Source organism: Alosa alosa, chromosome 22 (genome assembly GCF_017589495.1).
Source record: "Alosa alosa isolate M-15738 ecotype Scorff River chromosome 22, AALO_Geno_1.1, whole genome shotgun sequence".
NCBI classification, from domain to species: domain Eukaryota; kingdom Metazoa; phylum Chordata; class Actinopteri; order Clupeiformes; family Clupeidae; genus Alosa; species Alosa alosa.
Window position 1 is genome coordinate 6,532,585 of NC_063210.1, and position 138,734 is coordinate 6,671,318.

Sequence of the window (138,734 nt, forward strand, 5' to 3'; positions counted from 1 at the left end):
GGCAAAAGAAACTCAGGGAGGGGTTCTTAGCTGTGTGGTTGGTACATGTCTACCGGTTCACTCTGGCTTGTTCTGAGGGAATGTTTTCCCCTCAAAAGGGGCATGGCGCAAACAACCTGCTCTGTGTGACGCGGGTCCGGTTGTAAGTATCCTGATGTAGTAGGTCCATGTTCTCATATTTTTACAGCTGACATGAAGGCTGCAGCATTACATTTTTTATTTATAATGGAGCACCCTCTCTGGTGAAAGACTAGCAAGCCTGTGGTAGAGGCATACGATTACAGACATATTGAGAGAGCCTATCAATGAGTTGTCACAGTTTTCAATTTAGACGTATTATTTTGAAATGGGATACGTCTATGGGAGGATTTACACATTAATGGGAATACCTGATCAAATCATACCAATGCAAAATGCTTCTCCAGCAGTGCAATCGCAGGTAACAACGATACCTTAACTCAGCATTTTCAGATACCGCTGTTATGAGCATACTAAGCAAATTGTCCATTTGTAACTTTGAATCCTACCTCACGTTAAGCTATGGTCCAATAATGTGTTCACTAAAACACAAGTAAAGTTATTTGTCGGGCTGATTCATAAATGGGCATACCGAGGTTGTCGACCTAGCAGGCTAGGTGGCGTTTATTGCCATTCGCAAAACTAAGCAAGAGTTAACGTTAATGAAACTTAACATCGCCTTCTCCAGTGACAAAGTGTATTCAAATGAAGTTGCAACGATGATGGCGGCAATCACTGGTTACGTTAAACCATTTGAAACAAGTAGGACTGTAAATTATGGGGACTATGGCTAACGTCACTTCGGATCAATATAGCTGCTTTGACACAACAGACTGGGAAATGTTTAAGCAGGCAGCCACTTACAACAACCGGACAGACATCGAGGAGTATACAGACACTGTAACCTCTTACATCACCAAGTGCATCGATGATGTGACCCACACAAAAGACATCATCACTGGGCTAACTGGAAGCCATGGCTGACAGGGATGTCCTCAGGCTGCTGAGGGCCAGAGACAAAGCCTACAGAGCTGGGGATGAAGCTGGCATGAAAACAGCGAGAGCCAACCTGTCCCGTGGCATCAAGGAAGCAAAAAAGGAATACACTCACAAGATAACCACCCACTTCAAAGACAGCAGGAACGCACAAAGCCTATGGCAGGGCATTCAGGCCCTCACGGACTACAAGCCCCCACAGAGCTGTGAGAGCAACATCCCTCTGCTCAACAACCTGAACCGCTTCTTTGCTCGCTTTGAAGCACAAAACAGCACCTGCCCACAGAAGACCCATCCCCCCCCTCTACATGAGCAGCCCCTGTGCCTCTCTGCCGACAGCGTGAAGAGGACACTTGCTGCCATCAACACCCGTAAAGGCAACAGGTCCAGACAACATCCCAGGTCGCGGCGCTGAAGGACTGTGCAGGGAGCTTAAGGATGTCTTCACAGACATCTTTAACACTTCCCTGAAGCAAGCCATCGTCCCATCATGTTTCAAAGCTGCCACCATCATACCTGTGCCAAGAAAACTGCTCCATCCTGCTTCAATGACTACCGCCTGTGGCACTGACACCCATCATCATGAAGTGCTTTGAGCGGCTTGTCATGTCACATATCAAAGCCATTCTCCCCCCCCACCCTGGACCCCTTCCAGTTTGCATACCGAGCTAAGCGGTCTACAGAGGATGCAATCTGCTCTGCCCTAAACCCAGCCCTCACCCACCTGGAAAAAAGAGACTCATATGTGAGATTGCTGTTTATAGACTTCAGTTCTGCATTCAACACCATAATACCACAACAACTCATCTGCAAACTTGACAAACTGGGACTCAGTACCTACCTCTGCAACTGGCTACTGGACTTCCTCTGTCAGAGGCCCCAAGTAGTACGTGTTGGCAACAATACCTCAAGCAGCATCACACTGAGCACAGGGGCCCCCCAAGGCTGCGTGCTCAGTCCGCTGCTCTTCACCCTGCTGACGCATGACTGCACTGCAACCTACAGCAACAATCACATAGTGAAATTTGCTGACGACACAACTCTGGTGGGTCTCATCACCAAGGGCGACGAGACTCAATACAGGTTGGAGGCTCGACCATCTGACCACGTGGTGCAGGGACAACAACCTCCTGCTGAACGTCAGCAAGACCAAAGAGATTGTTGTTGACTTCCGGAGAGGTCACACCCAACACCTGCCACTGACCATCGACGGTGCTGTGGTGGAGAGAGCGAGCAGCACCAAATTCCTGGGGGTGCACATCAGTGAAGACCTCTCCTGGACCACCAACACTGCATCACTGGCTTAAGAGAGCTCAGCCCGCCTGTACTTCCTCGCGGAAACTCAGGCGCAGCAAGTGCTCCACCAGCCATCATGACCACATTCTACCGAGGCACCATCGAGAGCATCCTCTCCAGCTGTATCGCTGTGTGGGGCGGAGGCTGCACTGAATACAACAGGAAAGCCCTGCAGCGCCATAGTGAACACAGCTGGAAGGATTATTGGTGCTTCACTCCCCCCCTGAAGGACATGTACACCACCCACCTCACCCGCATAAGGCGACCAAAATTGTGAGTGATGCAAGTCACCCCCAGCTCACAATCTGTTTGATCTACTGCCCTCTGGGAAGAGGTACAGAAGCCTGCGCGCTCCCGCACTACCAGACTCACCAACAGCTTCATACACCAAGCCGTAAGGGATGCTGAACTCTCTCCCTCCTCTCCCCCCTCCACCCTCAGCTACATAACATCCTGGACATTGGACCCAAAATGGCCGCCTGCACTACTCCACTTGCACACTTTACAACTGGTGTTGTTGTCCTGAAACACAACACTTCTGCTGCTCTTACATAACTTGCACCACTATGCCACTTTCTTCTTACTTAGGTCAAACAGAACTACCCAAGCCTTTTATTGGCCTGAATTTGCACTAGTATTTTTATTGACTGTCTATGCACAATTTCAACCACATTTTGCTGCTCTTATTTTTTCATTATTATATGTGCCCTCTTATTTACTTATTTACTTACTTTTGTTTACTTAAATGTTATGTTTGTCTGTGGACCTAAATTGGTAAAATATGTCTTGTCTTCACCGTGGGATAGTGAGAAACGTAATTTCGATCTCTTTGTATGTCTGGAACATGTGAAGAAATTGACAATAAAGCTGACTTTGACTTTGACTTTGATATAGCAGCCCTTTTACTTTACCTATCAACTGGCTAATGCTAGCATGATGTAGCATGCTATGAGCTAATATACTTAGCATCTACGAAAGAACAGCACATATCTTTTTTCACAAAGAATCTGTAACAACTAACAACGATGTATGACTCTTACAAACAACTACACAAAATGTATGACTATCAATATGTATTTAGTCAGACTGTGATAAGATATAGTCCTTCTAATGATAATGACAGCAACACTTATTTAGGTTAGATTATGTGTTGAAATCAGGTGTCGTTAAAATAAGTGAGCGATGGCGTGGCAGTGTCTGCAGCCTAGTATAGTATAATAGTTTGAGGTGAGAAAAGTGACACGGAAAGTTGGCTACTTGGCCATTGAAATACATGGGGATGGGCGGAGTTACACATTGTACTGCAGCCAGCCACCAGGGGCTCTGAACTAACGCCTCCACTCTTAACAGACGGCACACTGTCCAGTTCTATATGTACAGTCTATGGTTCTAGCGGTCATTATTTCTTGGGAAAGGACCTCTGAAAACAAGAATGACCGCTGTCAATGGCAACGGAGTTTGTGCTTGGAACTTCATTCAAAACCTGTGAAAGTGACGGTTGAAGCAGTGTTCCTTCTGATCAGCTGTGTTCTAAAGAATGTTTGATTCAAGTTCAGCGTGTGTTACGAACTATTTGTTTCTCAGCAAAAGCCACGACGAAAAAACGGGTAAAGAAATAAGTTTATTTTTTTTATAAAGAGACATATCATGGAGTTTATTTTTTCGTTTTGGCAGTCAGTAGTTCAGGGTAAAAATAATCTAATGGAGTAGAACGCCGCTATGTCATCATGGGAGGTAGGCTAAGCGCCCTTCAGGGTAGGAAATTACAAGACCCCAATTTTGAAGCTATTTGTAACTATGTTCCGCCCCTGTCGGGACTTATTTTCCCATAATGACCGACGTTCTATACATTATCCCTTACTTAACATTATTAGTAACAAAGGCTCTAAGACACATGCATTCAAACGTTAAAATCTATCTTCAGAAACGTTCTGAAGGTCACTCCAACAGCATGCTCATAATGGGCCTGACGGGTGATGGGTCTTGTTTTCTGAACATAGTTCATACTATATACCGTCAAGGTCTTTCTAGTCAGTTCCTCAATCGTCTTCAGGTATAGGCCTATACAACAACCTTCTATTACAACACTGGGAAAGTAGCTCTTTTTTCTTAAACAAAGTCACAGTACATGCAACATTTTAAATGGTCAAAATGACCAGCGCTGTAGTTCTAGTGTTCATTTCCCCAATGCTCATGGCAATGAAGTTGAATCTAATCTAAACTGATCTACTGTACAATGGGGGCTACTCCACTGGTCATCATCCCACACTACTCCATCCTCTCCTTGGTGTTTTCTGCCGCCGCTGTCTGATGCTGTCTCTCCTCAGCTGCCGCGGCCTCAGCGTGGGGACGGACTGATGCTCTGGAGGAGTCTCACTGGTCCCCCGCCCTGCCACTGCAGACAAACACAGAGGCACCCATAGATCAGAACACTCCTGGTCAATAGAACACTGCTGGTCAATGGAACACTCCTGGTCAATAAAAAAAGAGATGAAGAATCAGACTATGCCCAATGTTAGTCACAGAGTGAGGCCAAATTTATAACCACCATTATTCTTGAATGAATTCTGTGAACCTGAATTTTTAGGCTGATTGAGCTATGGGTTGGAATATGAAATAGAAAATTAAAAAAAACAGATAACAGTGTTACAGAAAGAAAAAAATTGTACTGAAATTATAGTGAACATTTGACTTACTACTCGGTTTGATGTAAACAGATGCACTATGAACTCTCCTGAGAGGGACTTTTTCATCTGAAAGAAATTCAAACATTGAAACACTGATATAGGTACGAAGTTGACTGCAGATTTTTCTGATGTCATCCTACAGTTGCTGAGTGACATTTGAATGAGATGACCGTTATGTTCAAAATTAAGAGACCACTGGAAACTCCAGAGCTATCCTTGATTATCTTTTCCAAATGTCTCTCCAAGTACAGGTGCATCTCAAAAAATTACAATATGGAACTTCCATAATTTATTTCAAAAACGTCAAACTTTCATATAGAGTAATATAGATTCATTACACATAAAGTGAAATATTTCAAGCCTTTTTTTGTTTTAATCTTGTTTATTCGAATTTTGATGATTGTGTTTGCAGCTCATGGAAATCCAAAATCCAAAATATTAGAATGAAGAAAGAAATGTCAACCTGAGATGTGCTCTAATCAGCTAATTAAATCAAAACACCAGCAATGGTGATATTGTTACTGGCTTTGATCAATCCTGGATAAAGCCAGTAGACTTCAAGGTAATTGATGAGAAGATGGAATGAAATAGGAAATGGAATAGGAAAAGGGTAAAAGCGAACAAACCGGTTCGTAAGCAGGTAAAAGTGTGGCCTGAGGGAGCCTCCGATGCTCTTCAAGACTGCTTTGACACAACAGACTGGGAAATGTTTAAGCAGGCAGCCACTTACAACAACCGACAGACATAGAGGAGTATACAGACACTGTAACCTCTTACATCACCAAGTGCATCGATGATGTGACCCACACAAAAAGACATCATCACTGGGCTAACTGGAAGCCATGGCTGACAGGGATGTCCTCAGGCTGCTGAGGGCCAGAGACAAAGCCTACAGAGCTGGGGATGAAGCTGGCATGAAAACAGCGAGAGCCAACCTGTCCCGTGGCATCAAGGAAGCAAAAAAGGAATACACTCACAAGATAACCACCCACTTCAAAGACAGCAGGAACTCACAAAGCCTATGGCAGGGCATTCAGGCCCTCACGGACTACAAGCCCGCCACACAGAGCTGTGAGAGAGCAACATCCCTCTGCTCAACAACCTGAACCGCTTCTTTGCTCGCTTTGAAGCACAAAACAGCACCTGCCCACAGAAGACCCATCCCCTCTACATGAGCAGCCCCCTGTGCCTCTCTGCCGACAGCGTGAAGAGAGGACACTTGCTGCTATCAACACCCGTAAGGCAACAGGTCCAGACAACATCCCAGGTCGCGGCGCTGAAGGACTGCGAGGGGAGCTTTAAGGATGTCTTCACAGACATCTTTAACACTTCCCTGAAGCAAGCCATCGCCCCATCATGTTTCAAAGCTGCCACCATCATACCTGTGCCAAGAAAAACTGCTCCATCCTGCTTCAATGACTACCGCCCTGTGGCACTGACACCCATCATCATGAAGTGCTTTGAGCGGCTTGTCATGTCACATATCAAAGCCATTCTCCCCCACCCTGGACCCCTTCCAGTTTGCATACCGAGCCAAGCTGCCTACAGAGGATGCAATCTGCTCTGCCCTCCACCCAGCCCCTCACCCACCTGGAAAAAAAGAGACTCATATGTGAGATTGCTGTTTATAGACTTCAGTTCTGCATTCAACACCATAATACCACAACAACTCATCTGCAAACTCGACAAACTGGGACTCAGTACCTACCTCTGCAACTGGCTACTGGACTTCCCTCTGTCAGAGGCCCCAAGTAGTAATGTGCTGTTGGCAACAATACCTCAAGCAGCATCACACTGAGCACAGGGGGCCCCCAAGGCCGCGTGCTCAGTCCGCTGCTCTTCACCCTGCTGACGATGACTGCACTGCAACCTACAGCAACAATCACATAGTGAAATTTGCTGACGACACAATCCTGGTGGGTCTCATCACCAAGGGCTTAATTTAGACTCAATACAGGTTGGAGGTCGACCATCTGACCACGTGGTGCAGGGACAACAACCTCCTGCTGAACGCCAGCAAGACCAAAAGAGATTGTTGTTGACTTCCGGAGAGGTCACACCCAACACCCGCCACTGACCATCGACGGGTGCTGTGGTGGAGAGAGCTGCAGCACCAAATTCCTGGGGTGCACATCAGCGAAGACCTCTCCTGGACCACCAACACTGCATCACTGGCGAAGAGCTCAGCGCCGCCTGTACTTCCTGCGAAACTCAGGCGAGCAAGTGCTCCACCAGCCATCATGACCACATTCTACCGAGGCACCATTGAGAGCATCCCTCTCCAGCTGTATCGCTGTGTGGGGAAGCTGCACTGAATACAACAGGAAAGCCCCTGCAGCGCATAGTGAACACAGCTGGAAGGATCATTGGTGCTTCACTCTCCCCTGAAGGACATTTACACCACCCACCTCCTGCAGGCGACCAAAAAATTGTGAGTGATGCAAGTCACCCCGCTCACAATCTGTTTGATCTACTGCCCTCTGGGAAGAGGTACAGAAGCCTGCGCCCCGCACTACCAGACTCACCAACAGCTTCATACACCAAGCTGTAAGGATGCTGAACTCTCCCCTCCTCTCCCTCCACACTCAGCTACATAACATCCTGACATTGGACCCACAATGGTCGCCTGCACTACTCCACTTGCACACTTGAACACTTGCACACTTGTACACTTTTACAACTTGGTGTTGTTGTCCTGAAAACACAACACTTCTGCTGCTCTTACATAACTTGCACCACTATGCCACTTTCTTCATTACTCAGGTCAAACAGAACTACCCAAGCCTCTTATTGGCCTGACTTTGCACTAGTTTTTATTGACTGTCTATGCACAATTTCAACAAAATTTTGCTGCTCTTATTTTTTCATTATTATATGTGCCCTCTTATTTACTTATTTACTTACTTTTTTGTTTACTTGAATGTTATGTTTGTCTGTGGACTTAAAATTGGTAAAATATGTCTTGTCTTCACCGTGGGATAGTGAGAAACGTAATTTCGATCTCTTTGTATGTCTGGAACATGTGAAGAAATTGACAATAAAGCTGACTTTGACTTTGACTTTGACTTTGACATCATGTGGTCACCATGTGTCATAGTGCAAGGGGGAAGTGCCAAAGGCTCAGATCAACACCCATCATGCACCATCTTACAGTCCAATAACAACATCCACTCTCAAATAACAATGTTCAGATCTCTTTCCATAAAAAAAGCCACAAAAACTTAAAAGTCACATCTAGACAAGCAGTGTTTCATCAAAAAGTCTCCACATTGATGTGGACAAAACACACACACTATGCAGAAATGCACACATAGACATACATTGGTCTTAGTTCACAAGAAAGTTAACAAAAATAAACTATTCTGCTCACCTTGGATTGTTTTGACGTATAGCCACAGTGTCTCCTCCAGTTTAAAGTCTCCATGAATGACCTGGCACCTGTAAATCCCACTCTCTGAGTGTGTGACGTGTCTCAGTCTCAGAGAGACGTTTCCTCTCTGCAGGTCCTCAGTAAGGATGCTCACTCTGCCCTCGTAGCCTCTCCCCTCTGTCCCCTGTCCATTCTTATACAGGTAAATACAGTCTGTCCTCTTCAGCCACTTCACTTCCATGGCAACCACACTGGTCTCCATAGAGAGGTGACATGACAGAGTAACATCATCACCAGGGTCAGTGTGGATGTCAGCAGGAGAGGGGATCACCAGTTTGAACACATCTGTGGGGATGTGCATGTGACAGAGGCATATGGATAGACAGACTGTAACATGTGCTATTCAACCAGAGCCATCAACCACATATCAGAGGATGAGTTACAATTTCATAAGAAAAGTTACAATGTCATATGAATTTCACCGTGATGTCCACAGATTAACACTTAAATCATTACTTATAGTATATAAAATAACAGTTATGATGTAACAATATAATAATTGCAATAAGCTCACTGTTATGCCTGGAAGCTTTCATGTCTTTCATCAACTGTTGAGCAGAACATCATACATTTCTTTTATATTTAGTGTACAGGTGGCATAATGTGAATAGACATTGGAAGAAACATTTTCTGTTGAAAAATGCTAAATCTTCGCTACAAACTTTGTAGGAAGCAAAACTTTCACAAAAGAGTTGGCTAAGGTCTGTAAATTCATAAAGGTTGTACATTTTCTTGCAAGTTTTACTATAGTCGTTGTTCATCATGAAAAACGCTGTTCACTGTACACATTGTTGAAGGCTTACATACTGCATGACCATTATAATTTCACTAAAATACTGAAATATGCTCACATGTGTGAAGTTCACCTCATTCAGCTGAAGGTCATGCAACCCTGAGGAAACATGCATGGCCCAATTATAGGCAATATCTTCTTTTCCCACCCTGAAAAGGCTGCACAAAGAAAACACTAATGCCAATCAAACTTTAACAACTACAAAACTATAACTGTATTACCAATCAGCATTTAGAATACAGCATATTGAAGACTCCTATTCCTATGCACACATACATAAACAGATATGCAATATTTGCAATAAATGCAATATTTGCCTGTTCAAAAAGCCTACGTATAAACACCTACGTCTGAGTTATGATAAACTATTTGTCAAGTAAATGGTTTCCATTGCTTCTCCTTTGTGCAGAGTAATAACCCATGTCCTGTTCTTTTCGAGTGCAGCTGAACTCTGAGCTTTTCCATCAGCTGCACTCACTCTTTTGAATTCTTCCTGGTTACTGGTAAAGGAATGCAGTATAACCTGTTGCATGATGGAACACACAGTTTACATTCGGGTCACAGTCACACGCAAAGACCTTCAGCACCTTTTTCACACCGTTTTTTAGACAACTATAACAACTATTAGTATTATTATAACAACAAGATGTACCACAGAGCGGTACAAAATATGACCGCCACCCCAGTCCTGCACATTCTCTCCGCAAAAATAAATCACTCTTGTCAATTTGTTGCACACGCATAAATACACACATACACACACACACACACACACATATAAACACACAGTAGACGTGCAGGCATATGTACACACGCAAATAAAGAAAAAGTACCCACACACTGTTGCTGCTGCTCCCGAAGTGATTTATTTGTCTTCGACAAAGACCAACATTGGTCGAAACGTTGTGTAATAAATCACTTCGGGTGCAGCAGCAACAGTGTGCGGGTACTTTTTCTTTATTTCACGGATCTACTTTACCCTGCAGCTGTACTAAGTTGGATGTGCGTGCACCTTCTGCTACTTTATATGTACACACGCACTCACACGCACAGACTCACATGCACACACACACACAGCCACGCACCCACAGACTCACACACACACACACACACACGTAGGCCCGCACACGCACGCCATGCACACACACACAAACATGTACTGTAGGCCTACACTCACATAAAAACACACACACATGCAGGCAAGCAGGTACACGCACACACACACACCAATAACCCCACACACCCACAGGCACATAAATCACACACACATATGCAGACAAGCAGACACACGCACACACACACACACACACACACACCATCACCCCCACACACACATTCACAAGCAAAAACACACACACAGAGAAGCACACATATACACTGTAAATGAAAAGTTAGGGCTTTCCAATCTATCAAACCCTATTACGTTACACAGTTTCACAGACTCACACGCACACACATTTATCAAACCATATTACAACGTTTCACTGACTCACACGCACACACACACACGCAGGTCCGCACACGCACACCATGCATACACACACACACACAAACACGTACACGCACGCATGCACAAACACCATCACCCCCCCACACACACACTCACAAGCGAAACTTACGTGGTACGTGTGTGTGTGTGTATTTTTGTATTATAGCCTCAGATTCATTGAATAGAACTGAACTTGCATACGCCAGAAGGAAGCTCTACTTTGGGTTCCACAAATGCTCTGGAAAATGTAGCTTCTGTAGAAGCTATGCACTACATGGTAAGACAGCTAAGCTATATCTGCTTCAGAAAAAATACTTATGCTAAAACCAAGCTACTGAGAATTGTAGTTACAGTAAGCTAGTAGCTTCGCTACAAGTAGCCTAGTTATTGTAAGCTACTGCCCATCACTTGTTGCATGCGTGTCTGTCAGTGCCCTCGTGCCAAGTTTGTTTTTTCAATAAAATATCTTAAGTTTCAGATGTGGTATAATGTACCAGTATTGATTCACTGATTCATGTGTGCATGGCGTGTCACTTCACAATGTCGCAGGCAAAAGCGTCAGTTGTTTGACTGAAAAGGGTTAGTGAGCGTAATCCTGGTAGAAGTTTGCACAGGTGTTAAAACTGCAAGGTGTAGGCCAATGCACCATATGTCAGGTGACATTGTGGATTTCATAGATGCCAGTTGAATTTTGAACCTGAGCATTAATTGACTTAAAGATGGAAAAAATATATATCTGCATATAACTGGATAAACCATCCCATGTCATATGACACATAGACATAAATAATATTAATAATTTAAATGCCCTTCTGCCACTGGACCGCTGGATAACTTTTGTGGTTGTTTGATCAATGGCTCATCAAAAAGAGAAATTTAAACAGTCATGTGATCATACACAAGCATGAATATTTTTTAAATTATAATCCATATTTACTCATTTGCTCACTCCAAACAAGAGACTGTTTTTTTTTTTTACAATATTAAACTGTTTGGAAAGGAACCAGAACAGAGCTTTCTTATTCTTCTCTTTGGCTGTTCTGCAGTTTTGCAGCTCTATTATGCTGCGAGTAGCATATACCTGCAGTCCAATAGGCAAACATTGCACAGAGCTTAGTCAAGCCATCCTTGAGTGCTATCAGATTAGCATGGTTGATAAGGTCTTTGGCCAGGGTCCTGAAAACCCCTTGTGCAGGAATGACAGCTCAGGAGTCAAGCAGGATTCTGTTCTGCATACGTGCATCCCCATGTTTCCCCAACTCTGCCTACTAGGCAATCCAGTTTGACACTGCTTGCTTATGAAGCTAAATGTGCAGAAGCATCCACAGGAAAAAAAAATTCCAGAAATGATTTGGAAACCTCCATCCTGCAGGTCAGTCAGGATTAAATCACTACTACCAACCTATTGCAACTGAACTTTGTGCATTAAAGGTAGGCCACAAGTCACTCTACAATGAAACATGTGCAACGGCAGTATGTCAGGCAAGACATGTGGATTCAGAGAGTTCTGCATGTCACTAACAAACACAAAAGCTTCCAAGATGGATGAGATTGACACAAGAGCCTAGAAACTAAGTTTGTGTCGTGAGGTTTTGGTCCTGATGGACCGCAGCCTCCTGCCGGAGTGGAGTGGAGTGGTTCAAAAAAGGGGGTCCAGGGTGGGAGGGGTCAGCCACAATCCTACCTGCCCGCCCCAGGGCCCTGGAGGCATGCAGGTCGTGGAGGGATGGCAGACAGTAGCCAATCACCCTCTCAGCAGAGGGGTAACCATGTTTTTTCTCAGAAGGTATAAACCATGGTTTTTCCTAACCCAACTTCATCGACTGTTAAAAAACAGTAGTTACACGGTTACCATGCCTGGGCCTCTGCTGAGGTAGGGGAGGAGGGACTGGAGGTCTGGGGCTGATGGATTGGGGCACAGGGGATGGTAACAGGCCTGTCCCATTGTCTTTCAAGGCGGCAGTAGAACTCGTTCAGGTCATTAGTCAGTCGTAAGTTGTTTGTAGAGTGGGGGGCTTTTGATTTGTAGTTTGTGATCTGTCTGAGACCCTTCCAGACCGAGGCGGAGTTGTTATCTGAGAACTGCTGTTGTAGTTTCCCAGAGTACAGTCGTTTAGCATCTCTCACCGCCTTGCTAAACCTGGGTTTGGCCTCTTTAAACCGGTCCTTGTCCCCACTCCTAAACACTTCAATTGAATGTGTTTAAAACAGGGCTTTGAACCAGATTTTTTGCCAATTGGTTCGTTTTGAACAGAAACAGAATTTTAACGTTTCCGGTTTTGGTTCCCACCCTAACATTGACGTTCCGGAACCGGTTAGAACAAAAAAACTAATGTTCCTGAACTGGTTAATAACATTTCATGTCAGCTGTCGGACAAAAATATATGTATGCTTTCAAACTGGCTATTAATAGTCACAATATTGTCTTTTTCTCTATCCTACAGCAAACATAATAAAACACTAGGCCTCTGCTTTATACAAGCTGCACCAGTGTCTTCCTATAGCCTTTAGCCTGAATAATTTTCTGGTCAAACAAAAAATGCTGTCATATATACAGTATATTTTTGGTGGGTACTGTAATATTGGATTCTTGGATGCCTTCCCATTGTCTAAATGCCAAAATGAGGACTATTACGTTTTTCCAAATAAATTAAAGCTGTAGCCTTAATGTTAATGCCCAACAATGTTTGTCACAGCCTAGTAAAAAGAGAAAACAGGTGAAATGAAATCATTGAGATTTGTTTTTGATTGCCTGCTAGGGTCAAGCTCTGTCTGTCTGCACTCTCCATGCATTCACTGAATGACAGGAGGTGACCCTCACCATTTCATTGAAGACACAATCCTTCCCAGGAACAAAAAAAAGAACCGGCATTAACTGGTTACCACTATTTAAAAAAATCGTTTCTGTTCCGGAACATAAAAAATCATAAAAAGTTTCTGGTTTCGTTTTGTTCCTAGCAAAATGGCAAAAGTTTCTGGTTTTCAATTTCGTTCCATGAACCAGTTCAAAGCCTTGGTTTAAAATGGTCATGCATGCACACATCCTTCGCATGCATCCACAGACAAAATAATCATATTAGTTGAAAGGCTCGCTGATGGATGTCTCTATGCTCCTAACCTTTCTAAACTTGTGCAGTTAAACAAGGGGGCATGTTATCAAAATGTGAGAAGGACCCTCACTGACTCCTACTCTCATATGATGCCAACATCTCCAGTCCTCCTTTCTAGATTTTACACTGAGGAGAAGAAATCAGAATCCAAAAGAACTACATAATTAAATTATCCAGATAATACTGCCACTGGGTGAATGAAGAAGGATAGTGACATTAATAGTATTATTCAGAAGATTTTTTGGATGGTGTGATGATATCTACCTGGTGGTTAATGTTGAGAAGACAGAGGAGATGGTGTTTGACCCTAGAGGAGTGGATCATCACATATTTCTTTGGAATTGAGTAAAGAACTGCATTTACATCATTGTTTACAATTTTCTACACCTTTGTGTGGCTATAACCAGAATAAAGTCATCTGGCATGTCTCTTTATACAAATATTTGCCATTTTTATTGTTTCTGGCAAAGATTTCATGTGTATTTTGAGCTGTTGATCATAAAATAAACAGCTGCAAAACACGCACAGTGACTATTAAGTGACTGCACTTACAAACTAACTTACTAGGGAGAAGGAGAGACGCCGGTGCAGCTCAGATGTCTTCTTAATTTTCAATTTATTTAGTAAAAGGTGCAGAACATACGACTAACGGTTCGATGTAGTCACATCTTCATCAGAGTCCTGGTAAACTAACTTACTACTTTGGATGTCAAATTTGGCACAAAATTCTCAATCAAAGACAAACGCTGAGTGCCTCACATATACAGTCAGCCAGAGAGAATGCGAACAAATCTGCTGCAAAACACTGCAATTGCAGTTGACGCAGTTGAACTAACACAATTTGTTGGCATTACGGGTTTAAACACATTCAATTCACGTAAAGCTATTCCAGTGTTTCTCCATGGTACAGCAAATCTAAAATTAGTTCAGTGCTCAGCTTGACATTGTCCATCATAATCAAGTTTTTGGGGGGTTTCTTCAGGAAAATCTAAACTTTTTTGTTGTTGCCCAGACTAGAACCAGACCAGACTAGACTAGAGTAATCCTGTGTCATGCAATATTTGAGAGCCAAATCAGATGTGGGTGTAAAAGCACAGTGTGAATAGAGGGTGTTGTTCCTTCATAAATAATCAGTGTAGATGCCCTGGGTAGATGAGATTGGCATGAGGTTCCACAGACAATAATGCAGTTCCACAACTCTCCATGGAAAAACTACACTATGAAAAACTATTGTGTGTGTTTGTGTTTTTTTTTTTTGGGGGGGGGGGGGTTGAAGGATCAAAACAAAAAACAATGGTTCTGTGTCATCCTTGTCGGGCTATATGCCCAACAAGTTTCATGCACCCCGGTCTTTCAGTGTCCCGGGAATCCACAGCCCTTCCTCAGACGTGACTCATCTGAGGGAGGGCTTACCCCAAAATGGCAGGGAGGGCTACCCCGAAACGTCACATTATCATCTCCAACTCCTCTTTCAGGCGCTCTCTTCCTCTCTCTTTTTTTAAACACATTCCTGTGAGAGAAGCTGTTTGTGATCATCACCAAAAAGTTCGTCTGATATGAAAGGCATGAGCATGACTGGGCATGGAAGTGGAACTTTCTTTGCAATTGCATCCGCTTGCATCAAAGTTTTGATCATTTGCATCACTTGTCTTACCCTTTCATGCTCTGTTGGTGTTGGAAGACGTTACTACAGGCAAGATGTTTGTGAAGAAGAGCAGCATCCTTTGGGTTGCTACATGAAGACTATACCATCTGTAGAGGCTAAGCCTAAACGTAAAGCCCCGAGGGGTTACTAGACAGGGCACCTAACTGACGCGCTTTATAACTACTTGCGTTACTTGATTCTATGAAATGCAGTCCATATGTGATATGCCGTTTAAAGATGTTTATTGCTACCCACAGGTTTGTATTCCAATAATCCAGTGTTCAAGTGTAACCAATGTGCAACTCGTTTTGCTGGGGAGCTATGCTGTGGCTGTTCAACAAACAAGGCTGGCGACCGAATTATGCAAATCCAATATATTTATTTAATACAATATTTTAAAAAAAGACACAGTCCATAAGTAGAGAAGGCACCAGTTCACAGGTAGGGGGCTATTCTGCTGGTGGTGGGCAGGCGCATCCGATCCGAGGAGAGGCGAGGGAGGGGGGCAGTGTTCAGCTACACGCTGCGCTGATCCAAGGGGAGGGGCGGCCGATAGTCGAGCGGGCGTCCAGGCAGTCCAAACAATCCAGGCAACCCTTTACGTTACACGCGCACTGCTGGAAGAAAGAGAAAACTGATACTAATAGGCCAAACTGCTATAGCCAGTAAGTGTGGACTACAATTCTTAAGCAGTCAATAGTATTCCTAGGGCAATTTACTGAAGAAAAGTCACTGCAACGTCAAAACATAGCACAGCAACATATCAAACTTAAGACGAGGCACACAGTCTTTAAATACACACGGCACGGCACACGAGACACGCGTTGCCACCAGGAGTCTATCAATACGTAAAAACTGTTGTCCACAATCCCACGGCAGTCATGGCAGGAAGGCTAATGGGCATCTGTATGCGGCAACACTGCAGCTCAGGTTGAGGAATGCGATCACTTAACTTGATGGAGGGCGACCGATGTCGCGCCTCCAGATGATACAGCAAGCAGTGAGTTCGTCCGAGGCAACTTCTCGACACCGATCAGGAGCAGACACACAGGAAACTTCACGTCCAATGGATTCTTCTCCACACGCTGCCACAGCCCGCGGCTATAAACACTGTGCACCAAAACTCTACCCCGCTCTCCCGTGTTCTCCCCTTCCTCCAAATGAGCTTGTCTTTTGTCTGTCACAATGCCGCTTCCCTAATCATCCCCAAATCACCACACCTGTGCCTAGAGAGCCCCGTACCCCTCTGTGGCTATCTACAGGTCGCATTACATGCACGTCACACACACACACACCCCCAGATTCCTCAGTCGCACCAGACATTGACAGCCCTCACCCGATCACACCGTTACATCTCATATGCCACATAAATTCACCCGTGACATTCTCCCCCAGAGTGAATGGGTTCTTGTCCCAAGAACCTCCCTTTAGCGTCTATACCTCTCAGGTGGTTTACCCCTGTTGGCCCTCTCCGAGTGGCGAACCACCGACGGCTGTGGGGCCATTGGGTGAGGCAGACCCAGTTGTGAGGCGGCCGGTCGAAGGGTCTCTGCCTGCTGGGCGGCCAGCTGGGGGACCTCGGGCTGCTGGGCGGCCGGCTGGGGGACCTCGGGCTGCTGGGCGGCCGGCTGGGGGACTGGAGTAGCTGACGTACCAATTATTCCTGGGAAGAATTCCCAGTCGGAAGATGGGATAGTAGCTGTGGTGCTTCGCTCCTCAGTGTCAATAGTGGAGTACAGCAAACAAGGCCACAGTTGGTTCCGATGGAGGACGCGCATTGGACCGTCACGGCCTTCTGGTCTCACTTTATAAACAGGGTGACCAGTCTGGGTTTGTCCCACTATCACATATGGCTGACTCTCCCATCGATCCTGCAGTTTTCCCTGCCCTTGTCTTTTTCTATTTAGAATTAACACCCGTTCCCCTGGCAAAAAAGGCGCATCCTTGGCAGTCAGGTCATACAATCTCTTATTCTTATCAGCCGCTTTTTTGATATTATCTAAAGCTTTAGCATAGGCATAGGCTAACTGCTGTTGGTGTCGCATTACCCACTCTGCTGTGTCCCCTCCAACAGTGGTGGCCACTGCCCCGAGCGCCATTTCAACAGGTAACCTTACGTGTCGCCCAAACATAAGATATGTCGGTGCGTACCCCGTGGAAGTGTGAATGCTATTGTTGTATGCTTGGGTCAACGACGGCAAATATTCTGTCCACTTAGTCTGTTGGTCTTGCTCTAAAGTGCCCAAAAGATTCAAAAGAGTCTGGTTAAATCTTTCACACCCCCCATTCCCTTGCGGGTGATAGGGGGTAGTGCGGGTTTTTTTGCAACCATACAGGCGACAGAGTTCAGTAAACAATTCCGACTGAAAGTTAGCCCCTTGGTCAGAATGAATTGTCTCTGGACAACCAAACGGTTGGAGGACATGCGTCCAAAGAGCCCGCGCCGTTACAAGGGCTGTTTGGTTGGCTGTAGGAACTGCCCAGGCAAACTTGGTAAACAAGTCTGTCATTACTAGTATATTCTGGTAACGGTCAGTTGGTCTACTGAGTGTCAGATAGTCTATTGCCAGAATCTGTAAAGGTGCATGGGGGATAATAGGTACAAGAGGAGCCTTACCTTCTGGCCTTGCCTTTCGCAACACACACCGCGGGCACGTTTGTATCCAGCCCCGCACCATCTCTTCCATATTGGACCAATAGAAATTCCTCCGAAGGAGGTATAAGGTCCTCTCTAGCCCCTGATGACCCGTATGATAATGAAAAGCCTCCCATAGAGAGTATGCGTGTGCAGAGGGGACGACGATTTGTGTGCAAAATTCGAGGGAATGGGGATCTTGGACCCCCCTACAGATAACACCCTCACGCACCTCCAGCCTACTCCATTGGCTAAAGAGACGTTGCACCTCGGGGCCCAGTTTTTTCCTTCCTTCCCCCTTTGGTAATCTGCCCTCTCCCAGGCTAGGGGCGATGATTTGCAAGACTCTGTCTTTCCCTTGCAGCTCTCTCCATCGGCCAGGATCCCACCCCCAACCCTGTGGATGACACAACTCCCCCGCATGCACCCCTACCGCACTAACCAAGAGTTCATCATCTGATATAACAGGGGCCGTACTAGTGGAGGGGACAGGCTGGCTATCCGGCAACCGTGACAGCACATCAGCATTAACATGCTCTTTCCCAGGTCGGTGTGTGATGGTGTAGTCAAAACTGGCCAACTGCGCTACCCACCTTTGCTCCACTGAGCCCAACTTAGCTGAGGGTAAATGCACTAAAGGGCCATTATCAGTCACTACCACAATACGAGCCCCCCAAACAAAATCTTTAAACTTCTCCACGAGGGCCCATTTTAGTGCGAGTAGCTCGAGTTTAAATGAACTGTAGTTTGCATCGTTGCGCTCCGTGGGGTGGAGGCTTCTACTTGCGTACGCTATTACGCGTTCCAGGCCATCTTGCTGTTGGGCCAATACCGCTCCCAAGCCATGGTTGCTAGCGTCCGTATACAAGATAAAAGGCAGTTCGAAATTAGCATAGGCCAGTACAGGTACTTCAAGTAAATGTTGTTTCAGCTGTTGAAACGCTAACTCACAAACAGGTGTCCAGTGTATAGGAGGTGAAGACCGCCCGCGGCTATGGCTGGTACCCACTAGCAGTGCGTTAAGGGGCTTTGCTATTTTAGCAAAGTCTTTAATAAACCTCCTATAATAGCCAGCAAAACCTAAGAAGGCCCTGACTTGTCGAACGGTTGTAGGGGCTTTCCAGTCTTGCACAACTGCTATCTTTTCAGGGTCTGGTGCTACACCTTTTTGGCTAACAACATGTCCAAGAAATTTTACTTGTCGACGAAAGAGCTGGCATTTATCAAGACGCAATTTGAGCCCATAGTGCCCAATGGCCTGAAAGATTTTCTCCAGATCTTTCAAATGAGTAGCAAAATCCTTCGAGTAACAAATCACATCGTCCAGATACACTAATGCGGATTCAGTTAATTGGTTACCTAGGCAACGTTGCATCAGTCTTTGAAATGTTGCTGGTGCGTTGGTTAACCCAGATGGCATCCTCTCGAACTCAAAGAGTCCGAAAGGCGTGGTAAAGGCGGTTTTCTCACGATCACACTCCTCTACCTCCACCTGCCAGTATCCACTGGCAAGGTCGAGGGTGGAATAGAACTCGGCTGCATTCAAATTAGTCAATGACTCTTCTACCCGGGGCAAGGGGAAAGCATCGCGATGTGTCACATTGTTCAATTTTCTGAAGTCCACACAGAAGCGCCATGCCCCACATTTCTTTCGGACGAGAACAATAGGGGCTGCCCATGGGCTACAGCTTTCCCTAACAACCCCACTCTGTAGCATTCCTTGAAGTAACAAGCGGAGTTCTTTATACAGGGTTGGGGGCACTGGCCTATACCTCTCACGCATCGGAACAGCGCTTCCTGTTGGGATGTGATGTTTCACAACTGTAGTCCTACCGTAGTCCTCAGCATGTTGAGAAAAAAGGTGTTGCCACTTAGTCACAAACTGTTGAAGCTGCTGCTGTTGTGTAGGGTTCAAGCCCTCCCCCTGTAACCCAGTGACCTTGACTTCTGTGACCCCATCTTGTTGTTCCTGTGCTAACTGCACCACCTGGACCTCAACAACATCCTGACTCACCATTTGTAAGGAAATATCCTCCCCATTTCTGATATCCTCAGGATCGATAGCTGAGATGACAGCCAAACGCTGTAGGCGCCTTAGTGTCACAGGGTGGCGATGCACGTTACGCACCCTCACGGGAACCCTCTCCCGCCGGATAGTACCCACAGTCCTTGCCACCTCTAAGCCCCCAATCTCCCCTGTTGGCTCAATCACGACGGGACAATTCTGTAGGGGGGCGACGTTGTTGACCTTTGCCCACACTAAGGCCTCAGCCTGGGCGGGAATAGTGACATTATAATTATACGCCAGTCTGGCTGTATGAGGTTTGGCCCGTTGAACAGTAGTAGCACGGATCCTATTACAATCTGCAAAGGCTATAGCCCATTCCTTGCCCAGGGAATGAAGCTGTGGGGTGTAAGCAGAGGTGTTCGGGCGGCTGAACAACCCCTGCCAGCAGGCGGATATCACATTCATCCCTAGGATGGCCTTCCTAACCCCAAGACAATCATCCTTAACAACCACCACCCCCCTAGAGGGCACATTCGTTTCCCCAATCTGAAAGTCCATCATCATATATCCAACATATGGAATGTGCAACCCATTAAGCTGCCTGCAGAGTGAGCCATGACAGGTTATCAGTACAGGGTTTTTTCATGCTCCCAAAAAGTTCTTTACAAAGGGTCTCACTAAACAGGGTGACTTGGGATCCTGTGTCTAGCAGGCATTGGACATCCTTCCCATCAGCTTTTACAGTCACTAAAGGGCAAGAACCCGCTACCCAGGCCCTGCTATGAAGTGCACAGGGGTCATGTTGGAAATGCCCAGCCACTTGACCCGCAGTGACTGGTGAGCCTAAAAACCCTGCTGGCTGTCTTTGGGGGGGCAGTGCCTACTAATATGTCCAGATTCCCCACACTGATTACAGATGGGCTTGCCTTGGGCATCCCATTGGTACCTGGCATGTGGTGGAGGAGTTTGGGAGCGAGGGGGCAACGGTGCCGGCCTTCGCCATGTGCCATCTGAGTATGCCCGCTCTCTGTGTGGTGCCCTAAATGATGGTGCCTGGTCGTTCCTAAGTTCATCTATCAAAGTCTTAGTCATAACACTCATCTGTTCCCGGACCTCCTTTAAAATTTCGGCCTTAAACGTCTGTTTCCAATCACTAGATGCATCAGAGGGCGTACTCACCGGCAGGAAGTCGTAGGCCACCCGTCGTTCTGCTCCTCTTCCAGGGCCAGCGCCTCCTTCCACACATCCGCAAATGAAAGGCCTTGGTTCCTCCTCACCTGTTGTCTTAACTCTCGTCTCACATGGTCGTCCTTTAAGCCCATGATGAACTGGTCGCGCAAAACAGGATCCTCATTGGCTAGACCGTCCCGCCGCTCTTTCAACCTTGAAAACAGTTCACGCAAGTGGAGCGAGAAAGATTTAAGGGATTGGCCAGACTCCTGCCTACAGTTGAAAAACTGGGTTCGCAGAGCTGCAATAGAAGTACTCTCCCCGTATAGCCTAGCTAGTGCAGCAAAAATTTTAGTTGGAGTGTCTCTATCTGTTGCATCCAACGTCAACATTTCCCGTCTAGCTTCCCCCTCCAGATTACTGAGCACGAAGCCAGCTTTCTGCTGTTCATTAAGCGCCTGCAGGCTTAACATATTCTCTAACTGTTGTTTCCAGTCTCTGAATTTGAGCTCAGAACCAACACCACTAAACTTTTGTGACCATGGGGCACCCATGAAAACTGGCATCATGACCTGTGAGGTCCCTGCCCTAGCCTCGTCCCCCTGCATGTTGAACAAACAAAGCGCTCCAACCCAGAGAAAACACCCTGCTCGCACAGCGCCAAATGTAACCAAGGTGCAACTCGTTTTGCTGGGGCAACCGAATTATGCAAATCCAATATATTTATTTAATACAATATTTTAAAAAAAGACACAGTCCATAAGTAGAGAAGGCACCAGTTCACAGGTAGGGGGCTATGCTGCTGGTGGTGGGCGGGCGCATCCGATCCGAGGAGCGAGGGAGGGGGGCAGTGTTCAGCTACACGCACACGCTGATCCCAGGGGGAGGGGGGCAGTGTTCAGCTACACGCACACGCTGATCCCAGGGAGGGGGGCAGTGTTCAGCTACACGCACACGCTGATCCCAGGGGGGGGGGCAGTGTTCAGCTACACGCACACGCTGATCCCAGGGGGAGGGGGGCAGTGTTCAGCTACACGCACACGCTGATCCCAGGGGAGGGGGGCAGTGTTCAGCTACACGCACACGCTGATCCAAGGGGAGGGGGGCAGTGTTCAGCTACACGCACACGCTGATCCAAGGGGGAGGGGCGGCCGATAGTCGAGCGGGCGTCCAGGCAGTCCAAACAATCCAGGCAACCCTTTACGTCACACGCGCACTGCTGGAAGAAAGAGAAAACTGATACTAATAGGCCAAACTGCTATAGCCAGTAAGTGTGGACTACAATTCTTAAGCAGTCAATAGTATTCCTAGGGCAATTTACTGAAGAAAAGTCACTGCAATGTCCAAACATAGCACAGCAACATATCAAACTTAAGACGAGGCACACAGTCTTTAAAATACACACGGCACGGCACACGAGACACGCGTTGCCACCAGGAGTCTATCAATACGTAAAAACTGTTGTCCACAATCCCACGGCAGTCATGGCAGGAAGGCTAATGGGCATCTGTATGCGGCAACACTGCAGCTCAGGTTGAGGAATGCGATCACTTAACTTGATGGAGGCGACCCGATGTCGCGCCTCCAGATGATACAGCAAGCAGTGAGTTCGTCCGAGGCAACTTCGACACCGATCAGGAGCAGACACACAGGAAACTTCACGTCCAATGGAGTCTTCTCCACACGCTGCCACAGCCCGCGGCTATAAACAGTGTGCACCAAAACTCTACCCCGCTCTCCCGTGTTCTCCCCTTCCTCCAAATGAGCTTGTCTTTTGTCTGTCACAATGCCGCTTCCCTAATCATCCCCAAATCACCACACCTGTGCCTAGAGAGCCCCGTACCCCTCTGTGGCTATCTACAGGTCGCATTACATGCACGTCACACACACACACACCCCCAGATTCCTCAGTCGCACCAGACATTGACAGCCCTCACCCGATCACACCGTTACATCTCATATGCCACATAAATTCACCCGTGACACAAGCATCCACAGATTGTCGTTTTAACAAATTACACAAAGTATCGTCAGCCAGTATGGACTGCCACAGCGAAGCGGTCAAAAAACTCAGGTCAAAAATCCCCTCCGTCAAGCAACACCTGTCACCTGCATGACGGTTCCCCCTTTATATGGTGTGCACACATAGCATAACACAGTGACACCTAGTGGACCAATTAATGTTCACATAATGAGACCACAAATGGCTCCTACACACCATCAGAAACATAAAAAGTCCTCTTGAATTTACCCATCAGGGCAATACAGAGCAAAGTGGCTCCCATATGAGTATTCGGCAGTGCAGTTTTACGACAGGAATGGAAATCATATATTTAAGTAAGTATAAGTATATATACTCTTTTGATCCCGTGAGGGAAATTTGGTCTCTGCATTTATCCCAATCTGTGAATTAGTGAAACACACTCGGCACACAGTGAACACACAGTGAGGTGAAGCACACACTAATCCCGGCACAGTGAGCTGCCTGCTACAACGGCGGCGCTCGGGGAGAAGTGAGGGGTTAGGTGCCTTGCTCAAGGCCCGTGCCTACTGGTCGGGGTTCAAACCGGCAACCCTCCGGTAACAAGTCCAAAGCGCTAACCAGTAGGCCACGGCTGCCCCCTTTCATGAACATATGAAGCTGTTGTAAAATAATTGAATCCTCTTGATGTTCCTTGCATAGAGTACAAGGAGTCTTTGAGTACAATTTCATGGTTCTTTTATCTGTGCTCACTACTACCAAAATGGAATTTAAAATGGAAAATGTCCTTTCCTGGGGAACAGTAAACCAGTTGGTAGCAAACTATGATCACATGTTGTTAACAGCAGATAGTCTATAGGAGCAGCAGGAGTCTGAGAGACAGGAATAAGAATTATAGCAGGCATGTTTTAAAATAGATTACTTTTTATTTTAATAACTTCTTATAGAATATTCAGCTGAGGGCGGTGCCCTTGCCACTCAAGAGAGTGAAGTGTTACCTAATCAACAAACCATTAGACTAATGTCATTAATGCTATACATAGGGGTCTTTAAATATTACACTTATAACTTAAAACACAGGTTAAGCTGCAATGCACCATGAGTGCAACTATTGGTATTAAAGCTGCAGTTGGCAAAATGTTTTTGATCACTGAAACTATGCTCCGACACTATGCTCCGACAGAACAACATAAATCAGCCGGTTTTAGAAAAAAACCTGCACCTACCCCCTAGAGCCTGTTATTTGTTTTGCAAAAATCCACAGCTCCCGGCTCTTCTGGTCCAAACAAAGCAGGGCTGTGTGAGATCTGACTGTCAATCACAGTCTGGTGCAGTCTGGTGCGCACTGACGAGCACAAACTCGATGAGAAGGTGCTCGGTGGTAGTGGGGGAGGGGCATGAGAGTTGTAAACATTCAAAATGTTGGCCAAGTCCCCTTAATCTGTCAGACTTGCCAACTGCAGCTTTAATGACATTTCTGGCTGACACCTTTTAGAAGAAAGTAAATACAGTTCTTTAAAAATACAAGTGATCAATGCAAAAGTAAAGTATTCCATAAAACCATATTATTAGCCTCATTGACACCAGACCCTCTTCAACTGAGAGTGGGTCTGGAAAAGGTTCATTGACTTACAATTCCCAGCTTGGGTGTAACTAGCAGTGAAATTACACTTACATTAAACTCTTACCAAATCGTTTCAGAGGTGTAGCAATCTTGTAAATGAAGGTTTTAAATGCAGTTCTTTACTCAATTCCAAAGAAATACATTTTCTATGTCTAATATACAGTCTATGCCAGATTAGCGATTGTATTTGCATGCCCCTTGTTTTAGGGACATTGGAAATGGGCAGAGCAAATCCCAAATTTGCCAAAAGTTCATATCGGTATTCCCAGGCTAATTTTAAAGTCTATCAAATAGAAATTCCAATGCTAGAATATGGTGAAACAGTAAGAATTAAAATGTTCTAATAATGAAAAGGTCAGACATGCGACTGTGGGCAAGCACACACACACACACACACACACAGCAAAATGCATGCTGCATGGCTGGAGTTTCATATGTGATTAACCAACAGTCAAATAAGTAATAAGTAATTCTGCAGCTGTAAGATAGAAAGAGCAGCTAGCAAGAGCCATTAAGGCAGGACAAGCACTTTATTACTGCTTCTATTCCTCTGTCTTGACATGTATCTCTGCTGAATTGCGAACCTTCATGAGAGCCTGACTTAGATTGGTTATATCCATACACATTTTTTCAATCTGTTTTTGGAGCCTTTCTCTCTCTCCTTCTATGACATCTTTCTTCATGGGTAATTGCTGCCTGTCAGAAATCAAGTGTTTTTCCATTATGGGTTTTCTCAAGCTAGTCCACTTGCGAAATCCATGAAGGGCTATCTTCATTAGCTGTTTGTCTTTTTCAACCTTGACCTCCCTTTTGTGTGTCTCTCTGAGCTCCTCGATCTCCATTTTGTATTTTGCTTCCATTTCCTTTCTTTCTTTTTCACTGTTCTCTTTCAGCTCACTCATTTTTTTCTCCAGTTGTTCCCTCTGATCAGCCTCCCTCTTCAGTTCTCCTTCTAGCTCTCTAATCTTCCTCTCATCCTGTTCTTCTTCTATCTTTCTCTCCAGAGCTGACATACTTTCACGGAGAGCTCGAATTTCACCTTCATGTCCTCTGATTTCTTCCTCTACCTTCCTTAAAGAGTCCTGCAAAGTTTTATCGAGCTGTTGTGCCTTCTCTTTTTCTACTATTTTTCTCCTCTCTTCCCTCTCCTCTTTCTTCTGTTGTAGCTCTCTAAACAGTTCCTCAGCCTCAAGGTACATTTGACTGCTATAAAACCCATCAGGGTTCCGAGTCACCACTGCTTCGATCTTCCTCAGTAGAGATTCAATTGCCCCACATGCTTTGGAGTCAAGGAGGTGATACTTGTTCTCAGATCTCTCAACCAGGAGCTCCAGGTTCCCTCTCTGGATCAGCTCCTCCACGCTTGTTTCTCTCATTCTGTCTGTACTTGTAAAGAGGATCACTGTATGTTCCCAGCAAGTCTCGCCAAAAATGTCCTCCATTTTATCTGGGATATTTCTCTCCTCTCCTTCAAGCGTGTCCACACGAATGACGAGGAGGAAAACATGGGGCCCAGGGTTGGACAGCTTCATGCACAGTCGCACATCCTGTCTCAGCTTCTCAGAAAATGCAGGGCTGAACCAGTCAGGAGTGTCCACCACCGTCACCTTCCTCCCCACAACCTCTCCCTGTCTGCTCACACTGCACTGGGCTTGCGTGGGGGTGCTGACCGGCATGACAACCATGTCTCTGCCCAGTATGGCCTCCGCTACGGCCCGTTTGGCCTCTGCTCTCTTCCCCAGCAGCACCAGCCTCAGCTCAGGCACAACAGGAGATGCCGAACTGGCCTCACTGGGGCTTTCTCCCCCCACTGTATGAAAACAGAACAAACACAATAGTATCACACACACAAAAAAGCTAGGCTACTAATTAAACACATTTTTCTGATGTCATCCTACGTTGCTGAGTGACATTCCAATGAGTTGATGGTCATATTGAAAATTTGCAGTGGTATCTTAATTTTAGCATTCCTTCATTAAGTATGACTTACTCCAAGGTGGTATCCCCATACTGCGTGTTTTTCTGGCAGGATGGTTAGAAATAGAATCCGGGTCTACACAGACAAAGAATGTTCAATTGAAGTTATTTTGCCAATAGGCTACTTAATGATTTACCTCATTTTACTAAAAAGTGCGCTCATTTTATTAAATTGTGCTCTTAATTTTGTAAAATGTGCACACAATTTACAAAAATGAGTGCACATTGTCTCGATATCTTGCAATAACACCTCCCGGTCTCCGTAGCATTCCTTTATTAATGACTTAGACCTACTCAAAGATAGGATCCCCATACTGCGTGTTTCTCTGATAGGAAGGTTAGAATCCGGGTCTATACAAAGAATGCTCAATTTAAGTTATTTTTGTCAATAGGCTACTTACGACACTCAGACTAGTGTGCACAAAGTAATATTTTCTTGACGAGGTTGTTTTGACAGTTGTTGTGATGTTTATACTCACCAGCAGAGGACTGTCTCGGGTCTTCCTTCTTGCTGTTACTGATAAGCATTTCGAGCTCCTGCACCTCACGCGTTTTTGCCAGGAGTGCCTTCTTAGTTTCGGAAAGTTCATGTGCTATGACTTGCAACGCCACGTCTTTGTCGTGTATAACTTTATCCTTTTCTTTTAACTCTCTTTTCAAATTATCCAGCTCCATAGCTTTATCAGCTTCTATCACACAACGCAAAGCAACAATAAATCAGATTGGTTTCCTGTTTGTAGGCTATGTAAGCGAACAGGTGCACTCACGAAGGCTATATAGGCCTACGATTTGTCAAAATGGATAAACTAACAAACACTTACTTGAAGTCACTAGGCCTAATGTGTGTAAATGATCATCAAATACAAAAATTATCAAACGATGCTATGAGATCTACACTTTCAACTTCGTTGTTCTTAAAGCGAAATAGGCTTCGTCCCTTCAGGGCGTCTGGTAAACATAACTATTCTTATGTTGTGTTGAATCCGCAGGTATAGGCAGGACCTGCGCAGTAGCCTACCTGGCGATGCATGTGCATTTCATTCGGAGATCAATAAGGTATTGGCATGATATGTGACCGCCGCTGGGTAATGCCACCTGTTTCGTGAAGAACATAAACCATGTTTCCCCAGGGCTGTAGTGGTAAAATAAGAGGTGGGTAAACTATGAATTCTGTAAGGTGGACTGCGCCATTCGGTATCGGATTTTTTAAAAGACATTAAGAACGTGTTTGATGATGGGGGAGGATAATTGTCCAATGTTTATAACAATATCAGTGGTATTAAATTGTTCCTGTGAGTGTACATATTGTGGATCATACAGTGCGATTTTGAATGTTAAAAGTTGCAATTGGTGAATAAACAGTTGTAAGAAGTGGTGAGGTGACTATATTTCTGAAATTTCAGGTGGATAAACTGCATTTACTTGCATTTAACCTCTACTACATCTCTTCCCAATTTTCAAGTAGGCCTATTCTTCATCCCCTACTCCTTGCAAACTTTGGGTCCTCTGTGCCTTCTCCTGTTAACCTGGCAATAGCCAGATGAATTTCGCTCCGCCTAGCTCACTCACTACTCAGGATGTGAGTGAAGCTAGGCGGAGCTAAGCGGAACGACATTCATCTGGCTAGGGTCAGGTTATTCTCCTGCATATATGTATGATTCTCCTGTAGCTCTGTACCCTTGTTTAGCCTAGCCTATACTTACAGTGCACACTGACATGGACTTCATATGTAAAAGTTTGATAAGATTTGTTATGTTGTTATATCCAAAATGTCATAAATAGAGCATACATAATGAGTCATTAAGTACTTCAAATTAAATATCTTGATGGATTTGCAACAGTCTATCATGTTTTGTTGTTTATTTTGTTTTCCCCACATAAAATCCATACAAGAGCACATTCATAATTAGGAACATTTAATGGTATAGGGTAAGGGGCATCACAACCCAGGGGAAAAGACCGGTCACCATCCTATGGGATAAAAATGCCTAAAAATGGTTCTCCACAGGAGAGGAATTCTTTTTTTTCAATGGAAGAAAACCACATCACAACTAGGCAACATCATCTTTCAGTGTGAATACCTGCCAATAACTTTATATTCTTTGCATATGAAAATCCTGTCAGAATGGTTATAATTATATAAATTAAAGTGCCAATTCAGTTGTGAAAGTAGGTAGACGAAATGATCTAATACAGCTATTTTGATGGTGGATCAAATCAGGAATGTGAAGTAACTGGAATGTAAAAAATGTCTTTAAAAAGGCTTATTCATCACAGCATTAACTCAGAACTCAGGCTGACACTGAGGCAAAGTAGTCAAGCAAACTGCAATGTCTAGCCAAGGCTTTAAACTTCAAGCTGCCTGTGTCAGCTGCCCAGTTCTGTTTCTGTGCTGTTACCATGTGGTGACCCCTGCTCCGGTGGTGCTGCCAGCCAATGAGGGTCTGCTCTGACTAGCCTGGCCTGAGCAGCGCAGCCCTAAGGGAGGGTGGGGTTGTCTATGGCATGGTCAGGGTCGCAGGTGAAGGACACGGTGATGGCGTAGCGGGTGCCCCAGGTCACCTTCTCCACGCGGTGCAGGTTCTCCGAGCCAGACGAGAAGAAGGACACCCGTCCTGGTGAGGTGGGGAGGTTGGCCCAGATGGGAGACAAGAGTTGGATGGTTGAGTAAAGTAGAAGGCAGTATCTGATAGTATCTGCTAGGTTAATACTTATTGTTGATGGTAATGCTTCCTCATTGTTGTGGACGTCATCAAACATGCACTAAGAAGCACTACGCTGTATCAACCTGTTATCCAAAGCTAATTTGATTGGGTGACGGATGACGGATGACTAAAGACTCCTCTCACCTGCTCTTGGTTCCACTGTTCGGTTCCCACTGGCGTCCATGAAGATGAAACGACCACCACCAAAGTCTGACCCATAGTCAGATAAGTACAGTAATGATGTGTAGTCAAATGAGCCATACGTCACCTGTCAGAGGCATCGAAAGACACTTAAAGCATACAGCACAAATATAAAGGATATGTAAAGTTTTGATTCACTTGTACATTTCATTTTAACTTTTACATTGGATTTATTTTTTAGATACTTTCTATAATATAAAATATATAAAACCAGTAAAAGATAGTATGTGGGTCATGCCGTGTAAAGGGGGGCATGCTTTGTGTTTTACCAGGTGGTAAGTGTACCTTATCAATGTGAGGGTGCCAATACTCATCGTGAGCGGTCTTGGCTTCAGTGCTGTTGATGCGGGAGAAGAAGGTGGGCTTGGTGAGGTACATGTGAGAGGAGTCCACACCAAACGTCTCAGCAATCCTCCTTTGGATGCGGCTGCGCACGTCTCTGCACATCAATAAAAAGGGGAACATTTCCACTGGTATTGTATAGCGTTTAGTTACAAAGATGCCAACATGCTTTTTGTTTGCTTTTTCACATGCATGACCCTTCTTTTTGCTCTTGAAAAAGGTAAATAGTAATGTAAGCTTGTCTCCACAGCACTACAGCATTAGTGTGGGTTCTCATTACTGGACATGATCTGATTGTGTTTATAGTGGTAATGTGTGGGTGAGGAACACACCTTTACCTGAAACTAATTGAACGTGGTGGGAAATTTATGGCAAGCATGTTAGCACCTTAGCTATAAAGATTAAAGGTCACTGGAACAATCACATTGGCAATCAATATGTAAGCTGTTTTATCTGGAGAAGCTACATCTGAATACGCCCATTTTAGTTGGGAAAATAATGAAACTGTGACCTCATTATTTTTGTGCGTACAGCTGGGTGGTCAAATGTAAAATGGTGGAAACATGATCCGATCCGATATTACTCAAGCACTTACCTGTAGAGCTCAAAATCCTCTTTTGAAAAAACATCTTTGATTTTATCTCCAGAATACCTAAAATCAGAGTGGACAGGAGACAATCCATGAACAAATTCATTTTATGTACATCATAAAAAAATACATTTATCATGAATACCAAAACTAAGTGCTTCAGTTATAGTACACCTGTCCCTTGCTGTTGATTGGCTATAAGAGTATTTCTCATTCTGCACTCACTCTGCTTCCCATTTAGAGTCAGGATTGAAGTGAATGGAAATACACAAGAGTGCATCTATTCTAACTTGTTATGTTCTCTGCTTACTTGTAGATGTTAACAAATTGCTTCCCCATGGAGAGAGCCCCTGAGTGCAGGTCAAGGATAGAGGCCTGTAGAAAAGTGAGAAAATAAATAAATGAATTAAATAAATATACATTTGAACTACAGTTGGAATTGCAATAGTGTTTTGTGTATATGGTTGTGTGGCATTAGGCTATGACCTCTTACCCCTCCATCAGATCCACCCAAAGAGAGTCCTCTTTCAGCAAGCCTATGAGATGATAGAGGAATTTTAGAATCAAGACAACCACAGCCCTTTCACTGCATTATTACTCAAGTCCTACTATTAACAAAGGGAAGGAGAAGAGAGTCCTTACTGCCTGAGGGTCAGCGCTTCTTCTTTGGTGACCACAGTGTCGGTGATCGCTCTTCCACATGACTGAGGTGTGCAGCCTGAGCATATGGGAGAACACTACTGTCACTGTTACAGATCACACAAGGAGTAAAAAGCACAACTATCCATTCACGCAAACAAGAACAGTATGGAATGAATGAAGCTCAGCAGTAGCAAGCGAAACGTTCAATAGAGGACAAATGAGAGGAGAGTTAAACAAATTATTAGAAGGTAAGATGAGGTACAGTGTATTTATAAAGCGCATTTTCCAGCACAGCACTACTCAAGTCAAACATGGAGGAGAGAAACATTTAAAAGTAAAGAGGATAAATGAAGATGGAAGGGTGGAGATATTGGGAATGGGATGGAGAGAAACAGGTTATGGGACAAGAGGGACGTCAAAGCTGTTTTCCACTCATGGGAGCATCACCTGGGAAACGCTTGTAATTCTCATAATCCTCCGAGCACTGCACAAGGAAGACCTTTGGCTGCTGAAGTAGCTCTCTGCGTGAGACCAGTGTCTCGGTGACGTCTTCGTCCAGAGTAAAGTACCACCAACCCAGTGCGACGACGCACACAGCTAGAGCTGCACACCACAACAACGAGCCAGCTGTCCATTTCCACCCAGAGGCCTGTCTCTGTGCATTTCCCCTAGTCACCACAGCACAGGTCATACAGGGTCAGCAAACTTGAAGCAGACGCGCCCAAAATGTAAACACACATTATTATAGATCTTTTTTCACTCTTTGCCCAAAATGTATGTAAAATGAAGTCCTTACAGACTGGACATACATATATGGACAAAACCCACAACCTTGATTGTAAGAAAACTACATGCAAAGAATGCACACAAATGTGGGCACCTTCGTCTCTGCTTTGCTTAATACATGTAAGTAGGAGAATGTTCATTGTAACAGAAACCACAGTCTAGGCTAGGACTACTACAAGTGAAAATAAGGCTACATTAGCCTACATTACAAAGTGGCGTATGTTGTAGAACTTCTGTTAAATGAAACAATGAAACAGATTAGCTAAATTAGTTACCTTTTAATTTTTTTCTCTATAGCGGATGCGCCATTAACTTTTGGGTTCCCTCTCCGCTGCGTGACCATTTCAAAACAAATTCAGTACGCACCACATGTACGTCTCATATCTGCAAACTGTTCAGCGGTCTCGCTCACTCTCTCATTTCAAAATTCTGCCACAACCAAAGACACGTCTACTTCCCGTGTTACAGTAAAATGTGTCCGCGGGAAAAACTTGTACTGCTATCGTCTACCACTAGAGGGAACAGTTTCAACAATTTTCAAAAAGTACAGCCTAAGCCCAAATGTTTTAATGATTTAATTATGTAATTAAATAATAATAAAAACGAAAGACCCTTTCAACACTGTGTGTTCACTGTGTGCTATTTGTGTTTCCCTAATTCACCGATTGGGTTAAATGCAGAGACCAAATTTCCCTCACAGGATCAAACAAGTATATATATATATATATATATATATAGGGTCAATGCTGTCAAAATATCCCAGAGGCTGAACATACACTGAAGACAGACAGGTATATATATATATATATATATATATATATATATATATATATATATATATATATATATATATATATATATATTCCTGTGTATGTTCAGCCTCTGGGATATTTTCACAAATTTGTTGACAGCATGGGACCCTATGGCCTCCATAAGCACCTTTACAGCAGTTTTTTGTATAACATTTTCCACCAAAAGTATAATATTTTGTATTATCTGAACTCTTTTTAATTCTGATATAAATTGGTGCAATTGTTAATTTGTCACGGATGTCAAGAATGTTGCCTATATAGACAACTAGTCTATAATATCACACCCCAAATACTTTTTTTTTTTATAAAAAACCCCATAATTCTAAGGTTCTCTCTATGCTTTGTTTCCTCCCTTTCCCTAGATTGGTTATGATCATTGACACACATGTTTGCCTGGATGTAAAACACACTAGGCCTACAGAGAAGCCCATATTATGCCCCTTTCTCAATATGCCTACAGAGAAGCCCATCTCATGCCACAGTTTTAATATGCCTAGTGTGTTCTAGGCCTACAGAGTGTTTTACATCCTGACTTGCTTGTGTGCATGATCACATTTTGAGCATATCTGTTCATGTAAGTTTGGCTGTGCAACCAGTCCATCCCCATGGTCAACATGCATGAGCTGGCTTGTTTCCCCAAGATAAACAGCACTGCAATTCACATTAGGCCTAACTGCAGAAGCCTACCTCACTGCATTTGTGGTGTGTGTGTGTGTGTGTGTGAGAGAGAGAGAGAGAGAGAGAGAGAGAGTGTGTGTGTGTGTGTGTTTCATTCATTCATTTCCTCATTTAGGTGTGTTTTCTCTGTGAACTGCTACATTGCAGTTTCTCCTTGGAGATCAGTAGGCCTAGACTACAGTAGGTCTATCAACAAATGCAGGTCTTATCCAGCAGGGAGCATAATGCCCATGAAGAGCTGGGAGTCTTACAATTAATTGGGTTAACCAGTAGCCTAATAATGAGCCTAACTGAATTTAACAAATTAAGTTGGACAGGTCTACGCTGTATTTATAGGCCGGCTTCGATATAACATTATCTTCTTCTCATCAAGTTGAGGTAGTCTTAAGTCTCTCACTACAGTCCTACACTGAATTGTATCCAAATTACCTAGCCTATTAGATAGGTTAAAGGCTACAGAAAGCGGCGCCAGTGACCATCACTTTTCGACACACATCCTTTGCCTTACGTCACGTTATCAAAGGTACGAGGAACTTGCCACGTTATAGGCTAGCACGTATCTATGGACGTTGGAGAGGGGAGGGTACCGCGAGCTTGCTCTCTGTCTGCAGTCTTGCACCACAGCGGTGCTCATCTACAGCATGCTCTTCGAGACTCACACAGCGGAAACCGGTTTTTGAGCAGGGCCTGAGGATAAAGCTAAACCCAAGCGGATAACCGAGAGAACCATTCTAAATGTGCTTGCTGCTTCTAGGGGCAAGTGCAGGAATAGGCTCCGGAGTTTAGGAACAAAGCTTTTGTGTTGAAGAAGATGCTGACAGACATGATTGTGGAGGAGGAATTCGAAATTAAAGAGGAGGAACCTTGGTTCGACCACCAAGATCTCGAGCATGGTAAATGGTTTTGAATGATTAATACGAGTAAACCCGTTGCGCTCTCAGCCGTTGGGATATAGTGTTACGAATTTGTAGCCTAATCTGTACAACGCTTTCTAGGTTTTACGCGCATGACAAAGATTTGTGGGAGCGCAGCAGCGCAGTCACTTCTAAAAAAAAAAAAAAAGGGTATAGGAATAGCATTTGTCATTGATAAATGAGTGATTTATCAAAGATAGACGATTTCAGTCCATTGAAATGTAGGCTTATTATGCTGCACCTGCTCGAATACAATGCTGCTCACAGTGAAGCCCACATCACCGTTGGAAATTTGTTAATGGAAAACGTTGGTTTTGTCACCTATTCTGTGATTCTGCTGATCTTGCTGAAAGAGGCAAACAGGAACGACCCGAGTTTAACCTCTATGCGCGGCGTGCATAGGCTAAGATTTGTTTTAAAGAAACCTTTTAAACAGTCTGCTCCTGCGACCGTTTAAAAACAAAGTCCTGTATGTCCTCATTTACTGTTGGCATTAATGTTAGCAAAAGTTAGGTAAAGAGAAAGAGAACATTGACCCTGAAAACCTTATGTTTGGTAGGCTGGATGTTGCTTGACAGTCACCCTCTGTTTCCGTGGACTGGAAGATGGCATTCAGATCAATGTTACACTGCATAACAAACAATTTCCATGTAGACGTTGATGATCTCCAGACATGGAAAGCATCACGCGGTGACATTCCAGTTACACACACTCCATGGGCCTATCTGTCGGTCAGTTGTTCTGTCTCGTGCTCACATGCTCTGGAGTGTCATTACAGGCAAATGTTTGGAGCTGGTTGGGGGAATTAAACTCAAGTCCGATTTCTCTCTCAATGAATCATTTTAATATGGCAGCAATTTCTGTTTCGCAGAGCATGACAGTAAGCCTCTGTATTTCAAAGCAGGTGTATTTATAAATATGAAGGCTCTTAGGATATTTAGGACAAGCTTGAAAGGCATGTGTTTGGTCATTCGGAAGTCATTGCATATACAGATCTCCTTTTGCCTTAGTCCTTTTGCTGGTGTTTTATATAGATCTTCATTTGGCGGCTGAGTTGGGGAAAACTCTCCTGGATCGCAATCGGGAGCTGGAGGAGGGCCTCAAGCAGATGTATGGCACCAACCAGGAGCAGCTGCAAGAGATTGAGGTGCGCCATTTTTTCATGTTTGAAAACAAGTGTTGCAGAATCTTTGTCACAGAATCTTTTGCTCAAAAGCCTTTTTAAAAGGATGCCACTTCCATCACACACACTGGCTACTACTCTTCTAACTGCCTATTTGAGCAATTTTATTGAAAAACTGTTGGCCACAGAGCTTTCAAAGATTTGAGACCAGACATTTATGTGGAAACTATGCAGGCTAGGTGATGCTCAATGCGATATTAGTCTAGACAATCACGTTGAAAGCTAATCTGTTAATAAAACAGACTTACAGTCACTGAGGATGCTCATTTAAATTGGTAATGTGAACTCAATATCCCTAATAAGGTCAAATAGAGAAATCCACTGGGAATGTCCTCAAAAGCACAGTAACTGACAGTGCGTATCTCTCTTGCCATGTTTCATTGCTGAAAGAACTACAAACAGTAAAAGCTGCCACTCAACTCATACTCATTTGGGTTTGGTCTTGGTTGCAATGAATTGCAATTCCAAACTGGAGTATCAACTTGCTTGCATTAAGTGAAAGAAATGTGGTATGATGAGGAAATTATGTTCTAGGCCCTAATGGTTTTATTTGCACATACACATGTACATTTAGAGAGGCAGTTTCCAGCCAGCTCCAAAGGCCCATCAGATGAAAATAGTTTTGTTCAAAACCGGAAAGAGAGTTTTCTAGTAAATTTGTGCCGAATAGTTTTTCTGATGTAGGCATGTATCTATATTTGACATATATATTTGGCTGAAGCAGACAATAATATTTAGAGCAGAGATTGTTTATCTCTTATCTATGTTGTTTTCTTGGATTGATAACAAGTGCCCTGTCCCCTGATGAGCTGACTAAGGCTTTCAAAATTGTACAGAACGATCTGTGTTGATTACTTTCACAAAAAAGAGCTGCTTTCTCTTGCCATGTGCGCCTCGCTTAGCACCTCCAACAGACTTCTGAACTAATGAGAATGTCTTGACCTTTGAGTCTATGCTGAAGGAGTTCCACATTCCTCGGAGGGCGTAATTGAGTGGGAGATGTCAAGTTAGTGCAGCGCTCTGTTGTGGTCGATGGTGTTGGGATGCCTGTTTTACCAGTTTCCAGCACGTGTTTCATTCAGTTTCTCAGAACTAATCAGTTGTCTGGAAGATTATTTTTCAAAATTCAGTTAGTTGAATTGAGGTTTCTCATACACACAATAACCAAGAATCAAAATCAGTTATTGACTTTTCCCTTCATGATTACCTTAGTGCAGGATGCCAAGAGTGACACAGGACCTAGACCGACACAGAGTTGATCCGAGTTTTAAGGAGCAGACAGTTAATAAATAGTATGTGCCATTTCATGTGCTCAAATTTTCCTTCTCTACATCCCTCTTTCCCCCCTGCTTTTGCATCTCCAGTACCTCTCCAAGCAGGTGGACCTCCTTCGGTCTGTGAATGACCAGCATGCCAAGGTGTATGAGCAGCTGGACAACATGGCGCGAGACCTGGAGCAGAGCAACCACAGGCTGGTGATGGACAATCGAGCCTCCCAGCACAAGATCCAAGGGTGAGACAGAGCCGAGTGAGAATGAGAATTTGGAGAGGCTTAGTCTATTACAAGCTTAAAAGTCAGAGGTTTGTGTGAAAACTGACAGTCTAACTATTAAAAAGGAATGCAAAAACCTTACTCAACACCAACACCTAAAACAGTTTGCAGGCACTGATAATAGACTTGTTAGCATGCTAATTGCTAAACCTTCTTTTGGAGATCTAGTTTGCGATGTCATGCTATAAAATGAACACAGCTGGGTGTAATGTGATTCCTATATTTTTGTTTTACCTCAAATGTCTGTTACTTTCAACGAGACCTATTTTGCTGTGAGGCTCATGTGGATGGTTGGAAAACATGGCCATGCTAACAGGTCCCCAACTCCCGTCCAGTCTCACAGATACCATCGAGGGGCTGCAGACGCAGGTGGACGAGCTCCAGAAGCAGGTGGTGGGCCTGAGCGTGTCCACTGCAGAGATGGCCGAGCTGCAGCGACCAGGCAGCTCCAGGAGTCTGGGATCAGGGAAAGGACGCGGAAGTGGCAGGTGAGAGCAAGACTGAACTGGAAAAGTGTTTCTTCATGAACACACCCTTGTATTTAAACAGATTGGCATCTAAACACTGAAGTAATGTATTGTTTTAACCATATAGCTTTTTAATGATTGGGATGACTTCGATCAGGATAAGATGGCAAAGCAAATCAGTTGTCAAGACGTCCAGCCTGCCTTGTTCCCATGCCTTGTGCCTTGTTCCCATGCCTTGTTTTGGTGTTTATGTTCCAGCAGCCTTTCATCCGCTGCCCTCTGGATAGGAAATCCATGGCGACTAGCCATCTCTTTAATCCTATATGCTAAATTCAGCAATGTCCAGCGAAGATGTTAAAATAGCTCTGGCCTCAGAGTCAAATGGGTTCAACTCTCTCAGGCTAATGGAAGTGTTAAGTGCCCCTTTTAAACAGTTAAAATGACGCAAACCACACTTTATAGGTTCATAAACCACATACCGTAATCGAGGCTATGGACGAGTCAAAACAGTGAGGGGCTAATGGCTATCTGTAGGGATAAACCGGCACTAGGTTAAATGGATTACCTGTGAGAAATTAAACTTTGCAAGGTGGGGTTGACTTCAGTCAGAATTAACCAAGGCCCCATTCAGGTCCGCAGCATTCACTGATCTGTCCATTCACTTGACTGATCTGACCTGCTTGACCAGTCGATCTGTTTTGACGTGTTAGTTTGTACCACAGGCTTTGACCTCACAGCTTGAGGTCTATTGTGGTCCAGGCACATCCTGTTCTATCTCTGTGCCTGTGTCCGTGTCTCCGTGTCTCACGCCTTAAGACACATAGTGGGACATACTGTAGGTGATTGTGATGCCTTAATGGTGTTTTTGTAGAAGTCGGTACCATTCTAAATTTAAAAGTACAGAATTTACATTTAACTTGCATCACATTTCACATTAAACATAAACCTGTTTCTCAAATGCCAATGTCTAACTTTATCTGGCCTGTTGTTTGCAGCCAGCATTCCCACAGTTTCTCTGACGATGATGATGAAGATCTCTGCCGGGCTGAAGACGACCCCGAAGACGAGGCGGAGTACGAGGCGCTAGTGAGCTCCGTGCAGGCGCTGCAGGCCCAGCTGGCATCGGAGCGCCTGCGGCGCGAGGTGGCCGAGCGCGAGGTGGACGCCCTGGCCCGGGAGTGCGGCGAGCTGGACGCGAGGCTGTCGCAGCTGGAGGGCTGCCGGGCGCGCCTGGCCGAGGCCGAGACCGAGGTGGCCGAGCTCCGAGAGCTGTGGCGCGCCGACGGGGCCCGCAACGCGGCCGCCAGCCGCTTCCTGCCCGACGCCTTCCTCCTGCTGCCATCGGCGTCGGCATCGTCTGAGAGGGGCGGCGGGTGCTGGCGCGGAGGCCGGGGCAGCCTGAAGCGCTGCAGCAGCGAGAGGCAGCTGAGGGTGTCCGAGGAGGACGACCACGGCGGGGATGACGACGACGGCGGCGAGCGGGAGGGGCTGGACGGGGTCGGGGTCAGCGTCGGCTGCTGCAGGCATGAGCGGGCCTGCCTGGGCCGCTCGGAGGTGGTGAAGCAGCGCGGCATCTCGCTGCTCAACGAGGTGGACGCCCAGTACAGCGCCCTGCAGGTGAAGTACGACGCGCTGCTGCGGAGGTGCGAGGGGGGCCCGCAGGTCCAGAGCAACAAGGCCGTCCAGACTCCGGCCAGCACCGCTGCCTCCTCCACCACCACAACCATGGCCGCCACGACCATGGACCTGGACACCTCTGCCGTGGCTAGCACCCACTCTGTCGCCGTGGGGGTCGAGGAGGACGCCCAGTTGCCCGAATACAAGGTGCTCTTCCACGAGATCTTCAAGTGCATCCAGAGGTCCAAGGCAGACATAATGCAGAACAGGGACAAACCTCGGCACGTCGAGTGAGGCGGCGGGCGCGAAGAACGTTTACTGTGTCTTATCAGACTGAGTACTTGGCTGAAGTCCTAAGGGAATTGAGTTGAACAGATACAGTGGGAGCGGCAATGACTGCCATTGTCAGCCACAAAGAAAAAAGAAAAGAAAGAAGAATGCTCCTCTGCACTTTTAACACCAGTGCCTATTTATGGACCTAATCAACTCAGTAATCCTGCCTTCTCCAAAGTGTTTGGAACAAACAAACCTCCGCTGTGCTCTCTTTGTAAAATTGCACTTTTTAAAACTAGATAGAGCTCAGTAGAATACAGGGTCTCTGATCCGTGGAGTCATGTACGAGCTAGCACGTTTAAACTTGAATTTGGTCTTTCACTGTCGGGGATGCCGTCTGGCACTGAACGGGCTTGTTCTTGGACTCATGTTCTGCAACATGTGAGTGGTTTGGCTCAGTCAGTTAGGGATGATTTCTATATAACTTAAGGATTTGAATCTGTACAGCATGGTTCTTTTGGTTCGGAATTGTTTTTTGGCTTTAGGGATGATCGTGGAAGTCCAGCTGCGTGGGAACGTTTAGCTTGTGTTTATTGGGACCTTTGAAATGCTTGTATTTCGCAACTTGAATATTATGGTGCTCAGCAAGTTATAATCAACGTAAGCTGGATCTGATATCTATCTCCAGATGCGTTTGATCAAAGTCTAGTTTTGGGTTGTGCCAGACACACCCTTATTCTTACGCTGCAGATCACTTTGGGATCACTGAGGTGAAGAATTTAGCCGTAGCCATCAACTCCGCAAAAATGAGCTGGATCTTGACACTGGATCTTGACACATTCAGGAGATTTATACATTATTTATGTCAAAACACCGTCATATACCACAAGTTTGTCAATGTTCTATGTCAGTTCTACTTGTAATTAATGTGATGTAGCTTTACACTGGTTTTCACTGCACTTTAGGCTACTGCAGGTTTTATTTTTGTTTTGTTTGTATGGATTTTCTTTGTATAAATGTTCCCATGTTGTTTAATTTCTCCTTTAAAATGTGAATGTTAAATATTATAATGCTTAATGCACATGATAATCTGCTCTTTCTATATGACTTGAAATAGGCAACTATTCACATTATGACATTGTATGACACACTGTTGTCTGTCTAAATGTGTCTGTTGAATATTAGGGGAAAAAATACTTGTTTCACTGGCGTTTTGGTTTGTTTTTCTTGCAAAACAGTCATCCACCACAACCTTTTGAACCCTTGAAAATAAAACAGCAGCTGATAAGCAAGACACTCCCACTACCTTCACTCCAATAGGGCACTGGTCCACAACAAGGTGTTCTCCAGTTATTCCGTGCTCTGGTATCACACCCAGACCCAATAGAGGCGGCAGACGAGACCAAAGCAGGTGCAAGGCTCAGGTTTGTTGGGGTGCCTTGGTCGGCTGGTTTGCATAATTCATTGTCTAAAGGCTTGTCTCTCTGAAGTCCTTCGCGTGTGCAAATGGGTTCCCCCTTGTTCAAATTCAACAGGCGTAGACATTAATGAATCCACCAGGTCCTGCTTGTGCATTCTGTGCCCTCTTGTGTTGAGGTAAACGCTGAGCAGCGATGACGTGCTCTTAATGTCGTTTATAACGTGTGATTGTGGTAAATGCTGAGCAGCGATGACATGCTCTTAATGTAGTTCATAATGTGTGATTGTCAGTAGACTGTTGATGCTTTGACTAGAAAGTGTTCACTAAATTCCACAAAACCACAAGAGACCATAAATGATTTTACTTTTGTACAGTGTTTATTGAGCCAGGTGACAAATGAGTGGCAGAAGACAATCATTTCTATGAAGTCTTTTTTTATGACAATTTTCAGAGGTAATGTGAGGGAAAGCAGAATTATCTTACCATCCTGAAGAGAGAGGTGTTATGGAATGATTCTTAAAATGGCTACTTCGGTCTTTGGTGCCTACATTAATGGTCCTCTCCACCGCAAAACAAGATGGTGGGGAGTGTTTTTGGTGGTGGTGGCCTCTTCATTCTGACAACACTATCCACTGGTTTGATGAGGGTGATATTTCTCCATAATACAAAGGAGGCACTTTCTCTTGACTGAGTTGAGGCTAAGCGGCTGCATTCAACACCTCACAGTCCAACAGAAGAGCAGCTCTAAATTCAGTGAGTCAGCCAAACACTTCCCTTAAACTCACTCTGGTCATTTTAATTGTTTATACAGGACACTGAAATAAACATGTTAACCACAGGCCAAGTAAGACAGGAAAAAGAAAAATCCCCAAATGCTGTGGCACAGACCATAAAAGAAAATTAAGGTCAGTCAACCGGTTATGGAAACATCTCAATGAAGACCTGAGGTTCTGTTATGGCACTTTCCCGAGACACTAGAGACAGGAGAAAAATGAGAGGTTGTGTTTCTGTTGGCAGAGCGGACAGCAGACTGCTCTTAAATAACTCCTTTAAGCTGAAGAAAGAGGATCAATTCTGGGGTGGGGTGGGGTGGGGTGGGGGGTGGGTCGACAGACAACCAATTTATAAGAAAAAGGGGCTCTAATGAAAAGCAGCATCTAGAAGTTTACCGGCAACATACTCTCGATCCTATTGAGATAACAATCGTTTCCAAACAATGTGCCGATCATTTCAGTAAAGATTCAACTTTCATCAAGTGTCTTATATTTTGATTTTAAGTAAACTAAACATCCTTCCCAAAGTACATTCAATAATGGCACAACCACTCCAATCCCCTTCCTTCAGATTCCTGATTAGTAGGATCATGAACTTAAGAGTTCCCCTACAACCTGCAGTGTAATGCTGGAGACCCATCTGTTTTGCCTACAGCATATCCAAGAGCCTTAGAGGAGGACAGCCCCTATCCTTGTCTGAGGGACTTTGGTTTGACAATTTCCAAGAGTACTAGGGGTCTATGTAAACACCGGTCTGAGATATGTGCTTGGGAAACCAGATTGTTGTTTCCAGTTTCTATCAAGTGCTTTCAATTCGTTCACATCTTGTATTTTTATTATTTATTAGCACAAGCTCATGGGCAAAGTTCAGCTTATTCTTCCATGCTTTTCCCACTCTGCATGGTATTACTCTTTGCATAAGTCATCATGAAGAGTTCAACAAAATGAATACAACTGTGAGGTAACCAGCTCCTCAAACTCATGCACACTGCAATCCAAGGGTCAAAAAAACCAATTTAAGGGACAAAAAAAAAAAAAAAAAGTTCCTACATAAGGCCCATACAAAAGCAAACGTGATTTATGAAATGTGACTTTTCACTTGCAGAAGGCCACAAATTCAGATTAACCTTGAATAACTGCACTGTGTTTTTTTATTAATAGAACACTATTCTATATTTAACTTAAAATGAAAACAAATGTTGAAACTGAAGTAAAGAAAAGTACAGGATCACTTAGTCATTCAGACCAACTGCTCAAACTGCCACCAGTCCATTCTCATCATGTACGTGTGTGGGACTCCAGCGCTCCAGCCCTTTTATTTGACGTGAAGAAAGCGAGGTGTCGGGGGTTGTAGCTCGGACTCACAGCATCTTGTGTCTGACCCCGGCTACGTGTTCGGCTGCGTTAACAAAAGCACATGTCCGGGAGCAAGAAAAAGTGATGGACCACTTCGATCACCCAATCACAGGCTTGTCCAGAGACTGCAGGAGGGCAGTGATTGGTTCGTGCACGGTCTGCTTTTGCCTCCCTGGGCAGAGGCTGCTCTCACCAGGCTCTGGGGGAGGGGGGGGGGACCCGCCTGTGCACCACCTCCTCCTATCGTCACGACAACATGGTTCCCTTTAGATACCACATGCCTCCCTGGCTGACGCAGCAGTCCTGCAGAGAGAGGTGCATTTTAACACAGTTAAACAATTTAACACAGATCACACAGCACACAGCAAAAAAACATAATAAAATAATACTCAACAAGTCCCAACATCCCATCAAATGCACACTGAACTGGGCATCTAGGCTCTCAGCTTACTTACATATGCACATAGTCTTTTTCTATGCCCTTCACAGATTGTGTGTGTGTGTGTGTGTGTGTGTTGAGGGGTATTGGGGGGTGGGGGGATTGTTGGCCATGCATATAAGGTCTGCGTCACAGTGTGCATTGTGGAGGGTCACCTTGAGTAGCCGGTCCACGTCAGATTTGGTGACGTTGTCGCCCAGTTCCTGAGTGAGACGACTCTGCACCAGGTTTCTCCTGACCCGATAATTCTTCATGAACAGTTCAAAGAGGATCTGCCGGTACTGAAGAAGAAAAGATATACATCTTCAAATAACACTTAAAACAGCAGTACAAGTAGTACTACTTTAAAATAAGATTAAATGACCTCCTTTGATAACCCTGATATTTCAGTCAAGATTTAATAAGCAACCCAACCCAAAACTCAGCTGAACTGCCAATTAAATAGAAGGGAGAAAACAGGCAAATATCGGCCAAAAATAAATCGGCAGGATGTATCGGCCATCAGCTGACCCAGATTTCTAAATATCGGCATTGGCATCGGCCATAGAAAAACCCATATCAGTCAACCTCTAGTAGGCATATCCAGAAATGAAGTGGCCTGAAGATATGAAGCTATAAAGATATCACAAATGCTACTCCGGCATTGATTCTACATTGTGCTGACAAAAATGTGCCAATACTACTGTATTCTTCTCATAAAATGTGATGTTTTTAGAGAGGTTTTTTTTTTATTAACTGTGGGTTTTACCCTGTCAAAGGTTTCTCCGGACTCCCACAAGGCAAACACCTTCTGCTCATCTGAAGCAGCTCTGATCTGAGGGGGGAACTGCCGAAGAAAGACAAAAAAAAAACAATCAATCAATCACACACACACACAGAGAATCATAAGCAAACTTGGCACAGAGTTAAATTCTCGATCTACAAGACAGAGAAAGTGTCTTAAATAATTAAAAACCCTCATTTACCAAAAATCAGAGAGCGAAAAGATAAAATTAGATGATAGGTTCCTCCCATGGGGTCAGAGGAAATTTCAGGATTGTGACAAAATAGAGAACAGTCTCTGGACACTATTTTAAATTGTGCTATTGAGTAAGGCCAATAAGACACAACACCAACAGGGCAACAGGGCTAATGTGTTCCACCTTCACAAGATAATTGATTAGTTTAGAATCTTTCAAAAGAACAAAACACAATTCCATTAAGGGCTTAATACCAGGAACATTTCAGAGCCTGGCATGATCAGATATGTTCACAGTGCCTGAGAACTTTAAACCCAGTCAATTGTTGTCTGAGGATGGAAAGGAATAATCTTGGCATTGTTTGCCTTGGCCTGGATAACATGTTCTAGAAAGGGTTGCAAATTTACAGAAATGTTCTTCGACTTTAGGAAGGCCTAACTCTCCACTTCTGCACGCAAATTTTGTGCTGTTCTAAAAATGTGCGAGACCTTAGTGATTATTCATTTAGTTTCGAATTCAGTCATAATGGCAACACACAAAACAATAATTACAATTTCCTAACAACAACCTTGAGGTTCTAATTATAGCTCCCATCCCAGGAGTAGGGAGCCAGTCAACCAGCCAAAGAGCTGAGGTGTGAAACTACCGATGAGTGCTACGGCAAAAACACCACCCCTCCTCTGTAGGAGACTGCTCTCCTTACAGGCTAATGCGCTTTGTCTCTGCTCTACCATTAATAGCGATTACATAAGCCTGGGCTAACTGGCCATCTCACACCCCCTCCACCAATCCCACGGACAAAAAAGGATTAGTCCAGGTCTTACACCACAAGAAAACTGGATTAAGAGCCACCGTGCCATTCAATGGGTCATCAGTGTCTTACTGGTTCTCAGCTAAGGAAATGGACAGTGGAGCTGCCCAGCAGCATTCCTGCTGAAAACGTTTCCTTCGTGGGCCGAATGCCCTTTCTAGAAGCTTCCTTCCTTCCTGACTCACTCACGCAGCAACAACCTGCCACCAGCGCGAGTCCAAGCCCTTGAAATACGATGCACGGCCGAGAATTCTGGAATTCAAACATACAATAAGAGAAGGAGGGGCCTTCCGTGTCAACGGTTAACGGCTCGTATGAACGCGCGGGATGTAACCGAGAAGTCCTGACGACCTCAAGGCACAACAATCACGCAGCACTGGCCAGATTAGGACAAACACGCACTGTACCCAGACCACCACTTTTCAAATAATGCAGAGTGTAAGATGTCACGGCTTTGTGTCCCAACCCTTGGCTGTTTCTGTAAAGAGAGGGAGAGCATGCACTGTGAAGGCTCATAATGCAGACACACGTCTCTCTTCTCTTCAGTACATTACGTGTACTGCACTGTGACTGAGGAGATGGGAATTTCAACAACGTCAGCCTCTTAAAATGAGACTCCATTGTAAAGCAAATTCAAATACGTACACATACGTACGTTCAAATACGTTTCCATAGAAACCCTTTACCAGCCGTCAAACAGCAAATTCATATTTGTCCAATAACCTATTCTGAATGAGTCTAGTGTGCCAAAATAACTGAGTAAGGATAACTGATATATTCCTTGATATATGTATGTGGTTTCGTTTCACAGCGTGGAACATGACTCCTCCTAGGCCTGCCTGCTGGCTTCGCCTTCCCGAGAGAGATGATGTGCGAGATCAACGTACATGCCTCTGCGGCTGAATCTGAACAGGAATGTGCCCTCATGGCTGAAATAAACAGGAGAAAACGCTTCACTGTGTGAGCTTGTCTCTGCTTGCTGCTCATGTTATGGCAGGCACCGATGAACAAGAGGGACATCTAAGTTTCTCAATATCCACGGTGCATGTGAGGGAGTCAGAATTGATGAGGTCATTCATTCATCTCTCTCACACATAAACTCTTTCACACACATTATAGTGAAATATGACCTCATAGCTGGACTGTGACCTTTGTTCTGGCCTGGTGATCCCTATTGTCAAAGACTTCCTGTGATACCATCTGTTACTTAAAATAAACTCAATGACGGGTATTCCACACTGGAGTTTTGCCGGACACCCTTCAAATATTTATATCTTTACATCTACACAAGTGATTAGTGGGACCTGAGAAGAAGGGCTGCCAAACTATTTGGAACATAAAATTCAGAGAATGAAACACCATCATAATTAATACCCTTGCAATTCCAACTGTGAGCCATGGACTGCGGTCTCCAGTCTTCAAAAGCCTTTGAGAAAATAGCTTTGATGACCGTTTTCAACAGGCCACTGGTCAGTGGTATTTGTGATCACAAGATATTAGTTCTCACTTTGTGTGGTGGTACCACTCCTCCACAGTTACCCTTTATCAGATTTGCCTCTTTTTAATCCCAAGTCTGACAGGCCTCAACTACCTGCCAACACAACTCTTCAGTTTTTGTAATCGTTGAACAGGTTAAGCTTCAAACCAACATCCAGTGGAAAACATGGGACAGTTAATCAGTTTCTTTGAGGGTCACAGTGTGTGCAGCTTTTTGAACAAACTGAGCTTATTCAACAGTGAGGAGACTGACAGCACTGTTCTCCACAGTGGGTTGAAGCACTAAAGCCTCCAGGATCTCACAGCTTGAAACTCAGCTTACACCTCTAATTTTCATCCTTAACATAATTCCCTTCTTAAGCACCTCATCCATGTACACATGAAGTCATTACATTAACCAGTTATACCCTTCGGAAGCCAGTAGTGTCCACATCACACCCCCCCCCCCAGCAGTGGCGCGTACTCACAGGCACCAGGATCTGTTTGCACTGGTTGAGCAGGATGGCGTCCTGCAACGCGCGGTCCGAGACGGTTCCCAATGAGCAGCGTCCGGGCGGCAGGGCGGCCAGGTGCAGGTTGAGAAGCCGCTTGACCTCGCTGAGCGTCAGCACGTACTGCCGGCGGAAGGTGGTGCGCACAAAGTCCTGCAGCTCCGGCCCGGGCGCCGCGTGACCATTCTGGGGGTCGGGGGAGCCGGGGTAACCGTTCACGGAGCCGTTGGGGATGGCGGAGGTGTCCGATGTGTCCATGGGCTCCTCGGAGTCACTGAGGGGCTCCTGCTTGACACGGACGGACGGCGCGGAGCTGGAGGCACCGGCTTTGCTGCCCGGGGCGGAGCCTTTACGACGAGTGTCCAGGTCCTTCTGCAGCGAGGCCTGGTGGTCCCGGGCACCCTCTCGCGCAGACTTCAGACGCTGCTCGCCACTCACATGAACTGCTTCTGAAAGAGGTCAACTAGGTTATCCCCATGACAAAGGACTTCATGAATGCTGGATAGGATTTAACATTCTTTTGAGCCTGGTTACTACCATTTAAGATTTACAAACAAATGACAGAGAAACTGCCTATACATTACTCGTTACTGTGTACGTCTATTTCATCCACAAAATGTACTCATTGTGTGAATTTATTTCTAAAATGAATAATTCCGGTCCTTAAATATGGTTGGCTGAATCGTGTTCGATGCCGTTGTATAATCCAGCACATCCCCACACATTAACCACATTTCATTCTACATTACTGCCCTACTTGATACAAAAGTTAAGAGTTGCTGCATCTCAACATCTTGCTTGGCAACCATTCTGATAGAGGAAATATATTTCTTGGCAGAATAATGATTATCTATGAATAAAATCATTACATTTCTCATTGCTGTGCCTTTATTTTATAAAATCTTGTCTGTAAGTTACAGTGAGTATAGAACATCTAAGGGGGGTTTTAGGCACCACCTCTTGGGGCTTAGTTCTTAAGTCGCATCCAATAAATGTATACAGACTGCAGATCTATTCAAGAATCCCCTATTGTGACATCAGACAAATCACCGAGATCATCAAAGTGGTATCAAAGTCCAGTTGTATCAGGACAACCAGCAGGGCAAAAGTGCACCACTGATAATTACATCGTCGTCAAAAAGATCTTCTGTTCTCCATCAACAAAGACTTCCGCTCAGATGTTAATGGCAGACTTATCATGATAAGCATGGAGGAGGCAATACAGACAGAGAGCAACTTGCCCTATCCTGGGCTAAACACAGACCTGCTTGAGAATCTTTCTTCGGTGCAAAGTCCTCCTTGGAGAAATTGAACACCTTCTCCAACCTGTGGCAAACACAAACAGTTCAGCGACTGACCCGAAAAACTCACCCACTCTGGCTAGGTGAGGATGAGTGGGTCTCTATTCTAACGGTCTGTTGTCTTACTTGGACTGGATGCCCAACCACAGCATATTCTGCCTCTGTGCCACGTCTGGGTGCTTCTTGACGAACTCGCGGTCGCTGGGCAACACAAACTCCCAGCCACGGTTGACCCGGGGGGCAGACATCTGCTCCAGGAAGTCCTTGACGTCCTCTGGGGGCAGCTGGAAGAGGGTGGCATTTCATTTCATAAACACAGAGCCACACAAATTGCCACCCTGCCATATGCCCTTAGCACCAGTACAGATGAAACAATGCTGCATGGTCTGGGCTGCCTATATCCACTGGTCCATATCATTACTGTGGTCATGAGCTCATGAGAGTCCATGTACAATTTGTCTACACGTCATTCTTTGTTCATTAAACAGCAAAATCATAACATACACAGTGAATGAATTTCTGCCCTTTAAAATCATATTCGTCCATCGTTCTGACTATGTTTCTTGTAGCCTCAAGCTGAAACAATTCCTTGCTTCACAGTGCCCTCTGGTGTTACAGCGGCAGAACAGTGCCCAGTACAGCAGTGCGTTCATCAGTACCTTAATGACGGCAGCCACCTCCTTCCTCATGATGGAGCGCTCCTGAGTGAACCTCCACATCTAAAAGGGGAGGTGGGGGGGGTGAATAAGTGACAGTGGCACAGATGAGCAACATGCTTCACCACAGGGTTATTATGAGAGAACTTCCCCAGCGTCGGGGAGATGACGACTCAACTTACCACAAAGTCCCTGCCACGGCAGAGCACCTCGGCAGGCACGCCACTGTGGGGACTGCAGCTGCTCTTTGGGTAGAGCACGTCACTGCACAGAAAAGCCCATATACACACCACTATAAGGTTCTGATAGAGTCAACATTCCAATAATATTGTAGTTTGCTGACCATCTGAGAACTTCATTCCAATATTTTTTGTTGTCGAGAGAGTCATAGATCCCTTTGGTGTGTACAACTATAATGATGAGATGCTATGGGAAACATGTCATCAACCACTGACCATTTCAATAAAATATGCTAAGAGCCGCATTCATAGTCTTTGGAAACTAATTGTACAAGTAACTGAGTGCAATGGTGCTGTAAGAGAGTGGTTCTCACCTCTTGACAACCCAGTTGCCCTGTACCAGCATCGCCACCTGCTGGATACAGCGCAGTACTGCTGTGGAGTCTGTGCCGGGAGCGAGCAGGCCCATAAGGTTGGCAAATGGCATCACCTTCACTGTGGCACCACAGAGGAAAGACAGAAATTAGATAATTACTGAGCTGGCATTTTGAAAGTGGTGTGTGTGTGTGTGTGTGTGTGGGGTGAGACCATCAGTACTATCAGTATTTAGAATCACAAGGGTCAAGGAAAATGGCAGAACACAAGTATTTACTCTGCAGTACAGAACTAAAAAAAACTCCTTAAAAGAGGACAAAGATCATTTTATATATTAAGTGTTGGGCAGGGCTGAACACCTTCACACTGATAGGTCTCATATAGTGTTCCTGAAAAAGTTGTTCCTAGTAGTAATATTTCTTGACTAGCAGAATTGTGGGTTTGTACCAAACCTTTATCTGTCAAAGAGCATCAAAAGCATCATTTTGACTAGATGTCACAACAGTACCTCATAACAAACACAGTGGCATTCCATCAAAATGATACTACTTTGTCTCCTTGCCAAACACCTGATATTGTTTCAAAAATCCATAATTTCATCACTTTCAAAACTGTGCTGACAAAAAAAAAACCTCTGAAAAAAAAAAAATTCGAGCAATCTGATATGCTACTACTGCTGACAAACAAGTCATTTCCTTGTACAATTGCCGTATTAAAACCAGCAAGAACACTTCAGGGGCTTGCATCTGAGGATACAGTGGCTTGCTCACCATTCTTCATGAGGGTCTTGACCTGGTCACCGAGGGGCAGCGTGCGCAACTGAGCCATGGAGAGCACGTTGCTCGGACCACTGGGCCTCACACTGCAACGTCACAACACAGACAGGACAAAGGCTCACGTTACATCAACAGTAGTCCGAACAGCATTTACCCAGCCTCTGAAACGTGAAGCACACCGCATATAGCCACCGACACTTTGTCACTTGCCCATGCACACTAGCGCCTACATTTTTAACCGACGAACATTTGATAAACAGTGGATTCTACTGAGTGGCTCTGACAAAAACAGAACTGAACTGTAATCTAATCTAATACAACAAATCTACACGGCGGAGACAACCGAGTTGGATGCTGGTGTGCAGAATTGCATCAAAAACAACGGAGCCTAACGTAATCAAACGTCAAAAGTGGAGTGGGTCGTACTCATGCCGGCGCCTATATGCGGAGGCCTTTAGTGATGCTCAACTGGCTCCAGCTCGCACAGGCACAAAAAAAAAAAACGACGGCTCAGATTGAGCAGTGTCATCACTATTCCTCTATATCTTCCTTTGTTAACAAACATGACAGATCGCTGTAATGTTAAAATGGAAAAAATATGAAGGACAAAGAGGTCAAGGAGTTGGAAACTCATACTCACATCTTCTCCTCTGTTACTGGAGGCATGAGCATGGCCAGGTACTCGCTGCAAGGTAATGGACAGTCGTTTAAAACAAACAAGGCCGTTGAATTTAGAAATTATTTTAACATTTAATACAGCAGTGGATGTGTTAAATATTTCACCCACATAAGCTTTGTTTTAACATACCTACTCATGAGCGTTGGTTGGTGTTAGCATGGATGATGTGCTAATAAATATGTACACAAAGTAGTTAGTCCACTAACTGAACTCACCTGGGTGTCTTGACCAGCTCAGTGCTCTCCGTAGCGCCCATGTTCTGGCAGAACAGGTACTGCCGCTCATGCTCAGAGCGTCCATCCTACACAACAGGGCAAGAGGTAGTAGAGATCTTTACACTACAAGCAAACAAACAAACACACTCAAAAATACAAAGCTGCATCCACCTCTGAGAAGTGAGACTATGTGCCAGAAATAATGTCATATATGGTCTCTAGAAAATGTATGCCTGACAGCACAAAACCTGAAGCCCAAATCGCAAAAACACCAGTGTCCCTCACTGACCAAGTCACTGGCAATGGACACACCTTTACTGATTGAATGCTCTCAGTGTTGAACAGATCATCAACTCAATAGCATAAACACCCTTTGCCAAAACACTTCATTGTTAAAACTAGCTTTGAGGATAATCGGTCAACAAAAACAAACAAAAAATCTGATAAGCATCTTGAGACCATCAAACAGATCACTGACAGCTATGTGAAGATGTGCTGTTAGCTCTAGTCACACCAACCAGCTTAGTTTAGAACACCAAACTGCCATTTCCAGAGAACTACCTGGGGGACAATCACTATATGCAGCAAGACCTGGCATAACCGATCTAAGGCTAGTTCTGGGCGATGTACCTTTATGCCATGGTAGTGTAGATGCGCCCAGGGTTCCTCTGCTTGCTTCTTCTGTAAGAACTCGTAGGACTGGACACGCCGCTGACGGGCTTGCTCGGACTCCGGCCGAGAAAACCTCACCTGCAGGGAGGACAGGGAAGTCACAGGTTAATCTCTGCATGACATTTGCATGACAAATTAAACTGAATTAAATTAAATGACTTCGAGTGCAACTTACAGTGACTTGCTTGGTATCCTCCTCAGCCTCATCCTGAGAGGAGTCACCACCGGCTATGTGGAAACAGCAACAGATTTAGCGCACACATCAACCACCACACACGCGCACACAACAACCACCACACACGCGCACACAACCACCACCACCACACACGCGCGCACACAACCACCACCACCACACACAAGCCACAAGACAATAACCACCACCACACACGCCAATAATAATAAACCACCACCACCACCACACACGCGCACACACAACCACCACCACACACGCGCACACAACCACCACACCAGCGCACACAACAACCACCACACACGCGCACACAACAACCACCACACACATTTAAATCTTCACTGACTAGAGAGTCTAAGCCATGACATTGTGTAAATTTGAGTTCACATAAAGACATGGGGCCTGTTTACATTTGTTTTTAGAAATGCGCCATGAGGGCTCCGATCACAAGTGGTCAGCCGAGACATATTGCGGTTTACACATGTATTCAAGGAGTACAGCTAGAAACGTTGCAGACCACTTGTGTTCAGATTCCGTTACCACCAACATCACGGTCATTAGAACTCCCATTGTCAAGATGCATCAGAACGCATTAGTGTTTACGCAACAAAAGATATGTGGTCAAATGTGTCTCCTCAACTCAGCAACCACGTCAGCAAGTGGTTTGAGTGATCTGATCACGATTATGTTCTAATTGTAAACAATCACCAAGACGCATTGTGATCTGATCACCCAAGTAGACGCATCCAAATTTAGATTCAGATTCTGAGCATAATGAATGAAGCTGGTCCTACCTTCGTTGGCCGCCTCCCTTTCGCGATGTTTCGTGTCGGCTTTGTCCAGGTAGGAGAAGCTGGGCCTCATCTGGAGAATGCCCTGCAGAGGCGTGAGGTGGAACTCACCTGGCAACACGAAACAAAAACAAACAAACAGTCAGGAAGTGTTTGCTTTACCACTTACGTATGAGTGTTTGACGCAAAAATAATACACAAAGTGGCCACTGTCTCAACACACAATGGTATAGAAATAAGTGATGTCAAATTGTCATAATTTTGTAGAACAGGTTTGTAAGGGGAGATATTCAGGTATTAAAGTGCTCAAAATGTTAACAGATCATATCTGACCAGACATTATAAAGAATATAAATATGGGTATAAATTTACAGCAGTTATGAAAACATAATTTACCTTTGCGGAAAATGGCAGCTGCATAGCGAGATGTGTCAGTGGTTGCTTGAATAGAAGTTAAGGTCTGTTTATCCATCATTTTTCTGTTTGAAAAACAAGAAATGAGTCACTCTGGATAATACCAAATAAAAACAAATCACATCTGAAGCGTGTGTGTAAAAGACCAATATGTATCTGTGCTGTACATAGATAACACAAAGGCAGCAGCACTGCAATGCAGCTACGGTACCATCCAACACTCACACAGAATACAGGCTAGACTCTTCACAAGTAGTGCCATCAACATTGAGAGCGATCTGCTCCCCTTTACTGCGGCAGTAGTTTGGGCTCATAGTGTCCATGGCGACCTCAAGCTCTACCTGTGCATGCAAATGTGAGAAAGTCACAACTAGGCTTTGGTGGCCTTACTACTTACAGCTGAATGCATATTGTATTTTAGGCCTGGCACACATGACATCTTTTTATGGTCATCTCACCTTCTGTTGTTTAGGCTTAATTTTGGCAGATAAATGAGTTGCATCATCATATGTCATAGATGACCAGCTTATTGGGATACTAAACGATAAGGGGGATCATATGCACAAGCTCAATATTAAATAGATCCAAATGACAATTGGGTACAATTGGTGTTATTTGTGCAGCATTTAGTGTTTACCTGAAACAGATACAGCTTATCCGCAAGACTTTTGGCCAAGTACACATCAAACTGGAACACAAAAACAAGAGATCATTTGACCTTTCCAAAGTGACCCTAGTTGCATAAACACCCATTTATGATACATCAACATAGATAGACAGATACTTTATTGATCCCTAAGGGGAAATTCAAGGTCTCAGTAGCATACAGACATCACACACAACATGCACTTAAAGTAGAAAAAGTAATATAAGTATATAAATATAAAAAAACTCCACTGTAGAATAGAAACAGTAGAAGATAAAAAAAAAAAAGTAAAATACTAAATACACTAATAAATATACTAAATAAACTAAATTAAATATGCACATAGTGTGCTTAAGGATGATCAAGCATGAGGCGCTTGTAGTGACAGGACAGGGACTGAGCCTGTAATTCTGTATGCATGGTAAGGTGCTCTATGAGAGTGAGTGTCATGATGATGGTGCAAATAGGTAAGTCCAACAGTGCAACTGTTACAGTGCAAGAATAAAGTCTGGAGACCAGCATAAAATAAATATGGACATATAAGAGAATAATGTAAACAAAGTAATATAAAAAAAACTATATCAGTGCAAGAATAGGTTGAAGTAATAGGGTTACAGCCATTGGTCAAGTATTAAGTATAAAGTATTAAGTACGGCCACAATCCAGGCTGTGGGAGGGATGGAGGGGTTATGCATATGTGCTAATATAGCATGTAAACAGTGTAGCAGTAAAACAGTAGGCTAGTGGACAGTCAGTACACAAACAAGGAGAAGGTGGAGAGGCAGACAGACTCTCCCTTTAGTGATACCTCTTAGTGAAGAACATACCTCTGTTGGCAGCTTTTAAACAGCACACATTTACAGACACAGCAGGCTGTAGTACTGATAGATAAGTGTGTATCTTTTCTGTTGTAAAGTTGGGAGGAAACCTGCATACCTCTTGTATGATGGGGTCATCGTCATCCCCGCTGGCCATGATGAGAGGACAGGGAGGAACCTCGGCAACAGACCTCTGAAGTCCAAACCTAGGATTAGCGAAATGCTGAGGCACTCACTTTGTGATTGATACTAATGTATACAACATTTTGCCGAAAAACAAAGGAACAACGGTGGCTTCATATCTCGATTTCCCCTTCTTTTTATATTATTGTAACGTTAAAAATATCATTGAGCTTGGGAATTCATGGGTATAAATGACTACAGCATTCTACAGTACTGCACCAAAACAACTGACATTTGTTCCGACAGATTATATTTTAAAGTCAGACCTCTCATTATAAGCATGGTATAAAACTACCTTGCTGACATTGTTCACTGTTTCTTGATGAAATATCCAGTTCAATAAGCAACGACAGTAACAGAGCAATCCATGAAAGTGATGCCTGCTAACGTTAAGCTAAGTTATAACGGTACAAAACATCGCTTAAAACAATTGTTCTATATTCGTGGCTAATGTCAGCTGTTCACATACAAAGTCCGTTCAAATACTTACAAACCTCACAAACAGCAGGAGATAACGCTAAATGATGAGACTTCAGACATACCAAGCTAGCTGTGCTGGCTATTGCTAACTTAACATATGCGAGCTATCCAGCGTTAGCATTTAGTATTGATCTCCGGTGAAATGATGCAAGAACGTGTCATTTTCTTACGATAGTCAACACATTATTTAAACAAGTTAGTTCCTTTACACCATCGCATTATTTTAATGTGTGACCACATATAAAAAACAAAAACTGGTTGATTTCACCAGCACAACATGTTTTACTTGCCCGATGATTGACAAGCTAATGTAACAGAGTTGGTTGAAAATGCCATGCACCAATAATGTAACGTTAACATGGTTACGTTACGGCTCCCTTTAGCTAATCTCATGTCGTCTTATTGACCCAACACAAATATAGCCATCCATCAAAATCAGTGATAATTGTCATTCTTCCACAAAGATGACCTAACACTAGGTAACTTTTCAAATGCTAAGTTATCTAGTTAGCTCGCTAGCTGCCAAATAAGTCTCAAGTCTCAAGCCCATAACTGTTACACATAAAATACATTTATTCCGTCTCACCTGTAACACAAAGATCACGCCTGCCTCTTTGTACCCTACTCTGGTTGTTCTTAACGGCTTCAGCAACGCACAAGCCTGTCTGTGTTGAATATGTCAATGTAAGAAATCTGGGTATAATGCTGCCATGTTGCTGATTCCAGTCTACACAGACACGTGGGGAGGAGCTGCTGCTTTTCCTTTCCCATAATCCAGTGGTAAAACAGACACAAGTGTGTTTTTTTTACTCAGGGAGGCGCCAAAGAGCTGCGAAGATAATCTCTCCAGCGATAGAGTAGCCAAAACAGACGTGTATTTGGGTTTTTTTTTCTGCACTTCAAAAAATAAGAATACGCTAGTCAGGTAAGTGTAAGTGTTCTTGTCTATGATGAATTATTAATGTGTTTTCCTTTCGTCTTGATATTGCTCCACAAAACTACTTGTGTATCTATATCTTCCTTGCAACCCCATTATAGTGTCTTCTGTAGCCTACTAGTGATGTTATGTCCTCACGTGTTTGTGTATGTTGAATTTTCATCAATAAAAATCGTGTGCATATCTGGTGCTGGAACAATCGAAGCAATGTTGCCAGATTTACTGCCAATCTTAAAGTCTAGTGAGGTCTGGTGCAGGTGTCGTTAAGGTTGGTAACCTGAAAGTCATGGCCTGCCAGGCCTGCCTCCAATGTCAAAACTCTGGCAGCAGTGGGATTCGAATCCTCGCCCCCGAAAAGACTAGCGCCTTACGTACACCAGAAGACTGACCAGATTTGGGAAAGACTCTTGAAGCTTGAATGGGGGGCATTAGTTCAAGACTCCAATCTTTCAAGAATCTTTCCCAAATCTTGTCAAAGTCTAATGTATGGGTAGCATTAGACTGCTCAAGTGCACGCTGGCACTTCGAAAATGCAAAAAAAAAAAAAAAAATGGAATACTTACTGCAACAAACCAACGTTATAGCAATCATCAACAGTGTAAAAGCAATGTCTTTCAACAGGAAATCGAGTCCATAAACGTTCAGCATTATAATTCCCTATCACTGTTTATGCAACGAATGTTTAAGAACGATGCTACAATGAGGCTACAATGAACGAGGCTACAATGTTGATATTTTTTTTTATATTTCATCCTGGATTGGTCAATACAGTACATAAAACCTTGCTGACAGCGGTGGGATTCGAACCCACGCCCCCGAAGAGACTGGAGCCTTAATCCAGCGCCTTAGACCGCTCGGCCACGCTATCACACAAAGCCTTATTTCGAGATGTGTTTCAGAGAAAAATACGATAATTGCGCCTTGTGACTAGTGATGTGATCTTATTAATAACACGTGGCACTTCGAACATGCAAATATGTTTTGGGATATTTACTGCAAGGAACCAACGTTTCAGCAATCATCAACGATGAAAAAGGAATGTCTTCCGACAGGAAATCGAGCCCTTACAGTCTATGTTACCAACATAATTTCCAATAACTGGTTATGCAACATATGTTTCAGAACGAAGTAGTGTTCTTTGGTCTTCGACGATCATACATACTACAAAGCTGGTATTTTGATTATTTCATCCTGGATGGGACAACACATCTTATAAAACTTTCTGACAGCGGTGGGATTCGAACCCACGCCCCCGAAGAGACTGGAGCCTTAATCCAGCGCCTTAGACCGCTCGGCCACGCTATCGTATAGAAGAAAAATAAGTATATTTTGCAGAGAACAACACGCCAATCGCGCTTTATGTCTAGTGATGTAATCTCCTTAATTACACGTGGCACTTCGAACATGCAAATGTTTTTCGTACACTCACTGCAACAAAGTAGCCTAACGTTTTTAGCAATCATCAACAGTGTAAACGTAACTCATTTTGTAGTTGAAACGAAGAATCAGTAGAGTGACAGTTTACAATATTTCTGTTTACAAGGCCATCGTGACACCAAATATCGATACATAGGTAACGCGAGGTAGTTCGTATTCATGTAGCTTTATTTGGTTCTGGTTTTCCAGACAATCAAATATCCTCCTTATAGTCCAAGGTTGACCATGCACTTGTATTGTAATGCAGAATATATGTATTTTGATTCCACCATTTACCCTATTAAGATTTAGTCAGGATTTCTTTTTTGAAATGTCAAAATGGGCATTAACAAGTTAGATGATGGAAATGGATTGTGATGTTGATATACACAATAATAATCATGATAATCTAGGGTTAAAAATATTTTTTTTATTTCCATATTCGTTGAGACAACAAATACCAAGTATTCATACAGACCAAGTCTTCATCAGAAGCATTTAATGCAGCCATGGCAAAATCTTACATATTCTTACATGCACAATGTCTTCAATACATACAAACTATTGAGGAGAAGAAAAGAAAACACTGCATGCTCCAAGGTGCATCCAATGTATTGATGAAGTGACGTTTTGTCAGTTCATTTGTCAGTTTCTTCAGTGATGGGCTTTTCTTTTCTCAAGTTGCTTTTGTGAAAGAGCTGCACCTGGAGTATAACCTATCAAGGTGTGCAGGCTCCTCTCTAGCTTCCATACATACAAACTATACAAAATTAGGAAAAGTTGAAGTAAACAAAGTTGAAGTAAACATTTGATCCTGAAAAGCTCTCAGGTAAACCACTATTGCCCAACAAAAAAAAAATGCCAAGGTGGGCATGGAGGGAGAAGGAGAGGGAGACACTAGCCCAAGACAAGAACACCACCCAGACATCTGTTTATTTTCTGTGAAACACTAGACAATTGTCACAGGAAAGCACTGTAACACATTTGAACAAACTGCTTGTAAACATTTCTCTTTTGGTAATGGGGACACTCTGGCCAATGGAGTGATGGGGCTTTCTCATTCCTCCATCAATGCCCATGCCTCTTCTGCCTTCATGTAGTACTGATTGGCCAGACGTCCCTTCATCGCCTCCATGGCTGCATCTGCTGCTTCTGTGAAGCGGTCACCTATAAAACATGGCAGGAGTTATTCAAAATATCATTCATTAAAGCAACAGCATGCAGACAAAGGGGGGTGGGGTTGGGGGGGGGAGGGTAAAGCACACTTTCTTCAACTGGACCAAACTGGACTATGGTATCACATTCACCTGCTCTTTGGGGATCTGCGTCCAAGCCGAAGCCCCCTTCCTGGTACATCTCTGCCTCTCTGGCCAGCAGGAGGTAGCGTGGTTCATCCTGCATGCCGTCGAACTCACCGCCCTCGTCATAATCGGTCATGTTGAGGGCACAGTCATACCACTGAATAGCCTCTTCCCAGTCCTGTTTCCTGCACAGGCGCATATTAGGGTCAACCAAGTTATGTCAGTCATACAGTACAAGCAAAGATTGAAGCCAAATTATCTTACATGCAACAATATGGGTAGTACTCGCTTTAAAACAAATTGATGAATGAGTTAATTAAGGTAATCATCAAAAGATTATACAAGCAACAGTCTTTGACAATGATAAAGCATTTTAATGCATCTTCCCACCTGCTGGGTGGAAGGTTGAGACCGTTGTCTAAAGCCCTGGCGACTAGAATCATACTGGGCCTGTCGCCAGCCTCAGCAGCCTGCAGGAGGTAGCGGAATCCTTTCTTCCTATTCTCCTCACTGTCCTGTGAGGACCAGGGGACACATACACATCAGAGAGGATACACACACACACACACACACACACGCACGCACAGGCACACACAGGTCAAAATCGCCCAAAATCGCAAACCTGCATCACCTTCAGATAAGTAAAGCATTCCCAAAAATTCAACAACAACAACATAACTCCAGTGGTGCAAAAGGCCTTTGAAACAGAGGAGTAAGAACATGCCTCCAGTTCAATCTCAGGGAGGATATGGTGGGGCAGCTGGAGGTAGCACTGGCCCAAGGCCACGATGGCCTCTAGCTCCTCACACATGGCTGCCCGCTCCAGGTGGTAGATAGCAGAGTGCTCGTCCCACGGCTGGTCCTTCTCACAGAATCGACCTGCCTCGTGGTATCGCACCATCGCAAGATGGACCTATCCCAATGGGGGTCGACAGGGGGAAAAAAAGAGTAAGAGTGAGTTCAAATGAAAGAGTACAGACAACAACCGATGCTTGTTCAGCTGTAACTCCTGCCCTTTCACTGAACTACATAAGAAACCATGGCTATCATAATCAAGCTAGCTTCGAACACACCACAGGGAGTTTTAGTTCTACGTGTACCACATACCAACAATTTGCCGGTTTTTACCTTGCCCAAAATGGATTTTCCAATCATCCTCTCCTGCACGAGAGAGTTGAGTCTCTCCACCTCCACGGCGACACAGGAGGGTCTGTGGATGTGCGACCGAGATGAGTGGTAGAAACTCCACTTCTCGTCTGTAAGCTGCGGAACACAGACGTACAAACTCACAAAGCGAAAACCAAACATAACAGGGCTGTATTACCCCAAGTCTTCTTAGCACTGTGTTATTCGTAAGGCATACTTTCATTTTTTGAGGTGTTTCCCAGTGCCAACTTAGCTAAGTTGTACCATATCAAAGAGATACATATTCTGTTGGCTAACACAGCTTGGCGTATGCCATTGAAGTATTCTGCTTTATCTTCAAAACTAATTACTTGGATTGACCTTATTTGTCTTTTAATACATGTTTTTTACAAATCATACCTACTAAATCAATGATTAGTTTGTTAGTCAGTTTTCATCTGAAACTACATATTTTTAATGCCTGGGAAAAGCTGTATTGGTGTCTAAAAATAAGCTGTGACAAGACCAATGTGTGCTTAGCCTCCTCTGACTGTCCAGACTGACTCACAAAACTGTTTATTTAAAAATACCAACTTGCATACAATTTCTTGTGCTCATATATTACTTATATTAAACACCTGTGTACTGTAGGTTTCTGTAACAACTAATTCTACAAACAGGAATCAAGCCGTTTAAGTAGCTGATGAAGCTACTTAAGAGTAGGAAACCCTCATAGAAACAGAAATTTCTTTGCCCAGGTGCCCCTTTCGAACTTACACTGTACACAGACATGGGGAAACACAGCCCAAGTGTTTTAAAAACAAAATATATACATGTTTTGGATCCAAGTCAGAGCAAACCACATAAAATCTGTTTCTTGTTAGAGGACCAAAGGGTCTCCATACAATTATCATCATGCTGATACATTTTTAGGCATGCAAGGAGAGAGGACAGACATGACAGAGCAAACAGATGGGATGCAATAGAAAAGCTTTGTGGAAAAGTGAACAAACAAGCCACTCCATACTGCAAGGCAACCACTGCCGTCCAGCAACTTGATCAGGCAGTGGGAAATGAAACATGTCAAAACAATGAATCGAAGCAAAATTTCAACGTTTATCAAAAATCCTAACTACATGCTCACAATTTTGGGGCCTTATCAAAAATGCAAAAACCAATGAAGTACTAAAACATTAAAAAACAAAACAGGCTACGCTCCTATATTATTTAATTCTATGGAAATGTTAGGGCCAACAGAGTGCTTAAAAACATTACTCATCAGCCACAGGTAAGATAAAAAAATTGGCACAAATTGAAGTCCAAGTTACATATCAGGGGTCACTGATGCGAATGCAGAGTGAATTTGAAGAGAAACAGATTGAACCTGAGGACTGTCTGCAGCTTGGGAGAACTTGCTGGCATTAACCACCATTTTCTGGTAAGAGAAGGGATGAGGATGATCAGGTAGAGTGTAGTAGGTTGGATTAGGGAAGGAGACACACAGTGTGAGAGAGAGGGAGAACCACAGACTTGACCCCCACCACTCAAATTGGGGATGTGTAGTACATGAGTCCAGGAGGGGTGGGGAGTAGGGAGGGGTGTAAATGTAGGATGAAAAGGACAACTGCATAACTGGGTTACTGATTACTGGTGAGTAATGAGGATTCAGGGCTAAGAAGTATTTACCCGACGAGCACTGTCCTCATCCGACTCCGAGTAATGTCTGAAGTAGTTGGGGCGAACCTACATTGTGATGTACATTAAAGCCACCATTTAATACACATACAGTGTTTGTGAAAGCACAACTGTTGCAGTTATGGCAAATGCAAAAAAAAAAGCATAAAGCAAAAGCTCACTCGCTTATTACTGGTGCCTCTGATCACATTGCATATATTGCCATCATATTTATTTGTGTTATCATTTATAACAGTACAACTGTAGCATTGTCTGCTAATTTAATTTTGTGTTTTCATTATGTGACTTAATTACAGTGGGACATTTACAAATACGACAGCTGGAGCTCAAGAGATGCTTTATGGAGTTTCTGGGGTAAGGAACCGGAAAATTTCTTTACCCTTTCAGCATGGTCCGCTGGGTCCCCATCGCTCCGTTTCTCGCTAGGATAGCCACTGTCTCCTCCATTTTCGGAGTCCTATAAAAACAACACAGAAGTGTTGTAGACCGCAGACTGTAGACTGGTGTTTATGCACTGCAGTATACTGTCACTTCTGTCACACTGTAAACAGTGATCGTTTAATGCGTGATGGTCCTGCTTACTTGGTGATCAGTGTCGTTGGACTCGTTCGAAATTGACCAGCCTAAAGTGGGATATAAGAGATGTTTTCAATGTCCATAAATAATAGCAATAAGCATTTTTAAAAAACATTTATTCACTTCAGATTATAGATTTGTTAGAGCACTGCAGCATCATCACTAAAAAAAATGGATATCTCTTCTACTAGGGGGCAAAACATAACTACCACAAGTAAAATCTGAAAGGAACACACCAACTTTTGGGGAAATTAGCTTATTTTCCGTCTAACCCAGAGTAAGATAAGAGGATAAACCCTTCTCTTCTCTGTGTGTGCAACAACTCAGTCTGACACCATTAGCCTAGCTTAGCATAATTCACTGGAAGTGGGTTACACCAGTTAGCCTATATCTCTGTTTCCCTATATGTATATAGTATTGTTGTTTTGATGATTACAGTACTCAGGTAATGCATAGTACACCGTTAATATCATTCACCACATGATGGCAGTGAGCAAACTTAGGAACATGGATCCCTTGCTCTCTTACCCAGAGGTGATCTGGTGTCCATGGAGCCCATTCCGTCAGGGGAGTAGGGGGTGGACTCTGCGTCACTCATGTTGTCATCTGCTGAAGAGGTCTCGGAGAGCCGGGAGAGCAGAAGGGGCGCCCGGTTGAAGGAGCTGGTTCTGACACGGGGGGAGCCACAGATCTCCTCACAACCGCGCAACACCGTTTGTGCTGATTGCTGCTCATGTGGATGTGAATGTGTGTGTGTGTGTGTGTGTGTGTGTGTGTGTGTGGGGGCATTCATAAATGGGTTACCATTATACATATGGTACATTATACATTATACATATATGACATGGAGAGCACTCAACAAACACTTCATTATAAATACTGCCTAGGCTACAAATGAATTTATGATGGTATGATGGTTGCCCTGAACAATTAAATCTCACAAACTCAGTATCCATAGAGACAGAACTGTATGCCCTTCTACTCTGTCATAACTGTGATTTACAGTGTTATTTATCAGGCACTAGTGGTTGAGCCCATTTTGAGCCCAGTGATTAAGGACTCACCAGCAGTTTGTTGGTGCAGTCCAGCTGGCTCTTCTCTTGGGGGGCCAGGTCAAAGGCTGAGAGACCCATACTTTTACAGATTGAATTGCATAAATGAGAGTGGAAGAATAAGGCCATACCACGGACACCTGTAACGTAACGTAACGTAACGTAACGTAACGTAACGTAACGTAACGTAACATAACATAACATAACATAACATAACATAACATAACATAACATAACATAACATAACATAACATAACATAACATAACATAACATAACATAAACAAGATTTAGCAACAAGTGTTGTGTCTATAATCATGGCTAACAGCATGTTATTACAGTTCAAAAAACAAAAATGATGTGCCAAATTGTTACATTACACTGATGAAGTGGAGGAAGTTGCTCATTACCCAAGTTCCCATCCCCAAAGTCAGTGCCTAGTGACGTGTGAATCTGGGGGTCTGTGTAGAGGTCACCCACTCCTTGGATGTCCACCACAATCAGCTGGTGAGCGGAGCGCTCAAACGAAAAATGACTGAATGCCTTTAAGCAGAAACCCCAAAGAGGAACCAAGAGGTTAAAAAAAGATCTGAGTGACCCAGTACAGGGAACAAAAGTTCTCTCTCTCTCTCTCTCTCTCTCTCTCTCTCTCATATATCACTCTGATTGAGATTTTTTTGTTAATAAGCAAAGTGCTCTTGACCTGGAGTAATACGATGTCATGCATTTGATTCAATTGAATTAAACTGCATGCTTTTAATCAATTTTATTAAATTGAACTAAGGTCTACTTGTTTGACTAGTCAGTCAGAGTCTGCTTGGAGCACACACCTGTGGAGTAAGGCGAATATTGTCGTCTCGCACGAAGCCCGAGTTGGAGTTGTACTTGATGTACTTGCCCTCGATGTAATGTTCCAGATGGAACAGTGGCTTGCCAGGTCGCTGTATCATCTCAATCGCACACATCTGCATGATGTCCACCTGTGTGATGCACGTACAGAAAGACATACACATAACCATGCAATTGAGCCCAGTTATCAATTCCACTGGAAATTAAATTAAGATGCATTCACATTGAAAGCTAAAGGTAATGAGGATATAGCCAATGCTTATCCAAAGAGTCAAGAGATTGATCATTGATCAGGGAATCGAGGCAACTGCTTACCAAGCAACAAAGCTACAGCTGACCTGACTAAAGACTACTACATGTAGCATTACAAGGCTCAATCAATTAAAGATTCAGACAATAAACTGCATATTAAGCAAAGTGAAACCAGTTCCTCAAATGACCAACTCTTGTACGGTGTCTTGACACTGATAAGGCATACTGTACTTCTTCAGTCCTCTAGAGGAGCTGTACCTGTTTGGGCGGCCTGTGGCGGTTGTACTCCTCCCCCCACAACTTGGCTTCCATCTGTAACCGAACGTCCTCAAAATAAACGTCACGATCCACTGGCTCCATGTAACGCTTTGCCACATAGTTGGATGCCGATTTCCAGTTGTTGCTGTGGGAGAAGTTTGAGAGTTTCTTCCTGCCAAAAGAAGAGATAGAAACCACAGTCTTTTCAGAGGTGATGAGCCAGATGGGTTAAGCTGGAGAAGGAGGGGAACATTTTTGGGAGTATTCCATTTTCATGACAGAGCCGAATACCACTGCATGACAGATAACCTTTAGGAAAAAACATTGTGAAGCTCTGGTATGGAAAATAAGCTCGGTCTCAAAAATATTTAGGAAAAGGAGTTTGTTTTCAGAAGACAGTAAGGATTTTCGACTGGTACTTGTTGCATTTACTTCAATAAACCATGGGAAAACCTTTATAAAGCTCCATGTCTGTCACACAGTGGACTAAATAAAAGGGTACACTGAAGTCTTAGGGATGTATACATCCTATTCTTAGATTCCTTGGCTTGGAAATCAGCCATAGGACCCTGAGAGAGGGCTGTTTTGATGGTGGAGGCATGTGGGATATGTCAACAGAGGTCTAGCCCGTACAAGTCCACATCAGTTTTTCACACACTGCTTAGTGTGCAAGATGATAAGTTCAGACTCACATACTCAAATCTACACTCGTGCAGTCCTTCACTATGCGTATCACACGTTACTTACGTTCTGTAACATTCTCTCATGGCTCCTCTGCCGAAGGGCTGCACCAACAAACAAAACACAACTTTACCACGTATAGACCACTTAAGCTGTAAACTTAATAATATAGCAGGTTCACTTGAATTTCATAAGTCGCTAAATTACCTGGCCAGACATCTTGATGTACACTGTGTCCTGTGCCCATTCACTGGTGATAGCATTGTATCTAGAGAGGGGAGATGAACATGTGATAGGTCTCCATGAGTCAACATTTGATAAAACTGGCTGTCATAATAACATTGTAAACATCCACTGAAAGAGTCAGGAGTTGATTAAAAGTAACTGAGCGGAGGTCAAAGTAGAAATGCAGAGGGAAGTGGGGAGTGACACTTCATGAACCAACAATAGAGTAAAAGTAATACTACATAAAAATGGCGGAGGGCAAATCTAGAGAGGCATTCACGTTGCTTTAGCAACTTTTTGTAACCCATGTCTCAGACTGCAGGGAGAAACTACATTTTGCTATTGCTATTCTTAGGTCATTGCTTTCTATGAACAGCTTTGGACATTCATATCTAGGGCCATTATCCCCCTTAGTTTCTACGTGAGGTAAACAACATTTCTCCTCAGGCTTCTAGCCAAGTCACCATCCCCATCGGTTCATCCCCCACTCCCTCTTGACATGTTTAACATGCCACTGCCGTTCCCTAAAAGTCCAATATTTACGCACTAGGCGGCAGGCACGCGCTCTCCCAGCATGGTCTGGGACGCTCTGTTCCATAAGTATCATTCCACTTGGAGCACCATCCCACCGCCTCGGTCTGAGCGAGAGAGGTCAGTGGCACACTGCCATTGGCTCGTGGTCAAAGGAATGTGGGGAGTGAGGTTACGAGGCATTTAAAATTAGCCCCCTGTTTAAAAAGGGAGAGAAGCTCGAGATTGTCCACCACCCCCTCCAGATTATGCAATACCATAGAGAGGCATATAAAAACATAAAAACCCAAATGAAGTTAAAGAGATCAGCTGGGCCAAGCAGCTTGGAAGTGGGCAGGAAGTGGGCAGGAAGTGTGTGTGTGGGGGGGCTATGGAGGGGACGAGAGCGGGGCTCTTGGTCAGACACAGACCTGTATCGGATGCAGGGCTCCTTCTGCACCTCCTCCAGGTGGAACTCTGCCCAGGGGTCAGGCATGGACCGAGCCTTCTCAATGGCACGCTTCCACTTTGTCTGCAACAGAGGGGTGGGGATGTCAGGCCATAATACAACTCTCTCTCTCTCTCCCTCCCCTCTCTCTCTCTCTCTCACACACACACACACACTCTCTCTCTCTCTCTTTCTCACACTCTCTCTCTCTCTCTGTCTCACACACACACACACACACACACACAACAAACACTCCTTTGTGCCTTTGCTGCTGATTGATGATCCGTTTCCCTTTCCTGTGGGCGGCATGCAGATAAAGAGTTGGGCTGAAAGTATGAGAGAAACCCTAGACAGACGACAGAGAGGAGGGGAGGCACACAGGAGCAGGAGCAGGGGCTGAAAAGAGCTGCATGCACACAAAGGGAAGCAAGCATGAGAATGGGCTCCCCAAAACACCACCACAATGAGTCAGGGGCTGAAAGGTCTTAAGTACATGAACACAGAGGCCAAAGGGATTTGAGAGGAAAACCAGATGTGTCCTGCCACATCGTGTTGTTTGTGTTGTCTTGTGATGGCTAAAATAGCAAGGTTGCCGTAGCATTACTGGTTGGTCTGATTGGGCAACAACTAACCTGCGTTTCTGTACAAGGATGTGAATCATTAACTGTGTCATAAGGAACATGAGATAATAGCCTGGGCTCATCTGGCATTAAGTAACCCTCGTATGAACCGTTCTGAGAACAAGCACCGATATGACGGTGTGCCAGACGCAGTGTCTTGGCCAGATAGGTTTCCAGTATAGACGTGCATGGTGGTATGGCAGAGGTACTATGTCAGTGTATATTTAGCACTGAAGTATTTACTTTTTCACTGGTGAGAAGGTCGCTGCTGGACAGCCCTCGTGGAATCGCCTTGCTAAATGAAATTCAACCCACCCATCACAAGATTGCTGCAGCCCACTGATATATCTCTGAGGTGCAGGGGAACAAGCATGGATCCCTTCCAATAAAAATACACTTTGACCCACTTTCAAGTGATCTAGTTGATAATTGACTATGTTGAACTTCATTATGTCTGAGTTCTACTTTACCAGATAAAACAGAAGTTTAAAACAATGGAGCGTTGTGAACGTTGTAAACAGTGTTGTGTTGGTCCTATTTAATGCTTTGTGCTTTCAATGATATCAAATGCCATGATACATTTGAAGAGCCTGATTGAGTTAACCGCATTGAAACTATGAATGACTAGTGTAGACAACAGTTTTGTAAAAACTCCTAGAGAAGAGAAAAAAAGTGAGCACGTGCTAAAACCAAGTGAAGGAGAAATGCAGCAGCGTGAGAGGAATTAATCACGAATTAATGGGGAGGAAGGAGGAAGATGGTAAGAGAGATGCAGGGCAGGATAGTCATTAAAGAAAACACGTGTGTGTCGAACCTACCCGACCTGTCTCAGTTAACGAACCAAACCTGACCGCCCGCTTCTCTGGGTCTGACTGCTCTGTGGTCTATAAGGAGAGGTACAAGAAACGTTTTCTTTTGTTTTATAAAGACAACATATGTGACGACACATATGGAATGTGTACTTTGCAGACCCTGGAAAAGAAGAAGTTAGAGTTAGAGGGATAGGTAGAGTTGTTCTGTTTACATTGAGATGTCGTTTTGGAGCACTGACATCACTTCCTGCTTCTCAGAAGCGTCTGTGGAGGAAAAGCTGTCAGTCCACCACATGCTACATCTCAGTAACAGATGGTTCAAAGTCCAAATATGGGAAGAGAGTCCCTCCTCTGCCTATTTGCTATTAGAATGCAACACTTTGCATAGCCAGCAAAACAAACATACTGGCTATGCAAAACAATGACAATCAGGTAGATTACTTCACTGAGTCATTCAGTGGTGATCACATCAATGCTTGAGCAAAAGAGGCAAAAAGAACTTCAGCATACAGTCAGCAGTTCAAGGCATATATGATGTGCAAAGCCTATGGGGAACTGACAACAGTAACACAGCAGATCGAATGTGTTCGGTGAAGCTGTGGCCTTTGGGTAACACCACTGTTTCACCACTGATAATGCTGAGCATTTTAAAATGCAACGCTTCTCCAGGAAGTAGCCTACAGCAAACACCCACACTGCTCTGAACTTTCCATTCTATTGTAGTAGTGTAAGGATGTACACAAAAGTATACTGTACTAAAAGGACAAGTGCATGATACTGTACAAAAATGACATTGTAATTGTATAGTGCAAGACTGAGGGTATCAGAACTTGAATCATAGAGCCAATAAGAGGTCAAAACAATGCTTTCACAGGATGAGTTAAGGAAGTATGTTTTCTTACTCTGTGAGCAAAAGCATTTTTGGGCAGGGAGTTTGACAGCTGCTTGTTGTGTACCAGGCTCTTTAGGTATTCACAGACTTCTCTAGTGGGGCTGTTGAGATCGTCGGTGATGGAGCACATGTAGAAATCCTCATCTTCATCATCGCTGGCATTGGCATCACCAAATGTGATAGTCCTCTGTGGCCTGTCTCTTTGGGCACTGCCCACCTCCTCCATAGTAAACATCAATTCCTCTTCAGACATTCTGACTGAGATGTGTTATACAGGGGGCAGAGGAACTGGAATAAAAATGGACACCGGTATGGGCACAAGTTGACCACAATACAAGGGCTTCCATCATCACGCACACATTTAACACAAGTTGATGTAAAACCCCAATGCATAAACAAAAGGACAGAATAGTCATTTGATCCCCAATGACCAGTATAACCATGGGAACTTCACAATAGGTTAACTGTAAGCTTCAGTTCACAATAGCCACTGCAACACAACGACTTACAACAGACACAGCCTATCTAAAATCAGTTAAGAATTATGTCTGGACGCCGTGTGCAGCCATTGACAACCTCCTCATTAGAGTTCGTTCAAAAGCATGCATCAATGGGACGCTAATTGTCCTGACATAATTCAAAATTATTTACCATTAACTCAACTGCAAAACACCACAAACCTTTGTTGTTACACAGTTGAGTAACGTTAATGTTGTAAGAAAGCATTCATGCCGCGCGTGAAAACCTGTTTTCTTGAATTGGGTGTAGACCCTTTAGCTCTTGCTTGCAGCTGTCACCTTCCCGCGGTTGTCTTGATGGTGGGGACCAAGTGTACGGAACGATCCCACGCCAGCAGCTTTAATGTCCCACCTCGAGTGATTTGTTCTCGTCCTCCACGACAGCATGTGCAGACTGCACGTACGACGCTGTACCACCCATCGCAAAATAACACAAGTACATTCAATACAAGTAGTGTAGCCGACCAGTAGATGGCAGCAAATCCGCTCGAATTGGTATAGCCATATGCAAACCTTATTATTTGAATGCATAACCTGTCCATGAATTATGAACAAACTTGTTGAAGACGAGAGTTAAGTATGACCAGAGCCCTTCTACGGGCCGTGCTGTACAAATTCTCTAGGATGACTGTGGCTGACAATGGAACTCTCTTGAAAGGGTCTAGAACTATAAGATATTTGACACAAAGATCAGGCTGAACTGGCTGAAACGGGTTTCACACAGTTGAGACGTGGTGAGAAAAGTCGGCAAGAAATCGCAAGCAAGCTGGGCAACAACTTGACAGCGTGCAGTCAATATTTGTATGCGATTAAAACCAATTTAGTTAACTTAAGTCATAAATTATTGCACATAACCTGTCTTGAGACAAATGTTGGTAAACAACATGGACTGGTGCAGTTCGCCTTCTGCACGCACACGAATGCTAACGCTGAAATTAGCAATCTAACAGCAGTAGAGCCCATTTAAAAATTGTCTTGCTGTAGCGGTATGATTAAAAAAAAAAAAGTTCTATGTTTGGCATGATGTACATTTGTGGACTGCATGAATCAGATTTCGTGGGCTATATTGACTGAATAGTCATAACAAATTCACCAATCAAAATACATGTGGTGGTATGGTAGCGTGGCCGAGTGGTCTAAGGCGCTGGATTTAGGCTCCAGTCATTTCGATGGCGTGGGTTCGAATCCCACCGCTGCCAGATACCTTTTCTTTTTTTCTAGGATATTGTGATGTTTACGTTCCCAACTTTCTTTCACAATAAAATATAATTGGCCCGAGAAATGCTATTCGTTGTCTTCGAAATAGACTGAATGTCTCACCACAACACACAGAGATACGCCATCTAGTGGCTCGAAAAACCCAGCACTCTCTCACGGTCCTCTGCTGCAATAGTGTCTACTGAACAATGAATGTACTTATCAACTGCTTTAAGAAATGGTAATTGTGAGGAAAATGTCTACCTAATCTAGGCCATGTCTGTCATTATTTAGTAGTAAAAGAGAGTGATCCGCACACCATATAGCTCCCATGGAAGGTTTTTTATTTTGCGTGCAACGTTTCGAGCCCCTGGCTCGTCTTCAGGCAACCAACTGTCATTATTTAGTATCCTACATTTTTATTTCACATTGTATTAGATTGTGAAATGGAAACTTTATAGGCTACACGTGTCTGTCACCACACCTCTTACCTCCTCCAGAATAATTGTATGTTTTGACAATATTCCTTTTGACATTGTTGGTGCCTGGTACTGATTGAATTGATTGGATGAAGTATAGTAAAAGCCATTCATTCCTTTCTTCCAGTACTGGAGATTGCCATGGAAACAGCAGGACACATTCAGCTAAAAAGGGCACCTTACAAAGAGAAGGAATATTGAGCTCGAGGTGGCTTTAAATAGCCTTCGAGGTGAAGCGTGCTGTGGAAGGTCAGATACAGGGTACCTTGTAAATGCTCTCGAGATTAAGACAGGTGTTACAAGGCCATCTGTGTTTGACCCACAGTTTTCCAAAGTCTCCATACCAGTGCATACAAACTTACTTTTTCAAAGCAACACAAACACCAGTCAGTTTTGGTCTGTAACAGTTTATAATGGCTCTTAGTATTTGCCCAAGTAGTTCAATTCCATCACAGTGCTTCCTCAAATTGATATAATCCATTACAGATTCTTGGGTAACAAAATAACCAAACAGACTTACACATTTAATAAAGCAAATAGAGTAAGAAAACAAATAGATTTGTGAAATACCCTGATGCAGTGCATTTACAGGAAAAGCAAATTGTAAGCTCAACTGAATCATTAACATAAAAATGACCTTGGAAATTGTTTCTTTCTTTACAGTTCTGTCCCACCAATTGATCAGATTGTGAGGGCTGCCCACTAAGGAGAGACATTTCGCCACTTTCTTGAGTCTGTGGCCAGCCCCACATACACACAACCAGCAGTCCTGACTGGCTTGTTTTTAAATATTTATATACGTTCCCTTTGGAAAGAGACAGGAGAAAAAAAAAAAAAAAATTTTGACTACTTCTCTCTCACTCTTCACAAGCCGTCTCTTGGGAGAGATCTCACTTGGATGTTTGTGAACCTCTGTGTTCACCCAGGTTACACCTCCAAGAAGCTCCCACCCCTTATAGACATCTCTGGGAAGCTAAGGGCTAAAGTTCAACTGTAGCCTTTGCAGAGTAAAACAGCGCTGAAACACAAGCTCAGAGAACTGAACTATTAAATAATAGTGACCATAGAAATTTAATGCAAATAAGGATAATAGATGATTTAAGCTGGAGCTTATTAATGGTTTGTGCTGTTGTGAACAGCAAGCCTGATGTTTATGGCATGGTGGCATTCTTCTGTTTGAATAGCCTCTTCGTGTTCCTTGCAAGGTGGACCATCATCTTCCGTAGTGCATTACAGGAGGGAAAATTCTGGAAACACAAGTGTCTCATATCCCTGTTCTCGTTTAAGCATTTTGAGGAAATGCTTTGAAACCCTTACAGGTTTGATTTATTTCCAACTTAACTACAACAGTGGGAAAGAGTTTATCAGCCAGGTAAGCATACCTTTCCTGCAAAGAGTAGTCCCACTATTGTGAAGAAAATGGACAGGACAAAAAGTACATAAGAGGAACCAACAACGGTGTTATTGGGCAACTTGTAAGGCTGTCCTCCAACTTCATCGATATAAAATCCAATGGGAAATATGAGAGCAGCCATGCAAAACAGAACCACTGGAAGAGAAAAGAGAACAGAACAAGTTATTCTTCAACGCTTTTGAAAATTGCTTGGTTCCTGAGCCTTGAGCGGCAAATGCAAACACATAGCTACAAATGCATTAGCAATGATGGCCTGAGAATGTGCTTCTCAACAGAGGCAACCTTTAGCCTGATTACAGGCTCAACACCAGTCCTTTTGAGAATGATTTTTAATGCCATCTCAGATGTGCAAAGGACTCATGAATACACAGATTCACTGCATCCACAAATAGCGCTGATGCAGAGAGGCTCTTCATGAGATGAGGCCAAAGAGGCTGCCATCTTCCAACAGGCTGGAGTGGTTTCCTGGCCTACTGCAAGGGTTGCAGATAAGTTCAATGAGCTGTAAGTGAATCTATATCTTATCAGGATATTAGGTCGAAAATGGTCTGAAATGTTTTTGCGGGCTGAAAAGCCTTCTAGGAAGTGTGTGGCATATAGACAATTAGCATGTCTTCCTTGAACTAAGCCTTTGTAATAGCTTGCATTGGCCTAAATGCTACAAGCTATAATTTTACAGAAGTCAGCAAAAAAGGTTTCCAATAAAGTGGGCTATACATGCTCGATACAATAATGTCAATACAACACACATATCATGAAACTACCTTACTGGCAGTAAACTGTAGCTTGACTGAATTATTTCCCCAAAAGCTGGTCAATAAATGTACATAACTGTGATTTGTGCCAAGATTGTGCTTACATTTCATTCAAAATATTTGACCAGGAGAACCCCGACTGCAAATTTGATTTACTTAATTTTACACCATGTGCTGTGTGTCACTAATTCAATGATTGGGATAAATGCAGAGACCAAATTTCCCTCACGAGATCAAAAGAGTATACATACTTATACTTATAGACCACATCATGTTTGCAACTCACTTCCTGTGAAGGCGATCCAGCGAGCATATTTGGTGGCCTCCCGTCGCCAGTGTGAGAGCACCAACAGACCGCAGGTTATGGTGAGGGAGACGATGCCCATGATGATGAAGAAGAGTGTGGTGACCCACTCCGGTGGGAGACTGGGAGGGATACAGGTCCGGTCTCGCCCGTGAATGGTCTGGCATTGCTGGACAAGGCCCACTGTCAGAGCACCTGTATGTTAATAACAGAGGTCCAGTTATCACCAAGTAAAGGAGAGAATTTTGCAATACACTGGAAATTAAACAACTATCAATACTTTACTAAAACGACAACCCATCCATTGGGATTTATCCAAAAAAAATTGTTTCCAATGTTTTACCAGGCAGTTGACAGGGCTTTACAAGTTCATATATACCTAGTCAAACTGATGTCAAAACAAGCCTCACATTTCCGTTGTCTTACACTTTAAATTCGTCAGAACTCAAGGTGCACTGGGCGTAGGATGTCATTAATTGTATTAGATGTATTAGATATTCTGCGGCAAAACATGATATGCCAAAGGCCATGTACCATGACACCATCATTTGTTCGCGCAATGACAGTGTTCTATCACACATTACTCCATAATCCTCTCTGCCACTCTGTAACGTCTTATTACAAATTGAGCACCTCTAAACAAAGAAGATAATAAAAAACAAGAGCACTACTCTGTAATTGTCATGCAGCTCCTGTGTTGATTGCTGCAATGTGACAACTAAGTCACAGTCAGCCACAGACTTCCATGTGGTTGCAAAAACAACCCATAGGAGACTTAACAAGCTACAAGCATACCATATAATGACAAGGTTATGCAATTCAAATTGCATTCGATAATTTCAAGAGCAATTATGCTCCAACTCATCATGTCTACAACTAAATCAGCAAAATTCTCTACATCAAAAGTCATCAGTACCTTATACATCCCTAGTGTATGGCAGTGTTATGTTTTCCAACAAATAGCATGACTAAGACCTAATAACCTCCCCAATGAGCTCACTTTTCCTGTTCCTATGTGAGCATCACAGTGGCACTCTTGGTAAGTGCGTATGGAAGGGAGGGCCCACGGCCCCTGCTATGGAGAGACTCCCCGGGGGATTTGACAAATGAGGGATGTGTGAGACAGACGGCTCCAGCTCGCCATCCCAGAAAGGGAGGAACTGGGAGAGAGGGACATCTTCCCGGGGACTCGAAAGACACAAGAGAGGCTTCCTCTGTGTGGCCAGGGGATGGGTGCGACAAAAAAAGATGAACAGCTGATTTTGTTAGCGGGAATTGAAAACAACACCCTGGCTTCAAAGCAGGAGGAGATTTGAAACCTGCGTCTTGACAAATGTATCTTCATTAATGGATTTATTACCGTTTTGCACTGACTATAACAGGCAAGAATTTGCACATGAACTTGAATATCTGAAGCAACACATTACATGGCAAGAGACCTTATCCATGCGTTTATGACTAATTCACAATGAAGGAAGTGGTGCAGACAATTCCGGTCTTTGATAACAGAGGCAAAACCACAGTGTAGTGAGACAGTTCAGTAGGTTACCGTCAAAACAAACTATAGCCTAACAACTCAGTCAGTGAGGTCCTGCACCAAATTATACAGAAGTTATGTCTTGGTCAACTCAGGGAACAGGCTACTTTGTGTGCAAAAACAAATAATACTGCTGAAGTAGGCAGACTGGAGTCTTTTGACAATGCAGTGCAAAGGATTCTACAGTTCAACCTGAACTGTCTTTACGTTGACAAAGTCCAACCTCATCAGATTTTCCACACAATTTGTATATAAGGTGGATATCTACCGGTGCATTAATGATAAACATACATGAATTCTATAAGGAGACAGTTTGTTTAGGGGGAGGATGTTGAACCCTTCAATAATGACTCCATCTATACACAGGAAATACTGGTCCACCCAGACACATTCTCTCCACACAACATCTAAGAATGTTGCTGTATCTGCGTCTTCCATGCTGACCTCACAGGACCATGTCTTTTTGTGAGGGGAACATTTTAAAAAATAAAAATTCAACTAAACTAAACATGTCCGTTCATTAATGTTTAATGTACAGATTATTAGAATTATTCTAAAGATGCTTTGTCAAGAGCCTCTTTAGAACTGCAGGCCAAATCCACATGCTTATCCTGGCAACAGAATAAGTTGTACGCCTTGTTCTCTGGCACTTTTTGGTAGATCATAAAAAATAAAAGAATTGGTCTCTGAAGCTGCAGAACAGCTGTACTTTCAGACATGTGTTTGTTTTCAGGAGATGAGTGGTGAGGAGGACAACACTCAGCTCAATCAGTGTCTGCAATCTATTAGCACCTATTCAGCTCAGGGCCACCTCCTGCTGATTTTAAACCTCACATCAGAATACCTGCATAATAACTGCCAGGCACGCCATCGCCCACCACAGACCACAAAACAAAACCCTTCCACCTGGCAAACTGCTGAACAACGACATACCTGGGTCTGCACCACCAGGGTGCTTAGTTTATAGGTTACAGCAAACAAATGCAGGTCTGCTTACCTTCCACAAGCTCTCTGGCCTACAATTACTTATTTTATAGTGTTTTGCTTACAGAACTCAGATCAAATACTTCTCCATCAAAGTGCAAAGGAGGCCGTTTCTCTTTCCTAAACAATGACCCAAAGGCTGCCTCACGGGACAGGAAAGTGCATCATGACAGTGTAAATTTCCAAAACAAATTCAGCACAGCATGTTTAGATTATCTTTGCCCGTGGAAAGAATATTCATCCCAGGGGTCTTCATTAGAAGTACCACAAAAGTCTCCACTGACCAACAATGGCGAATTAGCATTAAGCAAATTATACCACGGTGACCGGTTGGTTTCGAATGTGGGCCTAGCTGGTCTTCTTCACAAACACTTAACTATTTTCAAGATTTGGGGTCCATATTAGGTTAAGTAAGCACTAAATATGCTCTACACAGTCAGCCTGAAGTAGGCTGAATAAACACCAACTTAGCGCTTCCTTGTTACCTTTCTTAAAACAAACTATTCATTGAACGATGTCATCATCTTATTTATGAGAAACAAGAAATGCGTTCACACTGGGCTATCGGCTATAAGCTATTGAAAACCAAAACCACGCAAGTAGACCCATAAGTGCACTATTTTCGGCAAAATGCATCACGAATTAATCATTTTATTTCATGAAACAAAAAAAAGCACCCACTCCAGAAGAACACTGCCAGACAAGCAAAAGTGTGCTGCTTCACCTTCGCCATCGTGCCAACTTTAAATGTCGAATTTGTTGAGGTCTGACAAACTTCTACTGTAGCCTATGCAAATCAAAGTTTAGTTCAAACGGTACAGAGGTTAGTCCTAACGGGATAGGACAACTGATCGATGCATTATTCTTACCCTCTGCTTCCCCGGTGTTGATCCAGTCGGGATTTGCAATACTAGCGATGGCGAAAATATCGGCTGCGAGAAAGAGACATCCTGAGATAATGGTTAATTTATCCATTTCTCATTGCGTGCACGCCTGTATAAATTAAAGGGAGAGGTTGCCACAATCAAGTGAGCTTTTCAAATAGTCCGTTATGTCAGATTTTAGCACAGTCAGGGATTATATGTCTGTAGTTCTCCATCACTGGCCCCATGGTGCGAAGCAAAACAATGGCATAATCCTTTGACGAGGTAAAGAGCACATCAGAACCGTTTCTTTCGAACTTATATGCAGAACTTGGCCCTAAACGGGACAAATAATGTTTGTTCCTCTTGGGCAATACAGACTGAGACGTTCACCGAGCCCTGTACCCCACTGAAAGCTGAAAGTCCGCCGAATGTCGAATCTCTCACAGGGGCTCTTATGCAGCTGGTTATCCATTTCCTGTGCCCCTTGTTCCCCCATCACAACTCACGCATACAAGGTCCTCGTCGTTTAAAGGACGCATGTGAGCCTATTCGCCATTTGGTCTTCACTGAAGATGTGCTGCGTTCTTTGAAAAGAAAAAGAGACAGGAAGTAGATGTATTTCTTTGTATACTTCAGTAGCGTTGGTCCATCTTGTTTTATCGATGTGCAACACACACAGCTCATTGCAAGACATCAGCTGGAGAGCTACGCGTTTCTCAGACTTCCCCACAAGTACACATACATATGACCCCTGTTCTCGCGAGAGATCGGGGTCCTGTTGACTGATAGTTGGCTAGTCAGTTGCGTAGCTTGCATGAGGGGCGATGTTTTGATGACGCACCAACTACGATTGATAGCCATTCATTCAGTTTATGAAACTTAATAAAAATGTTAATAAATGACACTGGGAATAAACCCATGCATCACAGTGTATTGCAAGATTTCAGTTTCATCCAGAATTAGAAACAATTAATGGTTTAAGGTTGATTATCTCTAAGGGGACTCATTTATATGCTGGGCAAAGTGCAAAATCAGACTATTGGCAAAAAAACGTGTGCATGAACTAAGGGCATCATGTTGTGTGATACAGCTTTTAGCTGACCCTCTGATGTTTGTGCATCAGATCTTTCTCATGGTATTACATTTGCAAATAGTTTTTGCATAGTTATTAATCAAGCTTTAGTTAGATCTTGCCCAGCATTTAAATTAGGGGCCATAGATTTCTAAATCTATGAAATGTGTGTGTCTCTTATCTGTATCCTATTACTCTACATTTCGCAATAAAAATATCATAAAAAAAGAAAAAAAACTCTTCAAAACTCCAGTAGAGATTTTATTCATTTACATCAGCTATACAATCTTAAAGACCACAGATCCCTCTGCTCTCCACTTCCTTGTCCACATTACAAAAATAATACAACCATGAGGACTGATTGTTGACACAAATACAGTTATTTTGTTCAGACAATAGTTATTCTGTTTGAACAATGTGGCCGTGAGAATGAAAACCATTTTTGTTGCTTTTTACATGGGCTGAAGGACAGTTGTTTGCCATTCAGTTTATAAATATTAGGGAATAAAGGTTGCAGATTAAATTTCATCCACAAAGGGTGTGTTCGCCAAGTGTCCACTGGATGCCATTGATTTCTTGCCAGCAACAAATTTTTTCGCAGCCTGGGCAGAGACAGAAACAGAATTACACCAACATGAATAATCCAACCAAGTGAATCATTTGTGATAATGCAATATAAACACCAGCAGGATTCCACCCCAAAGCATTTCAGTAACCCTACTCATGTCCACACACGTGTTTAAAGATCATACTTACATTGACAACATCATTTGATGACACAGCATCAATTTTCTGGGACATTACTTCCGGGGTGTGGTAAGTGCCCTCTCCCAAGGCCTGAGTGCCGATGGCCTCCAACAAGCCCTCGGAGGTCTCCAGGGACATCAGATACTGGGCCTTCAGCTGATTCCTGCACGTAGACATGGTAACAAACACTCAATGGCATCATACCACTTCCACATAAACACCCGTCATGACATTAAACTGGTCATTCATCACAACTACAGGTGTTGTAATAAGATCAAATGAGTATTGGGCAAGATTCAAGGTTTATGTGTGTATATTACATAATATTTTCCAATGGCCTTTAATTGCTATGGAAAGGCAAAAGGTGCTACTGAGCAGCTTTGTCTGGCTGTGCATGTATTTAAATATTTTGTTTAGACCTAGATTTCTGGCCCATGCCTACAGCACAGGAGAGGTTTCAGCCTCTAGCCCATTGGGCCTGTATTTAAAAGCATTATGCCAATATCACAGCAATCCACTGCATTAAATAACACAATACAGAAGGATGCTGTTTATGATTTGACTTGTGACACTGTCCATTTATATCAAGTCCATTTTAAATGCAATTCTTTTGACAGTGGAAACTGGAAAGTGGTTTTAACCATGTATACTACCCATGGAGAAAGATACAGTAGATTAAAGATGCTTGACTTGGTGTGAGGGTGCAGTCAGTGGGAAGCTACACCAGGCGCGTAACTAAAGCGTTCCGTTCGCATTGCGTCTGCTGCAGCAATTAGCTTCCACTGTAATCAATGGAAGTAGCTACACCAGAAAAAAAAAAATAGACCATTCTTCTAAAATGGATTTTATGCATCGCGAACGGAACGCTTCAGTTACGTGGCCTGGTGTAGCTTCCCTGTCAGTGTTTATTATTGAAAGAAAAAAAAAAGACTTGCTTCTAGATCTAGTGACATAATAGTTATTAAATAACGGTCTTCACTTAACTGTCAGTCTTCTGTGCATGTGGTATCTTTTGTGTGACTGTAATGCATTTGTTTACAAAGTAGAAAGTGCATAGTGACATCAGGGGACAGTATTTATGGGTCTGTCCATAACGGAAGACAGCTGCCTCGCTGCCTAATGAGTTACTTGCCGTAGCAGGCATCAAGCATGCCATTCCCCGATACCAACAGCTGACTTAATCAGTGGGAGTTATAGTAGAGACGTTCTCAACAATCGTTAGTCGAAGGCAGCATGAAGGAATTATGTACGCTGCCTTCACAATTGAGTAAAATGAGGGCATCTTAGAAGGCAGAATTGTATACAAATATTTGATTCGGACATGCCTCGATGCCTCGATGCCACCTAATGCCACTTAAAAGATTTTTTTCCGTTTCAGACATGCCTTTGTTTCGTTAACTTTAAGCATTTCCATTTTTGACTACTACTTTACATCCCCTTTCAATAGTAATGAAACATCTACATGAAAACAATAAAGACGTGACCACCATCAGAAGACCTCGTTTTGGATCTTCTGCGAGTGTAGCAAATAGAGCAGTGTCGGCATTGGTATGGTATTATGGTATGGCTCTGCATGTGGATCACTGTTTGGTCAAGATAGGTTTTAAGCACCTAATGAAACCAAAATCATGCCTTTTGTAACTACTGATACAAGTTAGGTTTGTTTGTTTGAAAGTGCATATTTCAGTATTGCTTAAGACCCCGTTTACACGAAGGGAAAACGCAGATATTTCCTTGCGGTTTGGCCTCTTGTTTACACCAAAACCCCGTTTTTATTGCAGAAAACGATTATTTCTAAAACCTCCGGCCAAAGTGGAGATTTCTGATAACGCCGGTTATGTGCTGCCGTGTCAACAGGGATAAACGGCGTTTTAGCTTCTTAAACGTCACATTATGCGCCAGAAAATCCTTAACGTCAGGTGAGCGCCTGATGTTTACAATTTCTTTGGCTACTGATCAGGATCATCATGGATGCTGTTAAGGTGCTACTAATTTTTACTTTTGTCCAAACGCTTCTGGCCTGTTTGCATTTGCAACAACTGCTCTACATGGAGGAGCAGAGGCGAAGGATAAGCCTATTTCACAGTGTCCAGGTGTCCGGCCTCGTTGATGTTAATGATGCCTTAATTGGCAGGGTAAAACGTCTTCCTGCTTTTGTCTTTCCTGTGGACTTTTCTTTTGCTGTCTATGGGACAGTGCTGTTCCACAGGAAGTTGATTTACACAGCGGCCCCATCTTGTGAAATGGGCTAATCGCACAGAGGTCAGCATTTTTACTGCACGTGTTAGTCGTTGGTGTCGATTCTGAGGATTTTGATTGGCCAGCATGGCTTTATTCCTTCCCTACACTGCCACCCATAGGTTTGGCATAGTTATTATGGCACTCGACAGCGTATTTATGCGGGTTGATGTAAATGACGAGTTTTTTGAAAACAATGTTGTGTGCACGATGTTATTATTGAAAACGGAGGGGGGGAAATATTAGTTTCTCTAAATACCCGGCTATGTGTAAATGTGGCTAAGGGACTCACTTGGCACGGCTGATATCTTCTGCAGTCACGCCTCCTTCGGCCACAGCTTTAACCTGACCTAACGCTGCTTTGATCACCTGCAAAGAGAAGAACCAGACCATGTGTCAAGCATCACCAAATACAGAGATAACACTACAGACTACAAGCTATATGTTATATGGTGGGAACTGAACTTTTCTTTAGGTAACTGCTATTTAACTGTATAATCACAATGATATATCTCAACATACAGTATAACCTATATAAATATATGACATTTCAATGTCCACATAGTTGCCCTGCATCACTACAAACCAATAACTGATAACACTGAACCTCTGCTCTTTAAAATGAGGGGTTGATTTCAGCAGGAAACAGGGTCTCTTTGTTAAATACTCACATCACCAGCCTCAGCTGCCTGGGAAATGGTGAAGACTCCGAAGAGACCAGAGTCTGAGTAGTTCGCATTGAAAGCAGAAACCTGTATGGAAGCAGCAGAAAACATACTGAGTCATCATCTCCATAGCAAAAGATAGAGATAATAAAAACCAAGAGTGATTTGTGCCGTAATCGAGTAGCCCTACGCTCTACCACGCTTTCTGTCAGAATGAAAGGAGAACATTTATTTACAGTTATTCATTTAGCAGACGCTTTTATCCAAACTGACTTACACATGTCAATTATATTACAAGGGCAATTCTCCCAAGAGCAACTCGGGGGTTAAGTGGCTTGCTCAAGGGTACAGCGGTGGAAGCCGGGAATTGAACACACAACCTTTTCAGTCTACTGCATGCTAGCCCAGCTCCTTAGCCGCTACGCTACCACCTCCCGAAGAGAAAACAGAGGATAATCTCCATACATGTCAGGGAGGTTCACTCACATCAAAGGGACCAGCAGTGGCCTTGGAGACAGCCTGGGTCAGCTTGCTGGAGGTGTTGGATCCCCTCTTGACGTGGGGCCCAGCGCCCAGCACATGCTGCAGGACGCTGAAGGCCAGAGCCTCAGCGGAGCCCGTCGTGGCGCCCTCGCTCATCACTGCCGCGTGCACCAGGCTGCTGGTCCCGTGGTGCCTCATCTCGCCTGGAATACCGAGAACGGCAGAGTTGCCATAAATGCATTTCGGTTTATACTAGGTAAGTTATCATGGCTGTAAGGTTGAAATACATTATCTGCTGTTCTGAATGCAAGTTTCACAGGTCTGACCTCCTCGATACTGGGCCTTAGAGCCAGCAGTTCCCATTCCACTACGGATGTTCAGGAACTGCTCCCCAACCTGCTTCAGAATTGTATGGTCCACTCCTGCAAAAGGTAAAAAAATACACGTGTATGTCACAGGAGAAGCTATCGACAAAGCACTAAGCTAAATCTATGCCATCACTGGAACTTGATTCAAAGTTTCATTCAAATAATGCTCAGAGAATTGAATACAAAGCACAATAAATTCAGAACATGTTTATCCAGGTGTTTTAATCTACCCAAGAGAATCACTGTTTACATGCATGTGTTCACATGATAATTCTTCTTGGACCTTCTTGTAGTTGACACCAAACAATTCTCCTCTGTTTATCATCGCATATAGCCCACTGCATGCCAGATAAGGGGACATGATTAGACCCATGTCACATGACGTCGTCACCATGTTAAAGGGGTGTGGTTTAGGATTTTGGACATAGGACCTCATTTCCAAGTTAGCAAGTGTGATATTTATCAGTCGAGACCATTTTCAACACATATCCTCCAGTCCTTCTAGTTGCAGAGTTCGCAGGTGCTAAGCTAGCGCAAGTCATCAGTATGTGTTAGCCTGCCACTAAAAACAGTCTTACCCACTCCACAGTACAAACGAGGCAAATAAATTATAACGCCAGACTATCGATGTAAATGTTTGTGTTGATAGTTTTATTCCTAAAATTATTCTGTCCATGCATTTCAATGATCGCATTAAATTTTGAGGGACTAGTTTCTTAGCAGCAGCGGAATTATACTTGCTCCGGTTAGTAGTATTAGTAGTAGCCGAAAAGTAAACAGAAGCGCACTCCAATGGGTATACCTAGTAGTAGCCTTGGTTATATCAGTCCGCCGCTGCGTTGCTTAAAGGCCTACTACCAACTTCAGGGAACAAAGTATAACTATTGCAACGCGATGCGAGGGTAGTTGTATTTCTAACACTATTCTATCAACACAGACATTTACATCGATTGTCTGGAATTTGCCTCGGGTGTACTTTGAAGTGGGTCAGACTATTTTCGTGGCAGGCTAACACATACTGATGACTTGCGCTAGCCTAGGACCTGCAAACTCTGCAATTAGAAGGACTGGATGAAACGTGTTAAAAACGGTCTCCACTGATAAATATCACACTTGCTTACTTGGAAATGAGGTCCTATGTCCAAAATCCTGAACCACCCCTTTAACTAACTTCTACTGAAATTTCATGCTATCACTACCAGCAGTCCACTGTCAACAAACAGATCAATTAAAAATGCAGTGATTTTTTGTCACGTTTGCCAAGGTTTAGGGTTGAAGATGTAAACAGAGTCATAGAAATTCACTCTTCTACACCACAGTCTCCAGGAAGTACAAGGACAGAAAGACACTTTAGCCTGCCAAGGTATCATAACCCTTATCTAGAAATTGTGAAATGGGCTAATTGGTACCTGGATTTGTTGTGATTATGGGAAATCGGTCTAAATGAGAGGGAGGCCAGATGGATCTGCCCGAGCAAATTCAAAGCAATGTAACATTTGTCTGGTCTCCAGCTTAGTATCCCATAAGTACAGAAGGGCAACGTGATCACTTACCCAGTCCAACCAGAGCCATCCTGGCACTTGTGAAGTTGCTCTCAACAAACGCATGCATCTAGATAACAAAACAGGAAAATAGTCAATCTACAGTGACAAATGATGTCCATACAGCAAACATAGTGGGATAGGGAGCTTCGATCTCACCTCTTCTGAGGTAACCTTGCCCACCCGGTGGTCAGGGCAGTACAGGGAGTTGGACAGGTTATTTTTGTATGCAGCAGCATGAAGAGCTTCAATCACACCTATAGAAAATAAAAAGACAATAAGACCTTTTCAATCAGTGCCACTGGAAAAACATTATGAGTCAATCAACAGACAGACTCGAAGAAAACAAACCTATCTGTTGGGTCTGGGAAGCAAGGGCTTTATCTACTTTGACCCGTGGCGTAAGGTCAGACACCTCCCATGGGCGAAACTCTGGAGCAGTGGTCACATTGATCAGATACTCCATGACTGTGTCCCTGCAGGTGGACAAGTCAAAGATATTACACACAATTTTAACAACACTGTCTGAAAAAATTGTCAATTTATTAGAGAAATGGCTTAAGAGTCACAGGAAATGAGCTCACATGTGGTCTCTCAAGCAGTCCACAGAGTAGATCATGTTCTCTCTGGATGATGTCACACTAGAGGATAAAGACAGAGGAATCAACAAGTCAGGACTGGAGGTATAAACACAGACTCCTACAACCTTGTCAATTTTAACATCTTATGTCACGTCTCTCACATCTTAGTGGTATTTTTATATTAGCATTGGTATGAATCTTCCATTTCATGGTCCTCAAGTAACAAGTTTTAAAACCCTCAACCCTGGGGAGATGTGGGCTGGATCTCAATGTCTCCTCTTACGCACTCACACACTTTGATGCGCGTTCACATCAACTTTGTGAGGGCTTAGGGCTGTCCCACTGCAAAATTGTGAAGTGCTTGAAGGCTCACTCGCACCCTTTCTGGCACCCTTTCCATAAGTCGGCATCTATGCTAACACTTTACTCAAGGGAATTACCTATAATTCATTGAGTTGTGACGTGAAACACAGGGTTACCCAAAGGGAGACTGGAAGCATGAAAAAACATCAGTAAACAACTGCCATAAAACGGAAATGTGTTTGCAACACGTTTTTTGTATAGTCAATTTAATGATAGGTCACAGGTGCTGTCCAATTGCTGTTATTAGCGTTTGAACCCTTACACCCTCACAAACTTGATCACTTACGACAGATGTTAGTTAACTGTGTGAGGGTTCAGGGCTTAGACCTAAGGGGGGACATTGAGATTCAGCTATGTTGTGTGAAAGGCACTGCGACTTCTGTGACAACCAAATAAAGTGCCTCTGCAACATGAGGAGAAAAGTTACGACAAGAGCACAAGTCAGACTCACCCCAGGCTGCCACCCACGGCCTCCACGCCACGCGTAATCCTGAACGCAGAGGCACCCTTGGTGGTCTGAAATGCAAAGAAAAATACAAAACAAATCATGTGACAGTTAGCAAGACTTATTAAAACAGGAACACTAATCACATTCAGTATTTCATTTCACATTTGTTTAAAAGTTACCAGGTTGGCTGACAGGCGGAGCAAGTGAGTGACGCCAAGGTTGTCAGGGGTTTCATATCGACTGCCAGCCTTGATGAGCACACCAATCTTGGAAGCAGGGGAATAGTTCTCCAAGGAAGCAATCACCAAACCACTGGGCAATTTTGTGACCTTTGAAGAAACAACAGAAGCATTTTTAAAAAAAAAAACGCTCAAGGAGGTTATGAGATTACACAGCATCTCAGTAAAGTTTAGTCAAGTTTCAATCTTTCCTGAAAAGCAGGAGCCAATAAAGACAGGTATCACTTTTGATTTACTTATTGTTAAGTGCCTTACTTATGACTAGAGTCACTGAAGAAACCTATGGGAAGCTTCAGCATCTCAATTGCTATGCTGTGGCTAAACTCACATCACAACCATCTACACCAAAGGGAACATCTCTAGAAAAACACATTTGTACTGAGTTAGAACATGTCTACATATATGAAAAAAATTGACGATAAAGATGTATAACACACACACTGTGCATTTTGTACAGTTAGCAGTAGCAACAATGACTAATTGTGCTTCCACAACGCAAAGCCAGCCCATCCAAATTGCCCGTGCCCCACCCCACACATACATGGACATCCTGGAAAGAGTGGCTGGCACGTGGAGAAACCTTGAGGCCAGCCAAAGGCTCACTCAGAGACTGCTTGCCTCCCCTTGCCGCATAGAAGCGCCTCTGTGAAGAGAAAGAGAAATCAACACTCACTGACCTGGACTTCCTGCGGCCGAAACTTTACTTGCTTTGCGGCCGCCGCAAAGTCCACCTTGCGGGCAGCCTGGGCTGCATAAAGCCTCCTCTGCAAATCAGAAAAGGGAGAGGAGGTGACAGTGCGTCGAGATCACACCTCTAGAGGAGAGCGAGTGTGTGATGGGGAGCATAGGACGGGAGGGGAAAGGAGAGGCATCCTAGTCCTATCCCAATGCTCCGCAATTATAAATGTTTCATATGTGTGTGTTATAGTGATGGTTATGGTTCTTAACAGATGCTTTTGTCCAAAGCAGCTACTAATGCTCCAGCAATTTATTTGAGTGATGGTGGCTATTGGAGTGCCTCCACTGACTCAGTGGTGTTGAAAAGAAAATGAAAAGATGCTGTTTTTAAACACAGAGATTAGCCCAGACAATGAAGAACTGGAGAGTCTGGCTGCATTTGGCAAGAAATTGATAATGAGCATGAAATGGCAGGGATGAATTTCTGATATTTTGTGCTATTAGTGTAACAGTGAAAAAACTTCATCAACCAGACTAATAACAGAGCAATTTCTCCACACATAACATGCTAACATTGTTTGATCATATGTCACAAGACACAATTAACCAATTTACTTGTGAACTGGCGTTACCTGACTATTTATACTAGGTTTAGTAAAAGTTACCTGTTAACATGCTATGTCAACTGCTGTGTGTTCTGCTAATGTACATTTCATGCTCGTGTGTCGTTGAGCAGACTGCATTAATGGCAAGAGGTAGGCCTAAGTCTCTTCAATATCGGTCATCAATTCTATGTGTCTTAGTTATGTAGTGCAAACAGTTTCCAGATTGACATACTGCCACTATATTGACTCTTCATCAGTAATACTCCTGACTTCTGGCCTGTATAGACTATATGGCATGATTACAATAAGTTAGCTGCTAGTCTTGCAGGCTTTCACTTCATACACGAGTGTGAGTGGGAAAAGAACAGCAAGTTCCTTTCCCCTGTAAACTGGTTATAATATGGAGCGTTAACAAAGCAGTAACAATCAGGTTTCCGACTCAAGCCATTGATCTGAGTCTAAGTCTTGGCATCAAATTTAACTTAATGTACACATGTTTAGGTTCGTCTAGAAGGACATACGCTAACGTTAGCGTTAACATACCCTAGCAGTGCCCCGACAAACCCTGTCAAAACATTGTCATCATGGGCAGGGGTTAATGTTAACGTTAGTAATGAAAACCGAATAGCAAGCAAGCAAGCACGTTAGCGTTAGAGCAACCAGAAAATGTCCTGAGATGACCCATCTCCTAAAGACATTGACATTTACATTTAGTTCAGTCATCTACAATATGTCTAACTAGTACGGTTGGTGTTATATTTAAGATCAACAGACCAGACAAACTACCAAGAGTTGAGTTCATAAGTTAACCGAACATTAACGTTAGACGTCAGCTGAATATAATGACGTTTGTATTAGCTCTCATGTTAGCTGCTACCTAATCTATGTCGCTTGGGTTGATTACTCATAACTCAATACGGCATTATGCTGGTCAGGACAGCAAACACGACGCTTTGTTGCCGTTGCTCAAAGTATCCACCAATTAAGCCCAAGTATATCGACATCCGATAACGATGCCGTGATGCTGCGTTTACGTTACTCTGGCTAGAAGCTAGCTTAACCAGCCAAGGCCAAGCTGTCACGTATCTCTTCCGACATCATATGGAGGAGAAGGCCAGTGGATGAAAGCCAAACCCTGACTATGCACAGTCCGACAACGACAAAATGCTACACCGATTGGTGAAGAGTAGAAAAAGCCAAATATCTTACCGATAAGTGACTAATTCCCCGCAACCCCTTCATGCTCTCTCTCCTTCAGACCGAACTGGCACACACAATATGGCTGACCTACTAATGTCCTACCCAGACTTCCTAGCGCGCATTTTCTTCCTCTGTAGAAATGCTGACAAAGCTATTCTAGCAAGCTGCATACCGCCTCGTGTGTACTGGAGTGTTATGTGTATACATTGCATGTAAAATACACACACACACCGAAAACTTCAGCATATTTATATATTTAACTTATATTATTAAGAACAAATCATGATAAACTAATACCCTATGAAAGCTCAATGTTATCAAATACGTCAAACATCTCTGTAAGGAGACTCATGGGTAGCCTACTTCCGGCCCGGCAGGTCCATAGTTGAGCCTGCGCACCCCAGTGCAGAACACACGTGTTTTGGAGTGTATCGAAGTAGCATCACGTTCGTAGTGTCTGACACACTTTGAGTTCGAATCTTTTTGGAAATAGCTACAACGTGCAAAACTTTTTTTGTATACTCCACCAGAAGTCCTCCGTGAAGCATTCGCCGAGAGGACCACACATATTCGAGGATACAGCATACCAGCATTTAACTACTATCTAACAAAACATCTGCAATCATGGTGAGTGAATGAAGCCACACACTAGCATTAGCATTAACCAAACGTTTCTTACTCCGCAGAGCTGATTTTTCCAGGTAGGAAATCGATAGCTAGCTGGGCCATACACTTATTTTGGGGTACATAGTTAACGTTTATTTACAGTTTTTGACAAATAAATAAACATAATATTTAGAAATTTCGATCTAAGGCTCAGCTAATGTACGTAGCTAATGCTAGCTAAGGAATTTGGTTAACGTTATCCACGCACATGTGTTGAACCTCGTCCTCATCTATCGCTAAAATGTACGGTGTCGCGAAACATTGTAAGCACTTGTGGAATATGCTGAAATGTGATTTTGGTCGTGAGAGATGACTGTTGCGATTTTTTGTTTTGTTTTACAGACTGAGCCAGAAGTGAACCCTAAAGCCTACCCACTGGCAGATGCCACCATGTCCAAAACCATTTTGGACCTTGTACAACAAGCATCCAACTACAAACAACTGCGAAAAGGAGCTAACGAAGGTGGGTGTGCTAAGAGTGGTTGTTGTGATGCCAATGTCCCTGCTGGCAATTGAGTCACCATGTGTTGGTGAATTGTTAGCTGCTATGACCATAAAATCATTCAGTAAGTAAAACCAACTGGTCAAGCGTTTTTAATAATATGAGACTGGTGGTGTTTGGTTATCGATTATATTGTATTTAAAACAATTCCCCCCCCCCCTGCTCTCCTATAGCTACGAAAACCTTGAACCGTGGAATCTCCGAGTTCATTGTGATGGCAGCTGATGCAGAGCCACTGGAGATCATCCTTCACTTGCCACTGCTCTGTGAGGACAAAAATGTCCCCTACGTTTTTGTGAGGTCCAAGCAAGCTCTAGGACGAGCATGCGGAGTCTCCAGACCAGTGATAGCCACATCGGTGACTATCAAGGAGGGCTCTCAACTGAAGCCTCAGATCCAGTCTGTCCAAATGGCTATTGAAAGACTTCTGGTGTAACACCACCACCCACTTTTTGTTTTTTTTGTTTTAAGCTTGGCAAATGTTGCCATTGTGGAGACCATATGCCAATATCAAGTTTTACATTACTTTCAATGAATTATGTCTTTGTACATAGTTTTTTTTTTTTGTAATTGCATATTCTGTGTGATGTGTTCTTAAGCCAAAATAAAGTTTGGTGTACTGGATTTTTCTTGTTTGATGTTGTTTATGCTGCTCATCTTAGTATCTGTAAAACATTAAACCAAGAACAAACACGTTCGGTTGGTTTTGACTTAACACCAAGACATTTGTGTGCTTTACTTTTGGTATGGTACAGTATCTCTTCCCTCTGAGCCCCTTGCCCACTGATTATTGAGTATGGCTCAGTGATTGGGGTGAAGGTACACTTTAAAGATGCAAGGGCCTTGATCTATAAATCTGAACTTATTACCAGTTGAGTAAAAGTGATCGAGTCAGTGACTTCTAGGCCTATTTAATGGTCTGTACAGAAGTTGAGTAGTTACATCAACTCACTTGATAATGTCGCCACCTGCCGGTGTAGCTAGGAACGTGCGTTCCAATGAAATTTTTAGAAATATATATTTTTGCAAGAAAAGTATATGTGCATTTGTCTCCCAAGTTCCTTGTGCTCGGACATAGGTCTGTACACTTTTACATGCACGCCAGAAAGTTTTGCGTCCTCACCGGGACTTGTTCGCGTAGCCTACCGGAAATGTTTTTGCACGACACTGTAAGGTCTCCATATCCACTTGATCCCATTTAAGCACGGCATGTCTAGGAGATCGCTCCGTGTAAATGTGGCTATGATTTTACACACTAACACATACTAAAATAGATGTAAATTATTTGTGCGTTTGTTACTAAAGTCCAATAAAACTTTCTCAATCGCCACGCCTACTCGCTTCGGACTCGAGTTCAGTCAGCTAACGAAAAGACGGACATACACTCATGAACATGGCTGGTCTGCCTGTGTTGATCGGTAAAGAAGATGTTGCACGACTCCTCCGTTATAAAGACTTGCTTCCAAAACTGGAGGTTGCTCTTGGACAGTTTTCCAAACATGACATCTCTGAGGTGATCCAACCAGTCCGGACTGTGGTCCCTTTAACAAAACACAACGGGTATGACTCCTCCAGTCTGTGTTACATTATACACAAGGCCCACACATTTTCGACTTTGTATGTTCATGCTAATGCTGAATTTTGGGCCATAATTTAACAGATTCCTAGGATTAATGCCGGCATATATGGTTCACGAAGATATTTTATGCACAAAAATGGTGGCGTTCTATAACCGAGAACAGGGCTCAACTTTACCCTCTACCCAGGCCACGGTGTTGTTGTTTGATCCCGAAAGTGGTTGTGTTTTAGCGGTGAGTGGGATTTAACAGAAATTGGCATAAACTAAATTAAAATAACTGTTGAATAACTGTAGAACGAATGAATTGAGTTGATTATTCATAATGCCGTTGCATAATTTCTTTAGGCTAGAGCCCTTAACCTAAGCCACAGAACGGTCACTTTGTTACAAAGAAATAATGTATGCAAGTAAAACGTTGTAGGCCTATAATTTAATTGGAAATTCAATCTCAGTTATGATCTTCCTTGCAGGTAATGGATGGGGAGGTAATAACTGCTATGAGGACAGCTGCAGCATCAGCCATTTCTGCTAAAGTAAGTTTTTCTTTTCCTGAAGTTCAAAGTCAAAGTCAAAGTCTGCTTTATTGTCAATTTCTTCACATGTCAAGACATACAAAGAGATCGAAATTGCGTTTCCTACTATCCCACGGTGGAGACATATTTTACCAATTAGGTCCACAGACAAACATAACATTCAAGTAAACAATATAAAAATTAAAAATAAGAAGGCACATACAATGAAGAAATACAAGTTACTCCCAATACTGGTGTTAACAGTAAGCACAGCTATGGGAACTCTAAACTATTATTTCTGATTCAGTTTTCCATGCCAGTCCAATCAGAGGTGCTGTGTATCCTGGGCTCAGGCCACCAAGCTGTCAGCCACTATGACGTCTTCACAGAAGCATTTGCTTTTAAACAGGTTCAATTATTTCACAGTTCATTTGTTTATGTTACCAAACTAATACATCAACAGCTATAAGAGTATGAAGGAGAAATGGTAAACAAGAAAACAGAATCCATTAGGAAATATATATTTTTGGTCAATCAATTGTTGTATTGCATTTTGCATCCTCCTAATCTGTCATGTTCATCAATTGTGGAAAATGCTTTAAACAAAAACAGGAGTAGGCCTAATGTTTTCACATGACCACAGTGCAGGACATCATCCATCACAAATGAAGGTAAAAGTGAGAAATCATTTAATTAAGTCTGTCCTTTCAAAATAAAATGCTGTGGCACTCATACTGTCCCACACAGGTGCGTGTGTGGAGCCAGAGGAAGGAGAGTGCAGAGAGCTTTGCTAGTGCAGTCCAGGGTGCTGTGACAGTCTGCTCCTCTGCAAAAGAGGCGGTGGAGGGGGCCGATGTCATAATCACAGTCACTGGTGCCAGCCAGCCTGTCTTGTTCGGGGAGTGGGTCAAGCCTGGTGCCCATGTCGCTGGTAAGGCCCTGTGGGAACGTCAGTAATTTTACTAATCCCAGAGGGAAAGTTCCCCCAAAGCATCTTTATTTTAAGCATGGGTAGGTCCTCCAGGCCTGCTGCAGAGTACCTCTCTTAGCACTACTAACAACCTGACGTGCTTATTAATGTAGCACTTACCACTACCTTCCCTATCCTGACTATCCCTCCCTTTTCTTCGCTTGAACTGTTTTTATGCAAGTACAATACATTACATTTGGCTGACGTTTTTTTAACCAAAGCGACTTCGAACAAGGGAAACCATCAAGGTAGAGTATTATTAGTGCAGCAGTTGTGCAACTTCCATACAGTCAAGTGTCAGTTTAGTCAGGTGGTAAGTGCTAGAATTAGCAAGTCTAGTTGTAGGTAGTGCTACAAGAGGAGATACTCTCTAAAGAGGTGGGTCAGATAATCGGACCCAGAGAGGTGGTGTGAATAGCAAAGAGAGGGGGCCCCAGCACTGAGCCCTGGGGTACCCCTGTGGTGAGAAAGTGAGGTGCGGACAACTGTCCATGCCATGATACGTTGAACGAGCGCCCTGTATGATAGGATTCAAACCAGGAGAGAGCAGAGCCCAAGATGCCCATGTTTGAAAGTATTGAGAGAAGGATGCGGTGGTTAACCGTGTCAAAGGTAGCTGATAAGTCAAGCAGAATGAGGACTGATGGCCGTGCAGTCGCCCTGGCTTCTTTTAAGGCTTCTATCAGAGACAACAGAGCTGTTTCAGTCACTCTTGAAAACAGATTGGTTTGGATCAAGAAGGTTGTTCCGTGAGAGGAATTCAGAGACCTGTTTGGAGACCGCCCGTTCGATAGCTTTGGATAGGAAGGGTAGAAGTGAGACAGGATGATAGTTCTCAACTTGAGCAGGGTTGAGATATGGTTACTTAAGTAATGTATTTCCAGAGTAGCTTTGAATGCTCTGGGAAATGTGCCAGAGGTTAGCGAAGCATTGATCACAAGTGTGATAGCTGATGTGATCATAGTAGGCTACTTATTGCGACTCTAACAATAACCTAGTGGCACTTGTACCTTTGTTTTACCTTTTATTGTTGTAAGTCACTTCGGATAAATGTGTCAGCTAAATGTAAAATGCTGCAAGTTAGTTCATTAAAGATCTGAGTGTACTGAACAAAGATTACCACAACAGACTGTGTTAAGCGTGTTTTTCTGTGTGTCTTTGTAAATGGTGCAGCGGTGGGTGCCTGCAGCCCTGGTTGGAGGGAGCTGGACGACGTGTTGATGAAGAAGGCCGTGGTGTATGCAGACAGCCGAGAGGGAGCGATGAAGGAATCCGGAGACATCATCCTCTCTGGGGTAACATATTTTGTTTTATTTTGTAAGTATATTTTTTGGGGCTTTTTATGCCTTTAATGACAGGACAGTGAAGAATGACAGGAAGTGAGTGGGAGAGAGTCGGGGTGGGATCCGGAAAGGACCATGGGACGGGAATCGAACCCGGGTCGCCGGCATACGGTGCAGGTGCCCCAGCCAGTTGCGCCACAGCTGGGGCCGTTGTTTTATTTTGTTAAGAGCCATTACTGCCACGTGTTACCGATCCACCGTTCGAGGGTACATCAATATTTGGTATTGTAAGTCTTCTAGATTGTTATGGTGTGTTGGACTTGTTTATACAATGATTGAATATCCTTATGGGTACCCATGAATAAACAGTGATGTCGCATCAGGGTTCAATTCATGTTAACTGAAGTCCTTTGGAAACAGGAAACTAGGCAATATTTGAGATGAATTTGTTTTCTTTTGTGTTGTGTATAAGAACAATATCATCATATTTACATCCCAGCGTTCTTCTGTAAACATTGTGTGTCTCCATCCGCAGGCCCAAGTATTTGCTGAGATTGGGGAGGTCATCAACGGAACAGCACCAGGCCACCGTGAGAAGACCACAGTGTACAAGTCTCTGGGTAAACTCCATTTCTCACAGACTACAAACACAGCCAAAGCATTTTTCCATTTGCATAGGGAGCAGGTGAGGGACAACCACAGGTGACTCAAACGGTTTGATACGACGGTAATAACCCTAATAGTGCATTTGTGTGGGGTTTTGATATTTGCCATTTGGGGTTAAAATAAGCCCCAACTGGGATTTTGTCTGTTTTTAGTGTTCTCATCCCAGTTGGTGAGACCTGATCCGATGTCTCCTGCTCATACTAAAATAGACTAATCATAGACTAATCAAATTTTTCACAAACTTGTGTCATTCATAATTGTCCACGGCTTCATATACAATTATATTGCTCTATTTAAATATTACAATGTATAAGTAAGTACATATTATCACATACCATTTGCCACTCTTGCCCAACTGACCTGAAACCTTGGTAATCAAAAGAACCAACGCTAATTAAACTGCTCAGGTCTAATCTAATTAACTGTGTGTTCTAGGGATGGGGATTCAGGACGCGGTGTCTGCCAAGCTGGTGTATGACCAATGGAAGAGTCAGGGGGGGGACCCTGGCGTCACTCATCAGTGAAAAAATCACCACTATAGGTGTTTTTTTGGAGTCCATTCCTTTCAGTAATTTTGCCATAGATCTCTGAAGTTCGCCAAAAAAAAGCTACAATCTTTGCCCGTATCTAGACACTTTTGCCCTCTGCCTTCTAGTGGACACTGTGACCTTCGGTACGTCAAGATGGCAAACTTTGATTTTTTTGCTACCTACCCTAGAACTGACTTGCAATACAAGATAGGTAGTTAGCTTCAATTCTTATATGGTCAAAGATGGCAGCTTAGGTTCCTTTTTGTAGGTGAACTTCAGAGGTCTATGGGACATCCATCAGAAAGCACTGCTTTTCTATTGGCGTTTTGGAATGTGTGGGTCTGTGCATCGCCTTACTATGGTCACCCGACCAAGACACACATACAGCCCAGACAGGTAAACTGCACTGTTGGTAGCCATCTCTGTTTGTACTTGCTCTCAGCAATCCAATTAAAACGGTTAATGCCTGTGATTCTTGATCGTTCTTTAATCTGGCTCTTATTCTGAGGGTAATGACTCCAGACCCAGCCTGGAGCCGTGTATCTGTTATGTACTAAGCCACAAATATGTCTAATATTATTAATAGACCAAATTCTGCATTTACAGGTGATACAAAATGCAGCAGCTAGGATTCTAACAAAAACTAAAAGAACTGACCACATTACTCCAATTCTTAAGTCCTTGCACTGGCTTCCAGTAAGTCACAGAATTGACTTTAAAGCACTATTGCTTGTTTATAAATCAGTAAATGGAGCAGGACCTAAATACTTGTCAGACATGCTTCAGCAGTACACACCTTCTGAAATTCTGAAAAAATTACCAGGTGTACCTATGTTACCCAGGAGACACACTGTAAAATTACTCTTATGTAAGATCAATACTTTCCAAGATACAGCCAGTTTTACAGGGGGAGGGGGGTGTCGATTTTGTTCGGCTCTTTTTTTGTCAAAGTTCACAAGCCCACAGCACAAGAACTAAACCATGTAGGAGGCTCAAATTTTGCATGCTGGTACATAAATAGGAATAGTATGTAGTTCCACCCTGAACATGGGCAAAATGCACCATTGACATCAATATGTTTTGTATAGAGCTACCACAGGTTACTCTATACAACCACAGGTGGCAGTGTGGTGACTCTATATAAAACATATTGATGTCAATGGGGCATTTTGCCCATGTTCAGGGTGGAAAATAAAAAAGAAAAATTTGAATAAGACAAGTCAAATTGGTGTTTTCAAAAAGAAGGGATCATTGAGAATAAGGAAAAACATATTTAAAAAATCTTTCTATATTCCCACAAGGTGTTTGGGTGCTCTGAAAATGATAACCAAAATGATGTTTCAGACTTGTGAGGTCTGCTGTTCACACCATGAAGGGATTTATTTTCTGTTCATTGCTTTTTGTGAGAGTGTTTCTACTTATCTCAGTAAGGAAAATAAATCAAGAGCCTATGTTGAGTACAAATATGTCTTCTGAAGGCTTAAACAGAGCCCAGCCAAAAACTCCCATAAAATTTGTATCAACTTTGAGAGGCAGCTATGACCATGCAGGATTATCCAGACCAAACGTGACGATTTTGCTACATACTATTCCTATTTATGTACCACCATGCAAAATTTGAGCCTCCTACATGGTTTAGTTCTTGCGCTGTGGGCTTGTGAACTTTGACAAAAAAAAGAGGCTGGACAAAATCGACACCGCCTCCCCCTGTAAAACTGGCTGTATCTTGGAAAGTATTGATCTTACATAATAATAATAATAATGGTTGAACTGACGTGGAATGACCCTGCTAGTAAAACCTACAGTTAGAACTAAACATGGTGAAGCAGCTTTTAGCTGCTATGCGGCTCAGCTGTGGAACCAACTTTCGGATGACATCAAAAAAAGCCCCAACTGTAGCCAGTTTTAAATCTAGACTTAAGACCAAACTGTTCTCAGATGCTTTCTGCTAACTGTGCCGAAGTTATAAATTCTGAATCTGCCTTGATAATTATTCTACCTTGTCTTTTATTACTTTTTTTTACTACTTTTGCCTTTGTTTTTGCTTACTAATTATTCTTTATTTTTAAATGATTTTACCTTGTGTTTTATGTTTTCTTTTTTTTATGATCTTTACCTTTTAACTATTCTTTGACTATATTGCCCTTCTATGCTTTTATTTGTTATTATTGTTTGGTTTTATGTAAAGCACATTGAATGACCTCTGTGTTGATGAAATGCGCTATATAAATAAACTTGACTTGAATTTAAAATCAATCGTAAATCATTTGAAGTATGTTTCAGCTCTGCAGAGTGATAAACTTTTTTTTGTACAATTGTTGAAAGGAAACTGCAGAGTTGGTTAATCATTTTAAACATAAGTCATGGATTATGTATGCCTGGTATATAGTGGAAATAAAACATGTAATAGCTAAACAGACTTTAGATGCATTTATTTGTATTTGAAAAATAAAACAAGACAAATGTGTAATGATGTACTCAAAATTAAACCCAAATATATGACTGAAAACATGTGGTGGCCTATACCATTTCAAGTTCAAGAGTGGCAGGTCCATCTGAAACTGAAATTCATTGCATTCAGCAACATCTTATTTCAAGCCACTGGCTGCCTGGCAAAAAGAAAATCCAGCACAAACCAACCTCAAAGGCCCACCAGATTTGTTCTTTTTACAGATACAGTAGTGGTTAGGGTATTTTATTGACTAATGTATATGGGACCATTTAAAGCTATATTTTAAAAGGGAACAAAGACGACATGGTCAGTTACAATTTCTATGTCAGAGGTATTGGTTAATACATTGTTCGTAGCTTCAACAGAAATACAGTAATAGCTTTGTTAAAGGAAAATGGACCAAATTTACATCATGATACCTGTAGTACACAGCATTATAAAACATACTTGGAGCTGCATAATTACACATTTACTGGTGGTGGGGGTTGGGCTGGAACTATTGAGGACACAGGTACGGGTCCTGGGACAAAATTTAGATACCTTTCCACAGAGAACACAAGGAATCTCTATTGATCAGTACTAAAACATACACCACACCATGACACGCAGAATCCTCCATTTTGCCCAATCTGCCAAAAGGGCCCGTAGAACTAAAAATGGATACTTGCCTGATCATTGCATAACCTATTACATCCGCAGATCTGTAATCAAGATGACCGCTGTAACAGGTTCTGTATGAAATACTGTATGCCCTCCATATGCGCATTATAGGTAAGCTACACTAGAAGTCTAGAGGCAGGGTAGCTGAAGCACAGGGATGGCTGAGCAATATTCGCAACAATTTTGCTGACATGGCTGATATAGCAGTGACAACTACACAGTATATATAATCTAAGATCATTTGATTCACAATATATAGCGTTTCAAGGTGAACTGTCTAAAATGATCGTCAGTCTAGCACATTTTTTTCAGCTACAACTTTTAAAAGTAATGAATTACTACACTTAATTATCTCTTCTCGTTTGAAACCGTTCTTTTTGAGATAGCAAATAATTCATATTATATAGGTGTAAACCCTTAAAAAAACAATTAAAGGACTTAGTGTATGCAGATTTCAAGTGAAATCTATCATCTGCAGATTGAATTTTGGCAAACCTCCATTACTACTCAGTTGCAGACTGTAAACAAAATATATGGGCTCTCAGGGGGAGAGAATAAAAAAAGGAGTATTTATGTTACCTTTTGAAATTAAAAACAAAAGAAAGAAAGTTGTTAGAAGGCAGCAGGAATTTCTTAGTGTACGGGAAATATGTGGCTGGAAGCGTCCCTCCCCGGCCTTCTCCAAGAGCCCACCATTAATTCTAGGGTCTTAGGAATAGAAGTCGATTGGATATAAGTAGTACTAATTACAATACGAGAGAGAATGACATATCAGTATGCATATGGTGCGTCGTCTCTCGTCTTCCCGAGACAACTTTGCACGAACTCCTCTCCTCTTCACCACCTTCTCCTCCTCCTCCCTCCCCCCTCCCCTTGCGCCATCCCAGGTGAGCTCAGATTGCAGCCGGTTCGTTTCTGTGCATGTCGGGATTTAGAGTAGCGAGCACTTCCTCTTCCTCTTCTTGACGGGCGGCGGGCACAGTACTGCCCGGATGGCTTCGTCGAACACCGTCTTAAGGCCACGCTGTGTCAAGGCTGAGCACTCGAGGTACTTCACTGCACCTGTGGAGGTGAGTCACAAGTCATGAGACCCAACATTCCAGAATGCTACGACATTTGACCTCTGCGTCTACTTGTCCAGCAGCATATACAGACACACACAGATAAGATTTATGTATATGTGAATGTAAATCTATCTATTTGAATTAATTATCAACAGAAGATTATGTTTTCTAATTAATTGAATGCAATTTCCACTGACTGTAAAACCAAAGTTCAGTGGCCATATATGGTTTATCTGTGGTACTAACTGACACTTACCAATTTCTTTGGCCATAGCAAGGCCTTGTGGGTAAGTGATGGGAGTGAGCTTCTTCTCCTTCAGCTTCTCGATAGTGTCCTTGTCGTCCCTCAGATCGAGCTTGGTCCCCACCAGGATGATCGGAGTGTTCGGGCAATGATGTCTGACCTCTGGGTACCACTGAGTAGTAATAACAGCAGACACGCTCACACGATTGTTTCGTTTCAAACTCTATAACAAACACTCAGACTTGAAATCCCTTTTTCCATTCTCTTCCCACAACATCCTAAAGGGAGAAATCCCCACGCAGTAATTTAGAGCACAAACCACCTGCACAAGATGTTTATCTGTGAGGGAAACTGGAGAACACAGACTTCCTCCTGGACCACAGCCAAATTAACTGTGTCTCTGCAGCTTTGTAATCACCTGGCACACATAAACCAGGGATCTAGACAACCCCACCCCCTCTCTTGTAGAACTCCACACCATGACATCTTTACCTCTATAAAGGCTACAAAGATCATAGTCATCAACACCACTGTGCTATGGACATCTTTAAATAGGCCTTAATGGTGAAACTGATGAATTATAGATGTGATAGCTTGATATCAGAACTCTCATAACCAGTTTCTACCTTTATAGACCTGCAGTGGTGAAATGCTGTATTGGTGTATTGCTTACCTTAGCACGGACGTTTTCAAAGGAGGCAGGACTCACAAGCGAGAAGCAAATCAAGAACACATCCTGTACAGGAAAGAAAAAGTAAATAAATTCAGCACATTTAAATACGCCCAATGGAGGATATGTTGGATAAGCCCCATAGGACTTCCACTAATGAGTGCTAGTCAACTCTAGCCCCGATACTGCCATGCCAATTGTAGAAGCATAGTCCCTAATTGTATTACATAACCCATTGTATTTGCAGTCAATGACTACTGAGTCATGAATGGTGCAGGCAACTATTTGGGAACAATGTTGGTGTGGACACTGAGCCACTCTCACTTTGACACTGGAGGACAGAGAGCAGTCTGTGGCAGTGACTCAAAGGACAAACAAGGCAGTCTTTCACTTCCTCAACTCTAAATAAGCATGCTTGACATTATCAGGGTCAATGGACACCGCGCTGAACTCTTCAGACCATAAAACATGCATGAATAAATGGCAATCTATGGACACCACTAATTTGGGGGAAGTAAACAATTTGTATACACCAACCTGAACAGAAACAATAAACAGAGTTTAGATGTCCAATTGATTAAATCCATTTCCATGTTACTCCTTCATTCAGTCCATAATTTCTTTAATTTCACATAATCTCCCCGTTTCTCTTGCTTGGAATTAAATAAACTGTCTTTCCAGAAAGTAGAAAGATAAGGATCAGTCATTGCCTCACCGTTTGAGGATAGGAGAGGGGACGGAGCCTATCATAGTCCTCCTGTCCAGCTGTATCCCAAAGGCCCAAATTCACCGGCTTTCCATCAACCATTACATTGGCCGAGTAGTTGTCGAACCTAAGGGGATATAGGGCATTGGGTTATTTTAATTGTTCAAAGTCTGGTGCCATGTTTTAGCACATAGGCTAGCTTCTACTAGTAGTATACTCACACTGTGGGGATGTACTCCCCAGGGAAGGCGTTGGTGGTGTAGCTGATCAGAAGACATGTTTTACCCACCGCACTGACATGGAAAGGAAGAGATACCGGTTATCATAAAGCGTTTACTCTTTAACAGTAATTAACAGTGACAAAAAAAACCTTGCAGTGAAAAGTGACACGCAAAGGCAATAACCATTTCAACTTGACCCTCTTCAGGCACGCAAACAGATGTTTCACAATAACCCCAGACAACTTCCTCATACACAAAGAGGAAAGCATCACTCCTAAAATAATGATGGAACTTTTGTATCAGAAATAGCAACATGGTCACATGTATCAGTAAACAGCATTATGAAGACCCTTACAAGACCAGTAAAACAAGAATACTTCCAATTTCTCAACAACAGTACACACATAATGAACAATGGAACAAACAGCTGGACAACAAAAATGTCTTCATAGATATGAATGGGAAGTAACACCTTTAACCACTTTGACCTACTTAAGCCAATTCCAGCCTATAATCAGTGGCTGACTCAAGGCGGCCTTACCCATGCCTTCCCTTAAGACTTGTGTCTGTGGGTAGCTTTGTGTAACAATGTAAGACAGCATAGTCATTAGTCAATAAGGAAACATGGTGCCAGCCTTGCAGGATAATGGAATTGTTTTGCTGATAAAATAAAGAAATACGTTCAAAATATATCTGTAATGTGATTGCCTAGAGTGGTGCATATTTTTGGAGGGGCTTAAAATACATCCACGCTTGAATCGACATCAAGGTCTACAACAAAACAACAAAAAAACAGGGGGGGGGCACCAAATAAAACACGTCATCCATAAAATGTTTGTAACGTTAGGCGGACCCACGAGAAGCATGACTTCATGTTAAACGAAACTGGCAACAAAAGCGACATGCCTATTTTACCATTTCTTTTCCAGGGTCCCACCCTGGATCAGGCCAAGGAATAACTCAAAGCCAATTTAGAACAAGCTGCGCCCAAAACATGACAATTATCTGTTTTGGTACCGTTACAAACAAAATATTGTGGACTGCATGACTTGCTAGGGAACAATAAGACGTAACCAAGACTGACAACGCTAACCTTCCTTGAGGAAAATGTATCATTAACTTAACGTTAGCTAACGTTATGTTTATGTGAAGCCCAACAGTCTAAAGAGTAAATTGATGGCTAACCTGTCTTTACAAACCACAGTGATCACGCGTTTCAGATCAACAACTGGCATAAAAAAATATAGTTTATCTGGACAACAACCATACTGTGACAAACTGATTCTTAAGATATAACGTTAGCTGACGAGAACGAACAAAAGTGGCATAAGAAGGAATGCGGAACATACCGACACAAGTTACCATCGGCTTCAATGAGTTAAGTTAGCAAACGTTAGCAAAGACTCAACAAAGTCAGTCGGTACTGCAACACAGTTGGCTAATGTTAGCTAGTAAGCAAGCTATGCTAAACGAGCTTGGAAGACTGCGGCAACACAGCATCATCTAATATTTGAACAAAACAACACCACTGTACATGTACAAACTCTACAGGACATGTGCGAGGATTTAAAACAAGAAAAAAAACTTACCCGTCTCCCACGACCACACACTTTATGGCCTGCATCTGTGCGCTGCGTTCTTTTGACGCGGAGTTAGCTAACTAGCTAGCAAGCCAGCTAATGTAGCCTCTTAGAGCTAAGTAGTAAAACCACCCTTTGTTGATTTAACTTGTTTTCCCAACGAGAAAAACAAGGATCGCTGTTATTATAAAGTGATCCAGCCACAAGACAATTATCAGCTGAAAATTCCCCAAACCTAGTGCCCTTAGACCAACTTGATCAGAGAAATTCTGAAGTTGTTAAACAAACAGCCACCACCCAAAAAATCTCTGGTCCTGAGCTAGGAAAAACGCCCTCGAACTCAGACAACGGAAACTGTAGTTCCAATTCCAGGCGAGTCATTTCCGGTCTCACCCGCTCGTTCTCTACAAGTGTCTTTGCAGGATATTTCAGGAAATGTCCAAATGTTGTGAATCACTGCCCTCTGTTGGTTGTCTACGATAAACACCCGCAGCGTGTTTGTTACGAATGCAGAGTGTTCAGTGATGCGCACTTCATTAGAAATTACCACTTCATCAAATAAAGGTGGTATCGCAGCACTTTTTATACAAACTTATTTTTATTTGATTAATCCTCATAAAATGTCAACACGTAAACTAAAGTTACTGTTTTGTTTTTCTTGACCACTAGAGGACAACATTATCATAGAAATTAGGGTGGCTTGGCTCCATGTACACATTCAAAGTATTTTATCTATTCATATGACCTTTAAATTACTTTTACAGAAAACAAGCTGATGTAGCACATTTAGTCAGACAGTTTGGTGATCTCATCTCGCCACAGTAAAATAATTATTAAGAGATCTCTCAACTGCTGACACCATAAATCTAGTAGGCTATGTCCCATCCAGTTAAACTGAAGTTGTATGAAACTGCCCCCACACACACACACACACACCACCCCCCTTTGACCATTTAACATCCTCTCCTCAATCTCCGCCTTTCTATGACTAAAGATAATTAATCACTGTTGCTATGGTAACTGCAATCCGCAACCACCACCACCCCGCCCCTGGCCATGCCCTGAACTGTAAATAGAGGATTAAATGGAGGGGGATTTTGGTAGGGAAACATTTTAATAGGATAAACAGTATTAAGTTAGGGGACACAAACAGAGAAAAATAAAGAATGGATAAGCACACTTACTTAGCTGTATAGACACGAAGGGGTCAAGCCCAGAGAACCAGAAGTGTGAGTTTAGTTTAAAGATGTGTGAGACCACCACCATACTATATGACATTGTAGCCTACATCTAGACTCATAAGTTACTGAATGAGATTAATATTTTTGAATTACTATAGAGCACACACACACACACAATTTTTGTGTTAGGCCTACTTTTAAAAACGACTCTCTGTAAATACTGCATTTTATACATGTTTCTTTAGATTGACATAGGCTATCCAAGTTAATCATTTTGGTAAATTCAGTTGAATACACAGTTACTTCTGTTTGTCTAAATGGCATAAGGCAACAGGAAGTGCAGCATGCAAATCAGACATATCAGTAAAGTAAAACAGTTGGCCTCCTGGAGCAGAACAAATCTCTGTACAGCAACTACTGGTTTCTTATCACTCAGTGATTTTCACCCTGTTTAATTTGTTTAACAGATAGGTGTTATGAAACTGTCGGAGGGGTGCAGATGTGTGCGTACGTGTCTGCATGTGGGTGTGTGTGGTGTGTGTGTGTGTCTGTCTCTCTCTCTCTCTCTTTCTGTGTGTGTGTGTGTGTGTGTGTGTGTGTGTGTGTGTGTGTGTGTGTGTGCATAGTCAGTGGGAGGGTTGTCCAGTACGTGTGCAAATGTCCACCAAAAGGAAATAGCCGCTGTGTCCCTGTGGCAGGATGCAGTCTGTCAGAACGTAAGTACTGGGGGTCAAAGCGTTCCCATCTCCCACCTCATCATCCCTCCTACACGCTGAGACAAAGCAGTGTGGAGCATGGTGTACATGTACATGCGGGAGGGCAGGAAGCCATTTCCAATGTTTCTCTTGTCATCTCCTGTGCAGTAAGGTGTTGGCACCCCTCCCTCTTACGCCATGTGCGATCAATACATGTGTCTCTAGGGAAATAGGAGACATCCATCTCTGAAATCACACCAGAGATAACATGGGTCATCTGGGATGCTTGTAATGGGTTTCTAAGATAATTTAACAGGATCTGTCATCCACATCAAGAGTTCATCCACATCCACATCAGAACCATACACAACAAGAGTTTGCCATTTTAGCACAACTACTGCATGTAGGAGCTAGCAGAAGAATATCAGTGAAATTTATGTTTAATCTAATGACGTTTTAGGATGACGTGTCCATCAAATGTTTTGTCCATCAAAATTATTATTATCATTTTTCATATCCTGACCTGGTCAGTAAAGTCAAATCGCTCAACTTGCCATTAAGAAAAAAGAATACAAATGTAACTGTGAGATTGCATCCTTTTGAGGTGTTGATGAATGTGTGTGGCAGCCTTTGCTGTAATAGTGTTTTTGATGTTTTTGAAGCCTATTGTGGTTTGAGAAAGCAATTAGGACTGCTACAGTTAGCACAGCTCTAAAGTGAAGTAATATGAGTGAATTCTTGTTGTAATATCCAGTAGGAACCAGAATGGGCAGCCTCCTCTGGTCAAAATATGATGTAAAAGGTTCACTCATTTACTCAGCTTATTTGTTTCAGGGTCATATCCCACTGAAAGGAAGGAGGAGGTTCCACACATGCTCATTTCCTCCTGTTCCTCTGTCCTCTGAAACTATTTCACCCAGCTCCTCATAGGAAGTTGGGACTCAGTGGACATGTACATATTATGCGTGCATGAGTTGAAAGAGGAAGGCTACAATAGACGTGGGGGGGCCCACAAATTTCCATAGTTCCACTGTTTCATATCCAATAGTTCTCTTGTCACAATTTCTTTTTATTGCGGCCTGTCTGTGATTTAATGTCAAATTCCAGGAAAGGATAGAGTGATTCATAATTTATTAATTAACCAATGACTGTTAAATTCCTGCTATATACGTATCCACAGCACATACTGTAACTCATCACACATCTCATATGTCATCTCAGAAGTGCTGTGTAATCATCAGATTACCCCATAAGATTATTAATATCACCCTACTGAGTGAGATTCTCCATACTTCTGTATAAGCTGAGGTCTCCTCTACAGGGGCATCTCCATGACTGAGCTAGACGGATGCTCCTATGGTTATGACATATTGACACACAATAGCTGAAGATGTTTTGTTTAAAACGAGGGCAATAGAGGCAGACAGACAGGGCATCTTGACACATGGCCATACAGTCTGGCACAAAGGGCTCCATCTCTGCCCAGACGCAGGAGCGAGCGCGAGGCTGGATGAAAGAGCTCTCTAGTGGGGGGTGGGGCTGGGGAGTCCTGGGGACCTCCAGTGCCCAGGAAGACAGGCAGATGACTATTTGCATACGCAACGTCTGCGCAGCCCCGGCCACTGTGTGTTAACTCAGTCAAACCCCCATGCCTGATGCCGCACTGTGACAGACATATGTTGCCCCAGGGAAGGGTGGTGTTGGGGGGGGGGGGTTGGGGGGGCTCGCCTGTTATGCCTCCAGTGGATGTGTAAGTGCAGCCAAGCAAAGGGACTTTTGCCTGCCTGTCCCTGCCCATCACTCATCACTGTATTCCCCTTGGAATTACTGTAACTGAAGGCATGTGTCTACTGCTATATGAGTTAAGCGCTAAACCATTTATTTTCAATGAATCTTCTTTTCATTTGGTCTAAAGACTATACAGGTGAATAATGTTTTATAATCTTTTATTATAATCTGTTATTATCTGGTTGTTGCTCTTAAATATTAAGCCATAGGTATTTATGTGAATCAATAATATTTAGCTGGCTCTTTGGAAAAAAGACTAAAAGTGGCAGACCTTTCCTGAGCTCAACCGGATATCTGCTCTGCTCCCCCTCACAGGAAATCAATCCCACCTCGTAGCCCCCCCATTTCCCCTTTTCTCCCCATTCCCCCAGCCCGCCCTACACTCCCCAGTCCCCACTTATTGCCTGATCGCGGCATGCACACTCTTCCTCTGAACATCAGTTGCATTTTCTCCCTTTCCTGTATGTGCATGTAGACTCCAGTTCAACAACTGTGAGAGGGGTCCTCTATGATTCACACATGAGCCACCGTTGAGTTATAATACTGCATATCAATAGCCCCATTTGCTTCATGTTATTGGATCTACTGAATTAATCATTTAGAAAGACTTTACAAGGAATCTGGTTTAGAAATATATCAACCCCTTTTTGGTCTCTTCAGACAATTTGTTTATTGCTGTTCATGGCTGTTGTTATGGAGCCTATCATAATATTGACAGATTGTGTTGAAATCTGGTGTTTGTCACTGTGAGTTTTACAGTGATTTTATGTTGCATATACTTAATCACCCTCCTGACCAGAGCTCCTCACGTAACACGTTTTCCACTCTGCGCTTTTGCAACACAGCATTTGTAAATTCATGCAAACGCAGTCAAACAAACCCTCCCATCTGACCTCGACTCCGTATGACCATGTAAGCAGGCTCACAGATTCAGTACCGGTTAAAATAGTTTGTGGCAGTGATGTGGCTAAAAACAATAAATTTGACTTTCAGTCTTTGTCAGAGTGATAAAGACTTTCCAGAATAGCAGAAGTGCACGCTGGGATAGCCCTCAGTGCCTTGGGAGTTCTATGGTGGAAATGGTGGGAGGGTGTGGTGAAGAGTTAGCTTCCCAGCATTGTTGCGCAATTCTTTGGCCACCCTTTGCGATCCTAAATGTCCAGTTTAGACCATCAGCTTTTTGGACCATGGAGTACTCATATGAATAATGGGGTGAAACAAAAAAAAAAAATGGGGAAATGATCATCACATGAGAACAAAGGGAAAATCAGGACACTTCAGGGTTAGGACAGCTGACCTGCTTTGATGTTGGGTTAGATATGTGGAATAGGCTACCTCATGAAGCCTCCTGTCTGAGTCACATGAACTGCAGTGAATGAGATCACTGGCGGGTAGGGTGTGTCCTCGATGAGGCCGTGCAGGAAGTGCTTGCTGTCCTGTCCCGCAGGCCCAGCAGAGGTCATGTGCTATGCTCACCGTTTCAGGCTGTCCTCAGGAACCTCATCAAGTCATGACTGTCAGCACTGATATAGCAGACCAGGACACATAATCTTCAGAGACATCTAGACATCCCTAACCTCCCAAAACTCCCCGCTTATCGCCACACTTCCCAAGAAGAGAGAATTAGGAAGAAATAATGATGTTGTGTAATCAAAGCTATATGTTCGGACAAGCTCTCTTCTGAGTCGGTATAGTGAAGTTATGGAATGGAATGAAACAATTCGGAATACAAGGAATCTCAGATCCCAGACGGAACATAGACCATTGGAATGAATGATGAACCTATAAACTGTGTTACATAGAAACAACATGTGATTCGGTTTGTTATGGACTTTGTATCCTCTAGGCTTGTTTGAAGAGAGTTAATAATTCACCAGACTCTCACAAAGAAATTTAGGAAAAAAATCCCCTGTAGCTTTGTTGCCTATTTCTTGGGAAGTAAGAATTGTCTGGATGCAATCTTCTAGCCCAGTGCCAGTGGATTTTATTTGATCTTAGCACCCACTATCCTTTATTTTATTTTATTAGCCTCTATCCTGTAGGCTTAGACAATCAGCAATCCTTGAGAGCTGAAGCTGAATATGATAAACCTGCATACGTGACAGTAAAGATTAAGGTAAGTATTTTTCCTTCACATTTTCAGCAGCGCTGTGTTTAGACCAGACCAAGAAAATGAAATGAGAGGTTTGCACATTTTAATAGGGCGGAGCATAGTGATGACGTGTAGTATACTGAGGAGATGGAGCTGCTTGTAACAAACCATTGAAACAGTGAGTGGAGCCTGTGATGGGAAACAGAGGACGGAGTAGGCTACCCACAATTTTTCATGGCAGAAACACGTCAGATACCTTAGATTGTGGCGTTGCTATATCGAGTTTGTAGGTGATAACATTGTCATATGTAGCCTATGTATACTCACTTCGTCACTTGAAAAACCGTGGAATTAAATGAATAAATTAAACACTGTCAACACAATTGACATAGACTAGCCGTCCGACTGTTGAATAGAGGATCGTTTTTTAGTTGTTTTCCCCCTCGCCACCAGCCGCTGGGATTGTTTCATCACTATGTCTGGAGGTGTAAACATGGATGAAGACAGCAGAGGTAGGATGCCAATTCATTGACCATATTAAACCATGCTGGCGTATGAAATGAGCAGATAGACTAAAGTATCTATTTGATCTGAATGCATGCAAAGTGAATGAAGAATGCAATGTATTTCTTGTGTCGCCTTTATTAATACGCAAACATATTCAAGGTTAGTGTTACTACACTGATAATATGGAAATTTCTCAGCGCGAGGCAAGTCCACGATCTGTAGTCTACAGATTCCGATTGAAGTTTGACACAGTCCATCGGCAAAATGTGTGATGCTATAGCCTATGTAATAGGCCTATCAGATTTAAATGTTAAACCGCATAAAATGTATAGATTGTAGCTCTAAAGTTGCCTTTATATAAGATGAAATAAAATTATTTGGACCTTAAACTATTGGCTGCAACTTATTAAATTGAGTGTAGGCTGATCAAAACTGAGGTCCATGGCTTCTGGCGATTGCTTATTATTATGGCTTTCTTATACACGCCTGGCTATTCTAAATGGCATCAGAGAGACCAGTCCAGCTTAGGTAGATTAGGTAATCCCACACTTTTAATTTTGTACCTTGGCTAGGCTATAACCAATGGCAAAAAGAAACTGTGAAGGGACAATGCGTGTCATTGTTTGGATACTTCATTATTTGTCAGTTCAGTGTTTGATATTAGTTGGCGATGCTTTGAAGTGAAGAGGGAAGACATGCTGTCCTTATTGCTTGACGGTCGTGAACATCGAAGCGTGTAATTGGTCTAGTTGAAAATGTGGATGATGATGAATATTTATTTTTGGCTTTCTTTTTAATCGGTCGCCAGTGGCAAGAAAACCATAGGCAACGATGTGATGAGAGTTAACGAATGATAGGAAAACGTAGTTTCTTCTTATAGCTTATCCATCTGGTATTTAACTGCACATAAAAGCCATAAATCAATCACTCAGTGTCGTAGCCAGTAGACGCGGAAAACCAACATCAGCCTCCTAAACCTTACGCGTAACCCCCAGGAATCATTGACGAAATTTGGACATGCTAAAAAAAATCTTGACTAAACCTATATGACCGCAATAATGAGTGTGCTGTCAAACCTGGAAGATGTTAATCTGTTGGCACTGGCAGGGGGCAAAGAGATATTTAGTGTAGTCTATTGTAGCCTAAGTGTAGCCGCCAGAAAATAATCATCACTTCTTGCAGACGAAGTTCCATACATAACCAAGTGATGTAAAGTAATGCAATTCTATAATGACTTGGAAATTACTGTCTTTTTTATATAATTTATAGACATGCCTTTGATTCTGTGCTGAGTGTGTTTCACTAATTCACCGATTGGGTTAAATGCAGAGACCAAATTTCCCATACGGGATCAAAAAAGTATATATACTTATATACTTATACTTATACACCTTGCACAATGTTTTCCCGATTCTAACACATACCATAGTCTACATATCAGCACTTAGAGGAAAAAGGAACCACTGTAGCCTATCTCAAATCCATTTCAAGCCTTGGTTTGAGTGAGTTGATTGGATTCAGCAGCTGTAAGGTGAAGTATACTTGCATTTATGGCATTGGAATGTTAGGAAATCTCCCAGATTAAATGCTATGGGCCTGTGTGTACTAAGAGAGAGCATTTATGGGGAGGGGGTAGTGTGTGAGAGGATGTAGACCTTCAATATTGCATGGGCTGCTGCCGACTGAGATTGTATCTTTGCTGCATGACCAGTGGGACTGGAGTCCCTCTCTTGTCTGGGCCAGGGTTTAGAGTCTCCATAGAGCTGGCTTTGTGCACGGGCAGTCAGCTATGTCCTGTGGTTCACGTGGCAGCCTGTCTGTGCAGACAATCTTGTGGCCTTGTGATCAGACTGGAAAGATTTGATCCTAATCAAATGGAAATGATTTTGCACAGGGCTGCATCGTGACCACTGGGTGGTGGGCACAGTGCCGTCTGATCATGTCACAGACAAAAACAATTAAGGGACAAGATATTTACTGGCTGTGTTTGTCCTCTGTTCTGTGTTTCTGGTTTATTCTGACCTGAACACAACAGTTTTTACTTTGGTAATAAAGAAATGAACAGTCCTGGAAAAGTTTACTTCCACATTGCCCTATTCAGAACAAGAACCCATTCTTTTAGTTCTTTGTGGAAACATATGGAGTACTTGGTAGAACCGTAGAACTGTTTGAACGTAAGAAGGGCCACTATTGTCACAGGTACTCACAAACATGGGACTATTTATTCAAGAGAGGCAGTTGCTTTAGGATGCCATCTAGTTTGTCTGGTGCCACTACCAGCAGTGCATCTCAAGCAGCATGGATGGCATGGGAGAGCATTTGAAAGCTGCACAAGACAGACTGGCTCATCTGACGGACACCGTGCCTCTGATTTGGTGCGAGTATCCTCCCCGCCACGGTGCTGTGTGATCAATCACACAGAAAGGCAGTTAAAAAGCCCATTAGTCTCCGCACAGCCATCCACTCACAATGAAGGTCATAATGCGACTGGGTGTAATTAGAACACGTGCGAGATAAAGTGTTTGGATTGCCGGCTGATTTGAATGTTCTGCATCCAGTCCCAGCTAGGAGACGAATCAATCCAGGGTGTCACTCACATATGTGGTGAAGGAGATGGAGGAGCACTTCTGCTTCTGGTGACTGAGTGGATCTTGCATAGCAAGGAAGGAAGTCAGCCGGCAGGCTTGTCGTGATGCTGTTGTCCCATATAGACAGGGACTATCACAGTCACGTATAGACAGGGACTATCACAGTCACATATAGACAGGGAGTATGGCTGTTTCTGATGCATATCAAACAATGGGTTCTGTCTGGTATCAGATGCATGTGACACACAAAGCACTGAGGTGCTGATACTTTAAGGAACACACTGCGCTCCATGCCAACCCAAACCACTGTGTCACTCAGTTCACCGCTTTGACTTGGGCTCCACATGGTTCGTAGAAAAAAAAGAGCTGCTGTATTCGCCTCTGTGAGAGATGGGCTGTAACTCATTACTGTTTATTGCAATCAGGGTCTATTTATAGATTCAGTATGGAGTTGGGGTGGAAAATTGAAAACAGACGTGAGAGCTATTCAGTCTGGGAATGGTAAGAGTTTGCATGAGGATGTTTTCTGCCTTGGGATTCGGTCTCGTTGGTTTACAGTCCATGTGTGCTTCAGGGTCTTGCCAAGGCGTGTCTGACATCACTGGACCAGGGGAAAGAAATGTGCCTTTTCACATCCAGTGGGCGATTGCCAGTGAACTGTGTATCATGATCCCCGGCAACCACAGTGACTCCTTCACTCAATGCTTTTTTCTTTTTTTCTTCTTCTTTTTTGACCGTGGGAATAGCCATGTGAGTTGGCCTCTTCCTCCTATTCTCTGAAAAAGTTGGCCTCGGAAGAGGGGGGGTGGCTGCACCACACACACGCCAGTGGGGTCAAAATGTGTGTAAAATCCCACCCCTGTCCACCAGACAATCTTATCAGAATGGACACTCTGCAAACAGTCCATTTGCTTGTTGTCCTTCCCATTAATGCTGTGCCGTGTTTTTTTTTCCCCCTGCCTTTTCCACTCGGTCTTTAATGCATTAACTGGTGCATGGAAAATGGTTGGCAGCCTGTGTGCACCACACGCCCATACTCTGCATGGAGGATCTCTTGCCTCCATGCTTTGACAACATGAACTCAAGCGCCCTTGCGCCCCGGTAATAACAGTTTTGGTAGGACAGGGGTGGTAATCAAGGGGGAGAGGCCCAGAGGAGCCTCCGGGAAAGAGTTATTGACACTGTGAGCGTGCTGGCGTCTGGTCTCTCGCACTCTCCCTGGGGTTCTGTCTGGCACCAGGCATGGCACTGTGGGCACTGGGCAGCGGGCATCCTCTCATCAGCGGTGTCATCATCTTTCGCAGCGTGCGTGTTGATGCCATGCGAGGTCAGGACTCTGAGCTGGAGATGTTTGCCAGGCCTAAAGTGTTACGCACCTAGCCCTGTTGAAAGACATAAGCTCTCTCGCTCTAGAATCCCTGTTTGTCGGCTTCTAAATGTGGCATATCTGCGGCTTAAAAGGATCAAAAACATTAGGCCACACGTGCAAAGAATACCGCGAGCCGCCGCATACGCCCGCCCATAATGTATCATCTCTAGACTTATCACGAGATTTAGAGAAGCATTCTGCCCTGTTAGTGGAGGCTCACAAGCTTGGATTTACACTGCACATTTTGCCTAGCGTTGATTTAGACATGGGGTTGTTTTTCAGCTGAGATATGAAGTAGACGTGGCCAGTGGCCACGTTGGAGGAGAGGCGAGCTCGTAAATGGCTGCAGTCTTACTGGCCCTGCACAAGCATGTGGCATTGATTTGAGGCAGTACTTGGCGGGGGGGCTGTGTTTCCAAGATGTTTTCTTTTGCCGTGAAAACGGCCTGAGGCGGTACATGGCAAAGTGCTCTCTGTTTGGGACGTGGGCTGGACGCGCATGGGTGTGGGGCGTGTGTTTTCCCGCTCTTGGAGAGAAGGAGGGAAGTGAGAAAGACGCAAAACAGAGAGCAAACCGCCAGTCGACTTGAGTTTCACCGTGATGGAAAACTCTTGCAGCACAGGCATCTCACGGGCAAAACAGCTCCTCCCTGGCCGATGCCAGGCCTCTTCGGGGCACGTGAGGGCGTTGTGATACTGGCAGTGAAGGAGAAAGAGAGAGCTTGGATCTGGTTTTGGTCACCGGGAAGCTCGAGTCCACGGACCCCTAACCCTTTCTGGAATGCCAGAGTGGGTGACCCCCAGCATGCCAGCATTCCTATCGGGTTTATCTGACCAGAGTCAGAGGCCTGACCCGAAGAAAGGGCAGAGTGGCTATTACATAAGAGAGCCCATGTGTTATAACCTGATGCATATGTGGGAAACACTCTGTGGTGTGACATTAGCCCCTTCAAAGGTATTAAAGAGGTGCTTTTGGATGGTGGGGTCCTGTTATCTTTGACGCCAGCCATAATAACCTTTTTGAGAGGTCTGGTTATGAGTTTGCAAAAGACGTTAATTTCCTGCTGTACAGCTGTGGTCTTTTAATGTGGTGTGGAAGTGTGAGGTCTCGTTGGTGTTGTTGTTCTCCCCACACCCACGTCACAGACGGCTGAACCGCAGTCTTCAGTGGGGAGACAGTATCTGGTTCGTTTAGGCGCTCATACTGTTCACACCAGCACGATCCAGAATGAAGGTTTAACAGCAGTTTGAAATTAGACAGAGGAGACAATAGCCTCCTCACACTCCATATGTATTTAATTTGCAAATCTTCCCTCACAATTTTCCACAAGGACAAAAGCACTGTTCATATCTGAGGATACAGCTATAATTCAGTATTACTACCATTTCTTCAGCAAGAATGAGTTAATTTTGAGGGTATTTCCAGTGACTATATTTTTCAGACAGTTTAATGTTCCATTCTCAGCGATGGTGCCGTGGCATGTGTTTAATAGATGCTGGTCGTCCCTCCCTACACTGAGCTTGTGCAGATGTGCCATTGTTTTCTCTCCGCCTCCTTGTTAATTCTTTTGTTTTATAAATAAACAGATTTAGTGGAAGTAAGAGGATCAAGATAGCCTTAAGGGTTTCCAAAATTAGGGGGTGGGAGTGGGGGGGAGGTTCTCTCTCATTTTGCAATCAGGTCTTGAAGTTTGATTTTTTTTTTTGCCTTTGTCTCATTGGTTGATTACAATGTAAGGACAAAGAAGGCTACAGAGCCAAGGACAACAGTGTCCATTTCATCATCTCTCTAAATGGAAACATATGGCCTGTAGGTGCTGAAAGCTGGTGTCATAGAAATGCTGTTCAGTACAGTGTCAGCATGCATGTTGATAATATTAGAATGTCTTGGTCATTGCTTTTATGTGACCTAACAGCAGGTCAGCATCTTCTGTAAGCTGAACAAGGGCAGAGCGGTCAGTCACAGGCAGGAACAACTTAATGGAGTACCATTGCCATTAGTCTGAGAGCTCCCCAATGACATCACCGGCATTCAGTTGAAGATCTCAGCCAGACCTTTTTCCCAGGAAACAAGTCCACCCATATCACCATAATTTATATGACATCATCCCATTTAGCTGTTGATGTCTTCCGTCGATACAGAACACATTGACTCAGATTTCCTTTAAACAGGCCTCTTTGAAATTCTCGTATGCATGCTTGACTTTTCTTAGCTACTGTATACTGGCACCTTGCTGAGTTTTTGCTGCTCAGAACTCTCAAGATACTGTATGATACGGGGATGAAATTCTACTCATCCCTCTCTTTTTTCCCCTAGTGAATAACATATTAATATATGGCCTAAATACATTTCTGAAAATATAAAGATGTTTGTGCTGCTGCTGCCTCTGCAGAAAGTGCTGGTTAGGAGTATAATCATGACAGCTAAAGTAGGTTAGTGGTGAACGCTGGGCCACATCTGTGTGTGTGGAGTATTCTCCCGGTGCCATAGTCTAAGATGAGGCGCTGGTTAATCGCTGTGGATTCGCTGGGCGGATTAGAGCCAGCTGGCAGCCCATCCCGGGCCATGGCACACTGGGTGAGATACGGTTAGGGGGATTAGGGACAAAATGTAGATTATAGAGGCTGTTAGGAGCCCTGACTCGTCGCACGTGTCTCTCTCTCGCGCGCGCGCTCTCTCTCTCAGCCCCTCGGCCCTCGGAGCGGAGGCCAAAGCCCCTGTGGCGTGGTGTGTCAGAGAGGCAGTCAGCAGGGGGAATTCCCAATGGATGTGTGTGTGTGTGTATGTGTGTGTGTGTGTGTGTGTGTGTGTGTGTGTGTGCTTCTCTCTCTGTAATCTCCATTACTGTCCTGGATACTCAGCTAACTCCCATGGCCAACATGGAGTGTTTTTGTTGAGATCCTCAGGAGCTCAGCAACGACTGTTTACTGTTTATTTTACTCAGAGTGTCACATTTTCTCATGGAGTTGGAAGTCTTCCTCAAACATTTGAGCATATGTAGATGTGATTTGTAGTGGACGAGACTCCAAGCTCTCTGAAAGTAAAGAGAACACACCTTGATTTGCAGTACTAATTCCATTGGCTGGACACTTGACTGAATTAATTTTGCCTGAGCGCTCCTCCCCATGTTGGATGCAGATGTGTTGTAGCACTCGTGCAGATGTGGAGTTAAGCCAATGCAGTCTAATCCTGCCAATGCATATTTGCATGCCATCTGTGCTGTGCATCCGTTCATGTATACAACCTCATCAGAGAGAGAATTTAATTGAGGCTCCATATATCATCTGATGTGTAGATTGACACGTGTCTGTTGCTTGGTTTGAATGATCACTCTCTTTTCTCCAGGGAACATGTTGAAAGTCCTGTACTCTTCTGATCATGTAGGCATATCTCTCTTCACACTGTTCTCCTCCTGTACATGCATGGTATAGCACTCGGATTATTGCCATAAATATCCTGTCTCAAAGCATAAATGGCACACTTTAATTAAGTGCATACACACTGTGGGATGTGACCACTGGCTGAGGTCAGTGTGTTGCACAGTGGTGAAACTCTTAGAATTGAAATAAAACGTTAGGCCTACGTTATTAATTAAAAATGAATTATCCACATTCTCTGACTATTTTCATAGGAAAAACCCTGACGAAAAAGGCCCCAGGGTGCCTTTTCCCATAATTAATCTGCACTTCCCAAAGAAATTCCAAATATAATGTTTGGCAACCCCCTCAGGCGTTCTCCTCACAGAGGAAAATGGAGATTACAGATCACACTTTATGGAGCAAATTAAAAAATATCCGTCGTTAAATAACCACCAGCCATTTCCTTTAAGTAAAATAAAATCAGACCGTACATATTTATCATAAGCACCACTGGGTAACGGAGGTGAACTGTGTTAATTGCGTTATTGTTCTGCTGAGCTGCAGATATAATGGCGGCACACATTCACCCCATTGTCATGAAGCAACACCCTCACAGGAGGAAACACTCCCCCTCACCCTCTCCCAAATGGCTCCTGTTCCCCGTTCTGGTGTACAATTACATAATGTGCTAAAACAAAGCCTGATGGATGTGATCATGGAAGGGATTCGGGGGTTAATTCCATGTCACCAATCTCCACAATCACTCACACACCCACACTCTAAATAGGATAACTTGAATGTAAAGCAGCCATGGAAAAAGTGATGGAAGTACTTGTATTGTGCCTGATGTAGCCAAACCTTACATCACTTTGTCTTCCTTAACACCACAGCATGTTATTGTTCCATAAAAGACTTGAAGTTAATGCCAAGAACAACATTTAAAAATTATATAGAATCATGGTACACAGGATCAGTTATTCAGTGGGCTAAGCATGCTAAATGCAAATAACCTTGCTGCCGCCCCCATATTTGACATGTTAGATAAGGATGGTACTAAAACCTGTTGACCCTACATTTTAACCGTCGAGTTGAGTGAACAGCTGTAATTGTTTCCGGAGATTGTGAGCAGACTGTTTGCTCAATTTGTACGAACCTGGGTAATCACCGCGACGTGCTCTTTGAAAAGCACATGCCATTTCCTCTCTCCAAGTGAACACCTCAGCTGGCTCATAGGCTGGATTAATTAGGGCAATCAGAGCGTCTTCCTCTCGACTTGGCTTCCAGCGCTGGATTTGCACACGTTCGCTCAGCCTCAGCCCCAGCGCCACTTGCTTTCATCCTGCGGCTGGAAGATGAGGGTGCACTCCTGTTTCTCAATTTAAGAGAAGAGAAACATAATCCTAAATGGATTTTTTCCCCTAATCTAATTACTTCCTTCTGAAGACATTTTGGTCACAATCGCAACTCATTAAAACTCTATTGTCTTCTGATTCATAAGAGGTTTTTACTTTGATGTGTACCCGTTGATCTTGTATATTAGACACTGGTGGTATATAAGATATACAGTATAAATAAGTATGTAGCATGACATACTATATGTAGTATGTAGGACATATAGTATGTAGCATGTTAGAATGTACTGTAGTATGCCATCTGCATCTACACTTGTGTCACAGGTAATACATGAGTTAGTTTGTACTGTATACAGTATGAGTCTGATGCCTACTGTTGGTGTGTTCTTCTGCAGTACCTGAGGACCTCTCTGTGGAGGAGAGAGATGAGCTGTCAAACATACGACGCAGGAAGAAGGAGCTCCTGGATGACATTGAGGTATTGTGGTTGGAATCTCATTTGGCCAGTGTTGATTGTCTGAGTAATGGAACACTCCCTATTTTGTGCTCCTTTGTATTACCAGCGGGAGACAAACTGGCTGAAATTTGGCTGTTGTTGCATGAATGCAGGCCTTGTTGAGCGGTTTGATCTGTGTTTACGTTTGAGGTTGAGGAACAGTTGCAATACACAGTTGACTGTGTTTTAATCCTCAAAGTCTTTGAACATTAATGGTTTGGTGTTCAGAGCGTGCTGACAGATTTGGTTGTTCATGCTGACTGTTTTTGCTCTGATCTTTGATATGCTGTTCTTTTAGCATATTCAAACCAACAAAGACAAAACAGAATGCCCAGCTAAACGTACCATCTGTATTGTACATTCAACCTTGTAGATTACATATTCTTTATACACAATACAATTGTTCTCTTTTGCAGCGGTTAAAGTTAGAGATCTCTGAAGTGATGACTGAGATTGAGCAGTTAACATGTGTTGGAGAAAGGTGAGTATCACAGAATTCTGTGTTCATTTGTTTTTTTAATCACAGATAGCTAAAAGACAGATAAAAGTAGTACGACTGCTCTCAATTTCTCTTCTTTCTGTAGCAAAACCACACAGAGAAACAAACAGATTGCAGTTGGGAGGAAGAAATTCAACATGGATCCCAAAAAGGTTAGTCGTCATTGGCACACCAGCTGTATGATACATTCATTAATTACGTTTGGCCAATTAGGCAACACTAAGATCCCTGGGGGATTAGATAAATGCATTTATTAATGAGCACATTGGTAACTATCTTATGTTTATGCATTGGACATGTGGCACGGGACAATAACCTGGTGTTGCTTTCAGGGCATCCAGTTTCTGCTGGAAAATGACCTTTTGCAACATACGCCAGAAGACATTGCACAGTTCCTGTACAAAGGGGAAGGCCTCAACAAAACGGTCATCGGAGATTATCTTGGCGAAAGGTAAGATCATTTGGCACAAATGGGGGCTTGAGAACAAAGATAATGTCTTAGATCTTTTTGGTTTGAGTCTTGATGAATGATATATGCTCTAAGATTACACTCCTGTAAATCTTAAAATCTTAGCCCATCTGTTCAGGAAATTGAATATACCATTTTACTGATGAGAATGGCCACCAATGTCTGGAAATATAGATGTCTTATCTCTTTGATTGCCCCTCTGGGTATCTCATTGGCAATAAAATGTTATTATCCTCATCTGGTAGAGTTGACACTGGCTTGTGAAATTGCAGTGTGTGTGGTTACTTGTGGCTGTGTGGTCAATGCTTGTTCGAATAGGCCGCTCCTTTAACCTGCCAGATATACTCCCACATATTAGAAAAGTTACATTTGCAAGCAGATTTATGGTTAAGCTCTATCAAACTTTAAAACTGGCATGAATTTTTAAAAATGTAATCAGGATATGATGCCATCAAGCCACCTCAGTGATATAAGCTTTTCATCTATGAGAATTTTTTAATCAAAGGTGACCACGTCTCTTAAGCATAGCGAGGCCAAAATAAATCCTCCATGATCTCAGGAAACCATCCGTAATGAGATCCATCACTGTCCTTACCTGAAGTGAGAAGATAATCTCCACTCCACTCATTGAAGCAAATGAAGGAGTTCTTTTGTGAGCGCAGCAGGCAGCTGACAGTCTGGCCTCCCCGGAGGGCTGTAGCTAGACTCGAGGGCCTCTTCAAAGAAAGCATCGCCTTCCCACTCGCAGGCAACTGTAAACAAAAGTAGAGGAGAGGTGTAATTAGCAATTACTGCTAATTGTATTTATGCGAGGAACTCGAACAGGAACCTATTATTACGTCTCATTATGGTCACAAGCTTGCTGCGGAGCGAGTGACTCAAGGAGAGTGTGTGTAATCAGCCATATGTTGCAGGAAATTGGTCCATTGACTCACTCTTTTATCAGATATGTTAATCGCATAATGTATGTTACGTACCCTATATGTACTGTGTATTTATAGGTAGTATAGTCACCATAGGCTGTGTCTTTTGAGGGAAAGACTAGAGTTTCCAGATTAATGATCTCAGTTCATTATGTAGCAGAGCTGCAGTGTAAACCCAAGAGATTGCCTTCAAAGATGTTGCTCCAGTTAGTTGGCGCTTGGTATAGTAAGCATGCTATCAGGGACCAGTATCTGTGTGCTCTGCGTGTTGCTAGCGCTTGTTTCTTGGTCAAATTGGATTACTGTGTTATCAGTGTTATCAGAGCCTGGCCACAGTTAATGGCTCCAGAGTGCTGTCTCATCTGAAGTGGCCTGGGTTTTGGCCCTCTCGAGATTTAAATCTTTTGATTGATGGTTGCCAGGATCTTTCCAAACGTCAACTGGATCGAGCAGAAATGTGTTTTTGAAGCCGTGGCTTTTTAAGATTGGATCCAGATTTTTCTCTGGCCAGTGCCCCACTCCTCCTGTCAATATCAGCAGAGAGAAATGCCTGAAACTCTGAGAGGTGCCAATAGGACAGAATCCATCACAGTGGAAATATCGCTTTCCCCATTCCGGACTCAAACTGTGCAGCTATTTCATTTCTTATTTTTAATGCTCCCTTGGTAATTGAGCGTTGCTTTGCTTTGCTTTGCTCCTCCTGATTGGAATACCTTTCCTCTTCTCCTCAGGGATGACTTCAACATCAAGGTTCTGCAGGCCTTCGTGGAGCTCCACGAGTTTGCAGATCTGAACCTGGTGCAGGCTTTGAGGTGAGGCGCTTGTTTTCTCAATCACACTGAGGCATGGAAAAGGCCCTTCAGCTGAATTATGTGGCACTGCACGCCCATGTCTTTCTTTAAGACAAATAACAACCCTATCCTTGTGGATGCCTTATAATTTTGTCCATTTTTTGTGACCTTTAAGGGGATGTATTTTGCATGGTGTTTATCTTTTTTACGTTTAGGGATGTTTATTGGTGTCAGTGGCATTAAAGAACACTGCTACATCATTAAAGAGATATAGCAGACACAAGCAAACAAGCATAGACCAATAGATTATAGACATATAATTCAGCATATTAGTGACTGTCTTTTGATCTAAGTGTCACACATGAAAGCTCTTTGCTGATGAGATCATTTAATTAGCACGCAGAAGTGTAGATGCAGAATTTCACATCTGTCTGTTCCCCTGCTCTCTCAGAGGTAAGTCAGAACTGAGGCGCGTGGGAGGGCGTGTGTGAATCACTCCCTGATTTACCTTCCTATTCCTCACGCTAGGCAATTTCTGTGGAGCTTCAGGCTACCCGGCGAAGCCCAGAAGATTGACCGGATGATGGAGGCGTTTGCATCCCGGTACTGCCAGTGCAACCCAGGGGTCTTCCAGTCAACAGGTCAGCCTTACACAGAACTCTGTTTTATTATTTAATTACAGCGGTGTCTGATCATTAGAAACAGAATGAATCTCGACGAAGAGCATGATTGTGTCTCCATGCTCATTTGCAGCACATACTCTGTGGCCTAAATATTGGAACTGTTTTTGTGGAGCTGCATGCGCCCCGCTGTGTGTCTGAGAGAGAGAAAGAGAAAGGGGGGATTCGTTGCCCAACATTAAAACCTCATTATAAAAAACTTTTTTTCATTACCACAGGCAAGCTCATAATGCCGTTGTATTGCAGAATGTTATGTAAAATCATAAAACTTAGAGCTTCATAGAGGAAACATACATCATTTCTAGTATCATTGACTTGACCCAAAAACAATGCAAGGCATGCGTTGCAAGATTGCCTCGTAGAATATAGTGGAAATTTCAACATAATTGCTTTGCAGTATACTTTAAAATTGCACCATCACCAATCCCCTATAGTGTTGCAATGTATATTACATGGAAAAAGAAACACAGCCTCAGGATCTGAATAACAATGTGTTTTGGGGGATTGCAGAATCCTGTATGACATGCCAGAAGATAGCATTATATGCGCAGCCTACTGTGCCATTGTGTTGGTACTGTCACAGTGGGGGACTCTCTGCAATACAACTCAGTCTATAGTAGGGGGCTGAGTTTGGAGCACGCGCACGATAGTGATTTATTCACACACAAAATCTGCTGTGCGTCAGAGCGTTAATATTCATGAGCGCCCGCTCCTTTTTTTAATAGTGTTTCCTCACAAAGAGCTCCAATGGTCACGGATTCATAAACAGTGCATGTGTGAGTCACGGAATGGCAGCGGAGCAACTCTCAGGAGGAGTTTCGCTTTCTCTTTAAAGAGACTTAGCAGTGCTGGGAAGGGAGAATATGACTATCCCTTTGTAGCTAGCAGAGCTGCGTCACTGCACAATGTGAGCTCAGTGTTGTCCAAACAACGTCCACTAAACTCAACACTAATGAAAAGCATACGTCAGTGGTGTTGAATGAATGAATGAATGACTGAATGAATGGTGTTGAATCAACTATTCATTGCTTTGTAAACCTGCATTTAGTTCTGCAGCAGCACAAGCTTTAGTGCTAAAAAGATATGTTCACTCATACATACTCAAACACTCATAAGTGAATATTGACCTCTGACCTAGATAGGAGGGAGTACAGTATGTTTTGGCTGCACACCTGTGACACAACAGAGCTGGCAAGACACATGCAGGGTTGAAAGTGACCCCTGGTCTCCTCCACAGACACCTGCTACGTGCTGTCCTTCGCCATCATCATGCTGAACACCAGCCTGCACAACCCCAACGTGAGGGACAAGCCGCCAGTGGAGAGGTTCATCTCCATGAACCGAGGGATCAACGAGGGAGGAGACCTGCCCGAGGAGCTGCTCAGGGTGAGGGGTCCCTCTGCTCCAGGCCACGCACTAGAACACTAGAGCCATTCTCACACTCTTATAAGGGTCTTCAAAATGGGTTTTCAGTCATTGAAGGGTTCTAATACCTCAGTTTTGGCGAGGACAAATAAACAGAACCTATAGGCACATTCTTTCCAGAAACATTTGTTATACATGACTGATAATGTCCATGATTCTACTGTAAAAAGAATTAAATATTATTTCAATATATATAAATATACATAACTTATTTACATATGACAGTATACAGTACATCAATTGCAGATACAATTTATGTAGATATAACAGACCACAGTACATCAGCTGCAAATGGGATAGGCCTGCCCAAATGTTTTTGCTTTTTAACTCCGGAAGCAAAGGAAGAGACATAGGAACAATGACACTGTGGTGAGAATGGTTCACCCACAGCAGAGTTTTTACTTGTTTTGTTTGCCCTCAGCAGTAGGAAAACAGTAACAGACGACATTTCACTTCACCAGCATATTCTGCAAGAAAGCATGCTTAATACTGCTCCCACTGGATGTGCCCTGAATCCGCACTATGGAAAGTCACAGACAAGATGTGTTTGTTAATTATAGAGGGTTGTGAGTGTTGTCAGCATGTTAGCTGCTGTCAGTGTGCATAGCACAGTGTGTGGTAGAGGCTATTTACTGGTCCCAGATGCTCCTTCTCTGCCATGTCAAAGATAACAAACTGCAGTAGAAGGTGGAAAAATGAAAGTGTTGGGAAAAAATATTTCTCACTAAATACTTTTTTTTTTTTTAAACGGAACAACTTGCTCAACTCCTAAAAATAAATTAAGACCTGGGTGCCTAATCCTGAACAAACTGAAATAGACTTTTTTACACCGCCACCTTTTTACACAGCCACTCTTCATTGTGCAGGTTACTAAATACTTTGCGTGTGTATTTCTTTCTACAGAATTTATATGAAAGCATAAAAAACGAGCCCTTCAAAATTCCCGAGGACGATGGCAACGACCTGACGCATACATTCTTCAACCCGGACCGAGAAGGCTGGCTTCTAAAGCTGGGTCAGTAAAAACTTGATGAGCTGGGCTCATTCTCGTCAACCCCTCTCACCAAGTGGATTATGTTTCTGTCCCTTGAGTAGCCAGGACATCTGTATGTCCGAGCTGTGCTGTGCTGAGCTGTGCTGTGACATTGCCCTGTCCTTTCTTTTCCTTGCCTCGCCCACCCCACACCCCCCACATCCCACCCCCACACCCCCACACTCCACACCCCACACCCCACACCCCCACACTCCACACCCCACGCCCCCACACTCCACACTCCACACCCCACGCCCCCACACTCCACACCCCCACACCCCTCTCTGAAGCTGCATTTTCTCCTTGCTGCCCATTGTCTTGTCTCCATTTTTCTGCAGGATTGTTTGGATTGAAATGTTCCTTCCTGCTATCTCCATGTCCTCCTTTTGACCGCCTCCTTCTTCAGTTACTTGATTGGGTGGCGCCACCGTTTCGCTAAACTAGTGTACGAGACCCTGAAGCTACAATATATCTCACTCTTTGCAGTCATGTTATCAGTACATCAGCTGGCTATTGAAAAGAAAAACACAGCTTTGCTTGTCTGACTTTCACTAAATGATTGTTTCTTGCAAGTGTTAGGAGAACTGAGTTATCATAGCTGGGGCATCAGGTTATCTCTCTGTGAATTCACATGGATGGTGGGCTTCTGTCATGTTCTGGGGCAGTAAGAAAGAATAAGAGATTTTTGTCTTTTATGGTGAATGGTTCCACTGTGCCCTATTTTAGTTTTTAGCCAACACAGTATTTCCTTCATGTTTAGAATTCTCTTAGATTTTAGCCCCATTAAAAAGCTTAGCAGAAGGCCCCCAAAGTTTGCTTCACACCTTCAAATTCAAATTCAAATTCAGAAGTTGATTTATTGGCATGACATATGGGCACTTGTATTGCCAAAGCAGTTAATACATGTAGTATAAGACATTACAACAACTACAGATACAGAACATAATACATTAACTGATAACAGAAATCAGAACACCTACGTAAAACATACACTAAGACAAACTAAAAACACAGGTAGACACTTTCTTTCATACTCCCCAGTAGGCTATAGCAGCAGACTATTGGAACAGACTTGGCCTTGATCCAAAGGATCTGGGCGGGACGAGGGCCGGATTTGGCCCGGAATCAGCCCAGAATCAGCCATTATTTGGGCCAGTGATGTGTGTTTGGGGAAAACACACTCTTCTGAGGATCAGTAGCTGCAACATCAACATGCACCCTTTCACACAGATTAGATTTCTACATGATCATCATCACTCACTCCTCCCCCCTCTCTCTCTGAAAGACTTCCCTGCGAGCTGTATCAGAAGCTAAAAACAGGGCCTGTTTTCCTCCGCGTATAAAAACTGATCTGGTGCAGTTTGCTGTACACCCCCCGCTGTGATCGGAGCTGGCAGGCGGCTTCCCTCGCGGCACTCCGAGGCTGTGCCACATTCCCTCCTCTCCCGCTGATGTCTCTCTCTCTCTATCTCTCTCCATCTCCTCCATCTCCCTCTCTCTTTCTCTCCCTCTCTCCCTCTCACTCCATCTCTCTCAGGGGGCACCCCTCTCTCTGCCAGGCTCCATACTGTGCCAACTAATTTAGTTTAATGCTGCTTTTCCTCTTTCTCTCCCCCTCTTCCTCCACTTCTCTTCTCTCTCTCTCTCTCTCTCTCTCCATGTGTCCATTCCAGTCCTGATTGAGACAGCACAACTATACCATTACGACTCTCGTGAAACATTGTAATGAGACATTTTCCAGCTTTTCCAGGTCATTTAAGACATACGGCTAATAAAATGTTACCCCCAGGCCGTCCGATGCCCATTCCAGGTCATTGACACATTTGAATGCAGGTTTCCTACTGGTTATTTAGTGTGTGAGCAGTGTGCACTCTATGACTCAGGTGGCACTGCACTGGTATAGTTAAATGAACCTGCATCGTGTTGAACTTCCACATATTTTTCCATGTGTTCTTCAAAATGTGTCATCAGTATATTAAGTATGGCACTGCAGTCAACTGAGTTGTCTATATTATTGTGTATTACATTCACTCATTGAAAGTTTAACCTGAATCAACATTACAAATATATTCATCCTTTAAAGATTTCTTAAGACAATTTTTTATGCATACGTTTTTCTTTATGTTGATGGTTATGCATTTTGAACAGTATACCACCAAGATAGTTTTCTATTAGTAAATGATATGCAGCTTCAGATGCATTTCAGGATTTTATGGAGGTGTCAGTATTTAATTAGGTATCATGACAGCTGTCTCTCAGCTTTGATGTTGATTGACATGCCAGCCATATCATTGCAATCTCAAGCGAATCAGCCTTGGGACCATCTTGGGACTGTCTGTTTTTGAAGGAGGAGAATGACCTCAGCCACTGTGTGTTGTCCTTCGATTTCTTGCCCGTCACAGCACTTTTCTGTAGCTTAGTTATTCCACCATTCTGTGTATTTTACGGGTCATTTATAATTCATGTCCTGTCTCCCATGCAGGAGGGCGAGTGAAGACGTGGAAGAGGAGGTGGTTCATCCTGACCGACAACTGCCTGTATTACTTTGAGTACACCACTGTAAGTAACGGCAGACATCAGCTTCTCTTGGCTGGGTTGGGGAAACATTTCATCATTTCACTTCAGGTGGGGAGGGAGGAGGGAGAAAAACAGAGAGACAAATAGTGAGAGGGTTTTTATCTATTTAAAAAGGCTCTTTGTCTATCAGTGAAATCTAAGCTGTAGCAGACAGTACCCCCCATGCAGAGTTTGCCCTCACATCCCAAAATGACCAGAATACCGGAGAAACATCTGGCGAGGGTCTCACCCGTCACATGGAACATGTGGCCACTTCAAACACACCGCCATGCCCCCCCCCAAAGGAGCCCTCAGATCTGGGTCCCTGGGCAATCACTTCCCCGCTGGGTCCTCCTCATTAAGCCGAGACGCCCAGGGAATAATGCCGCTCTCATCCCCCGCAACGCTGCGCTTGTAATGCGGTCCTGGAGACACAATAGCTGCTCCACATTGCGATTGCGATTGGTTTGCATTTTCTTAAGCACAGTCCTCCATAAGCCCTCCCCAATGTAGTTTCAGGAAACATATTGCGAAAATAAGTCGAGGCATTAATCATTTTTATATTAAGAATGATAAAGACACGGATTTTGAAGGGGGATTACAGAATATTTCTGGTAATATTTCCGCAGGACAAGGAGCCCCGAGGGATTATTCCTCTGGAGAACCTCAGCATCAGGGAGGTCGACGAACCAAGGAAACCGGTGAGATGTCGATGTTTACCTCATTACATGAAGTTAACTTCTTTCACTTCACTGTTTTAAAAGACAGAAAAAAATTAAAATGCTAACAAAGAACACATTTCATATACTACCATGACAACGCAGGCATCTGTGTTTTCAGGCTGGAAAAGAACATTTGGATTTTTTTTTATTGTGATGCAGTATGGTATTTTGTGTTCTCAGAATTGCTTTGAGCTCTACAACCCCAACCATAAGGGCCAGGTGATCAAGGCCTGCAAGACTGAAGCTGACGGGAGGGTTGTGGAGGGAAACCACGTCGTCTACAGGATATCAGCCCCAACCACTGAAGAGAAGGAGGAGTGGATTAAATCCATCAAGTAAGTCCACGACTGTGAATAATTTTAAGAGAGCTTTCATGCTCTCTACTGTACTTTTGACATAACATGATTTGAAAGTGTCTATTTCAAGCCAACGACTTGCTACTGTCGTGCTATAAATGTGTTGCAGAACCAACAGTGCGTCCACAGTGTTAATGTTATTCCTCTTTAGGGCTCATTGAATTTGCATGGCCGCCGTATCAGAGAAACACAATGCCAAAATTAAGCATTACATTTCCTCTCACTTGGAAACTTGTCAGTGGCTCTTTCTGCCCATTTTAGTGTTGCTGAAGCACCAGACACGCCGCGAGGGACGGTTTCATGGTCTAAACGTGGAGAGCGTTTGTCAGGATACATGGTAGCCCCTTAGGGGGTTCTGTGCTGTGTGAATAATGGTCTGAATTGTATTTTGGTAACTCCCAACATTTAACTCTGGAGTCCTGTGACTCGGAAGTCAGCGATGCACTGGGGTGTGATCGTGTGACTCCAAGATCTTTTTCTCACAGTTGGGGGGTGAGTGATAAGACTGGGGAGGTCTGGCTCTCTGGAGGCCAAATGGGTTTCCTGAGGATAACAACTCCACTGATTACACACAAGCCAGGAACACTCTCAGCCCATGCACTGCTTCAGCTGCCTGCCACCACCTTCCTCTGTCGACTAAAAACAGTCATGGCCAGGGCACTTTCTCCTCCAAATGCCCAAGGATGAAGAACACCGCCTTGGCCGTGTCCTTCTGCTATTAATGCTCCATGAACTCACTAGTCGTCGTTATGAAACAGCATTGACTGTAGTTGTTGTGTAGTGTAGTGGTCGTAGTAGTATTGCAGCACAGCGTTGGATGAATGAAAGGTGGAGCGAGATGAGAGTGTCTTTGAAATGCTGATATGCAGACGGATGGTTTTGTCTGGTGTGATGCGGAGCGCTGGAGAGAGAGAGAGAGAGAGAGAGAGAGAGAGAGAGAGAGAGAGTCGGCCGCGTGCACGTCTCATTAGCGCTGGGACAGACGCCGGTCCCCTGACTGGAGCGCTGGGGAGGTGGCTGTCGCCCCTGTGGTCAGCGCCGTCTGTTTGTGGCGCGAACGGCTGGCTCAGCACGTCCTGGGCGACTGCCGGAAATTCTGGGCCATTACTCACGCCCCTCCACACACACACACACACACACACACATATACAGCGTGAAGTCCCCTCCCTCAGTCCCCCAAGGTCCCCCTCCAGCCAGCCTCTGACCGCACACACATTCACCCAGTCTGAGGCCTAGTAGCGGTGACACACCAACTGGATTCTTCTCCCAGATCTCCCACCACTGTCTCCCACTCATCCATCTTACCACAAAGAGCGTATTGGAAACCATTGCACAAACTCACACACACACACACACACACACACGTACGTGCATGTGTACTTAAAATTGACATAAGGCATGAATCAGCTGTTGATTCTATCAAACCAATGATTGTGTTTTTAAAGCAAAGATAGCCTTGTAGAAACCATTATCTTGCCCTCATGAGTTTGCTGAGGGCGTAAATAGTAAATAGTTATTGTTAGTAGTTCTTGGGAGTTAGTAGTTCTTGATGTGAATTGTGTGAAATGTGAAAACGCTTCAGTGAAGGTTGAATGAAAGAATCCATGTATTTCTTTTTAAATCACTTTAAATTGAAATGATTAAATATTATTTTAGGACGTCTTTCGACTAGATGATAAAAACAAATGTGTGTTGTTATTTATGTGACTGGCTCAGACACATGTTCACAGTTTAATTACAAAAAAACTAACAAAGCTATGTCTTACATCATTTTCACTTACCGGTACTGTCTAAAGTTATTACCAGAATGATGCCAAATGTTTGTAGTGTGTCAGGACTTCACTCCACTGCTGTACCAGTCCACTGTCCACCTACCTCCAGTGTATGCTAGTGAGCATGTATCTGCTCATTTGGAAAAGGTCCTGGTAAAGGGCATTTGAGCAATAGCTAAGACATGGCTGAGTGATGAGGGTGTTTTGTCATGGCCTCCTGCTGATGGCCCTCTCTCCTCTCTCCCTCTCGCAGAGCAAGCATCAGCAGGGACCCCTTCTACGACATGCTGGCCAGCAGGAAACGACGGGTGGCCAACAAGAAGTGAGACTGACCGGAGGGCCAGCGTTCCTGCGGGTCAGAGAGAACGACCAGTCCACTCACTCTCTCCGTTGGGGGTGGTTGAGTCAGGCCACTTCGCAGAGGCTAGGGGTGGGGGGTGGGTGGGCGAGAGCCAGCGGAGTTCAAGGGGATCAGCATGGGACGATAGACTAGACAATCAAGCGTGGAGATGTCCGTTGATGGATTCATCAGAGCTGTGTTGTGGGGTTTGTCATGTTGGAATAATGCTCTGCTATTATGTATGGAGAAACCTCCAGCTTAGAGAAGACATCAGTGCATGGCAATTACACACTGTGATTTCAGTGAGCCAAACTGCAATGAGTTTAGTGTTTTGTGTATGGGAGTGTGCCAGTGTTGGTGTGCTCCCAGTTGAACCTGAACATGAAGGTAGCAGTTAAGATGCAGCACTCAGGGCACTATTGGGGCACTTGCAACCAGGATGCCCCCTACTGGCCCTCTGTTGTAAAAACACCATCATAATATCTCATGCTACCTTAGGTTCTACTGTATGTTAAGCAGTAGCAAAAGAGATTGTTTTTGTTTGGTTTAAATCTTTATTTTGAAAGACTTACCCAAATTGCTACATTATCTCCTTCTTAAGTAGTACTCAAGGTTTATTGTGTCCATTTCATGTTCATTCCTGTCCTTTACTGAGGTAAAGGTGTGATAAAAAAAATCTCAAAGTGTGTCCAACTGAATCAGCTGGTCTGATAGCTGGGATGCTGTTAAATATAAGCTTTTTAGTATAAGTCATATCTGTTTTGTTTCAAGTTGTAAAATTACCATAGTGAATGAATGCTCCAGTGTTCTTTTTTGTGTAGAGCTCCTCAGAGTTACTTGTGTATTGATCTACCATGACATGTTTTCCTGAACCTGTATTTATTTGACATCATTAAAAGTTGTAAGTTATGTGTACATAATGTAAAGACTATGCTCCTTTACCTCATTGTTTTTTTTGTAGCATGTAAAGTTATAGTTTTAACATTTGTATTGACTGTTTTAAATGAATGGCTCTGAATACTGGGCGATACATCAATAACCGTTTCTTTGTTGCTGTGATTTCATATATTAAAGCTAGTACAGTATTGTATACTTTCTATATGTTCTTTAAGCGAAAGCATATTTTCAGGCCCCATATAATAGTGCTTCCTAACCTGGTGGGCGTATCCAAAGTATAAAGTGAAACTAAATGTTGCCGGTTGGAGAGAAAGGGATCGGCTGACAAAACATTTTAGAGCCACTGCCATGTAAGATCTGTAAGATCGAGAATAGTGGTGAGGATTCCCACAGTACAATAAGTGTTACATGTTTTATATACAAACCTAAAGACTGGAATACTGAGGTCAGATCAACAGCAAAGGGATGTTGTGGAAATTGAATTTGAAGCAAGGTCTTGTCGGTAATCAGTGACTCACCAAAAAAAAAAAAAAGGGCTGGGTCATGTGGCAAAACTAGACATGTTCTGAATATTGTTGTCTGACTGAACTTCAATAACCGCCTTACCCAACCTATATTTAAATGAATAGCTCTAGGACTTTCAAAGTATTCGGTCATGTTTACTTCCAAGTTCCAACACTGTCAGATCCCTCCCCAAACCCCAAGTGCTCCAACTCAACGTTCAATAAATTTGCAAAAGTCACATTTATCGAAATAATTTTTTTGTTTGTTTTTTAAACAAAAAGGGGAGAAGGGAGCCCACATTCTGTACAAAGCCAAACATTCTCCCCTCACACATCAAACATGTCCAACCATCATTAGCATTCACTCCAAACAAAAAGAAAATCATGTAAACAGTGAGAGAAAAAGAAACTTACCATTTCCAACATTAACAAATGCGTTTAAGGCTTTCCCCCCACCCTCTATAGAACTGTACAATGTATAAACTTAATTTAACATGCTACAGTAAAACATGGGCTTTGACATATCCATTCCACTTTTTGAATTGACACATACACACAACAAAACAAAACCGGATGTCCATCGAACATGGTCTAAAATTATGCCATGGAGCTTCACTACAAAATGAAAAAAAAGAAAAAGGAAAAAAAAAAAAAAGGAAAGTGTCTTGTTCCTGATACAGGACTGTATGTATACAAATAACTGATAGTACAGTTAAAAAAAATAAGTTCACAGTATTATTTTTCCATAACAGAATGAACTGAACTTTTCTTTAAAAACAACTTAAAATTACATTGCCATTAAAGATACATGATATTCTTTATTAATAATAAAGAAAAGAAAGAAAGAAAGAAAGAAAGAAAGAAAGAAAGAAAGAAGTTCCCAGTAAATGGAGGACCGTTATGGGTGTCGTGCCGAGCAGAGCGGCGGCACTGCAAACTTCCTCAAGTGTGTCCAGGTGAAAGGTGTGGTTAAGTGCCCGTGTAGCATAGGTCGAGTCCACTCCCACCGGATGCTCCAGTACAGATATGTGAGTACAGTGACATCAGAAGCCAGGAGACACTTTTAACAAAGTTCCTCTTCTCCTGGGTGACGTGGTGGTCTGGTTCATTCCCAAATCCCAAAGAGAAGGGGGTCGGAGGGGGGGTTGTGGGCGAGAGATACATCCTCAGAGGGAATTAGCTACTCGCCTTGAGAAAGTTGTGTCCTGAGTCTGTGACTGAGCAGCAAGTAAGATGTTCAAGCTCCAGGCTTTTGTCCTTTTTTTCCCATTTTTGAATGTATATATTAACTCTAAATTCTAAACTTCCATTGAGTTAGAGTTCACAGCTGAAGAGTGAACTTAAATAAAAAGAAAAGAAAAATCCCATCCGGTCCATTAAAAAAGTTTTTAAAAGCCACACAAAAGCACTTTTTGTGTGGTTAAAAATACAGTATCATCAATGATTTAAAGCACCAGGTTCAACTAGAAGAATCTCATTCTTTTGCTGTAGATTTCTTTCAATTTTTCAAAAGCTTATTTTTGACAGTTTTCCATTTCTGAAAGAAAAGAGCAGACTTCAATTAAGTATTAATTAAAAAGACATGGTAGTCATCACTGAAACACAAGGATGCTAGAAGCAAAGCCACTTCACCTGGGCATCAAGAGACAATAAAGGAGTCTTCTAAACCACATGCCCATTGACCTGTTAGAAAGAGGAACAGCAGTGAGTATATTTGACCCTGATCCTGTAACAACCTAATTAACTGCAATTCACCAGCTAACAGGTCAAGTAGATATCAAACACTGATTTATCCCGACATTCAACGCATGGTCAGAAATATACATTGCATAGTGCAGTCATTCCAAACAGTGCGTCCTCTTTCAGATACTGTGGGATTACGGTATTCTAGCACACATGGGGATGAAAATTTGATCTGGACACTCAGCAACTCACATCAGCTGTGGTCATCCCAGAGCCCCTTCTCTTGTCCTCACTTGATCCAACACGCACAGGACTCGACAGCCGACCAGATGCCATCACTAGGGGCAAAAACAAACATACGTTACAAACGCCTTTCAGGACACCTAATCCTGCCAGTGTGTTCCATCAAGACTTAAACACTTACTGTAGCTACGCAGTATTTATCCATCTGGACTTAAACACTTACTGTATTTAGCCTCCCTAGAGACTCCCTGGGTGCTGTAGCCTTCCTGGGAAGAGCCGGAGGAGTAACCATTACCTGTGAATGGGCAAAAACACAAGCATAAATGTTAAAGCAAGTGTTAAATCATCAGATCAACTGAACTGGAAATTCCAAACTGTATATGATATTTACATGTGCTGTGCACATCCATTGTTGAAAACATTGCAGAACAAGATTATACCGATGCAACATCTCATCATTCTTGCAGTAAAGTAAAATTCTTGGGGTTCTGATAATAGTACATAGTGTTGCATGTGAATGAGATCTGCATGTACGCATTGTAAATGTAAACACATTTCCAACCTATGTGGCCATTCAGCTGGCGGTGTTTGGCGCCGGGGGCGTAGGCAGAGTGGTTGTCGAGGCGGGCACGCTTGGGGTCCTGCAGCGACGGGTCACGGTCGTGGCTGTGGCGCTTGCGGCCGGAACATTCCTCGGCGCTGGAGCTGCGGTGGCTGCGCTCGTCCTCGTGCCTCCTCTTCTTTTTCTTCTTCTTCTTCTTCTTGTGTCTCACAGAGGTGCGGTCGCTGGGCCGCTCGGGGGAGTCCAGATCTGAACCCCTGTGGAAAGAGGGGACACATGGAAAAATTTACATCCAATACATGCATCAACCACTAATGAGTATTGCCAAATGGTGTCATTTTGGCTTTTGCCTGTAGTTTAAGTATGAGTAAAAGTTGCAAAGTTGTCAAATATAAGACATCTTCTTAATTAGTGAGGAGAGACACCTATGCTTGTCCTTGTCTTTGCTCTTCTTTTTCTTCTTGGACTTCTTGTGTTTCTTGACCTGCCGCTCCTCTGAGTGGTCATCCTTCAGGCTGCGTTTCCTGTCCGCGTGCCCACTAGAGGCAGAGGAGGAGCAGTAGGTGGACGGTTTGGCCCTGCTGGACGTTTCCTCGTCCTCGCTGTGGTGCGGTCGCGAGCGCCCCTCCTCGCCTGCCCAGCGGCTGGGGCCGTCCTCCCTGTGTCCAGACCCTCGGTGGTGGTTATACTCCCCGACGACAGGTCGCCGGTCACGATCGCGCTCGCCTCTGGATCGGTGACGGTAATAGTCTCGGTTGTGGTCACGGTGGTGGTAGTACCTGTGGCGTTCCCGGTGGCGATCCGAGTCGCGGGGGTAGCGTTCTCGGCTGCCAGAGCGCGGGCGGGGAGGACGGAACTCCCGGTCACCGCGGTGACCGTAGCCGTTGCCGTACCGGTCCCTTCCCCGGTCGCTGCCACCGTTGTGGTCATAATAGCGGCGGTGCGGGTCACGGTCCCGATCCCTCTCGCGGTCCTTCGAGGAGTAGTCGGACGGGCGTGCTTGCCGGCTCCAGTCGCGCTCCCGCTCATCTCGGCCGGTGTGCTTAGTAGTCCCGGCATCGCCCGCCTCTGGCCGCCCGTTGAGTCCGTTCACGTGCACGCGCTCACTGGTGGGACCCCTTGCCTGAGAGTCCGAGGGGCAATCTCCCGAACCGTTATGAGTCACGTGCTTCACCTCAAAGGCCTGCGGCGTCTGCTCCTTGGAGTTCGGGAGGCTGTCTGCACACACCTCGGGCAGCTTGGCCCGCGTCTCGGCTGGCGCCTCACGGGCTGGCGGCGAAAGGACAGAGGAGCCGTCCAGCTGGGAGGAGGCGCTAGCCTCGCCTGAGTCCCGCAGGCTACCAGAGGTGTGAGGTGGGGACTCATGGCCATTCTTGCCAACAGAAGGCACACTCATGCCAGCACAGGCATCAGGGGTTTTGCTGGAGCTGCGCAGGGACAAAGAAATATCAGTCTCATACTTCAAGTACTCGCCTCTCACATAGTTAACACTTCTTTTTACACAGAGTGGGACTATGACGGCCTGCTAGGCTTTCTCTGCACTATTTTCAAACTGATAAACAAATTGTGGATTTCTTTTACTATTGTTTAAGTTTACCATTTATCATATGTGTACCTTCTTACAGAATACGAAGTAGTGCGTCACCCAACATGGGTGTGTGTGTGTGTGTGTGTGTGTGTGTGTGTGTGTGTGTGGGGCTCACCTTGGCTTGCTGAGGCCTGGATTGGCCCTGAACTCAGCTTCCCGGCCATGAAAGGAGTTGGGAGAGGTCACATGACCATTTCCATGAACCTGCATGACAGATCACTTATTAGAGGCACAAAGTCACACGACGGTGAAGCTGTAAGCTGTATTAAAATGAGGTCACATTACGTACATCAAAGGCAACAACATCTCTTAGAAGTATGCACACATCATTGTGTTACACACCTTCACACCATTGACCTTGTGGTGGCCTTTGTGACCATTCTGGCTGGGCTTGAGGTCATCGTGGCCATTGGCATAGCCATTGGAAGAACCGTTGGTCTTGGGTTGGCTAGCCATGAGATCGCTGGTGTGCCTTTTAGCCGGCGGCGACATGCCATGTCCGTTCCTCTTCCCGTTGGTAGGCTTGGCAGCACCGTGCTCCTCACCATTCTGACCATTCTGACCGTTCTGCCGGAAGCCGCTATTGCTCTCCTGGTCCGACTCCTCGGAGGACTCCTCACCGTAGGGCACAAGCAGGGCAGAGGCAGCAGTGGCGCTGCTGCTGCCACTACTACTGCAACTGCTGCTGTAGGGGGCGCCGTTGAGCTTGGAGCCAGAGGAGGAGGGGGAGGGGTCTGAGGTAGAGTGCAAGGTGGAGAAGGAGGAGGAGGATGACGAGGAGGCAGCAGCACTGGACGAGGGCTGAGTGTGGGATAAGCCGGAGGTGGACAAGGAGCCCGGCTGGGACAGGCCCGGCCGGACACTCTTGCCCTGGCCGATGAGGAAGGACAATTTCTGCCTCTTGTCTGGGTCGGCGATCTCCGTGGGCCTGGGTGCATGGGAGGCATGGGTGGTGGAGGAGGAAGAGGAGGAGGAGGAGGAGGAGGATGATGCAGACGAGGAAGCAGAGGACAAGCCTGACCCAGTTTTGGTCAAAGTGCTGCTGCTGCCGCCGCTGCCGGCGCTACTGCCGTACCTGAAGCCACTGTGGTACGCCCGCCCATTAACCTGAGGACCAATCAGAGGGAAAGAGGAACAGTCCAGCGTTAGAGTGCCCCTCTCAAAGACAACTAGCCATACATCCTGCTTCCATTCAAGCATACAGTGCGTATTTTAACCTTGATGGAACTAACTATGTGTCAATATAGGTCTACAGGACCAGGGTCCTGAGGTCCTACCTTGAGCAGGCGTGGCGGCCCATTGGACGCTGGCACAGCAGGTCGGTTGACCGTCAGACCCCGGACGTTCAGAACTGGCCTGGGAGGGGTGCGGATCATTGGGGACACCTCCCCTCCATTCTTGACATCATGACACCTGATGAGGAAAGATTAAAGCAGAGGTCACCATTATAACCTGTTATCAGTCACTGCCAGGGTGCTACTGAGGGATTCCGAAAGAACACTGCTAAAAAGGAAATCGGTCTAAGGAGGGTGAGCACAAACCTGATGTAGAAGAGGACGTAGGCCTGCTGGTTAAGAACCGAACGGATATCACTGACAGACACCGACGAGTCGTTCATCTGGTACCACTGCCCGTTACTACCCTAAAAACAAAGACACCAACAAAATAAGCCGAGGTGCATCAACACTGCTGAGGACTTGATAGAGTAGGCACACCTGGGTCTTCCCGGAGGCCCGCGGCATGGATGGCCTTACCTTTACGTAGCAGTAGTAGTGGCCGGCGTGGCAGCTAAAGCCAGAGTGGACGAGTACGGCATACAGGTTGTATATCAGCGGATCGCCATGAGGCTGGGACATGTAGGGCCGCAGATCGAGGTACTCCGCATACCTCACATCCTGTGTAGGGGAGAGGCCTTTAATGAGCTACCGGTTGAGGTTCCCAGAGGACTAGCACAATGGTGGTGCGAGGCTGAGAGAATGACACTGACCTTGGCGATCTTGCCGCCGTTGTAGTTGGCAAACCGCTTGAGTGAAATGGTCAGCACGTTAGAGCTGCGGTGGAGGGTGAATCTCTTGGAGGCTGGGACCATTTTCTTACATCTGCAATCCAATCAGAACAAGCCAAGTCAGAAAGAATTCTAGTAAACTCTTAAGAGTGTCAAATCACTGCAGTGATTTAATGGTCAGATTCAAAAGGTCATAACTTACTTGGTACACTTGTAGGCGTTCTCTCCATCAAGTTGCTCCGGCTTGACAAACTGCTCCAGAGCCTTAGTAATGGTCGGGGCAGTCTGGGTTTAAAAAAACATAAAAAAGCAATTGTACATTGTCACCACTCATGAGGATCAGTGCTTAACCAAATCTTACTCAATTCACATATTTGAAAAAGTATATAATTTATAAATATATAAAATAATAATTAAATTGATCAAATCTTACCTTAATGTCCAAAGCAACATCCAGGTATGGGTCAAATGTATCAGACACTGCTTTGCAGTTTAGGCATTTTACTGTCAATAAAAATACAGAAATAATTTTTTTTGTCAATCTCTTTTTGTTACTGTTAATTACAGTGATTTTAGACTGAGGGTATGTGTGACACTGGCAAAAGACTTCCTCTTATGCAAACACCTACCTCTAGACCTCAAATACCCTCCAAAGATCTGATGGATGAGAGTGGTCGCCTGCGTTTGCCGGTCCAATCTATTGAACAGGAAATGGCAAACAATGAGAGCATGCAAATCACTGCTGATAGCCTGTGCATCATCAATTCCTCTGGTCAAGTCATGTGACTTAATGTTACTGTAGAAACAGGCCTACGCTCAAAAGTTTGTGTAACAAAACAAGGAAACACAGTGGTTCTATGGAAAGAGCTAAGGGATCTCATGTAAAACCTACTTGTTTCCAGGCAAGCAGGACTTTTGCATAGCATCCACAGTGTACCGCAGGAACTCATGGGCATCCTCCTGACTCCCAAAGCGGAAATGCTTGGCAATCCCTGTAAACAAAGCCCAAAGTGTTTGGAAGTTTTTTCCCCCTCCTTCTTCTAAAGTAGCCTCAGTGTAACACCACATCCATTATACATGGTAGGTAAACAGGTGGGACACTCACGTTTCAGGTCATTGAGAACACCGATGGGTTTGATGACGTTGCCCGAGTTGGCAAACACCTGGGTGATGTGGTTCTGCATTGTGCACATCATGCAAAACCCAGGTTCATGACCTGCGGAGAAGAAAAACACCGGCAGTTATGCACTGGTTCAGACAGGCCTTGTGCCAGAAGACAGATGA

At 43.7% G+C, this 138,734-nt stretch overlaps 13 protein-coding genes, 1 long non-coding RNA gene and 3 other non-coding genes across 28 annotated transcripts in view; 5 read left to right on the plus strand and 12 right to left on the minus strand.

The window, feature by feature from the left end:
* Positions 1–4,115: 4,115 nt before the first annotated feature.
* On the minus strand, positions 4,116–9,778 carry LOC125287704 (butyrophilin-like protein 2). 3 transcript variants are annotated; one of them, XM_048233678.1, is made up of 6 exons: positions 9,569–9,778; positions 9,279–9,319; positions 8,942–8,975; positions 8,368–8,712; positions 5,007–5,063; positions 4,116–4,705 (listed from the first exon to the last, which is right to left on the minus strand). In XM_048233678.1, the coding sequence occupies exons 3-6, from the start codon at positions 8,970–8,972 to the stop codon at positions 4,569–4,571; spliced, it is 570 nt and encodes a 189-aa protein (XP_048089635.1). In that variant the 5' UTR covers positions 8,973–8,975; positions 9,279–9,319; positions 9,569–9,778; the 3' UTR covers positions 4,116–4,568. The 3 variants fall into 3 exon arrangements, with proteins under 3 accessions (XP_048089635.1, XP_048089634.1, XP_048089633.1); XM_048233677.1 differs by having other exon boundaries at positions 9,294–9,378; XM_048233676.1 differs by having other exon boundaries at positions 9,279–9,378.
* A 15,278-nt stretch (positions 9,779–25,056) lies between these two features.
* On the minus strand, positions 25,057–28,138 carry LOC125288059 (GTPase IMAP family member 4-like). Its single transcript, XM_048234187.1, has 4 exons — positions 27,681–28,138; positions 27,339–27,548; positions 26,873–26,935; positions 25,057–26,692 (listed from the first exon to the last, which is right to left on the minus strand). The coding sequence occupies exons 2-4, from the start codon at positions 27,532–27,534 to the stop codon at positions 25,425–25,427; spliced, it is 1,527 nt and encodes a 508-aa protein (XP_048090144.1). The 5' UTR covers positions 27,535–27,548; positions 27,681–28,138; the 3' UTR covers positions 25,057–25,424.
* A 620-nt stretch (positions 28,139–28,758) lies between these two features.
* On the minus strand, positions 28,759–32,550 carry uts2r2 (urotensin-2 receptor 2). The gene is made up of 9 exons (XM_048234188.1): positions 32,400–32,550; positions 31,786–32,006; positions 31,339–31,414; positions 31,190–31,232; positions 31,007–31,071; positions 30,703–30,759; positions 30,051–30,204; positions 29,709–29,832; positions 28,759–29,474 (listed from the first exon to the last, which is right to left on the minus strand). The coding sequence occupies exons 1-9, from the start codon at positions 32,465–32,467 to the stop codon at positions 29,338–29,340; spliced, it is 945 nt and encodes a 314-aa protein (XP_048090145.1). The 5' UTR covers positions 32,468–32,550; the 3' UTR covers positions 28,759–29,337.
* Positions 32,551–34,096: 1,546 nt separating this feature from the next.
* On the plus strand, positions 34,097–40,912 carry cdr2a (cerebellar degeneration-related protein 2a). Its single transcript, XM_048233150.1, has 5 exons — positions 34,097–34,507; positions 35,563–35,675; positions 37,076–37,224; positions 37,599–37,751; positions 38,726–40,912. Exons 1-5 carry the CDS (start codon positions 34,426–34,428, stop codon positions 39,639–39,641), a joined length of 1,413 nt encoding a protein of 470 aa, XP_048089107.1. The 5' UTR covers positions 34,097–34,425; the 3' UTR covers positions 39,642–40,912.
* A 483-nt stretch (positions 40,913–41,395) lies between these two features.
* Positions 41,396–54,151, minus strand: polr3e (polymerase (RNA) III (DNA directed) polypeptide E). Of its 2 annotated transcripts, none has more exons than XM_048233149.1 (18): positions 54,073–54,151; positions 53,840–53,955; positions 53,597–53,679; positions 53,204–53,311; positions 52,395–52,447; positions 52,178–52,297; positions 51,548–51,633; positions 51,294–51,338; positions 50,648–50,739; positions 49,877–49,997; positions 49,506–49,587; positions 49,327–49,386; positions 48,794–48,951; positions 48,631–48,692; positions 47,343–47,815; positions 44,357–44,434; positions 43,764–43,889; positions 41,396–43,472 (listed from the first exon to the last, which is right to left on the minus strand). In XM_048233149.1, the coding sequence occupies exons 1-18, from the start codon at positions 54,127–54,129 to the stop codon at positions 43,416–43,418; spliced, it is 1,977 nt and encodes a 658-aa protein (XP_048089106.1). In that variant the 5' UTR covers positions 54,130–54,151; the 3' UTR covers positions 41,396–43,415. The 2 variants fall into 2 exon arrangements, with proteins under 2 accessions (XP_048089106.1, XP_048089105.1); XM_048233148.1 differs by having other exon boundaries at positions 47,343–47,812; positions 54,073–54,130.
* Positions 54,152–54,235: 84 nt separating this feature from the next.
* Positions 54,236–56,486, minus strand: LOC125287372. The gene is made up of 3 exons (XR_007192352.1): positions 56,328–56,486; positions 55,197–55,284; positions 54,236–54,302 (listed from the first exon to the last, which is right to left on the minus strand). It is a non-coding gene; the product is annotated as an uncharacterized LOC125287372 (long non-coding RNA).
* Positions 56,487–57,464: 978 nt separating this feature from the next.
* On the minus strand, positions 57,465–57,546 carry trnal-aag. The gene has a single exon. It is a non-coding gene; the product is annotated as a tRNA-Leu (tRNA).
* A 355-nt stretch (positions 57,547–57,901) lies between these two features.
* On the minus strand, positions 57,902–57,983 carry trnal-aag. The gene has a single exon. It is a non-coding gene; the product is annotated as a tRNA-Leu (tRNA).
* Positions 57,984–58,504: 521 nt separating this feature from the next.
* On the minus strand, positions 58,505–70,314 carry eef2k (eukaryotic elongation factor 2 kinase). Of its 7 annotated transcripts, none has more exons than XM_048233136.1 (20): positions 70,134–70,314; positions 69,399–69,676; positions 68,503–68,568; positions 67,048–67,148; positions 66,089–66,149; positions 65,948–65,985; positions 65,201–65,372; positions 64,672–64,821; positions 64,252–64,384; positions 63,856–63,983; positions 63,320–63,518; positions 62,798–62,838; positions 62,595–62,672; positions 62,207–62,263; positions 61,905–61,955; positions 60,524–60,658; positions 60,120–60,308; positions 59,786–59,910; positions 59,402–59,580; positions 58,505–59,261 (listed from the first exon to the last, which is right to left on the minus strand). In XM_048233136.1, the coding sequence occupies exons 2-20, from the start codon at positions 69,639–69,641 to the stop codon at positions 59,152–59,154; spliced, it is 2,256 nt and encodes a 751-aa protein (XP_048089093.1). In that variant the 5' UTR covers positions 69,642–69,676; positions 70,134–70,314; the 3' UTR covers positions 58,505–59,151. The 7 variants fall into 7 exon arrangements, with proteins under 7 accessions (XP_048089093.1, XP_048089092.1, XP_048089091.1 ...); XM_048233135.1 differs by having other exon boundaries at positions 70,040–70,314; XM_048233134.1 differs by having other exon boundaries at positions 70,069–70,313.
* A 709-nt stretch (positions 70,315–71,023) lies between these two features.
* Positions 71,024–71,105, plus strand: trnal-uag. Its single transcript has one exon. It is a non-coding gene; the product is annotated as a tRNA-Leu (tRNA).
* Positions 71,106–72,012: 907 nt separating this feature from the next.
* On the minus strand, positions 72,013–78,184 carry mosmob (modulator of smoothened b). The gene is made up of 3 exons (XM_048232421.1): positions 77,446–78,184; positions 74,038–74,250; positions 72,013–73,131 (listed from the first exon to the last, which is right to left on the minus strand). Exons 1-3 carry the CDS (start codon positions 77,549–77,551, stop codon positions 72,947–72,949), a joined length of 504 nt encoding a protein of 167 aa, XP_048088378.1. The 5' UTR covers positions 77,552–78,184; the 3' UTR covers positions 72,013–72,946.
* Positions 78,185–78,762: 578 nt separating this feature from the next.
* LOC125287025 (cytochrome b-c1 complex subunit 2, mitochondrial) lies at positions 78,763–88,787 on the minus strand. 2 transcript variants are annotated; one of them, XM_048232413.1, is made up of 14 exons: positions 88,680–88,787; positions 86,865–86,951; positions 86,128–86,277; positions 85,952–86,016; positions 85,141–85,197; positions 84,908–85,032; positions 84,716–84,813; positions 84,569–84,626; positions 82,974–83,069; positions 82,651–82,850; positions 82,171–82,251; positions 81,792–81,868; positions 79,271–79,424; positions 78,763–79,116 (listed from the first exon to the last, which is right to left on the minus strand). In XM_048232413.1, exons 1-14 carry the CDS (start codon positions 88,710–88,712, stop codon positions 79,033–79,035), a joined length of 1,365 nt encoding a protein of 454 aa, XP_048088370.1. In that variant the 5' UTR covers positions 88,713–88,787; the 3' UTR covers positions 78,763–79,032. The 2 variants fall into 2 exon arrangements, with proteins under 2 accessions (XP_048088370.1, XP_048088368.1); XM_048232411.1 differs by lacking the exon at positions 86,865–86,951 and adding an exon at positions 86,729–86,830 and having other exon boundaries at positions 88,680–88,784.
* A 277-nt stretch (positions 88,788–89,064) lies between these two features.
* Positions 89,065–90,462, plus strand: snu13b (SNU13 homolog, small nuclear ribonucleoprotein b (U4/U6.U5)). Its single transcript, XM_048232414.1, has 3 exons — positions 89,065–89,297; positions 89,679–89,799; positions 90,012–90,462. Exons 1-3 carry the CDS (start codon positions 89,295–89,297, stop codon positions 90,272–90,274), a joined length of 387 nt encoding a protein of 128 aa, XP_048088371.1. The 5' UTR covers positions 89,065–89,294; the 3' UTR covers positions 90,275–90,462.
* Positions 90,463–91,135: 673 nt separating this feature from the next.
* crym (crystallin, mu) lies at positions 91,136–95,850 on the plus strand. The gene is made up of 8 exons (XM_048232415.1): positions 91,136–91,398; positions 91,499–91,649; positions 91,888–91,950; positions 92,237–92,338; positions 92,677–92,860; positions 94,073–94,194; positions 94,718–94,802; positions 95,284–95,850. The coding sequence occupies exons 1-8, from the start codon at positions 91,226–91,228 to the stop codon at positions 95,370–95,372; spliced, it is 969 nt and encodes a 322-aa protein (XP_048088372.1). The 5' UTR covers positions 91,136–91,225; the 3' UTR covers positions 95,373–95,850.
* Positions 95,851–97,793: 1,943 nt separating this feature from the next.
* On the minus strand, positions 97,794–103,353 carry rac1a (Rac family small GTPase 1a). The gene is made up of 6 exons (XM_048232416.1): positions 102,985–103,353; positions 101,396–101,467; positions 101,184–101,301; positions 100,472–100,534; positions 99,811–99,970; positions 97,794–99,552 (listed from the first exon to the last, which is right to left on the minus strand). The coding sequence occupies exons 1-6, from the start codon at positions 103,017–103,019 to the stop codon at positions 99,422–99,424; spliced, it is 579 nt and encodes a 192-aa protein (XP_048088373.1). The 5' UTR covers positions 103,020–103,353; the 3' UTR covers positions 97,794–99,421.
* A 5,493-nt stretch (positions 103,354–108,846) lies between these two features.
* cyth3a (cytohesin 3a) lies at positions 108,847–131,059 on the plus strand. The gene is made up of 13 exons (XM_048233068.1): positions 108,847–109,243; positions 118,303–118,385; positions 118,820–118,884; positions 118,988–119,054; positions 119,235–119,353; positions 121,026–121,106; positions 121,614–121,726; positions 123,003–123,151; positions 124,094–124,205; positions 126,706–126,782; positions 127,409–127,480; positions 127,682–127,836; positions 129,883–131,059. Exons 1-13 carry the CDS (start codon positions 109,207–109,209, stop codon positions 129,953–129,955), a joined length of 1,203 nt encoding a protein of 400 aa, XP_048089025.1. The 5' UTR covers positions 108,847–109,206; the 3' UTR covers positions 129,956–131,059.
* A 1,444-nt stretch (positions 131,060–132,503) lies between these two features.
* usp42 (ubiquitin specific peptidase 42) overlaps positions 132,504–138,734 on the minus strand; it is an 8,833-nt gene continuing 2,602 nt past the window's right edge. For both annotated transcript variants that reach the window (XM_048233061.1, XM_048233062.1), the window contains exons 3-19: positions 138,556–138,666; positions 138,343–138,442; positions 138,080–138,147; positions 137,884–137,954; positions 137,653–137,735; positions 137,433–137,544; positions 137,200–137,340; positions 136,987–137,087; positions 136,723–136,858; positions 135,788–136,552; positions 135,561–135,649; positions 134,283–135,284; positions 133,858–134,114; positions 133,519–133,590; positions 133,305–133,390; positions 133,002–133,052; positions 132,504–132,906 (exon numbers count right to left, since the gene is read on the minus strand). In XM_048233061.1, the coding sequence (XP_048089018.1) occupies positions 133,032–133,052; positions 133,305–133,390; positions 133,519–133,590; positions 133,858–134,114; positions 134,283–135,284; positions 135,561–135,649; positions 135,788–136,552; positions 136,723–136,858; positions 136,987–137,087; positions 137,200–137,340; positions 137,433–137,544; positions 137,653–137,735; positions 137,884–137,954; positions 138,080–138,147; positions 138,343–138,442; positions 138,556–138,666 (3,215 nt within the window). In that variant the 3' untranslated portion in view covers positions 132,504–132,906; positions 133,002–133,031. The remainder of the gene's footprint in view (positions 132,907–133,001; positions 133,053–133,304; positions 133,391–133,518; positions 133,591–133,857; positions 134,115–134,282; positions 135,285–135,560; positions 135,650–135,787; positions 136,553–136,722; positions 136,859–136,986; positions 137,088–137,199; positions 137,341–137,432; positions 137,545–137,652; positions 137,736–137,883; positions 137,955–138,079; positions 138,148–138,342; positions 138,443–138,555; positions 138,667–138,734) is intronic.

What these genes read in the sequence shown, in the direction of transcription:
- LOC125287704 (XM_048233676.1), bottom strand. Translation starts at nt 9,335, where the DNA reads ATGCATGTTTCCTCAGGGTTGCATGACCTTCAGCTGAATGAGGTGAAC. An exon ending in ATGAGGTGAACTTCACACAT is followed by an intron (nt 8,976 to 9,278) that starts GTGAGCATATTT and finishes TCTGCTCAACAG; the next exon opens with TTGATGAAAGACATGAAAGC. An exon ending in TGTTTACATCAAACCGAGTA is followed by an intron (nt 4,706 to 5,006) that starts GTAAGTCAAATG and finishes GTTTGTCTGCAG; the next exon opens with TGGCAGGGCGGGGGACCAGT.
- LOC125288059 (XM_048234187.1), bottom strand. Translation starts at nt 27,534, where the DNA reads ATGGAGCTGGATAATTTGAAAAGAGAGTTAAAAGAAAAGGATAAAGTT. An exon ending in CCCGAGACAGTCCTCTGCTG is followed by an intron (nt 26,936 to 27,338) that starts GTGAGTATAAAC and finishes TTGTCTGTGTAG; the next exon opens with ACCCGGATTCTATTTCTAAC. An exon ending in TATGGGGATACCACCTTGGA is followed by an intron (nt 26,693 to 26,872) that starts GTAAGTCATACT and finishes GTTTTCATACAG; the next exon opens with TGGGGGGAGAAAGCCCCAGT.
- uts2r2 (XM_048234188.1), bottom strand. Translation starts at nt 32,467, where the DNA reads ATGGTCACGCAGCGGAGAGGGAACCCAAAAGTTAATGGCGCATCCGCT. An exon ending in GAGGATTTTGAGCTCTACAG is followed by an intron (nt 30,205 to 30,702) that starts GTAAGTGCTTGA and finishes ATTGATGTGCAG; the next exon opens with AGACGTGCGCAGCCGCATCC. An exon ending in GGCACCCTCACATTGATAAG is followed by an intron (nt 29,833 to 30,050) that starts GTACACTTACCA and finishes TGCCTCTGACAG; the next exon opens with GTGACGTATGGCTCATTTGA.
- cdr2a (XM_048233150.1), top strand. Translation starts at nt 34,426, where the DNA reads ATGCTGACAGACATGATTGTGGAGGAGGAATTCGAAATTAAAGAGGAG. An exon ending in CCACCAAGATCTCGAGCATG is followed by an intron (nt 34,508 to 35,562) that starts GTAAATGGTTTT and finishes TGTTTTATATAG; the next exon opens with ATCTTCATTTGGCGGCTGAG. An exon ending in AAAGGACGCGGAAGTGGCAG is followed by an intron (nt 37,752 to 38,725) that starts GTGAGAGCAAGA and finishes TGTTGTTTGCAG; the next exon opens with CCAGCATTCCCACAGTTTCT.
- polr3e (XM_048233149.1), bottom strand. Translation starts at nt 54,129, where the DNA reads ATGACATATGATGATGCAACTCATTTATCTGCCAAAATTAAGCCTAAA. An exon ending in TACACTACCATGGCATAAAG is followed by an intron (nt 51,634 to 52,177) that starts GTACATCGCCCA and finishes CCTGTTGTGTAG; the next exon opens with GATGGACGCTCTGAGCATGA. An exon ending in GCAAACAGATCCTGGTGCCT is followed by an intron (nt 44,435 to 47,342) that starts GTGAGTACGCGC and finishes TTTCTTCGGCAG; the next exon opens with TTCCCCCCTCAGATCAGAGC.
- eef2k (XM_048233136.1), bottom strand. Translation starts at nt 69,641, where the DNA reads ATGTCTGAAGAGGAATTGATGTTTACTATGGAGGAGGTGGGCAGTGCC. An exon ending in ACATCAAGATGTCTGGCCAG is followed by an intron (nt 65,986 to 66,088) that starts GTAATTTAGCGA and finishes TTGTTGGTGCAG; the next exon opens with CCCTTCGGCAGAGGAGCCAT. An exon ending in CAGCGGACCATGCTGAAAGG is followed by an intron (nt 62,264 to 62,594) that starts GTAAAGAAATTT and finishes ATCACAATGTAG; the next exon opens with GTTCGCCCCAACTACTTCAG.
- mosmob (XM_048232421.1), bottom strand. Translation starts at nt 77,551, where the DNA reads ATGGATAAATTAACCATTATCTCAGGATGTCTCTTTCTCGCAGCCGAT. An exon ending in CAACACCGGGGAAGCAGAGG is followed by an intron (nt 74,251 to 77,445) that starts GTAAGAATAATG and finishes ATTAACATACAG; the next exon opens with GTGCTCTGACAGTGGGCCTT. An exon ending in CTGGATCGCCTTCACAGGAA is followed by an intron (nt 73,132 to 74,037) that starts GTGAGTTGCAAA and finishes TTTCTCTTCCAG; the next exon opens with TGGTTCTGTTTTGCATGGCT.
- LOC125287025 (XM_048232411.1), bottom strand. Translation starts at nt 88,712, where the DNA reads ATGAAGGGGTTGCGGGGAATTAGTCACTTATCG. An exon ending in ACTCTTTCCAGGATGTCCAT is followed by an intron (nt 86,278 to 86,728) that starts GTATGTGTGGGG and finishes GTTTCTTCAAAG; the next exon opens with GTCACAAAATTGCCCAGTGG. An exon ending in GCAAGGTTACCTCAGAAGAG is followed by an intron (nt 84,627 to 84,715) that starts GTGAGATCGAAG and finishes TTTGTTATCTAG; the next exon opens with ATGCATGCGTTTGTTGAGAG.
- snu13b (XM_048232414.1), top strand. An exon ending in GCGAAAAGGAGCTAACGAAG is followed by an intron (nt 89,800 to 90,011) that starts GTGGGTGTGCTA and finishes GCTCTCCTATAG; the next exon opens with CTACGAAAACCTTGAACCGT.
- crym (XM_048232415.1), top strand. Translation starts at nt 91,226, where the DNA reads ATGAACATGGCTGGTCTGCCTGTGTTGATCGGTAAAGAAGATGTTGCA. An exon ending in AAGCATTTGCTTTTAAACAG is followed by an intron (nt 92,339 to 92,676) that starts GTTCAATTATTT and finishes TGTCCCACACAG; the next exon opens with GTGCGTGTGTGGAGCCAGAG. An exon ending in GCCTGGTGCCCATGTCGCTG is followed by an intron (nt 92,861 to 94,072) that starts GTAAGGCCCTGT and finishes TAAATGGTGCAG; the next exon opens with CGGTGGGTGCCTGCAGCCCT.
- rac1a (XM_048232416.1), bottom strand. Translation starts at nt 103,019, where the DNA reads ATGCAGGCCATAAAGTGTGTGGTCGTGGGAGACGG. An exon ending in GGGGAGTACATCCCCACAGT is followed by an intron (nt 101,302 to 101,395) that starts GTGAGTATACTA and finishes ATATCCCCTTAG; the next exon opens with GTTCGACAACTACTCGGCCA. An exon ending in TTGAAAACGTCCGTGCTAAG is followed by an intron (nt 99,971 to 100,471) that starts GTAAGCAATACA and finishes ATTACTACTCAG; the next exon opens with TGGTACCCAGAGGTCAGACA.
- cyth3a (XM_048233068.1), top strand. Translation starts at nt 109,207, where the DNA reads ATGTCTGGAGGTGTAAACATGGATGAAGACAGCAGAG. An exon ending in TCGACGAACCAAGGAAACCG is followed by an intron (nt 127,481 to 127,681) that starts GTGAGATGTCGA and finishes TTGTGTTCTCAG; the next exon opens with AATTGCTTTGAGCTCTACAA. An exon ending in GAGTGGATTAAATCCATCAA is followed by an intron (nt 127,837 to 129,882) that starts GTAAGTCCACGA and finishes TCCCTCTCGCAG; the next exon opens with AGCAAGCATCAGCAGGGACC.